General features: G+C 39.6%; 2 protein-coding genes across 16 annotated transcripts; both read left to right on the forward strand.

Annotated features, from left to right (window-relative positions):
• The first annotated feature begins 3915 nt into the window (after window positions 1-3915).
• Window positions 3916-17199, forward strand: SNAPC1 (small nuclear RNA activating complex polypeptide 1). Its single transcript, XM_034433546.3, has 10 exons — window positions 3916-4248; window positions 5393-5552; window positions 6669-6809; window positions 7689-7796; window positions 9171-9329; window positions 9850-9918; window positions 10291-10353; window positions 12114-12258; window positions 13691-13798; window positions 15324-17199. Exons 1-10 carry the CDS (start codon window positions 4121-4123, stop codon window positions 15356-15358), a joined length of 1116 nt encoding a protein of 371 aa, XP_034289437.2. The 5' UTR covers window positions 3916-4120; the 3' UTR covers window positions 15359-17199.
• Window positions 17200-20126: 2927 nt separating this feature from the next.
• Window positions 20127-121283, forward strand: SYT16 (synaptotagmin 16). Of its 15 annotated transcripts, none has more exons than XM_087871549.1 (8): window positions 20127-20459; window positions 78554-78733; window positions 97906-98118; window positions 101276-101529; window positions 107611-108054; window positions 109317-109506; window positions 114610-114947; window positions 118983-121283. In XM_087871549.1, the coding sequence occupies exons 1-7, from the start codon at window positions 20447-20449 to the stop codon at window positions 114921-114923; spliced, it is 1608 nt and encodes a 535-aa protein (XP_087727675.1). In that variant the 5' UTR covers window positions 20127-20446; the 3' UTR covers window positions 114924-114947; window positions 118983-121283. The 15 variants fall into 15 exon arrangements, with proteins under 15 accessions (XP_087727675.1, XP_087727672.1, XP_087727681.1 ...); XM_087871562.1 differs by having other exon boundaries at window positions 20143-20459; window positions 98001-98118; XM_087871560.1 differs by adding an exon at window positions 67972-68124 and having other exon boundaries at window positions 20188-20459; window positions 98001-98118; window positions 114610-121283.
• The last annotated feature ends 5758 nt before the right edge of the window (window positions 121284-127041 follow it).

The raw sequence follows: 127041 nt of genomic DNA on the forward strand, positions 1-127041 counted from the left end.
GAATTGGGGGCCTGAATTTATGGCTAGGGCTGTCATTATGGGAGTGGAGGTGAGCCAGAATATTATGGTGGTGATGAGCAAGGGGAGTCTGGGAGCCTGCTATTCCTAGGAAATGCAGGACTGTTATCTTACGCTGGTTTTATGTTTCAGTTCTTTGGTTTGAGCCACAGACCTTCAGTGACCCTGACTTTTGGCTGTTGCTGCTGCTGCTGCTTTTAAATGTTAACATGTTTTAAATGTTTTTTTTACCTTCTGAAAAGAAGGTATATAGTTTGATATAGTAGGAATGTTTTACCCTGTATAATTTGTAAACAATATGGAGCATATTTCTTTTTGAAATGATTTTATGTAGAAATCCCATCTTTATTTTTTAGTGAACTCACAAACCACCAATTAACAGAAAACAGAAGTATTGGTAGCTGTTCAGCAAATTCTGCAGCTACTAATCCCTACAAATACCTGTTCCTCCATGTGTAGTGCTTCGTGGGGAGGGGGGCAATGTAACAGGATCCTTGTAGTATGTACAGAAGCTGAATTAGGATGGGGATGGAGGGCAGCCAAATTATAAGATATGCTTGATCAGACAGAAGGAAATTTAATCTAGCAATTCGATTCTATATCTTACCAATCAAACTTAGGAAAACAAGATGCAGGCATACTGGATATGTTTCCCATCTTGAGTTGAAAATAATAATACAAGATTAAGCTTAAGAACAAATCCATACAAAGCCAGAATTGAGAAGACAGCAACAGACAGCAAATACCACCTCTGGGAAGAAGCTGAAAAAACAGTGGATCTTCTAGTTAGCTGCTGCAAGATTGCACAGACTGAGTACAAACAACGGCATGACAAAGTAATAATAATAGTGCATTGGAATATCCGCAAAAAATACCATTTGCCCGCCGCAAGTGAGAATTGGTGAGATCACAAAATAGATGAGATAATGAAAAATGAAGAAGCTAAAGTGCTCTGGGACTTTATTATTCAAATAGACAACCACCTGCGTATAACATCCCAGAAATAACAATTGTTGATAAGAAAGACAAAGTCTGGATTGTGGATGTGGCAGTACCTGGAGCCAGCAAAATAGAAGAAAAAAGTAGAACGAGTGTGACAAAAGATAGCAAAGATAGTAATAGGTTCCTTGTGTGCATCCCAAAACAACTAGAGCACCACTTGAACACAATCTGCATTAAAAATCACTATCAATCAATTACAAAAGGTAGCTTTACTCAGAATAGTTTACATCTTGTGAGAATCTTTAACAACATCTGCCTATCTCAGGTTCTTGTTTTTTGTTTTGTTTTTGTTTTTATTGGATTTATATACCGCCCTACTCCCGAAGGACTCAGGGCGGTGAACAGCCACAGAATAAAACACATAAATACAGAAATTTAAAATAGAATAAAAATGAATTAAATAATTTGGCTGAGACAAATTTAATTTGTTTCTTGGGAAGGACTCAATAGAATGGAAGGATAAAGGGGGAAGAAGAGGAAAAGGAAGGAGGAGTAATGTTGGCCAACTGGACTTGTATTTCTTGAAGGTTTCCTTCAACTTTCAGAATTAATAACAATTAGTAGTTTTATGCCTTGTGCAGTTATCTCCCCCTTTTTATCAATTCTAGTCTTCCTAAAGTCACTTGTATGTGTTATTAAAAAAATACAAACCTTCCAATTTTTGGCACTTCATTATTATCAAAGCATTTCCAGTCCCCAAATCCATTATACTTACCCAGTTTGCCCCAATAGTTCTCTTAAATAATTCACCATCACAACATCTATTGGAATATGCTGTGCTGTGCTGTTCCAGTTTCAGCTGAGGATGCTTCTCTTGGATGCGGAAAGGAGATGCAAATGAGAGAATGTTCCGGATGCTCTGAGCCAATCCACTCAGTGGGGCCACGCCCACTGTACGTGCAGCTCAGCACTCTAGACAGAGCCAAGAGGTATTTCTCACCCTCCCCATCCTCCTTCTCTGTATCAGAAAAGATAGTTCTTGTTTTTTGGCAAGCTGCAATTGTACTGTATAGAATGAAATAGCAGGATAGAGTAAGAGATTCTCTTACTAAGTGTCTCTCTGGAGCTTGTTCAGGATTTATTGGTGTTGCAGACTGAACCCAGTCTAAAAATTTCCATTAGGCAAAATGTTTTACATTAATTTTTGAAGGACTGTCAAAGAAACAATATGTGATAAGAGGTAAGGTATGTATGGTTCATTTGTTACAAGAAAAGCTAATAACCTGAAGAGATGTAAGGAGAAGAGAGGAAAGAGAGAAAAGAGGGAAAGGAAAAGGATAATTGGGAATATATAAAGAAGTAAAAGATGAGCTTGTGAAAAGTAGTGTTGTTATATGACTTTTATGTAAGGTTACTGTTAAATCAATCTGTGATAGTTTGTAAATACTAGTCTTTTGAACAAATGAGAGCAAAATATAAATACTACTCATTCCATACATTCCATGCTGGTAAGGGAGCAGATAATTATCAATATATTTAATTAGTATATATTGGTTATAGCAAGTTATGTGAATGATATAATTGTGAAGATGCGGAATTTTTAGTACAGAAGCTTTTTTTAAGTAATAGGTGGTTGGACACTTAAGGAAATCATTAAGAGGTTGATTAAATAATATTTGAGGACTTCCAATGTTATTATTCAAACTACTTTGACAAATGTCTTTGTGGCGTACAATTAAAAAAAAACACCATAATGTTTCTTTTAATGACTCTAAATCCAATACAAATAGATTTCAAAAGAGAGAAGAGTGGAAAGAGAAATAATTATTCCTTTCGCGCTGAGACGTTTAAAAAAATCAGCATCGCTCTACCTAGGTTGCTTTTCCACCCCTTCAGAAAATGTTGACACTTACCGCCGCTTTTGTGTGCATGCACACTCGCAAACACAAATACACCCCCCCTCCGCTGATAGTTCAAATTTTAATTTGGCAAAACACAGACCAGTCACAGGGGGACTGGAAAATTAACACAAGTGATGTTAAGGTAGTGCTTCTCTGTTTCTCTTTTATTACTGAGGGAGGTGGGGTGGAATGTTATCATTAGACATTGACTGTTAAACTTTGTTACATTTACAGCTTGGATCAAACAAATAATTACCAATGCGCTAGAAACAGGAAGGAGACGCCGACGCTTTCACAAAATAGTAAAAGACCACCTTTACAGCAATACGAATAAATAAATAAATATATGATAGCTCCTTGGTGCTCTCTAGGCTTGGTTGTTGTCTTGCAGCCATTTCACTACCCAAACTAGGTGGGTAATGAAACATCTGCAAGAAGAGGACCAAGCTCAGAGAGCACCAAGGAGCCCTCATTTCAACCCTGAGCTATATCTATATCTATATCTCTATATCCATACACAGATATATCTATATCTATATCTCTATATCCATACACAGATATATCTATATCTACATATGTATATATGTATATATATATGTATGTGTGTGTGTATATATATATATATATATATATATATATATATATATATATGTATATATATATGTATGTGTGTATATATATATATATATACATATACATATACATATATATATATATATTTCTATCTATGTCTGTCTGTCTGTCTGTCTGTCTGCCTGCCTGCCTGCCTATTTATCTCTCTCTCTCTCTCTCTCTCTCCTCTTGTATCGATAATCTTAAATAAGTAAAATCGCAGCAAAAAACCCCAGTAATTGATATCTGCCCAGGATGCTTCATCCGTTCCGATTCCGACACAAAAAAATAAAAATAAAACGACGCCCACTCCGCCTCCCAGGATGGTGACGTCAGCCCCAAAAAAGCGATTTTGAAAGGGAAGAAAGACCTGTGGGCGGAGCGAAGAACACAAAGTTAACTCGGATTGGTCGGATTCTTTTCCTCCGCCCCCAGATTGGATGAACTCTTTCGAAGGCTGCCTTGTTGAGAATCTGCCTTAAGCAGATTCGAAATTTTTCTTCCTTGGGTGGAGGAACGAGTTAAGGCAGGCGTATTTGTTTGCCGTTTGCGCGTGCGCAGTCAACTCCTTTGGAGGCGGCGTGGGGGGGGCCGGGTGGTGGTGCTGTCGTACGTGGGTTCTCCCGCACGGCGGATGGTCGTACATCATGAACGGGTGGCCCGGGCTGAGGACGGACTTTGAGGCTTTGCTTACTCGGTTCCAGCAAGCCGAGAGTGTCCGCTTCGAAGATTTCGCCTTGCTCTGGAGGCAGAATCGTTTCGACACCATTTTTTAGTGAGTCGCTTTTCCTGTTGTTTTGTCACCCCTTCGTGGTTTCAAGTCCCTCGTCCCAGGAGAAGAGGGAGCGGCGGCGGTGGGGCTGTCTGTCCACCTATGGACAGTCCTGAGCCTCCACGCCAAGACTTGTGCAAAGTTTATTTGGAACACGGTTGAATTTCCTCTGCCTCCCCACTCCCCGCCTTTAAAAAGTGAATTAGAGTTAAGAGAAATAGTGAAATCTTCCTGCATTTTTTTATATGGTGCTGTCCTAACGTTTTAGTTACACAGTCCCTAGTCACTGTAGTTAGGGATGAGAAAAATTAGGATGGAGCATATTATATCTTTGGAGCAGCCTGCCCCATTTAGATGCCTTGGAATTGCAACTTCGAGAACTTCCAGATATGATGGATGTTGGCTTGGCATTCTGGTAGTTTAATCCTCTGCACGTTTGTTTTTCCCTCGCACATTTTTTTTTCCTTTTGATTGCGTTAGTATAAATCTTGATACAGTTGATTACTCCAATACAACTACCGGTATATTTATTTAATACTCTTAAATTCTTAACATTCCATTATTTAGAGCTGAAGAAGCTTCTTGGAGAAGAAGCAAAATGTCTGCAAAGAAAAACCAGAAAGTCCATTGCCTCTTGAAAAAAAGCACCTTTGGGACAACCATGACCTGGATGACTGAGAATCTCCATAGATACTCTATTATTTAGATACTTAGAGCATTGGATTTAGAAAACAGGAGAGAAAAGGTGGATAGTTTGGTTGTTGGTTTGGTACAATAATCAAACAGGACAGATACAGACTTCTACAGATAGTTATGACTGCAGAAAAAAACCAATAGTTCTTAAAAAGTGTATTCCTGCTTTAAATAATTCTTAATTAAGAAGCTCAAATAAAGTAATTACCATTCCAAGCATGGTATATAGAGAAATGTAATCTGTTCTACTTCTTATTTTATAAATTAAGATGTTACTGCAGTAAACAAGTGAATAAGGTTTATAGCAGACCTTGTGCAGATTTGATAGAAAAACAAATGGTATATTTGAATCTCTTCTTTTTGATGTAAGTAGTCGATAATTAATTTCTTCTGCAACTAAGACCTTACAGTTTGGTTGAGTTGATATATATTGTTTGTTTATTTTTTTCTCTAGTGGTAAAATAAGGACTCCAGAGCAAATCAAGTTCACTACAGAAGCTTTAGCCCTGGTATGGCCCTACTTTTTGCCTCCTTATACTTTCCAGATCCGAGTTGGTGCTCTTTATCTTCTGTATGGTTTGTACAACACACAACTCTGTCAACCAAAACAAAAGGTAAACTTAAACTGCTTTTAATTCATTGTCCAGTAATCTTGCATTGTAACTGATGTTCTTAGCAGGGGTGTCAAACTCAAAGCCCATGGCCGGATCCAGCCCACGGGGTGCTTAGATCTGGCCTGCAGGGCAGCCCTAGAAGCAGTGAAATACTGGCCCATGGTGCCTATGCCAGTGAAAACGGGGCCCGGAAGGCCTGTTTTTGGCTGCAGGAGGCTGTCGCAGCCAAAAACAGAGCCCCGGGGGGCGGGGGGGCATGCACTGCCCTCATGAGCTCCATTTTCGCTTGCAGAGTCCTTGCAAAACAAACTACTAGAAAAAGTGGCATTTGATCACACAAATGATGTAGAGCTGGCCACGCCCACCCTGGCCATGGGCCTCCTGCCCACCCAGATCAAACACAACCCTGCTGCGGCCTTCAATGAAATCAAATTTGACACCACTGTTCTTTAGTCTTGGGGAGTTGAAATTTTATTTAATATAAAAGTATGATCATGAATGGTGACCTAGTGAATAGTATGCTCTGATTTTTTGCCTCACAGCTGTCTGTCATATAGGGCTTAAAATGGCCTTATTTACAGGACTGTGTTAAAGAGTGGCAATGTACATGAAACATATTGGATAAACTTAAAAAGCAGGATGTAGAAATGTGTACGTATAAACTATCATCAATTTAAAAAGTATTCTCATACTTTAGATTACTGGGATGGAAACCAGCAGCAAATCCCTGGGCCATAGGCTAGTGTGTGAGGTTTTTTAAAAAATTCCATGACAAGGCACTACAAATTACTTCTGTATTGTTGCCAAGAAAATAACATCAGGAGTCAAACTCAAAGGAGGTATTTTCTTTTCTCTTTTAACCTTAAATCTAACATATAACAATGAAGTCTACAAATAATTTTTCTATCTCCTACTGTTAAATAGTTTGGGAATTCTGAATAAACTAAAGCACTCCAGTTTATTGCTTCAGTTAGAGCTAGGTGATTTAGGCATCTGATTGTGCTGACATCCTTTATAATATCCATTTAGTTAGCCACATAGGCTGTTTAATTACTTCACACTTCAAGATATGTTGCTGACTTGTTTGAAGACATTTTTGTTTGTTTTGTATTTCAGATTAGGGTTGCACTTAAAGATTGGGCTGAAGTCAGTAAATTCAAGCAGGAACTTCTAGATGCACAGCACTATGATGCAGCATATATCTTCAGGAAACTTCGGATGGACAAAGCATTCTATTTCACAGCAATGCCCAAATTTGTGAGTTATTAAAACCATAGTAACACAAGTACTCATTGTACCATCTCTATTTTCTGGCTGGTCGTCTTATCATTCTGCTAAGAAACTTAAGATTGTTTCAGTCTGGTATCCTGCTTCCTATTCTCTGTCCTGCATTATCCAAGCATCACAAGAGAATGGGAGAAATGTGGATTTTCTAGCAAAGATCCTGTTTTCTTTCTCATACAAATGCTATTTAATACCATATTTTTAATACTGTATTTTTTGCTCCATAAGGCCCACTTTCCCTCCAAAAAAGTGGGTGGAAATGTCTGTGTGTCTTATGGAGTGAATATTGCATAACAGGCCGGGCTGCGGTGGCAGGGTCCTTTTACAGTGCTGAACCCCAGCCTCTGGTCTCTTTTCCACAGTGCAGGAGTCAATAGGCTGAGCTGGCACATGAGAGGACACCTATCTGTGGTCCTCTCAGGCTCCGCCTGATATTTTTTTTCCTGTTTTCCTCCTCTAAACCTAGGTGCGTCTTATGGAGGGAAAAATACGGTAGATTAGAAAGGTTGAGCTGACAACTTGGTTTAGAATGCTTGTGGTTTCTACAATGATTGGCTTTTTATAATCATCAGCTATTTGCTACAAAATTGGACCTGGTGGGACCTGCAATAATTCTAATCTGCTATGATTCTTTGGATTATGTGTAACAGAGTATGGATGTTGCTTTGAAAAATGTGATCATTTTTCTTGGCTCCACTTGGTCCTCCCCTCATTAAGAAGTTCTTTGGTTGATGCTGGAATTTGTTCAGAGTTACGGCTATTGTGGCATTAACCAGGAAATTTCATGCATGCTGGGTGATTCAGATACGTGCTTTTCCTATTTTGATTCTGATATGACTGTTTCTTTCTTAGCTTTCATTTAGGACTAAAAAGAATATGCATGCAAATACCGACATGAAGAGGGAATTCAGAGATCCTACTGATCGTGTTGCCTTGCTTTGCCATGAAAATTTCTTGGAGGTATACTTAACACCTTCTTCCAACATGATTATTTTTGGGTTATGTCCTATACACTGTAAAAATGTTATCAATAAACAGTTTTACAGAGAAATAGATATAACATTTTTTAAAAAAACCCGTATAATCCAAATATCTTTCTGTGAATGTAATCCATACTTTGTATGTATTATATCTGGTGCTTGAACCTCAAGTTGTTTGCTAAAATCCAGGCCAGGCCATTTTCACATACTATCCGAAAAAGAAGTACAACTCAAATTTTGAGAGATCCCAAACTCCATCTGATCTCCCCCAGGAATTTCTTTGAAAAGTTAAAGAACATAGAAACAAAGGCAATATCTGATAAGTTTTATATTAAAAGATATTACAATCTTTCTTAATTTCTAAAGGCATATTCATAATGTACACCTTCTGGTTAGCACGTTTTTTTCAACAATTATATGATCTGACATAGATCCAAATCTTTAACTTAGTTTTACCAGCATATATTTCTAACTAGCTGAATACCTGTGCTCCGCTACGAAACTATGTGATCGGGCTTGATAAATCGACACTTACAGCTTGAAAATTAATAAGTAGTTACAATCGGCCTCTCCTCTCCCCTTCTCTCCCTCAGGCTTGCCCCACAGAAGTCTATCCTATCCTATCCCCTTCTCTCCCTCAGGCTTGCCCCACAGAAGCCTCCCCTATCCTATCCCCTGCTTGCTGCTGTGAAAGTAAAACTGAAACTCTGCTTGTTTTGCATTTGGAACAGATTTCTTTTCAGGTGGGGAGGGGAAGTAGAACTCCTTAGCATCAGAGTGTGGAACAGATTTCTTTTCAGGTGGGGAGGGGGAGTAGAACTTCTTAGCATCAGAGGGTTGTTTGAAAACTGAAACAGTATTTACTATGTAAGCAAGAAGGAGACAGGAAGGAGCCTGGCGGTGGCTTAGCTCAGCTGTTCTGTAGTAAAGCTGCTTGTTGCTGTGAAAGTAAAACTGAAACTCCTCTCCTCTGCTTGTGTTTTGCATTTGGAACAGATTTCTTTTCAGGTGGGGAGGGGGAGTAGAACTAGCATCAGAGCGTGTTAATAATAATAATATAGGAAATACTAATGCTCTGATAGTCATTTCAAAAAATCCTTTTAGCGAGCACCTAGAAACCAAGAGGAACATAAGTGGCAAATTTAAAGTTTGTAGGCTTTACAGTTCTGGAGATTTTGTGATGATGCATGGTATTTCACTTATATATAGAGAGAGATGTGAATGCAGAACTGACCATGTTTTCTGTTTGGATGAAACATTAAGAGCAGGATGTATAGCAAAATATGACAACAATCTCAATTTTTACTGATGGAGTTATTAAGAAATTTTGTTTTTTGTCTGCTTCACTTATAAGGAAACAAAAAATATTCATGAGCATTACAAAAAAATGAAATGTCTGATCTCTATGGATCAAAGTCAGCCAGATAAGGCTATCAGTTTGATTAAAGATGACTTCGCAGCCAAGTTCCAAGATATCATTCAGGATTATCAACAGTGGCAGAAAAAGAAAATGGTATATAATTTAATTTTTCTTTAGAAATTGGTATAATATAAATCCTATAAACTAATGGTTTTAACTACATAATATCAGAAAAATAATAATCAGTGTAATAACAAAATTCCGGCACCAATCTGATCACTTTGAATAAGCTATTTATTTTTATAACCTTTTTATAAACTATTAAGCTTCAACAGCCCTATGGAAAAAAAATCTGTCTTTGAGGACTTTCTGAAGGATTTTGAGATAGAGGCAACTCAAAATTGTTAATATTTAAAGATACTTTGCAAAGACATGTTGAAAGAGGCAAACATAATCTTGCTTCTTGAGGCAAGAAATTACTGGTGGATGATATTGTAACTAGTTTTCCATTTGAATGGAGTAGCAGTTCACCAGCTTTCTATGCACATGCATGTGTCCTCTTGTGATATTGCTGGGAGAGGAAAGTCACCTTTCATCTGTTTGATGATTTGAGTGTACAAATCCGATGTGTATCTAATGCATTCTTGAATCTAACTAGTATCTATTTTTTCAGGAATCCCCCTTATCTACTGTGGGTGACGAAATGAGGAATAGAAAAGAAGGTTGTTCCCAAGAGTCTGAAGTAAGGAAATCTCATCATCATGGTGGAATATTTAATTTCTTTATAGGAATTCTTAGTAAGATATAATTTACCATAAAAGTCCCTTGCAGTCATTTCTAATTCAGCTCTATACTACAAAACCAAGAAGATAAGAAGGGACCAGGGGGTGGGGGGTGGGGGGTGGGGATGGACTATCCCTGGATAACTATCCTTATTGTCCTCAAAGCTGAGTAGGTATTTGAAACAGTAATTTATTTACAAAGAAAAATGATACATTTCTAGCATTAAAAGTTTTTTTGTGCATGATTTTGTGCATGGATAATTGTTAAAACATCAGATGTCAAGAAGTAAAAAAAGGTAGTGCAAACTGTATTGGCAATCTTCTCTTTTCAGGGATCTAGCAGAGCTAAAACATTAGCTGAAATCAAATCCAGATCGTATTCTGCAGTTGCTCAGGTAAGTACGTAAAGGCTGGATTTTTTTCTGTGCTTTTGACTACCAGTGACTCCCTAGACCCGTGATGGCGAACCTATGGCACGGGTGCCACAGGTGGCACACGGAGCCATATCAGTGGGCACGCGAGCATTACCATAGTTCAGCTGCAGCGCGCATGTGTGCGCTGGCCAGCTGATTTTTGGGCCTTCCGGTCCCACCGGAAGTTGAGAAATGGGCTGTTTCCGGCCTCTAGAGGGCCTCCAGGGGGGTGGGGAAAGCTGTTTTTACCCTCCCCAGGCTTCTAGAAAGCCTCTGGAGCCTGAGGAGGGTGAAAAATGGGGCTACTGGGCCCACTGTGCCATCACATGCTAAAAGCGGGGGGGGGGAGGTGCAGGGGCGGGGTGCATTGAACTATGGGTGTGGGCACACGTGGGCAACCTCCCCGTACTCTCCCCGCTTTTGGCACGCGACGGCAAAAAGGTTAGCCATCACTGCCCTAGACAAATCCCTGTAGTTTTCTTCACAAGGTTTTTGGAAGCAGTTTGCCATTGCTTCCTTCCTATAGCTAAGAGAAAGTGACTAGCCTAAGGTCACCCCATTGTCTATGTGCCTATGACAGAACTAGAATACAGGATGTCCCACTTTCTAGCTTTATGCTTTTAACCACTACACCACACTGACTCTCTTAACAGCCATAATTATCTGAACAGAAGTGCTAAACTTCATTTCAGTGTGTCTGTAAGAAAAGCAATTTGAAACAGACAAATTAGCAATAGCACTTAGACTTTTCAGTGCTTTAATGCCCTCTCTAAGTGGTTTACAGAGTCAGCATATAAGATAAGTAGAAATCTGATTATATAACATTGGATGTAACCCTTAACATGTTTTCTTGGTATATAAAGATAAAGTTAGCAACATACAACTTCTTTCAACAGCTTAATCCTGACTTAATGATTGCCATGACTTACAACCGTAATTCCAGGTTCAATTACAGTTGTATGTTGAGGACTGCCATGGAGAGAAGAGGCAGCAAACCACTTCATTCCATGATTTTATTTACCAAATTTCTATGGCTGCCCATTTCACTATCAGTAACTCCAGGTGGTTTACAAAGATTAAAATTCAATATAAAAATAACAAAAATCTATCCTCCCCACAACAACAATCAGTCAATCAAATAAGCCACTTGGTGGGTTCCATCCCAGTCTGGAGTCCAGGCCCATTGGCAAAGTCTTTAGGGCCTTGCAAAAGAGTGTCAGAGGGGGACCCAATCTTATTTCCATGGGATGATGTTTCACATGGAGGGAGCCACCATGGAGAAGGCCTTTCTTCTTGGTCTTGTTACATGAACCTCCTTAGGAAAGACGACCCATAGAATTCCCTGCCTTTCCACTCTAGTGGGTTGGGTAAAAGTTTCCTTTTTGAAATTGCATCTCCTTTCTGCTCCCAGTCTACCGTGGAAGCAGTACCATAACAATATACAAGATTGTATCCCCAATTGCAGATAGTAGAGCCTAATAGTTAATAGAATGTATTTTTCCCCCATTGGTGCACTTTTAAACCTACCTATGCCATATGACTTAGTTTTGGATTTAATTTGTGTTGTAAAGATGCTCTTGATGAACAAGGCATATGATCAGTTTACAAATACAGTGGCAGAATTAAATACCTTATGATAAATTCATTGGATCATCATCTTTCTCTTTCAGAGCAATATTATTGTGTATTCATTGCTTGCATATTTTTCTTGTTGCACTTTCTTTGGCTGAAAATCTATTTAGGCTTCAAAGTCCAGGCGACATCGCCAAGTTAAACTGGAATCTTCCGAATTGGGATCAAATCGTGGGAAAACCAGATTGCCTAGGGATAGAAACGTCAGGAAATGTTTACCAACAGCGAAGAAATCAGAACGTCTGCAAAAGAGAGGTGATTAGCATAGTAGGATTAATCTGGGGAAATTGCTGTTTCTACAGTGCCCCTGATGTATAGGCCCTCTAATCAGTGTGCATTGTGAATGCTGTACCATAACACAAGAGATGTAAATGTTTCATAATAAAGGTGGGTGATAAAAAAAAAATAGATACATGTCCTTCCTGAGCCTTTCATTGTGCTTGCCACTTTTAAATGTATTACTTATGAATGTCCTTCCTTGTTTTATAAAATAATCTGCTTGTAGTTGTGCGTGTGTGTGTTTGTGTTTGTATGTTATTTCATAACAGTCTCATAACTGATGAAAAGGTCTGATGAAAGAGAATGAGTTCATCTGTAAATCATTGTAACAGTCTCCTGTCTAGTGGGAAGGATTTTGCAATTATGATATTTAATCCAATTTAATCTCAGGTACCAAACAAGACAATACAGAGGGGGAAAGTCCTTCAAGTAATCAGGTTCTAACATTTAAATATATGAGTTGGTTCTGTGACAAATAGGCATCCTGTAGATCACGGGTATCAAACTCAAGGCCTGCGGGCCGGATTCGGCCCATGGGGTGCTTAAATCTGGCCTGTGGGGCTGGCCTGGAAATAGCAAAGCACCAGCCTGCAGTGCCTCTGCTAGGAAAAACGGGCAGGGGGCTGTGTGCACCCCCATGCCCCGTTTTTGGCCTGTACAGCCTCCTGCAGCACCCTGCCAGCCAAAACGCACTCCATTTTGGCTGGCAAAGTACTGCAAGAGGCTGTCCAGGCCGTGGTCCCCCTGTGCCCCATTTTGGCTGGTAGGGTGCTGCAGGAGGTGTCTATCCCGTCTCCCCCCTGGCCAGCCTGCAGAGGAGAACTACATGCTGATCCTGCCCTCGAAGAAATCCAGTTTGACACCCCTGTTGTAGATCTTCAAAGTTTATTATCTGACAACTTCACAATTGTATTTTGTTCTATCCACAATTTCCAAATTGTCTTTTAGGAATCCCATGTAAAATGGATTACAAGTAGTCCTTAATTAGGTAGTCCTAAATTAGGACCATAATTGACCCTGGCAATTATGGTTGTAAGTCATGATGGTTATAAAGCAGGTGACTGTGTGACCAGATCCATTTTATGACCTTTTTTGTAGCAGTTAAGTGAATTTTTTTCTATGGGTTGGGCTTTTTTTGTTGTTGCCAGAAATGGGTAATAAATGCCAGTTTCTGGCAAAACTGTTCTGGCAAAACTGTTGCTAACTGAAGTTAAAAAGACATAAATAAATAATATCTTTCAAAAGGAGCAAAAATTTCAAGCACCCTTGCTTTGAATTATGGTTCCAAATCCCTCAAATGCTACTTGTTCCAATGTAAGGGTATCCTATAAGATTGGCTATCAAAGATATAATCTAATTTCAGTAAAGCTGAAATGAAAATTTCTCTTTAATTTTGTTCTTTTTGCAGGAACTTCACTACCAACAGCACAGGAAAATATTGAGAGACTGAATATGCCTGTGATTGGAGATAATGATGGTGATGAAGAAGAAGGAAATGATCACTCAAGTGATGAAGGTATGTTGTGGTACACTTCTGCACAAAAATAGCTCTGACAAAAAAGGAAAGTCTGCAAAAATCCTTCTTCTTTACTGTTCTTAGCTATTTCTGACACAAGCAGATACATGAGTAGTCCTACTTAGGTACCACTTCTGTCTTCCATTTGAGAAGTTTCCCTTTCGAACGTTACACTGGAGAAAAACATTCATCTTTTTCATATATAGGTAATGTAATTCCTCAGTTATTCAACAACTCAATTTTTCAACAAGGTGTTCTAGACCAAGCCATATCCAAAAAAACACGTAATTCCTGGAAATTTGGCATTCAGACAAATCAGCCATCAACAGGCAAATTGAGATAGACCAGCGGTCCCCAAATTTTTGATTGCCAGGGACCATTCTGTGGATGGCAGTTTTCCGCAGACCACGCGCTGCCTGGATCCCGCACATGTTCAGATGGGGCTTTGCTTGCTTGGCCTGGTTCCTGGCGAGCCGCAGACCGATGCCGATCTGTGGCTCAGGGCTTGGGGACCCCTGAGATAGGCAATATTTATACTCCATTCAAAAGAGCTTATGAAAAAGCTAAAAGGAAACAAAAAGACCAGAACATCTACTTGTTAGCATTCAACACCCAGATAAACAAGACTTGCTCCTGACCTACACCTGACCAAACAATGAAACAATAAACAATACCCTGATCAAGGAACTATCAAAGTGAAAACAACACACCCATCAACATGACAGGCACTGTATGTAAACAGATAGCAAACCTCACTCCCTCCTAGCATGGAAGATGTTACCTAGTTTAAATGTCTGCAAGCAAACAACCAGGCTCAGAGAGCACCAAGGACTACATTCTTCCTTCTTCTAAGATGCAATCCTCAATAAGCTACTAGCAGTGCTTGCTATGTGCTGCTTTTAAGATCATCACAGCATGCATAGCACATAGCTGACCTAGACAGATCACAGAAAGCTAAGCAAGGTCAGATCTGGTTAATTTCTAGAGAGAAACCACAAAGAAATCCCATTGTTTTCAGGAAAAATGGAGTCAAGATTTGGAGTTCATTTTTTCTTTTATTTCAAAGAACCCAAACCCTATACTTCTGAATACAGTTGTTACAGAATTGCCAGGGTGCACAGCAGGGGTAGGTTCTACTTACCTTTACTACTGGTTTGCACATGCGCGCATGTGCAGAGCGTCCATTATGAATCTGGGCGGGTGGGCGGAGCCTCCCACCGCTTTTACTACCGGTTCGCAAGAACCGGAAGCAACCCACCACTGATGCACAGGTAATTTTCAATTGCATTGATTCAGAATAAGGTATATAAGTAATAATTTGGTCATTTTCTCCCTAAGCTCATGAAATATCTAATATTAAATTTACTAATGCATGTGAGATGCATTGAGAAAATCAGTATTTTATGTTGATTGAAAATAGTTGTCATTGGTCAATTAAAAAAAATGTTAAGAAAATAGAATTTGAATATAGAGTTCTTTTTGTTGATAGCTATAAGCTACGATGACCTGTTTCTTCTATTTTTAGATTTCATACCTACCAAGAGGAAAAAGGCTCATTAAGAGTGCATCTTAAGGGAAATGGTGATACATGAATCATCTGTCTAAATGAACCATGTTTTCCAGCCAGGGATGAGGCAATCTGAGTGACCCAATGCTATGTTGTGAACTGGACACTTGTTAAGAAGGCACAGAAGCAGAAAAGACATTACTTATGATTTACTTCATAGAAGATTATAATGGATTCTTTATTCATATTTAAAATAGATTTTGGTAAAAGTTTGTTTCATTTTTAAAAAGGTCTTTAGCCATGTTAATTACATGAAAGAAGAAACTCTTGTCCTGGACAGTAACAGATTTGTAATGCAGTGCATATGTACATTTCAGCTTTTTATGTACCTATATTACTCCTGCTTCCATTGGTTTATTTGTAATTGTAAGTTATTGTTAGAAAAATCTAGAAAGAAACAACATTCTGAAGAATCAGAAGATTTAACATTTTTGCACTGTTGAAAGTTATGGAGTTCATCTCTGTTTTTTTTTCTACAAAACTTTGGGGAATGAACTATTACGAGACTGAAAAATCCTTATGTGATTCTAGATTTTTCACAAAGGAGAAGATAGAAAACCAAATGCTTCCCAGCTTAAACTAAGGGTTGAAACTTACAGGCAGGCTGAAATGTGATATAAGAAGTTGAAAGAAATCATGGTTTTGTCCTACTTGTTTAGATACTGTTTTAATTACAGTAAAAGACAATGCAAACTAAACTCATAAATTAAAAATAATAAGGAATAAAATTGAAAAAAAAAGGAAAAAATAAGAAAACTATTTAAAGAAGCCATTTCGGATCTTCATCACAGCCTGTAAAAGCAAATATAGTAATTCTTCACTCCCATAAGGTTACATGCAAGCACCTCTTCTTCCCATAACCCATTCCTTATGCGTGCACAAAGTCATAAATCATTAACATTTCATTCAGTCTTGATGCCAGCAAAAATCCATAATTTTTTTTAATGTGGAAACATCTTGTTTTAACCTTAATTAAACAAACTTTATAGTCTTTCCTTTTGCTACTAATCACCTTAGTCTTTATTTCATTGTATGATTGTTGGAGTGTTTGATATCTCATCAAATTTTTCATGTCAGTATTTTCTGTTATTTTGTCTCTATGTTCACCAAAACAAAAGACAAACCTTTCTCCTTTTCTTCCTGGAATCTTTTAGTCCCCTCTAGTGTCCAATTTCTAAAATCATAGAAGTATGGAATTTCTTATGGAATTTCTTATGTTTTAAAATTTAGTTCCCTTGAAGGTACTGTTTAATTATTTTCAAAAATCTTGTAGCAAAAGTTCTCCTATTCCAAATTTGCCTTATGACCAGATCCACAGGTAGAGATGGGAAAGACTGGAAAAATTGGGGGGGGGGGGGGAGTTTTTTTGTTTTTTTCCAAACAGCTTTGGAAAAGAACGGGGAAAAACAGCCCCCCCCCCCAATGTTACCATTTTTCAGGCCTTCCCATCTCTACCCACAGGTGAAGAATTCAAATTGCTAGTTTATTGTTCTATGCCTATTTCATAGCAATCTTCCCAGACTGGTAGTTTGCCCCGGGAAAGACAGGTAAGGCTCAATGGTATCTAACTGGGATGGTGGTGGTGTCAGGCCTTCCCTTCTTGTATCTTGGTAACAATTCCAGACTGATCCCGTTCGATCCCTCCTCCTGACTGGGACAGTGTCTCTCTGACACATAGTCCTTTGATTTGCTTATAAATTTCTGGTGTCAAGGTCTTTGACTTTTTGCTGTTTATTTCAAATATTTAAATTCTTAAGCTTATAGCTTTCTCAGAAATACAAGAATTTCTGCTTTTACGGCCTAAGGCAGAAAAATAAAGAATTCCATTTGTAAAGGCATTTTTCTGGCATCTTTTCTAAAAGAGCAGTGTGCAGATTGTATTTTTCTCTGTAAAACTACAATTCTGTTTAAGCAAACTTATGGTAAGGTTTATGCTAATTGGAAAACATAGCATTTCAGCTCATATTAATGCACTAAATAATTGAACAATAAAATCTTTAGTGGGCGTGAGCTTAAATGGACTCCAGAGGATGGTAGAGGACAGGAAGGCCTGGAGGAACGTTTTCCATGGGATCGTGATGGGTCGGACACGACTTCGCAACTAACAACAACAAAAATCTTTAGTATCTTTAGTATATTTTTAATGAATTGTACCGCATAGGAAATCTTTTAAATTCACATTTGAAGATCTGCTCATGTTGCTGATGATCTCAAGCTGAGGTGGTAGGTAAAGAAGTCTGCTACAGAACTGCTGAATAGCAGCTCGTCAAAGTTCAGTTCTACTAATTGGCAAACCTACTGATTGAAAAGGCTACTAATTGAAAGGGCTACCTTTACAGAAAATGTCGAATCAGAATTCTTAAGAATTCCAACTTTGAGCATGCAGCTACTGAATATGCCTAACAAACCTGGATGCCTCCATGTTTATGTACCATGTCATAGTTAACCACAAACTGATGATTTGGTGATTTGACATGATTCATTCCTTTATCATCATAGTATGTTCCATGTGCTCAATCTTTTTTGAAGATCACTCAGAAACTGCAGTTAGCGCAAAATGCATGTTTGTTGCTTAAGATACTTAAGACAAAGACTTATGTGGAAGGAAGCCTTATCAATAGGCTTCCAGCTGCCATTGAAATTGATATTTTTAGCTTTTAAAGCTGGGTTGGCATCAAGGTACCTGCAAAGACTATCCATTCTAATCAGAGTTGAGATGTCAGGATGGTTTGCAGGAGAAACCACTGCTGTCATGGGCCAGGATTCTGATTCGGACACAGACAATGTTGCTCCAGCTGAGACTGTAGATTATCAGACTTGGGAATCTTCAAGCCATGATTCATCTGACGAGGCTGAGCAAACACAGATATTTTCTGATCAGCTGGAGCAGTTGGATGATTAAGCACAATCTCCCAAGTGTGGATGCTTGCAGCAGTAAGCAGAGCAATGCCATTCAATGAGGTTTCTTTCTAAGCAAAGGGTGAGGCCTGAGTAATTGAGGCCAGCTGCCTTCAGTCTCTGTTGGAAATAAGAGTTCAGAATAATGGTTTGTGATTCTTGGACCTACTGACTATTTGACTGGTTTTCTGTGATTTTGGATTATGCTATTATTCTTGGACTTTATCAGCATTTTTTCAGGCAAGCATTCTCTGCCAGACATTTAAATTACATTTCTTTCTGCTGTTATCTGCTTTAGCTTCTGAGTATGGTGTCTACGTGTGTATTCCTGCAACCTTGAAGCAGTACAACTGCCAATATTGTCCCAGTTGGGTGAAATGAAGCCAGAAAGAGTAACTTTTGGATCTCTGTGCTCTTTTGGGATTCCAGCATTATGACCATTCAGAAGCTGGTGACAGTTGAATTGTTCTAAAGAGTGCCTTTGAGATATGAATGGCCACTATTACATTTCTATTTTGAACTGTATAGTTTTCACCTTTGTTTTTTCTTCTTGTGATGCTACTGGAGTTGTGAAGTAATCTTTTTTTCCACAATGACAGACATTTTATTGCATTTGTTTTTCTTTTTACTATGGATGTTTTATTGCATTTTTATCTTATTATAAACTGCTGGAAGTTTGTTTCAGTGGCATACACATTTCAGTAATAAAAACAGCTATCTTGCTTTTGACAGTCCCATCTATTGGACTCAATGCTTGTTTTTTTTTTTTTTTTTAAAGCAATTCTGGTAAGTCAGAAATTAATGTGAACATGTCTGTTGCTTAGGAGCAGGTCAGATATCACAGAGAGGCGGCAAGTCTGATATTGCCATCTTCCTTTTGCAAGAAGAGGTGTAAACTAATCTGGCTCTATTTCTGTGGAAAACACAGCTCTGCAGCCTAGGATGGGTTTTGTTCAGCGTGTAGCTTCCTTTTTGTCAGCCTTCCCAACCTGACATTCTCTGGACCAATTGAGACTCCCAAGTCCCAGAATTTCCAGGATTTATGATCTTATGTCATTACTGGAACCGGTCCCAACCCACCTTGAAAGTGAGAAGGATTGAGGATGCTATTCACATCCCTATTAATTGGGCTACTGGTTTAAAAGCTCTCTACCAAGAGAAGTATTTTAAATATACTTTATAGGATATTTATGTGGTTGAAGAAAACACCAGCACCATTTAAAAGGGTTGGGAGTTGGAGAAGAAACATACCCCTTTCCCTATCCAGAATCAATGCAATGTTCTTGCCTGTTGCAAATCCGGTTGATAAGAATAAAGCTAATCCTTTTGTATGCAATCAGTTTTGCACCATTTTAAATAAAATGTAGAGCAAGTTTGGTGCAGTGGTTAAGGCATCAGGCTAGAAATCAGGAGACTGAGCTCTAGTCCAGTCTTGTTTAGGCATGAAGCCAGCTGAGCCAGGTTGGGCCAGTCACTTTCTCTCAGCCCTGGGAAGGAAGCAATGGCAAACCACTTCTGAAAATCTTGCCAAGAAAACTGTCCAGGCAGTCTCTAAAAAACTGGACACGACTGAAGAGGGGAAAAAAAAAAAACCTGAATAAGGAAATGTTATTTTTTTGTGTGTGGCTGATAATATAATTCGATCCAACCAATTTTTTTCCCGTAGGGGTCGATTTTCTATAGGATTTTCATTCTTACTTCGCGCATTTATTGCAAACATTCCAGGAAACCTTTCCAATGACCGCGAGGCGGACGACCAGCAACAGCCACTAAAGCGGGGCGTCGGTACCTTCCAGCCGTCCGATTCCACCTGGGTCTTTGAGCCCGAGAGAGAGAGAGAGGAGGGACCGTGGAGCACGTGCCGAGCCTCCTGCAGAAGCCCGGCGCCTCCGCAGGCCGCCCCTCCGGCACGCGCCTGCCGAGGTACAGAGCCCCGACGAGCGCGTGCGTAAAATCCGCTCCCTCCCTCCCTCCCCCTCCTCCTCTTTTCCTGGAGGGAAGGGAGCGAAGTGATGGATTAAAGGATGCGCCTCCTTTCCGATTAATGGAAAAGCGGCGGCGGCGGCTGCTGCGGCGGCGACGACGCCGAGTGGGAAAGCAGGTGGCTGAGAAGCCATTGTCGCCGCCCCTCCGCAAGTCCTCGGTTGGAAAAGTGGGTCTCTTCAACCGCTGCAGCAGCAGCTATGGCGACCGATAGTAAGTGCCCTTCTTGCGGGCTTTCGCAGAGCGCGGGATTCTCTGCGGGATTTTCCACTCTGCGCTTGGTGTGTGTGTGTTTGTGTGTGTTTGTGTATTTGTGTGTATGTATGGGATTCCTGCTTCCTTTGCTTTGGTGGGAGCTTTGTATCTGCCCCCCCCTCCCCGGGTCCCTTTTCCTATCCGTTCTGCATTTTTGCCATACTTCTTCCAGTTGGAGACCTTTAGATGTCTGGGATTTCAAACCCTACCAGGCCTGGGATTTTGGGAAGCTCTTATTTGGAGAGGGGGTGGTGTGGTGTCTGTAGATCCTTTCCTGCTCTTTGTCCTCATCTGTCCCCTCCCCATTTCCCCCCTCTCTGCATTTAGCTGCTGCAACCTGAGTTTTTCTTTCCAGATCTCACAATCTGGTCTTCAAATTGTAGTCAGGTTTTAAAAGTTGTATGTAATTTGGGGATCCCTTACGCATCATCCTGTCTTGTTCCCTGGAGTTGTTTCTGGCATAAGAGACAGTTGAAGATTTATTTGGGCCACCCGAGTTTTGATCTGACTTCTAAGGATCTGAGGCCCTGGGCTGGGCAGCTCTGTTTTAATCTAAGGCTGTGTCGCCATCATCTGCTAGCACAGGGCTGGGCAACATTCTAACCTAGTTAAGAGGGAACTCTGAATTGAGTGCAGTTGCTGCTGCAGGATACAATGTATGGCTTTCCAAATGTTGCACAGCAATCCCAGCCACCACAGCCTGTCTTGGATGCTGACTGAAAAGCCACCAATGAATAATCAGATGCCACCATTCCTGGAAAGCTTGTTGTTCTGGTCTTGATCTCTGCAGTGGCAACGGCTCACTTTCAAGTAGTGACTACAGGACCTGAAGGAGGCCTTTAGCAAAGACACATCCTTCTCCATGGCTATGATGAAATGGAGGAAGGAGATGGCCCAGGAAACCAGCAGCACTCTGTTAATTTCACAAGCAACTTAATTCCCCTAAAGCTGGTAACAATATCAGCTTATAGTGAAGGTGAAATAAATGGACAACTTGAGTTCTGGTTTGAGACTCTTCAAGAAAAGGCACAGTATGTAAAGCAGCTTTCACCAAATTTGATAACCTCCCATAATCCCCTGACTGGGGATTGTGGGGATTAAAGACAATCCCCATTCAATTAATTAAATAGAAATCATATGGGACTGTTGTTTAGACAGCTACATTCATTGCTGTTTCTTTGAGGGCCTCATTTAAGATATTGACATAAACTTTAAGACTCAAATGAATTATTGCTTAACGCACTGTAAGCCGCCCTGAGTCTCCGAAGAAGGGCGGCATATAAATCAAATTTAAAAAAAAATTAGGGTAGAACTATCTTGTTCTGAATCTGGACATTTAGATCTACAAGAGAGGGCAGTTCTATAAAGATTCCTGTGATTTGAGATGGACAAGGTTTCTTTTGTTCTTTGCCTTTAGAAAAATATTTCAGACCCATATTTTTATAACTAAAATCAAACCTTTTGTTTCTGATGAATTTTCTATTTGCATGTTAGATGTTCTATTTTTCTTTTGAATGTTATGAGTTTCTTTCATGCTATAAGTTGCTTTTCATGTCACACTTGAACAGGAAGTTTTAATATTACATAATTTGGATGCTCAACTTTTTAGGATGGCAGATTTTTTTCATTACAGATGCAGGCTAACAATAGATTGAATAATACTATTTAATTTTTTAAACTTTCTGTTGTCCATATTTTAAGAGAAAAGATAGACGTACCGGTATGTGTACATTTATGTACATAAATAAATAATTATAATATAATTAAATTTATATAATTAAGTAAATATATAATATATAGAATAGCAATCTATGAAAATTGGAAACTACATAAATATGAGTGATACTGGTATCGGAACACTGTAAAGAGTAGAAATGTGAAAAAATTGAAATATGTTTAATAAAAATTTATTTTTTAAAAAAAGTAGTACCGGTATAGGTTGTTTGCATTAAAACTCTAGATTTTTATATGAACATCTATTCTTAATATTTGTGAATACATGGTATGAATTTGTAAAATTGAAACATTGACAAAAAAATTTAGGCAAAAACATGTCAGGCTAGGGAATTTCTCAGAATGCAGATTTTTATTATTATTATGGTTCATTGAACACAGTCAGCCAGATGTTCAGGCTGGATTTGGCATTTTTGTCTACCTATCAAGTCTTTTCCAAGATTGTTGTTGTCTTACTGTTAGTAGTAGTAGTAGTAGTATTTAATTAATTAGTGAGAAAGTTGTAATAAAAGTATCATCCATGTCTTTTAGGACATTCTATTAACCAGGATGAACATTATAAACTTCTTCAAAGAGTTAGACCTTTGCATAATGTACTGTATCTGAAGTATCATTTGAGCCTTGTTACTTGTGCCTGGAGTAATAAATCTGGATTGATTTGTTCAATGATCCATTTGTTTGTTTACTTTGCTATCTTTTCAAAGTTCAAAAACATCAACATTACTATTTATTTCTCTCCTACTTCTTCAAAATCCAACTTCCACTTGACTAGAGCATCATAAGGAAAACCATAGCTTGGAGAATTCTTTGTAGGTATGGACACATCATGACATCTGAATATCTTTAACAAAGCCTTTGTGGCTATTCTACCATGTCCTAGTCTGTGGCATATTTCTCAACTGCTGATTCCTTTATTATGTATTCATAGTCAATCCAAAATAAGCAGAATCTGTCCAGCACGTCAGTATTTTCATTATTAGCTTTTAGATAGGTTGTTGTATCTGTTGACATTAAGGCCTCATCAAGTAGGCTTTTATTCTATTTTAGAGATTGCGATTTATTTATTTAGTGTATGGCAAATACATGGACTTTTAGTAGTTCAAATGCCAATGTCCAGTCCACCCAGTCATCCAATGACATGTTGGTCCATGCCGAAAAAAACAGACATTGGGCCGATGTAAGCTCTTGATGTTGTTTATCCGTTGCCATGTATTTAGAGAGCCAGGAGTTCTACAAAGATGTCCGACTGCCAACTGTCATTAACTACCAATTCTTTAATGTAGTCTGGCTGCCAATTGTTGCTAGTCATTTGGTTCACACTTCTGTGCTATCCAGGGTGCAGCACGAGGAGGCAAACTAGCATCACACCCCAGAGATTGTGATATTAAAAAGGAAAAGTTAATAAGTGCTAAATCCAATACTTTGGTCACTGAGTCCTCTTGGCTTTTAATTTTAGAAGAGATTGGCAGCGGGGGTGAATTGAGCATGTTGAATGGGAGTGAAAGTTTACGAAAAAGTAGATTAAAGGTAAATCTCAGATATAAGTAAATAGAAAATTAGCCTTGAGCCAGAGCTGATTCAATTAGCTATTTTTTTTTTTTAATTTGATTTATATGCCGCCCTTCTCCGGAGACTCAGGGCGGCTTACAGTGCATTAAGCAATAGCCTTCATCCTTTTGTATATTTTTACAAAGTCAGCTTATTGCCCCCACAAACTGGGTCCTCAATTTACCTACCTTAGAAAGGATGGAAGGCTGAGTCGACCTTGAGCCTGGCAAGATTCGAACTTACTAATTGCAGACAGCTGGAGTTAAATTACAATGCATTAGTCTGCTGAGCAAGTTGACAAGGATTTCAGCCCCTGAAATTAAGGTGTCATGGCTGTTTTGTTTTCTATTTTGGTTTGTACAGTGGTTGCTTAGTTACCAGAATTGTACTGTTGGGGTTCTTTGTATGAGTTAGCATTTAATTTACAAGAAATATTTTCTGTTTCTAATTTTGATCATACTAGACTTTAAAGATTGTATGAATGAACAACTACTGCTTCTAAAGGTCTTCCAGTTGTGCAGTGTGTGCTGTTTTCCTGACCTTAGGTGCTGAAACATATTTTAATACAATACATTTTTAATATAATATTTTGAATAGTGTTAGTCTAGGACATGGGTGTCAAACTCGCACCATCACGTTGCCGTCACATGATGTATCACAACATTTTTCCCTGTGTAGAGCTGGGGTGGGCGTGGCCTACACGTGACGTATCTGGCCTGCAGGCCGCCAGTTTGACACCCCTGGTCTAGGAGGTTGGTCTTTTTGTTTTTTGTTCTTAGCTTTGTCTTAATCCAGGACATTGATAAGAAAAGGAAAAAAAACATGTTCGATGAGTAAATGGAATTGGAAGGGAGTCTGTCTTATGGCTTTTATGTATCTTCCAGATTTGTCTTATAACATCCCTTGGTGACATTCAAATAGTACTTTGGATGCTTTTTTTAGTGTGTGTGTGTGCGTGTGTGTGAGAAAGAGAGAGAGTTGCTAATACAGGTGAGAGAAGGCAAAATGAAATTAAGATTTTAAAATATTTATTGGCATTTTAAAAGCTAAGAACTACATTACACTATACTACACTATATTAAAGTACACTGCACTATACTGTGCTGCACTGTACTGCACTACACTGGTAGTCCTTGATTTATAACCATTTGTTTTAGTGATTTTTCAAAGTTACAATGACACTGGAAAAAATAACTTAAGACTGTTTTCCAGGGTGGATTTGATTTAAATAGAGTCGATTTAAATCATGATTTAAATCATGATTTAAATCACTAGTAAAAAGGCTTGATTTAAATCAACTCAATTTAAATCATAATTTTTAAAGAGCAACTGTCATCTTTGCTACTCCTTTGACCCACTGTTGACTCACCTATAGTCCCAGTGTTGCAGAATATACAGCCTTGTGCTACATAACTAAGCTCCATTTCATGCTGAATAAACTAAATTATTTATGTATCTTAAATAGAAAACTATCTTACGATAGATTTTTACCCCAAAAGTTTTTTATTAAAATAAATTCAATAAAAATAAAAAAAATCTGATTTAAATAAAAAAATCCGATTTAAATAAAAAAAAATCCGATTTAAATCAAAAAAATCTGATTTTTTAAAAAAAATCATTGATTTTTATCCACCCTGCTGTTTTCATACTTATGACTCTGAAATCCCCGTGATAATGTGATCAAAATTCGGATGCTTGGTAACTGGCATGTATTTATGACTGTTGCAGTGTCCTGGAGTCATGTGATCCCCCTTTGTGAGCTTCTAACAAGCAAAGTCAATGGAGAAGTCAGATTCAACTGCGTTGCTAACTTAGATGCAGTGATTCGTTCAACAACTGTGGATAGAAAAGTTGTAAAATGGGGCAAAACTCAAGCGTTTAAGAATGGAAATTTTGGGCTCAATTGTGATCGTAAGTCGAGGGCTACCTGTATTATATACTACACTACATGCATACACTACATACATAGCTGATTAAGTAAGTTGTAGCTGACCTAATTAAGTCTATGAAGTATTATTCTGAGTTGGGAGTATACAACTCCCCATCGTCATCAGGAACTGAATCTCTTGATGGATTGTAGCTTAATTAGTTTGTGATAAAATCTGTTTTCAAATATTTTAATTTTCCCAAAGAACCACCAACTCTACATGTCTTGGGAGTTTATACAAGCAAAAGAAACTTTTAAAATTTATTACATATGGGCTGTAAGAATCCAAATAACCACCAGGGGATTAACAAAAAACTTTAATTATTTTATTCTTGTTTTAATTGCCTATTGAAATATATGGTTTTTATATTTTTCATAGTTGCTCTGTGAGTGAGATGGTCTCTAATTTTTTTTAAAAAAAATATTTTTTTAAAGACCCAGAAATCTCTTTTTGCTGCTAGAACTACGAATCATTTGGATTTTTGCAGCCCAGATGCAACCGTATTTGAAATTATAGATCAGTCTTTAGTTTTATTATTAAGACAGTATGTATGTGCTGCTGCTGTTTTATGAAGACAACTATGGTAGGAAAGAAGAGAACTGTCTCTTGAAAGAAGAGAGGAGTGGGAGAGATGGAATAAAAGTGACAGGAAGTTACCAACGCCTGAGAAGAGGTTCAAGGTTTAAAAGGATCTTGACAGACTTGAACATTGGACCCTATTCAACAAAATATTCAGTGGTGAGAAATATAAGGTTCTATACTTAGGAAAACTGAGATGTACAGGTACAAAACAGGTAGTACATGGATTGGTAGTAGTGTTCTGACCCAGCCTTAGCAGAAGCAAGAAACAGACTCCTTGTCATGAAAAACCTCTCTTTATTTACCTCTTGTGAATTAATTGCATTCACTCACTGAAAAGTCCAGGCAATAGTCCTTCAAGGAGTTAACTGCAGTAACAGACTTTATCAGTTCCTTGGGATAACTGCTACGACAACCACTCCCCTTTCTATTTATTCCCCAGCCAGGGAGGGGCCATTCAGCGTCCACGTGTGAATTGCTTCCTGAGTCGACTCCTTGTCCTCTGTTGTTCACCTCTCCTACCTGCTCTGTTCATACCTGCATCTGGAACAGGCCCCAGCTGTTCTTCTTCCTCACTCATATCAGCCTCCAAAGGCAGCTGCCTCTCCGGTGGCTGGGAAATGTCGGATGGCCCTACTTCTATCTCTGCGTCTGATGCAGAGCATCCATCAGAGCCTTCCCCAGACTCCAGAACTGGCCCAAGTTCCTCCCCAACCTCATCGTCTGAGTCTACCACCAGCTCCGCTGCCAGCTGGCGGGCCACAACAAGTAATTACTTGTGAAAAGGATCTGTGCACCTTGGTAGATCATAGACTAAGCATGACGTGCTAGAGTTGCCATATGCTGTTTGAGCTCCCTTAACAGAGGCATGATGTTGAGGTGTTAACATCGTGGAAAATGGTATTCTTCATTTTGTTGCATTGGTCAGGTCACACTTTGAATGCTTATTCAGTTTTGGTTGCCAAATGCAAGAAGGATGCTGAAAAAGTGGAAAGAGTGCAGACAAGTGTCTAGAGATTAAATCCTTTGAAGAATGATTAAAGGAACCAATTAGGTTTAGCCTAAAGAAGAAAAAAAAGGAAAGACTTGGAAGATAAATGGGAATAGTTTCCCAATACTTGAAGGGCTATCACGGCACTATTCTCCATAACGCCCATGCATCATATTAGAACCAATGAATAGAAATCCAAAAGTGCTTTTTCAAGAGGCAACTGGACTTTCTGTTTTTTTCTTTGAAGACGTTTTGCTTCTCATCCAAGAAGCTTCTTCAGTTCTTGTCTATGGAGATTCTCAGTCATCCAGGTCATGGTTGTCCCAAAAGTGTTTTTTCAAGTGGCAACTGGGTTTTCTGGGTTTTCTTTGAAAATGTTTCGCTTCTCATCCAAGAAGCTTTTTCAGCTCTTCAAAACGTCTTCAAAGAAAACCCAGAAAATCCAGTTGCCACTTGAAAAAACACTTTTGGGACAACCATGACCTGGATGACTGAGAATCTCCAATGAATAGAAACTTTACAAAGAGAGAACCAAACATGAAATAAGGAGAAATTTCCTGACCATGAGATGTGTTGAGCAATGGAACTGCCGGCATCCTGATGTCATGGATGTTCCATTACTTGAGGTTTTCAAAGGAAGGTTAGACAGCCATTTGTTGGGGGTTGAGGGTGGTTGGTTAGACTAGATCATCTCCAAGGTGCTTTCCAACTGTATATATATTTGATTCTAAAAGAAGGAGGACTAAAAGAGAGCTGAAGCGGGAAAGTAGCAGCAGCAGCAGCATGAATGAATGAATGAATGAAGCAGTAAGCTGTGATGTCTCAGAGATGCGATGCTTTAAGACAGCAAAGAACATGATTGGCAGTAAAGAATTTTGATATATAAACAAATATATTTATACTGGGATTCAACCAGTTCGCACCACTTCGGCAGAACCGGTTGTTAAATTGCTGGCTGGCCCCACCCACCCCTCCCCTTCCCGCTCCTTCCAGAAGTCATCCTGTGGCCCATTCTTGCTCGCAGGAGGCTGCAGGGAGGCCTACTAGACCCAAAATGGGGCGCAGGGGGCCAGCGTCCCCCCCGCGGCTCGTTTTTTGCTCCCAGGGGAGTGCAGGAGGCCAATTGCTGCCTGTCATACCTCCTGACATGGCACACCCACCCAGCCGGTCATTAGGGAAGAGAACCGGTTGTTAAATTATTTGAATCCCACCACTGGGTAGCCAGGAATTGGAAGACACACACAGCCCAGACACTGACAAAATGTTCATTGCTCATGCATGAGAGCAAAAGGGTGCTGGTAAAATAGAATAATGCAAATCATGGGCCGTACTGGAGTAGGGGACATTAGAAGTAATCCACACCAGCTCTCTATACTGTCTCTCACTACTAAAGGGAGCTGCAGGGAACAGGTGAGAAATTGGAATCTATCTCAGAGCAGCTTCCAGCAACTTCAACAGCACCCAGGAGATCAAACTTGGGACAGTATGGACTGGAGGTCCCAGGCATGGGTCTAGTGGAGCCAAGTGTTTAGCTGTCCTAAACGAAAACAATAAATAGAATTATGGAATACAGTTACAGAATATGAAATTGTAGATTCGATAGAATAAAAGATAAGCTGGAAAATAAACCAGAAAACCAACCAATAAAATACTTCCTGAAAATAAGGAAAGAGAGACAATTTTTAATTACAAAGAAATGTTTATTTTTATAATACGTAATAGAATTCCCATTTAAGGGGCAGTGTGTGTCTGGCTAATACCAATGTTTGACAGGTTGAATCTACAATGGTAACTATTGTCCAGGACCAACTGGATAGTCCCACTTATTATATTTCATTTCTGAAATATTCTGCACTGAACTTGAATGAGCCCCATAAACAAATTCCTGTGAATGAAGCAGGTGTTGGATCAAACAACATAAATTGTGGTGAGTCCAGATGGTTGTCAGATGGCTGACACATGGGGCATTTATTTTATTTTAAAATAGTTGTATGTTCTTGAGATCTTCACAAGACCCTATACAACGTTTCATGTTCATCGTTTCCATTTCCATTTACAGTCTGTATCTGCTTGTATACATGAATGCACTTCATGCCCCTTCTCCCAATGTTAATTTTGCAACTTAAATGACTGGGTTGCTGGGATGTCATAAAGCAGCAGGCTCCAGCATAATCTTTTACTTCCAAGATTATCAGACCCATAGGAATGCTTAGAAAAGTGGAAACACAGAATGATACCGGTAGCAACAAAGCGCTTGGAAGAGTGCCCAAATTAAAAAAAAAAAGGTGAAAAGAGAAAGGGCACTTTGGTGGCTGAGAAACTGTCGCTGAACAACTTTATCCATTTGTCTTCAGGTAAATAGAAGTTTGTGACTGGCTAAAGCCATTATAGGGACCCAGTGGCTCAGTGGCTAAGATGCTGAGCTTGTCGATCGAAAAGTCGGCAGTTCAGCAGTTCAAATTCCTAGTGCTGCATAACGGAGTGAGCTCCCATTACTTGTCCCAGCTTCTGCCAACCTAGCAGTTTGAAACCACATAAAAAATGCAAGTAGAAAAAAAGGGACCACCTTTGGTGGGAAGGTAACACTGTTCCGTGCGCCTTTGGCATTTAGTCATGCCGGCCACATGACCATGGAGACATCTTCGGGTAGCGCTGGCTCTTCAGCTTTGAAATGGTGATGAGAACCACTCCCTAGAGTCGGGAACAACTAGCATATATGTGCGAGGGGAACCTTTACCTTTACCTTTAAAGCCATTTTGGAAATAGGTGAATATCCACCTCCATAATGACCTTGGGGTGAGATGGACAGCCTTATAAACCTTTAGGGATGTACAAAGCCTGATTTTGTGTTTTTTTCATTCATTTGTATTGTTAAGAAAAGGAGTTGTCTCAGTCTGACTATATATATAAAGTTGTTTTGGGTAATTAAGAAATTGGAATGCCTTCCCCCCATCATACTGAAACTGAGGTCAAGCAATTAAAATTAGTTCAATTTCAAAGTTTTCACTTTCTCATCTTTTTTATCTGCTTCAATACGTTGAACTACCTAGCCTTGTCCTCTTTCCATTAGAGTGTGTTGAGCAAATCTCTAAGGAAATATGAAATCACATATGACAAATCCCCCTAATCTCTGAAACAACTGTTCGGAGTTTTTATTAGAGCAGTGAGCAAAGTAAGGCTGAATTATTGAACCTCCTTGTTATTTTTCTTTTAAAAGTTTGGAGCCAAAAGAAGCCGACAAATAAACGGAACAAATAATGCAACCTGGCTGGGGAATTTTCAGAGGGAAAGTCCACACATATTAAAGTGGTTAAGGCATAGCTACGTTTTCTCACTGAACTAGAGACATGTCAGTTTGATGGGGTTGTGAGTCAGTTACATGGTCCTTCATATTGTTTATAATTAAATTCATACGGCTTGTTGGTCTTTCTCTCATTTGGCCACTATCCCAGCCTTTTTCCCAGGATACCAGTTGTCCTTCTTTCTTTTGCTTTTAACAGAAGAAAACAACAGAGCGTTATAGTTCATGGTTTCTTCAGTTCTCTACGAGTATCCTTCATCTTGTTTTGTATATATTTTCTAATATTTTTTTAATTGTTCTGGAACTTCCCCATTTCTCAACAAATTAAACTCATCTGTTTCCTAAAAGGCCCCAGCCTTATGCTGTCTATTAGTTGGTTAGCTACAACACATTTGAATTATAAAATAACATTTTATTCCTTTTATTCAAGCGGACATATTCTTTTCTCATAATAAAAATTCCAGCCAATAAACTATCTCTAGATTTAATTTATAACCCAGAGTATTTTCCCGTCATTTCAATTCTTATACAAAGTAAATTAAGAACAGCTACAATGGAAAAGCCTCCAGAAGACTATAATAAATCGAAGATTAGTTTCCATAAAAAAATATTCATACAGTCCCACTTTATATATTTGGTTCTCCATAATAAAATGTGCTCAGGATTTTTGCAGTGTAATTCTTACATAGAGTAACAGTAAGCCATACCTTGGTTTGTTTTGATTTGGTATATTGAATAAACTCAGTCTTTGTGGTTTACAAAGTTTGATTTATGTTTCCCCCCCCCCAAATGTTAGGTTGAACCGTTGTCTATATATGATTTATTGAATAATCCACAATTCGATGGTTATAAACTCCATGGTTTATCAATTACAGTGACTGAGTTCATGCAAAATAGTAAACATACTTGAGAAAGTCTGCTTAGCTGCAGAGAACATTTTTATAAGCATTCACCAGTGATTTTGCAAGAGAGACCTGATTATGTCTTTTAATGAATATTTGACAGAAAATGCTGATTCAGCATTGATGTATTATTACATAGGTTGTATGTAGCTCTCTTCTGCTATATAAATATGTACAGGGAAGCTGGGATAATCTGTGGATTCTCTTAATACAGGCATGTTTGTATATTAACTAGTAGGAAAGGCATGATTGTAACTATAGACTTTGTGGCGTGATCTATATGCTTCCATTCTTTTTATATGGAAGTACCTTCATGTTGAATATGTAAAGGCAAGAAAATATGTCTGATATTGCAGAGAAATAAAAGTGGAAATTAGTGATATTCTCTCCAAGCCCAAAGACAACACAGTATGATCCAATTGAGCCTAGTTCTTTACTTGATCTACCTAACAAACAGAATCTTGCCAGACTAAAACTATAACTTTTAAAACTGATAGGTATATTCTGGGAAATTCTAGGGTGTGGCTACCCTGAGCCTCTTCCTCCCTCCCCAATCCACTTCAGGACTGTGCAGTCTTCTCTGGATTGTGTTGCTTCCTGCCTGGGAAGTCATGGTGCTATTGCTGACATCCCCTCCCCACTGACATACTTTCTCCAGCTGCATATTCCCCCATATGTTAGATGGCACATGTAATGAAGGATTAGCCCTATACAGAGCCAAGCAGGTGGTCCATGCAGCCTAGTAGCCTTCTAGCAAAGTCTTCCAGCTATGCTACTTAATTTATTTAATTGGAGATGCCAGATAAAAACTTTACATAACTCAATATGTAGTTCTTGCCAGTAAGTAAACGCTCCTGTCTGGTAATGTGAGCATTTTTGCCCCACCAATGTTGAAATTATGAGATGGAACTAACTTGACATATCTTTGAGTGATACGGGAGGTCTGTTGAGTCATGCATTTGGTCAACTGTTCACAATGAAAGTGGAATTAAATTCCCTACCTTTTAATTGCATTTTTTCCATTATTGCTTGCATTTCTTATGAATATTTCACCTAAAATAACAATAGGAAGAGTAATGCAGATAGAAATGAATAATTAATCCAGTTTTTTATTTTCCCAGTTGGAGGTCTTTCATATTCCATCGCAGCTATGTATGATACAATAATTAGAATTCTAATTAAAGGCAGTACATTTAGTTGCTCATTCTTTTTCTGTCAAACTGCACATGCTCTCAAAAAATAAAAGTTAAAAAAAATGAAGAAACCATTGATGGTTAAAATTTACAGCATTGGTATTTTTGCTGTTGTTGCTGTTACCTTTAAGCTACTGTGTCTTGTTAAAATTTCATTGAGGCTGCTGCCTCTATGTCAGTGGGGGGTTTCGAATTTTTTTACTACCAGTTCTGTGGATGTGGCTTGGAGGGCATGGCTTGGTGGGTGTGGCAGCGGAAGAATACTGTAAAATCTCCATTTCCTCCCGATCAGCTGAGACTTGGGAGGCAGAGAATAGATGGGGCGGGGCCAGACAGAATTTTTACTACCGGTTCTCCGAACTACTCAAAATTTCCACTACTGGTTCTCTAGAACCTGCTGAAACCCACCTCTCCTCTACGTCAATATCATTTCCAGTCCTTAGTTCCACAAAAACATTTTGAAGCTGATTCAAACTCTTCATGGCCACAGACCTTGAAAATGCCAAGATCACCATGAACCAATTGATGCTTTTTCTGGTTGACCAATTGAAGAGTGCGTAAACTGGCAGTGAGTCAGTGCTCTGACTCTTCTATATCATGTTTTAAATTCATTTGTCTGCATTTGTTCAGTGATGTTCCTGTAGAATGGGGGTGAGAATAGAGAATGGGAATAGCCTCCCATGATAGTAGGACTCACTAATACTTATTTCTTCACCTGGAGCAGGGAAAATGCTGCATTGAATCCAGAAGCTGGAAAACCTGGGTGATGCAAGAGTTCTTGCTAATAGGAAACCAGCCCTCTTGAGGCTTGTTGTAGCAAAAACAAAGTTTACTTTCAGATACACCACAACGCAACTAGAAATAAAATCAGTCTTCAACCACTACTGATGCTGTGGGATCACAGAGATTTAGATCTGATTGCAGTCAGGCAGAATGTGGAGGTAATTCAATTGGTGAGTACAACTTTCACTCTTCCATCTCTTGTCCAGTTCTTCAGTTTGATAGTAATTAGACATATAGTACAGGTTTTGAATTGACTCATGGTGACTTCAGCATTTTGAGGGTCTGTGGCTTTGGCTCCAAACTGTTTGTGTGGAAAGAAGTATTAGAAATGATAATGATGTGGAAGGCATTCACAAATAGGGTGTGCTTGTTGATGAAAGTCCGAGTAATGCCAGTTTTGCAAATGGCTCATGATGGAATCTGTTGATTGTTTCATAATTCATTTTATCTATGATCAACATTTTTTGAGATACGATGGTGAGAATTTCTTACCCTTCTCTAATTTACTTTCAAAGCATCAAAAACCTCACCTTTCATTTTCTTTCTCCCCTCTGTTTTTTGTTAGTTTTTAAATATATATTCTTGTTTCAGTATTTATTTCAACTTCTTGCTTCAGATCCTGAACTACAATTCGTGGTAGGTTTCCAGATGGCAACCAGCTTGATGGTGGGTGGAAAGTATAGCCACAATGTCTTTCATCTCCACCCTCCCTAAAGCTTGAAGTCTGCTCTAAGAGCCTTTGAACATCTTGAAGCACAGACTGAAAAGGATATCTAGCTTTGGCATTTTTTTAATCAGTGCTGGGATGACATGTCAGTTTCTTGCACAGTTCTAGGACTACAACTCCTGGCAAGAAAAGCTGTATTTTCAATGTGGAAAGCATCTACTTATTCCAGTCTCCCAGATAAATTCCTGGGCTTTAGAAGAGAACTTGTAGAAGATGACCAGACTGAGCCCGAGGGTGGGGTCAAACATATCAGCATTCTGGAGTCCCTATGCCCCCAAAAGAGACCTAAGTCCAGCCCCTCTTGAAGTCCGTTGACTCTTATTGGTCGCCAATTTGCCTTGGCTGTTAGTAGGTCAGATTTTCGGGTATAGGTTGCCTGGAATAAACTTGCAGTGCTTTCTGAACTCTATCCTGACTCCTGGTTTTTTGTGCCTGACAGAACTTGTAATGCTCACAGGATTGTAGCAATCAAGATTATTTTAACTTCTAATGGTATGTGGGAATGACCTTGGGAGGAAGAGCTGCAGACTGGACAAGGTGCCTCAGGTCACAGAAGGGGAGGGGAGCATGAGAACCATATTAGAAGAGACCCTTGTTTCCCAGAGAGTAAAAGGAGAGTAGGGTTTAGCAAGATTCTATTAATATAATCTTATAATAAATATAGAGTTATAGTTGTGATTCTTATCTAGACTACATCAAAGGGCTAACAACCTCAGAACATCAATAAACTTACAGGCTGGAATTGATGATTCTATGGCCCTAAAGAGCAAACAGGTTTGGCTCTTGGGATGGTTAATGCCATGAAAACAATGGTCTACATATATGGTCTTGGGTTCATGATCTCCAGACCAGTGGTGAAATCTGAACTGGTTTGCTACCGGTTCACTGGCCGCGTGTGTGCGCTGCATGCAGTATGCACCAAAAGGAGGCTTGGGAAGGTAAGTAGAACAGTGAGGGGGTGGATCAGCTGTGTTGAGCAATTTAGCTTCGCTAGAAACAGGATTTCCTGCTTTCTAGCAAAGCTAAACCGTGCGGCACAGCTGATCCCCCTCTGCTGTTCTACTTACTTTCCCAAGCGTCCTTTTGGTGCATGCTGTATGCACGTGCAGTATGCACCAAAAGGAGGCTTGGGAAGGTAAGTAGAACAGTGAGGGGGGTGGATCAGCTGTGCCGTGCAATTTAGCTTTGCTAGAAAGCAGGATTTCCTGCTTTCTAGCAAAGCTAAACCCTGCGGCACAGTTGATTGGCGGAAATACCAGTAGCTTTTTTAAACTACCGGTTCACCTGAACTGGTAGTTTTTATCACTACCGGTTCTCCCGAACTGGAGCGAACCTGTAGCATTTCACCTCTGCTCCAGATATTTTCTCAGCTTTCTAAATCACCACTGGCCAAAAGACTATCTAGCAAGGAACTGCAATCTTGCCTTTGCAAGGCAGCAGGTTGGGAAATGGTGACTGAATGATTGGTCTGATGGCTGTTCTGAAAAGCAAACTGCACATTGGAATCTTATAAATCAACCAGCCAGTTTTGAACTCAAAACTTGAAGAAAGATAATGTAGAGTTGGGAAAGATATAAAAAAGGAGAGCAAATATGGCAAAGTGGCTCAGGTGTTAAATTAGGACCTGAAAGCTCCAAGTTACTTTGAGAAATGAAAGCTCACCAATTCAACAAATAATAAATGTGCCTAAAGGAAAGTAGTAACAAATAAACACTACCCGGTCTACCGAATGATCAAGAAGTTAGAATAGCTGTTAGCAGGAAATATCACAACATGAGTTTCTTAGCTCAGAGGGGAGAAGATGATGGGCGACACGGTAGACGTGTTTCAAACCCTGGATGATGTGGAGAAACTGGAAAGCAGAGGTTGTTTAGTAACAGAATGCTGGAATAGATGCTCTTTTATCAGATTTATCACAGTTCTTACTTTCTTATGATGCTTTTTGGGTATTTCCAAACAGACTTGAAAACCTGCCTTTGGGGATGTGTGAGAAGGTTGTGTTTTTCCTGAGTTGTAGGCACATTGGGTTATGAGTGCAATTATAGACTGAATTATTTTGTTTTTTTTTTTATTGTTTCTAATCCTATTTAGTATATGACATTTTAAGCTACTCGGAGTTTGGCATAGAGCAACATATAAACTAGGTTAAGGAAACGTACCTCCAAAATTAATTATATTTTAAAAATTTTAAAAAGACATGTGTTGTTTGTTCTCACATGAGTTCTCTTGAGTGGGTTTTTTTTATTGTTGTTATTTTAATTTTTGTAATTTCATGTTCAAAACATGTTTTTTAAAAGTTGTTTTGGCATCTAAGACATTATGTAAAACCATGTGATAGTGCCTATTACCTTAAAAGGTTGTTGAGCCCACTTCTAGGATAACATGTAAAGATTTGTTGCTGGTAAGAGCGGAGGATCTGTGAAATTGGAAGGGTTTCTTCTATTCAGTTCAAGGAAGGAAGCATTTCAAGTAGTAACTGTTCAGGAAATAAAGCACTTCAAGAATCCCAGGCTGTTTCTCTGGAGTTCCTTAGATCTTCCCCTCTTGGAGAGCAGAGCAATATATGGCATATTATCTGTCCCAGGTCCCTGGAAATAGTCTTCTGCCTTAGGTATGTTGAAGGATGGTATCTCATCACTTGTCAGTCCAGGCTGTTTGCGAACATGGAATGATTGGATTGCTACCTTGTCTTCTTCCCTGGGTAGCAAAATGCCTTGAGCTGACTGTACTCCCCTGGGAGTAAAAGAATCCATATCTGGAGTCCTTGGTGTTCTCTGAGCTTTATTGTTTTCTTATAGACAGCACTGAGGATGTTACCTAGTCAGTTAATGAAACATTGTAGGCAAACAACCAAACTCTGAGAGTATCAAGGACTCCACAGTGCCACACTTGAGCTACCTATATTCTCTCCTCCTGAAATCAGTATTTGATGAGAATCTGCTGTTTTGGTTCTTTTTTTCAAATTGTTATTTCAGGATGCAGTGTGTTAAAACTAACCGATTCTGTATTGAAATAAAAATAATTCTATTTTAACAGGGACAGACTGGCATGCGAATTCGAAATCTGTTCTTTTAATTGCACAGAAGGACAGCGTTGGAATCAAACTGCCTTTGTAGAGAACAATAAATATTTCTGTAAAATATATTTCACAGAATGTCATGTATATTATCTTTGTTTTGTGCCATTTGTCATCTCTTAGTGATTACATATATATTTTCTCCAGAAGAGTATTCATATGCCTCTTCTTATTTTAATAATCCTAAAACTATTTGCAATATCAATAAAAACACAGTAGGGTGAGGGTGAAGGTTCGTTCTCTGAGCTTGTGGGTTGGTTTCCGAACGTAAACACAGACAGTACCGATCCTCAAACAATCCGTGCAACCCCTTCCACACCGGCATTCACCTCCCAATGAACCTGACCTGATGTAATCTCCTTATCGCAAGACCCATCATAAGACTCACTGATGACTCGCACCTGACCCATCATAACACTTGACATACCCATATCTTATAAACAGAAGGACACTGACATCCCCTAAACTCCTCTGAAGATGTTACCTAGTGTTCTGCCCCAGCTCCGGATTTCCGAGGATATTGACACACCAACGGTCCTTATCAAATTTATTAAGTAGCAAGAATAAACCAAAGTCTGGCAAAGGTTGGCAACCAGCCCAGAAAACAAAATACGATAAGACTTTTCCAAAAATGCTCTGATGATAATTACAAGTTGTTTCCAGCAAGAAACTTACTAACCGCGTGTGACTTAAATAGGCTAAGGCAGTGGCCAATTATCCTCAAGCCTTACTCTCGAGGAGATCACCTCCTCCTGGGTAGCCACTCCTGCCTTTTGACAGGCCTGCGTGCTCGAGCATTGAGAAGAGGCTCCTCCACTTCGCTCTCTCCACTTGAAGGAGCCTCTGGAGGTTCTGAAGGCCCTGGCTGAGTCTCTGCCTCTGGCACCACATCCTCTTCAGCCTCCTCGCTGTCCGACGCGAGCACCAGCTGTGCCGGCTGCTGGCGTAACACCACACCAGCCTCCTTGTCATCAGGATCAGCCACGATCCGCGCAGGCCACTGGCGGGCCACAACACGTAGCCTGGTAACAAAACGTTCGGAAATCAACCCACAAGCTCGGAGAACAAACCTTCATCCTCATCCTTCACCCGAGCTACAGATATTCGCCATTATTGCAATACAGTAAGGTGTATAAAAGCAGTGGAAAAAAAAAACCAAAGAAAAATATGCACAATTCTTTTAAAACAAGAAACAAATATTAGCGGAAGGAGACTAATAAATGGTTTTTAAAAGACATTTTAAACACATTAACCTTAGGGTCTGTTTTGTTATGGTTATTCCACACTGCAGATGCCATTGAAGAGAAAGACACAAGTCATTAATGAACAATTTGCAAGGAGTTGCATGGAGAACAAGACCCTGGCTTGCTATACTATTGTGGTAGCTCAGATGTTGAAGGCATTTATATTTGCAGCTTTATTTACATAGCGAAAGGCAACTTGTAAGATTTGTGTGACCCTTTGCGTCCACTGGTAGGATCTTGAAACTGGTTAGCTGACGCTACCACCCCTGGCACAATGTGAAGCTCCGCTATGGTCAGCAGGAGAAAAAGAGGTCAGAGAAAAAAACTCCAAAACAATCCATGATCTGTAGACTGAACTGATATTTATGCAAGTTCTTCTATGTTCTGTGTTTTCCCAAAAATAAGACCCAGTCTTATATTTTTGGGGCGCCAAAATAAGCACTAGGCCTTATTTTTGGGGATGTCTTATTCCCCCCCATGTATGGGAGGCTCACTTCTTCCGTGGCCACAACAGAGCAGGCAAGCTGAAACACGGTGAGGCGGAGTGGGCAGGTGGGCGTGGAGGCTCATCTTTGTATCTCTCGGCTTTCCCGCAGCCCACGCGACACGTTGGGATCATCTGCATTCCCTCCCCACACTTCTGCCTCCCATCTACTGCTGATGCCGCCATGTGAAGACAAGACTCCCACGGCTACCCACCTGTTTTGGCCCACCGACTCTCATCTTTCCTGCATCCCGGGTGATGCGTCAGAATTGTGTGCTCCCCCACCACCTCTGCCTCCACCTGCTGCTTGGACAGCTACTCAACTCATCTGTGCTGCACAGGCTGCGGCTGCTGCCAGACACTGTTGGCCCCTGCGCCCTTGCTGCTTCCGGTGCTGGCCACACCCCCACTGATGATGATGATGATGATGACCTTAACTAGGGCTTATTTTTGGGGTAGGGCTTATATTAGGAGCATGCTAAAATCAGGGCTTCTTTTCGGGGTAGGCCTTATTTTAGGGTAGTATAGGGTAGTATAGTATAGGTAGTATAGGTAGTTTAGGGTAGTATTTTGTCTGTCTATGGAAAAAACAGAAAAAGGACAATAGAAAAAGGAGGCTAAGGAGAGATAAAGAGCGATCCATTTTTGAATTTGGTTCCATAGCTTCCAAATTCCATAGAATTTGGTTCCACTACAGCTTCCAGAGTTGTGATGTAACAGCCAGTTATTTTCCTATTGGGAAACTTTCCTGTTTAAAACAGCCAAGCTTCTGTTGTATCAAAATAATTCAGCTAATGGCTAATGGCTAAGAAGTCTCAGAGAAAGGGAAAAGAGGTTCTGGCATTTTAGCGAACTGGGGGGAAATATAATTTTCCTTAAGGAAATGTACATATTAGATATTTTTAAAAAAATAATATATTTTTTTTCTGTTCAATTGGGTCTAATTCTTGGAGACTGCCTGGACAAGTTGAAGTTTTCTTGGCAAGGTTTTTCAGAAGTGGTTGGAAGTCTCAAATAGATGATTTCATATTGGGCCACTAGAGGTCAGTATAAGATCCTTTCACTTTAAACTAGCTGCCTTCCTACTAAAGGAAGGTATATGCATAAAGAAGAATTAAAATAAAAGAAGAAACCCCTAAGTGGAGTTTGTATTAGGCCAGTAGTTTACAGTAGGAAATTTTGAATATGTTGTGGTGGTTGAGTGTAATTAGCAGGGAAAAATTCACCTATAAAAAATTACTGTCTCCAGAATTTGATTCTTAAGAATAATGAAATAATATTATGCAGGCTTTATTGTAGAGGACTGAGTATATGATTGACAGCACAAGATAAATTATATTTTGTTTTGTAAATTTCAGTACAAATGGACTACATGATTAAATTACATAACACACACATACACACATATCTCATAATTTTTAAATTTTGTATAATTTTGTTCCTTTCGCAGTATGACTCTGATTTCATTTAATTACAGGAAAGGATAAGAAACCTGACTATTGGTGCTTTCAAAAACAAATATTATACATTTTGTTTTAATCCAACAGGGCAGTAACTTTCCCTTTATGTGCTGGGTGAATTTGTAAACACTGGCCTAATACAGGTAGTCCTTGACTTATGACCACAATTGAGTTGTTAGGTTGGTAACACATTGTTGTTAAGTGAATTTGATTTTCCTTGTCAAAAGATCGCAAAAGGTGATCACATGAGTCCAAGATAATGCAATTGTCATAAATATATGCCAATTGCCAGGCATCTGAATGTCCTAAGTCAAGGACTACCTACAATCTCATTCCTTAGTCAACTTTTGAGTTGCAAAGCTGTTTCAAAACAGAGATATCAATCTAGCATTTAAGCCCCATTTAATGACCTTTCTTGCCACAGTTGCTAAGTGAATCATTGTAGTTGTTAAATTAGGTCAAACTGTTGCTAAGTGAATCTGGCTTCCCTATCGACTTCGCTTGCCAGAAGATTGCAAAAGGTGATTACACGACCCCAGGACACTGCAACCGTCATAAATATGAGTCAATTGCCAAGTGTCTGAATTTTCATCACATGGCCATTGGGATGCTGTAACGGTCATAAGTCATTTTTTTCAGTGCCATTGTAACTTTAAGCAGTCACTAAATGAACAATTGTAAGTCGAGGTCTAGCTGTAGGGACAAGGAAAAGAAAAGGGAAGGGAAGAAGGCAAAAGATGCAGAAAAAGAAAAGAAAAGGTAAAGACTTCTGATTTTTTGTCAGAGAAAAGTTACAGCCTCAACTTTTTGCTTTACATTCCTATTATTTCAGACCATTTCTATAACAACAAAGTCAATTTAGTTGTCAAAACTTAAAATCAAAGTTTCATTTTCCATTTCAACAAAAGTAAATAAGTTCTTCTCTTTAATTAAGACAGTCAGTTTTGTCATATGTGCCATCACTTTTACCATCCATTTTTCCATTGTGGGTGAGGCTAGTCAAATGATTCTGATATGGTAATTAGGAGGGTGGGCGATTAACAACGACCAATAAGCTGCCCAAAGTTGCTTTTCAGAGTGACATGGGCATTATATGTCTATGGAGATTCTCAGTCATCCAGGTCATGGATGTGCCAAAGGTGCTTTTTCAAAAGGTAAACATCTTCTTTGAAGATGTTTGGCTTTTCATCTAAGAAACTTCTTCAGTTCTGAACTTCTCTCAGAACTGAAGAAGCTTCTTGGACGAGAAGTGAGATGTCTTCAAGGAAAAACAAAGAAAGTCCAATTTCCTCTTGAAAAAGCACCCTTTGGACATGGGCAGTGTATAAGTGTATTCACTCAGCCAATCAACTAATGATGCAGTAACATAAGGCACATTGGGTTCATTCCTATGAAAACAGGTGCCAGGACAGAATTTATCTATGGACCAACTTATGCCCATTAGGTGAGGCATCATGATTTTGCAGTTGGTTATCTGCATTGTGAAATGTGGCCGTTGCATGCATACACATTTGAGTATTACTGGTATATGTAAAAATCTCTGACTTTAAAGGAATGCAAGTGTTCCAGAACATTTTACATTCGCTTGCTTTGTTTAAGGTTGTTTCCGTTTTAATAATACTGACTCTTAACATTGCAACTCATTGATAGACATCTACCTAATATGCAAGTAGCCCGGATCCGAATCCCAGAAAGGGTATGGCTAGCTGATGAGAGCTAAATAGCTTGAACTAGATCTATACTAGTCTCCCTTTATTCCTTTGTTGGTAAAATATAAATTCAACACAAAAATAGTTTGTCACAAAAACGATTGCCTGCGAAGGCTTCTGGATTGGATCTGAAAGGTCAAAGCAGAAGCAGTATGCTCCGTCCCATATTTGGGTAGACTAGGTTGCCCTGATAGACAGGTTTCACTGGAAAAAAAAAACACTTAATCTCTCCCCTGGTATACCTGACAAAGCGAGGAGAGCCCATGGCTTAGAGATTAATACATCTAACTAATATGCAAGTAGCCCGGATCTGAATCCCAGAAAGGGTATGGCTAGCTGATGAGAGCTAAATAGCTTGAACTAGATCTATACTAGTCTCCCTTTATTCCTTTGTCGGTAAAATATAAATTCAACACAAAAATAGTTTGTCACAAAAGCGATTGCCTGCGAAGGCTTCTGGATTGGATCTGAAAGGTCAAAGCAGAAGCAGTATGCTCCGTCCCATATTTGGGTAGACCAGGTTGCCCTGATAGACAGGTTTCACTGGAAAAAAAAACACTTAATCTCTCCCCTGGTATACCTGACAAAGCAAGGAGAGCCCATGCCTTAGAGGTTAATACATCTACCTGATATGCAGGTAGCCTGGGTTTGAATCCCAGAAAGGGTATGGCTAGCTAATGAGAGCTAAATAGCTTGAAATAGATCTATACTAGCCTCCCTTTATTTCTTTGTTGGTAAAATATAAATTCAACACATTAATAAACCGTTCCAAAATACTGTACATGAACCAGTAAAACACTGAGATGCATATACATGCATCTTCAAGCATGTGCATAATAAACATGCCTGACAATATCATGATCCAAGTGAGGCGACTGATGTGGTTGCATCAGACACTGGGATGCAAATATGGTTCGCATTCTTTTGGTGTCACTGAAGTTGGTTGTGGATGCCACTGGTTGGACCCAATTCCTCCAGTGCTATGCTAGCTGGGGAATTCTGGGAGTTGAAGTCCATCCAAGCATCTTAAAGTTGCCACGATTGAGAAACACTGTTCTAGGCTATCCTTCTATTTCCCGTCTGGCTTACAGGCATGTTGTTCTATGATCTCCTGTCAAAGTACTAACCGTGGTCTATCCATCTTAGTTCCAGAAAAACTAGATAGATGATACTTACCTCAAAAAATAGAATAGGGTGAGAATTATACAGATCTTAAGATTTTCATTAAGCTGCTGATCAGCTCCACCTTATGTGAGTGGCCGTGAGCTATGATGTTATCTCCACAGGTAACAGTTTCCAGCCCGTATCTAAGAAGTGGCAGCAATTATATCCTGTACATTAAAAAAATTCAGCAATTTTCAAGTTTCAACAACTTACATTATTCTTCCACTAGAGGGGGATGCTCATGTTTCTTATTTTCCTAAGCCTCTTGAAGCTGTAACTGCTGCTTACTCGATGTTGCGGTTAGAGTAGCTATGCCCTTATCCAAAGATATATGAAGCAGTCAGCAGGAAGCAGCACTTTAATTTGGATCCTATAGGGATTTCAGATGTCTTCCTTGGTATATTTGGTGGTTATAGTCTAGCAGGCTGCTTGATCAAGATTGGCTGGTCTTTCCTGTAAATTGCAGAGTTACAGAATAAGAAATACATAATCCCACAACGTTGGCAATTATCGGCAAGTTCCTTGCTGAGAGCAATTGTCTCTCTATAACAGAGAAAGCTTTTATGTGCCCAGCATAAACATCTTTGCATTGATTGGAAGCGGTAGAATGACTGTCTTGTATTGTTTAAAATAAAAATCAATGGTGTATGGAGCAAGGAGGGCCCTAAATGTAATATTAAATTGACTCTACAAGATGTTACTCGCTGGTGGGGGGGAGGGAGAGCGGAGTGCTATTCATCTAAGAGATAAAGGAAATAGAGATGCTGGTTTTAAGTTCTGAAATCAGACCATCAATAGTTTGTATTTTCCACAGCTCAGAAGAGAGTAAGGTGCACTTTTATTGAGTTTCTTGAAAGAAAATACTCTGGCTTTAAATTGTTTTATTGATTGGGGAAAGGGTACAGGTTGAGCCAGTAGCAAGGAAATTGTAATCCTTGAGGATTGTCAACCACACAGTGAGCAAGCAGTCTTTTCCATATTTAAGTTGTAATTCCAACTGTCTTCAGTTGTATTTTCCTAAGATAAGAACAAGTCTTGGGCCTCACCGAGCTTCACTGATGCCTTGGATTTTGCTGATACTTGAATGATTCTTGAGTGACTGTTGATCATTGCACATGATTTACTGTGCTTTATTGCATATTTTTACTGCTTCAGCATAATCACTGGTCATTAGTTATAAATAAATAATAGCAATAGTACTTAGCAATAGCACATAGACTTATATACTGCTTCACAGTGCTTTTTTTATTCTGTCAAATTACTAAAAAACATATTTAGTATTCAGACTTGCTTGACATGCTTTCATTTGGATTTTTGCACTCAGAGGTCTAAATGATCCTTGTATAATTTTTATTTAAATAGTTCTTCATTTGAGGATCTGAGAGTATTTTGTAAAGATACAAATGCAATATTCTAAGTTTATTAACTATTAAAACAGTACTAAACTTCTAAACAAGGCTGGGTACATTTTAAAGTAACATGACATAAAATTGATGTAAGCATCCAACGTGCTTTCAAAAGCAGGCATAAACTATATTTTCACATAGGTAACCAGTTCTTGAACATCGGCTATCACGAACAAGGCACCTACAGAGATCTTAAAAGCTTATTGGAAAAGGCCCTGAACAGTCCTTGGGTATCTAGCACTTAGGGCCTTACAAGACCCAACAGTATTTTGAAGTAAACTTTGAAATAAATAGCCAATCAGTGCTGATTATATGCAACAGGAGTGATATACTCCCAACTTTGCATGCAACATAATCATTGAGATGTAGCATTTCATTGCAAGTGCCAAGTCCATTGGAGTTGGGTGGTCAATAAATTCAAATAAAAAGTGTAATGCACCTTAGAATACATTACACTAATAATGCCTATCCAAGCAGTGCTGCTGTTGACAGCTTATCAAGAGCTTAAAATGAGCAGATCTTAATTTATATAGTCCCTGGCTCTTTAATAATAACAGTGAATCCCAAACTGCCTCCATTTCACATATTTGTTGTATTAATGGAATTCAGCCCCATCCACGATCTCTCTTCACTTTCTTTATCTCATCAGAATCCAGTTTCAATTTTTAAATTTTTCCCACCCAGCCAATTGCTACTATAGACAGAGGTCCAGCTCTTGAACCACTTCACTTAAGTGAATACAGCTAGGTGTCCTCACCAAGAGTTTGGTGATCCTTCCTAGAAGTTTCATACTGGGGACAAATAAAGTTCTGTGGAGAACAAAAGACTGTAGCAAATTACTTTTGTATTCCTGTCAAGAGAATGTTAAAACAACATATAATGAATGGTGCAATTGTTTTGACTGCATTTAGTCACATACAATGATCCTTTGGCACTGAACAATATAGTCAAGTCTAATACACCAGCGGTCTCCAACCTTTCTGGCTCGGGAGACCAGCAGAGGCAGTGGTTGTGACGGGGGGGGGGGGGGAGAGGGGATGCTTTCGCACACGTGTGTGTGCTGCTTTCACAAATGCAACTACACACATGTGCATGCACTCAGCCACCACTTCCATGTCCCCGTTCTGAATGGGCTGCGGCCTGTGGGTTGGGAACCCCTGTAATACACCATTTCTGAAATTGCCAAGATTTTCTTCTTCCAGTTCTAAAGGAATCCAAGGTGAATATTAGTGAAGGAAGATATAAGAAATAAGACTGATAAAAATGTTAACAAGGAGGATATAATGGGTAGGATAAGAAAATAGTCACTCACTACATTGTGAAAATAATATAATGCTTCAGCACAAATTCAGTTCTTAGTAACTTCATGGAAATGTTCATATTCTAAAAATATTTCATAACTATCACTGGCTGTCCCAAAGCTGCTTTTTTCAAGAGCCAACTGGACTTTCTGGTTTTTCTTTGAAGACGTTTCGCTTCTCATCCAAGAAGCTTCTTCAGCTCTGACTGGATGGTGGGGTATGTAAGGATTTATACTCCCTGCAGACAGCTGTTGATTTGCATTCTTTTAGCGGGTCATTAAGGTCACCTAGAGATTTGTCTCTGTCATCAGGGTCACCTCATGGTATGGAGCTTTCTTGGAACTGTTGAAACAACTGTATTGTAGTTTGGAGATAGATGATGTTGTAATCCCCCCCCCTTGACAGAGGGCTGTTCAGATTTGACATAGATGGTCTCTTTAACCCCTCATTCAAACCACTGGTCCTCTCTGACCAAAATGTGGACTTTGCTGTCTTCAAAAGAGTGGCCTGTGTCTTTTAAATGCAGATGGACTGCTGAAACTAGTCCTGATGTGTTTGTTCTATGTTGTGCCATGCGTTTAGGAAGTGGTTGTTTTGTTTCCCCAATGTACAGATCTGCACATGGCTCACTGCATTGTACTGCATATACCACATTGCTCAGTTTATGTCTGGCTGTTTTATCCTTGGGGCGGACAAGCTTCTGCCTTAGTGTATTCTTGGGTTTGAAATGTGCATGTATGTTATGTTGGCTGAAGATTCTCCTGAGCTTTTCCTGCAACGTACAGAATGACAACATTGCTTTGTTTATTGTTCTCATCATTGTCTGTTATGGAGGAGCTCCTCTGGGGTCTTTTTTGAGATTTGATGAAGGCCCACTTGGGATAACCACATGTTCTGAGGGCTTCCTTGATGTGTTTTCGTTCTTTTTCTTTCCCGTCTTTGCTGGTAGGCAGGCTTTCAGCTTGGTGATGTAAGGTTCTGATGACTCTCATTTTGTGCTCCAGTGAGTGGTGGGAATCAAAATGTAAATATTGATCTGTGTGAGTGGATTTTCTGTAAACTTCAATGTTAAGTCTTCCTTAATGTGTACTGTACAGTCCAGGAACACTAGCCTATTTTCCTTAACATCTTCCCATGTGAATTTGAGTTGATGTGTTTGGTGAATGCTTCCAATTCCTGTGTTTTGATCTTGACCCAAGTATTGTCCACATGCCTCCTGAAAAAAAGCATCTTTGGGACAAATATGACCTGGATGACTGAGAATCTACATAGACATATCACTGGGTATCCTCCCTAAAGAACACATTTTGGATAAAATACACCATTTTATGTAGCAAATTCTTGTATGGGTGAACAACTGAGGAATGCCAAGGTCTGGTTATTTGACCTGATGTTGCCAGTGGTCAGCACCACTAGGTAGACCAGACTCAAAAATCAGTTCTCCCAGAAAGACTAGCACTATACTTTATTGAGAAGGACTATAATAACAGAATCTTGAAAATCTTATTAGGCTTCTTCTCCACTCTCTCTTATATCCTAGCAAATCAGGGAGCTGTTTGCCTCATTTACTGTGTTTTCCTGAAAATAAGATCCTGTCTTATTCTTTTTTGAACCCTGAAATAAGCGCTTGGCTTTATTTTTGGGGAGGCCTTATTATTTTGGGGCACATGGAGCAAGACAGGGCTCCTTTTGCTGTCTTACCTGATTTCCAGCTCTGTCTAACTAACCCTAACCAGAGGAAATGGCAGGGACCGGCTGCACATGTCTTTAAATATTTTCTGGGAGGGCTTATTTTCAGGGAGGGTTTATTTTTTGGGGTGGGGCTTATTTTAGCCCATGCGCTCAAAAGCCCAATTGGGCTTATCAGGGGATGTCTTATTTTAGGGGAAACAGGATACTTTCAAATATTATCTTGCTTCCCAAGTCATAAAGTATGTTTCATCCCTTGTTACCTAGGTAACGCTTATTATTTTTGTAAAGGTCACTCTCTTCTGGCCCATGTACACTAATGTCTTCATAGAGTTGGCATTATCTGTTAGCTCTGTTATAATCACTGGTATTTGGTTATCTCCCCCCCCCAGCCCCTGGATAGCCTCCACTCACTTTATTTATACACCCTCAAACAATTTGTGCTTGATGCAATTTAGTGCTGCACAAATATTTGAAAGGGATGCTTCATGCAACATTCCAGTATTGACCCAGTACTTTTCCTCAAACATTAAAGCAGTCATGTCCTCTGCTTTATGGACATGACTGGCTTGACTTGTGGAAAAAACTCTCCCCAATTGTCTAGACTTGTGTGTGTGTGTGTGTGTTCTTAGACCAGACTTCTTCTGCAATCCAATGAAGAGGCTATGCAGTTTTGGCACATACATATACCACTAGCAATAGCAACAGCCCTTAGACTCATCTACCGCTTTACAGAGCTTTACAGCCCTCTCTAAGCGGTTTACAGAGTCATCCTCTTGCCCCCAACAATCTGGGTCCTCATTTTACCAACCTTGGAATGATGGAAGGCTGAGTCAACCTTGAGCCTGGTGAGATTTGATCTGCCAAACTGCTGGTAGCCAGTGATCAGCAGAAGTAGCCTGTAGTACTGCACTCTAACTACTGCGCCACCGTGATCACTAGGAACAGCCTTTGAAGCAGCTTTTGAACCTTCCTAAAGATCTATATTCCGTCTCTAACCCTTTGAAAAAAAGCTTTGCTTATATTGGTACCAGTGTGTTTGTGTGTGTCTGTATCTTCTCTAACACTTTGAAAGAAACTTTGTTTATGTTGATACTCTGCAGTATATTTCCTTTTTTTTTTTTTTTTGGAAATGAACATGTGATTGCCTCTGAAGGTTAAAATGTTTCAGTAGAAACTTCCGTATGCAGATACTGCAATGCCAAATACATACTTTTTGGGAAGTAAGTCCCATTGAAAGATACATTCTACTCATGGAGAATGGAACAGAATCACATGAAATCTAGCTCAGAATGCTGAAGACCATATAGAAATAGAGAATGCTGAGGAGATTATAGAATCACTGGCTTCTGTTCCATATAGTTCTCCTGCTTTATCTTAGCAGTGGATTGTTCCTGCTTCTCATCTTAAAATGTCAAGGAAAAACAAACTGATACAAAGGAGAATTAAATAGAACAGCAGCAAAATTCCTGTACACCTATCTCAGGTAGCTTTTAATATTTTCCCAGGACAAGGGTAACATGTAGTCCGGCTCTGCCTCTTCTTTAAGTAAGCTGAAGACTCCTGCAAGCCTTTTGTCTATTAAGGACAAAGAAATTGTCCTTCATTAATGAATTGGATGAATTAATGAAATTCTCATCCAGGTTTATTTTTAATACTTTTCATTTTGAATTGTGTTCTGGGACCAGTTGAAACCATCTACATTTGTGTCAAAGGACTTCTTGGTGCTAATGTATATGTCAACCATTAACTAAATAGTAAAATCTGCCTCTTTTTCTCTGTTACTGCTTTTAAATGTCAAGCGGTTATTTTTTTAAAAAATCTTTATGGCAATTGTCTCATAAGTCTTTGCCCTTTTTACTATTGGGCTTATTATTATTATTTTTTTTAAAAAAAATCAAACATCCTTTCACGGAAGGCACGGTTACCCAGGTAACATCATTCTGTTTCCCGTTCAACAGAACAGTTACAATTTCATGGGTTCAGCGCACGTGTCAACCCATCTGAGCCCAGAAAAAGCAACGAGTTTGCCTTCAGAGCACTATAAAAAGGTCTGTTGCCAAGGTGCATCTGTAAGATTAAATGAATGTCTTGTGGATTGATTTCCTATTCGTTCTTCTGAAGGTATTGAAGGCTCACTCTGGCCTTCCTCCAAAAGAGACAGATGTGTTGTATAAACGGTTGCATTTATCTTTCCTTGCTTTCTGAAATTTGAAAAAAAGCCAAATCTCTTGGTGAACATGCCAGGTTTTTTCCCCTTATTAATTTCAGTAGTTAAAAGCTGGCCAAAGAAGTATAACTCCCATAGTCTGTATGATTTTGTTTATATATTATTACCTGTGCTCAACTTGTTCCTTCAAAGAAAGGAAGATTAGGATGATTACGGGACTGGAGACTAAAACATACGAAGAACGGTTGCAGGAACTGGGCATGGCTAGTCTAGTGAAGAGAAGGACCAGGGGAGACAGGACAGCAGTGTTCCAATATGTGAGGGGCTGCCATAGAGAGGAAGGGGTCAAACTATTTTCCAAAGCACCTGAAAGCCAGACAAGGAATAATGGATGGAAACTGACCAAAGAGAGATTCAACCAGTGGTGGGATTCAGCCAGTTCGCACCACTTCGGGAGAGTCGGTTGTTAACTTTCTGAGCAGTTTGGCAAACTGGTTGTTGGAAGAAATCATTAGTGCAGAGAACCGGTTATTAAATTACTTGAATCCCACCACTGGATTCAACCCAGAAATGAGGAGGAACTTTCTGACAGTGAGAACAATCAACCAATGGAACAGCTTGCCTCCAGAAGTTGTGGGAGCTTCATCACTTGAGACTTTCAAGAAAAGATTGGACTGCCATTTGTCAGAAATGGTGTAGGGTCTCCTGCTCGAGCCGTGGGGGAGGTTTGGACTAGATGACCTATAAGGTCCCTTCCAACTCTGTTAATCTGTTAAATCTGTTAACGTTCCCATGTCGTCTTCTGTTCATGGAGCTTACTTAGGAGCTTACTTATTGTGGTTTCAGCAGCTAGATTTTTTTATGTAACCTGAAGAAGATATCATGATGAACTGATGAAGCCTGTGACTGCTAACCATTAAGTATGTTCTTGCTTACTATATCTGCATGCTGATTTCTCTCTTAGCCATTCAGGGTTAATATTTGGTCTCAGCATCTTTTTGTAAAGGACGCTAAAGCAGTGGTTTGACATTTATAATGGAACACATGCTTGCACACACAAGTAGGGATGGGGTAGGTTGGCTCCTCTGATTCCTTCAAGCAGTGTTTCTAAGCCCACCTCTATAATAACTACAGTGACACTTTAACAGAATAACAGAGTTAAAAATAACCTTGGATGTAGTCTAACCCCCTGCACATGCAGGATACCCTATACCATTCCAGACCAGTGGCTGCCCAGTCTCTTCTTAAAAGCCTTCAGTGATGGGGCACCCACAACCTCTGAAGGCAAGCCATTCCACAGGTTAATTGTTCTCACTGTTAGGAAATTTTTCCTTAGTTCTAGATTGATTCTCTCTTTGATTAGTTTCCATCCATTGTTTCTTGTCTTGCCTTCTTGTGCTTTGGAAAATAGGTTGACCCTCTCTTCTTTGTGGCAACCCCTCAAATATTGAAACACTACTATCATATCACCCCCTAGTCCTTCTTTTCATTAGACTAGATAAACTCAATTCCTGCAACCATTCTTTCATATGTTTTAACCTCCAGCCCCTAATCACTTTCTTAGAGTGTTGTGAGGGAGGATTTCTTTGGGCAGTGATATCATCTTTGTAGAGAAAATGCCCCTTTGTACGATTATTCTAGACTAGAGGAAGGGAATGGGAAAATTTCCCATATTGTAGACCTGTGACTGGGGAATTCTGGGAGTTGGAGTCCACGTATCCTACAGTTGCTAAGATGGACAAACACCACTCTAGACTCTCTTTCTGAAGCAGGAAGGCTGAGGTGTGCGTAGGCTTCTTTTCATTATTGAGACTGCTGGTTTCATACTGCAAAGTAAGATTGGGAGTTAATTGAAAATGGAAGGCTGTGGGAGAAAAGGAAATGAAAATCTCATGATTCATGTACACTTTAACCTTACAGGAGTGAAAACATATCTAAATATATTCATCATAAAGATAAAACAAAGACTAAGAATGCCAAGAAGCAGCCCAAATTAACCCATACTTTCAATTTTTTAAAAAAAGATCTTAATTCTCATGTAGCTCCGCTTTTTCTTAGATGCCTATTTTCTTCTGGTTCTCCAACTCTTGTCTATCTTGGACTTCATTTCTGACTGGATAGGAGTCAATATGGAAAGCCAGCTAGCTGGTTATGATAGAAGGGAAAAGAACAAATACCAAAATTGAGCAGCCCCCCCTCCTAATTTAAAAGCTTACCTGAAAGAGAGGAATACCTTAGTGTATGGGTGTCAAACTCACGGCGTCACGTTGCTGTCACGTGATGTATTGCGACATTTTCCCCTTTGCGGAGCTGGAGTGGGCATGGCCTGTGCATGATGCATCGGGCCCGTGGGCCGCCAGTTTGACACCCTGCAAAGTTAGTGCTTTTGATTAGTCACTCTAGTGATGAGTTTCCTGAGCTTTGCTTCTGTTCACTATCTAGAGTGGCAGGTTTAGTTTTGATTGATTAACTCTTGAGGTACCTTCTTTCCCTTTAATATATTCTCCTTGTCACTTAAATAAAACACAGAAAGAAAAAGCAGTGATTCTTGTATTGATCTAAGGGCATTCTATTTCTGCTGTCAACTATTAGGGATCTGAAATATACTGATGCATGTGGAAGGCATGGAAGGCTGAAGCAAAGAAGGCATGATACAGTAAATGCAGACATGAAAAATGTCCAGTTGGACCCGAATGCTGCGTTTGATCATGCATGATGGTGCTTGTTGACCCAAAAAACAGACCCTGCGCCTGTGGGAAAAATGCGATGATGATGATGATGAAATGAGGATGATGATGATGATGATGATGAAATTATTACTTATGTCCGTAATAATGAGTGAAACTTGAAATCATTTCCCCTTGAGTCTTATGTTCATTTTTATTTCTTTCACACTTGCTGTTTTCAAATGGAATAAATCTATCTGAAAACCATATTTGTGTAGTTGAACATCCAGGATTTTCACTTTCTTCCTTTCTTCTGGTTTTGGACTAACCCTGATATGCCCTATGTAGCTAATAAACCAAAAAATCAAGAACCACATGGATATCACAAGCACTTTTAAAGCTAGTCTTGGGTACAACTAAAAACTCTTAAGGATAAATTCTCAGCCAGAATTACAATGAATTAATTAAGGCAAGTTTTTTTAAAAATATTTTTTCCCATGGCTCTCATATCTGGACTATGTTGCCTCTTTTCACATAAATTACATTCTTCTGATCCTTTCTAATAGTTTTTCTTATGTACACAAGAGCAAATGGGAAGAACTCAAGACACAAGTGTGGTACTGCCTATAAGCTAACAGTGACATCATGGGACACCATCAAGTCCCAGTTATTACAGCATTCATTAATGCATTTGCTAATCATAGTTCCCAAAGTTCCATTAAACTTTTCAGAAAGGACATTTGTCTCATGATTCTAAGTGACAGATACCAGATACCCAACCCCGTGTTCTATACCTTTGTCATTATTCCTGACAGTGAAATTTGTGCCAGCATCTATAAGAACCTCAGTTGGCTAGCCTGTTTCAGAACTCTGAAGAGCTGACTTAATAGGTTTGGCAATAATTTAATTCAAGGCCACTTCCTCTGGCCACAATTCCCTGCTTCCCATAAAAAACTTTTTAAATCAATAAATCCTGAAATCAGCAGTTCGTTTTTATCCGTTTTCAGCAAAAAAAAAAAAAGTCTATAAAGGGTTTCCAGTGTTTTTTTTAAATATAAAATTAATTGCAGTTCCCTCCTTGATCAAAGCAGTCAATTTAACCATTCCTGCAACTTCAGCCATCTTCACAATCCTTTCTTCCATTACTGGTGTTTCTGCAGATGTCCATCTTTGTGCTCATAATATCCTCTCTGCTGTTGCCATACATAAAACCGATCTTTGCATCACCACAGCTTGTATTTCTACCCAGTATGTTTTTGCTTTTTCACAAGCCTATAAATGTCCCTTGACATTTTGCGCATTTCCAACAGTGATTAGAAGTACCTTTTATACATCAGACATTTTAAAAAAGTTTTCTTTTAAATTATAAGACAATGTGAATTTCAGATCTGTTAACCACATTGATCTAAGACAGATTTGGACTTCAGGAATGTACTTGCTACTTAGATGTTTTGTGTTCATAAATGCACATTTTCTGTTCAAAATAATACACTTCTCTACCTCCCAGAAGATTTGTAGATTGTTCAGATGAATCTATACATATCCTTTGATATTTCATGATGCTAATACTGAAGAGTAGAAAACTGAGACGATTAGGAAAGCAAATGGCTTTTCCCTTTGTATGCAGTATTTCAAGCAAATAAGCTCAAAGTAGCAGTTGAACAGTGGTGGAGGAAGTTGTGGCGTCATACTGAGATTTTCCTTTCATGTTGAAGAGTGTGATAGGATGCAAGTCTTGGTTTAAATTGTCTTGTCTGGTTTTGGCATTCTGAGTGGGACTGGGGCTTCTGGGATTCACACACTTCTAGCTTTCAGCCATCTTGAACTTGAAGAGTGAGCCTTGCTTCTAAATTGTCCCTCCCAGAATAATTTTGTGACTAAGAAAGATTTGGAAGAGAGACAAAGTCTGTTCTGAAATGTTGTAAGTCCTCCCACCCCCACCCCTCAGGTTCTCCCTTAAATATAGATACACCAGATGTCTTTTGTAAGTGATGCTCGTGGGAGGAAAAGAAACTAAATCTTTGCAAAAGTAATTTAGCCTTCTGTACTTTTTCTTCTGCATGGAAAATCGATGATCGGATGATAAATACCCTGATTTGAGAATGACATTGTTCTGTCCACAAAGAGCAGGGTACAGCTGTCATTTCTTTTAGAACACATCGTCCCAAGTGTGTCATAATGCGCTGAAAATGTGTGTAGTTCCTTGGCCTTAGAACCTCAGAAGTAAGAAATAATACGTCTTTTGGGTGAATAAATGATCGGTGAAGGTCTGGACAATTATATTCGCAAGTGAAAGCCTTTCATTTTACCTTTTTCTGTTGTAAATGTTGAACTTTAGCTACAGGAAGTCTCTCTGGTGGCTGAAGCATATTTCTGGTGACTGCAAGTATCTTGAGTCTAAGCAAGGAGGAAAATTATACTGTTGCCGTGGAAGACTTTAGTAAACAATAATTTACAGTTCTTTCCACTGGGCAGATTTTGTCAGCAAAAACAATCACTCTAGTACAGAAACAGGTAATAATTTGACCAACAGCAGGCTGTGTCAGTGTTCTTCCAAAACACTTTGTTACTTGGATTAGGGCTATTGTGAACAGCTATCTTGTAATGGAGAAACATGTTAGGCCAGTTTTTCTGCTGTCCGTCTGGCTAACATTCCTTGGCTGTTTGTCATATGTTTATAGACCCAGACACTTCCTCCTTTTTCTGGATAAATTGCCACTCCCAGTTCTAAACTTTGCCATTCAAGGTTTGCAAAGAACTCCAAAATATCTTACAGGTGCAAATCTATCGTGGAAACCCGAACTTGTAATCCAATAAAAGTTTCCTTAATCGCACAATCAGCGCTGGGATGATAATGTGAAACATCTGAATTAATTCATTAATTAAAGTTTGGAGTTTGAAGCTTAACTTTCCTTTGGGGCATAAGGGAAATCAGGTAAGTTGTTCTGGTCTGTATGATTCTATGGTCTAAAGTTGATTTTCTTACCATGCTATCCTTGTTTTGTGATTTCTTTTGCAAACAAAACATTTGGCAAGAGTGTTTTGTACTTTAGCTGATATTCAGAGACTTGCAGTAGAATCTCTGGCTATTAGTGTAGATAAGTGAGAACGTGGTTCCTTTGATTCCCATGGTCAATTGCAGCTCCAGGGTTTTCACTTATTATCTGGTAAAGAAAAAGAAAACAGCATCTGTCTGGCATTTTTGCTTTGAAATATCACATTGGTCTTCTTCGAATTTCATTAGATTTTTCACCATTAGAACATTTTACTTTGGAGAGAAAAATGATGGAGGGGTACCATTAATTCCCTGGATATATTTTTCCAGCTAATGTGTCAATTTAATTTCCATATCTTTTCCTCAGTTTCTCCTCTCATTTGGTCAGACATCAATTGAAATTCTCTCTCAGTTGGTTGGGACCTTTCCTCCTCCTTCTCTCTATACTAAATTTGAGAAGCAGAGATAGAGAACATTTTTTTATATGATAAAGGTGTAGTAGCTTTCCACAATGGGTGCCAAGGAGGCCCAGGTCATACCACATCGCATGGTATATACTTTTGTGCAGTGGAAGTCCACAAGCCTTAAATTTTCTTCCAAGGTTGGATATCCCTGTTCTAAAACAAGGCAGACAAGCATTTTGTTTGTGAAATTTTGTGTTCATCCATCTCAAGAAAAGGTGTAACAGTACTGGAATAGATCCTTGCTGAACTCTGTCTCAAAGTTTTTTAAGGCTCCACTTCTACTGTGTTTTTAATTTTGCCTAACTTCACCTTGAATGAGTAGAACTTCAAGCTTTGGCACATTGGGCAGTGGGCTGGGAATCTAGTAAAGCCTAAAAAAGCAATGCTAGTGATAGGTTTTGACAGAAAGCTTTAAAATCTATGAGAGTGCATATAAATAAATGTGTTATTTTCCCTACCTGCATCTCCCAAAATAACTGTTATAATTGGTGTGCGGTCCCTGCCAAAACAAAACAAATCAAAATCCAGAGAACAGAAAGAATGCCTGGAGTGCAAGTGTTAAGTACATGTTGGCCTACTTTGTTTTATGTCACCGTTGATTAAGCGTGTGTCCTGAAGGGAGACATAAATAATTGTAGGTCAAGGGGAAACAAGATCTGCAAGATGCCCTGTTTCATCTGGGTATGTGGCCTGCGCATGGAAACTGAATAACTGTTAAAAATAGAGGGTTGATTAAATATCAGACTCTCGTTGGCAGCACATTGTAGCTCCCTGGAGTAATGGAGGTTCGGTGGGTTGCCAAGGAAACACACATAACCTTGAGAGGAAAGGTTTAGACTTATATCAGCTGGAATAGCATTTGGATCAATCTGCAGGGCCAACTTGTGTGATTGCAAGTTGAGTGAATGAAGATGAAAAACTGTAATATTTTACTCGGTCTAGAGGGCATTTTGTTGTCTAATAGAAGAACAGTGTTGCAAATAAGCCCAGCTATTGTTGCTTATTTCTTTCAAGTCAGTTTTCTAATTGCAGATAAGCCAACATAAAAAAAAATGACTCAAAAAGATTATACCTGTTCTTATTTCTTGAGGAAAATGATCCAAAGCTACATAATTTTAACGTTCAGTGCATTACTGTGTATGTTTGTCTGTTTCTATTTTGAAAGTTACATTGGGAATCAAAATGTTTGAAAAGTTTTTTTTAAACTACAGTCATAGAAAAAGACCAAAGAAAGACTCCACTTATGTTTCTGCTCAAAACTATTATTATCCAATTAACATATTAATGGATAGTCTCTTGTGCCATGTACTTGTGTGAATGGATGAAATATTAATTTAGGCTCACTTAAAGCAGGCCATCGAGTAAGGAGTTGTTGTTTTGGAAGCATGCGAAAGTTGCGGTCTTTAGCATGCAATAGGTGGAAAAATATGCAGAGTTTTAAGAAGGCAAAATAAAATATGGGTTGCAAGAGATGAAGTAGTTTTCCGTTCAAGATGTAGACCTTTTGTGGACTGAATTAGTAAATGCACTCAATTGAAAATAGGAGGTGTGAGAAGAAAACTAAGACAGGACTGTCCTAGATCAGGGTGTCAAACTCGTGGCGTCATGTCATTACGTCACATATCACAACTTTTTTCCCCTTCGCTAAACCAGGCATGGGCTTGGCCAGCGCATGACGCATCTGACCCGCAGGCCGCAAGTTTGACACTCATGGCCTAGATTGTTGCAAATTGTAAAATTGACTAGAACTGTAGTATTTTATATTCACCACAAAGAATGAGGAATTCTGCAACTGGTATTTGGAGACAAAATACCTGTTTCACATCCCAGACAAAATACCAGTTTTCCCCATCACAGAGGAAACATTAACACTAATCACCCTCAGAATATTTGACCGTTATGAATTTATTCAGATACTTTTTAAATCCATCAACTAGATCCCACAAATTAATTACTTTTGGACACTTAAAAGCTTGCATGCTACTTTGTAAATTTTCAGTTGATGTACCAGTTCAAGGTAGATTTTGGATTATTGATTTTGGGTTCAAAATCTATTACCACTATTCAGTGAACTAACCATGAAAGGGAACCAAAATTCTGGTGTATGTTTGCTTTGGGTCTTTGAAATTCCAAACACCATGTACGTGATTAATTCTTCTCTAAGCTAGAGAATTGCTTTCTGGAATTTATTTCTTTGTAGCAAAAGCAGAGAGCAGCTATTACTCTAAACTGCAGATTAAGGACCTGTCTGGATTCTATAGATATCTCAGGAGAATGGTAAGGGCTATTTTACTTGAGCAGATGGCAGCTATGCGGAAGCTTCCTAGCAGTGATGTACATAATTTCAATTAAGTCAAAATATTTCATCAGTATGTTGTCATAGGAACAAAGATATTGCACTCACGTCTCTTTGAGGGAAAAATGTAAGAAACGTTCCAGATGGATGTTGGAGTTGGCTGCCTGCCAGGATGTACCTCACAATCTTAAATTTTGAGAAGGAGCAAAATACACGGAGGGCCCAAGAGGCATCTGAGAGTTCATCAGGGGAGTATATCTGGGGGTGGGGGGAATCAGTTTTCAGATGAATGGAACGACTGATTTCCCCCCTCTTCCGCTATATCTGCTTTATGCTCTTGCAGCAAACACAACCAAGATCTTGTGATACTTTGAAAGGCTAAACAGATTTATTTATTGTGACATAAGCTTTTGTGGACTTGAGCCTGTTTTGGCAGATGCACAGTGTTAAAGTCAGTTAGCAGAGTGCTATGTGTGTTACATATCTCACTCCTGTTCTCTCTCCCTCTGTGTATATGTGAGAGGTTCTATAAAGAGAGCAAAAGGCCATCGGATATAAAAGGCAGCTGTCACTTCCTAGAGCCCAAATGTGTGCAAAATAAAACAAGCGATTGTTCATATTGGCAGGAAGCAACGATGGAACTCGGGGTCCAATTTAAACCCAAACTGAATATAATGTGAGTAAATGGAAAACGTTGTAGTTAATGAATTGTGATGGGCTAAGTGGTGAGTGCTAAGCATTCATCCCCCATAATAAATCTGAGGCAGCTGAAGCATCTTTATATTCTGTGTTTTTTCCCAATATGATGATTACAGGATTAAACACAGGAAAAAAAGGGAGAAAAAAAAATACAGTAAAAATAAAAACTATCCAGAAACCAGAGATTAGGTTTCTCCCTTTTTGTGTGTGTGTGTGTGTGTGTGCCTTCAATTGTGTGTGTTTGTGCACCTTCAATTCACTGTTTTTATTTTTTTTTATTTGTTAAATTTAGTTACCAAGAATTATTCCCAAATTAAATTCTGTATCCAAATACTGATAGGTTTTTAAGGTTTTTAACTGATGAATGGACATATTTTATTGCAATTGTTATTTCTTTCATATTTTGTCGTAATGTGTCGACTCTTGGCAACTGCTTGGACTAATCCCTGCAATTTTCTTGCCAATTCCCCCCCCCCCAAAATAGCTTGCCATTGCCTTCTTCTTCCTAGGGCCAAGAAACAATGCCTGGCCCAGAAACACAGCTAGTTAGCTAGGCAGGAGTAGAACTCAACAGTTTTCCAGGTTCTAGGCTGATGCTTTGGCTCTCTATACTAAGCTATAGTAGTTTATTTCTTTGAACACCATGTTAGACCAGGGGTGTCAAACTCAAGATTCGCGGGCCAGTTCCGGTCTGCGGGGTGCTTAGATCTGAGCCATGGGTCCACCCTAGAAGTAGCGAAGGACAAGCCAGGGTGCCTCTGCCAGGGAAAACAGAGCTTGGGAGCTCCGTTTTTGCTGGCAGAGGGCTGCAGGAGACCATCACAGTCAAAAACGGAGTCCTAAAACAGAGCTCTCCCTGGTCTTGCCTTCCTCTGCGGGAGGCAATGGATTGCCCCAGCCCCACCCAGGCCACCACAGGTGTCCCCAGCACAAGTGATGTTGAGCGGGCCATGCCCACCCAGCACCCCTAGGGTCAAACACAATCCTGATGTGGCCCTCAATGAAATTGAGTTTGACACCCCTTAGTTAGACGAACACAGTATTTGCATTTTTAAAATCTAGGTTTAGAAGTAAGCAGCTCCTTGCCCCAACTCTTCTTATGTCGGAAAGTCTGTTGAATTATAAATTGCTTTTATAGTAATAACTTTAACATTCTAACAACTCACACAGCACAATAAGACAGTGGTTGAAACTATTCCAAGATCCTATTCATCTATGAATTTGATTTTGCCTTAGGAAGGTTGGTAAATATGGTACTATATGAACCAATGTTCCTATGGTAATTGGTGACTTTTATTTTCTTTTTAACAGGATTTCGGTTTCTACTTGTTTAGCATAGAAAGTATAGGAGAAAAAAGATTCTTGTAATCCGGTTCAGAATCCCAGTGGAATCTTCATGACAGGCACAATTTAACATATTGGCATGAGTTTTTGTAGTATCTTCCTCCACCTTATGCATGAAATCAATACAGAAGATTAGAGGGTCTCTGCATATTCATGAACATGGCCAATGTTGTAGGGGAGAGAAACATTTGGATCTGTAAAACAGATATTTAAATGCATCTTCCTGTTTTTCTGGCCTCAGCAAGAGAGAAACGTATTGTCGTATGCTGCTCACCAAGCTGGCTTGCGCTGCTGAAAACACGACTCGCAAGCAAAGCACGAGGTTGTAAACAGATTTAATTCTCATTTCTCAGTGTAGTCACATACGAACGTTAGAAATAACACAAAGTCAGCGTTGGGGTCAGGCGCCTCCCAGCGCCTTTTTATCCATGTTCAAATTAAGCCAGGAGTGGCCATAGCCAATTGGCATTACTTCCTGGCCCAGCCCTTCTCTTTGCGGTGGCTGGAACGCCTCCCCTTCCAGTCATTCTACCCTGTCCCGGCCGCAGGGATACCGACCTCTGATTCCAGGCTTAACACTTCCCCATCACCAATGTGCAAAGCTGCAACCAGCGTAGACACCCCCCATCACCATGGTGCATCCAGCGGGAACGTCGTCGTTCAGTAGGATTCCCTCCTTCATCGCTGGATCTGCGGTGACTCCCCCTCCCCATTTTCTGTCGAGTTGACTTGACACTCGACAGGCGGCCCCCTTTACCAGGAGTCCACCTGCAAGACATGAAAGAGAGAGGTTAGATTACAGGACCGGGTTTCTGTGGGTTGGTTTTATGATACCATCTTAAAAGCCTTGTGGCGTTTAGGTCTGTTGCTGCCACCCAGGACGCTTCCACTAAGGGATACCCATTCCATTTGACCAGGTATTGTAGTCTGCCATGACGGACCCGGGAATTGAGAATCCCGTCTACTTCGTAATGGTCATCCCTTATAGTTCGGGAGGTGGGATATTTACCTGGTTGTCCACCGGCTTTAACAAACTGCAGTGGAAGACGGGGTGGACCTTTCCCAGATACGGTGGCAACTGCAGGACCACGGTAACCAGGTTGACCACTTTATGAACCCGGAATGGACCTAGGTACTGAGGACTTAGTTTCTTGCCTGGGGTTTTTAATCGTATGTATTTGGTGGAGAGGTACAGCTGATCCCCTACTTGAAACAGTTTATGGGTAGCCCGCTTCTTATCGGCATACGCCTTATATTTGTCCATTGCTTTGGCTAGTGCGACTTTTACTTGTGGCCATACTTTACTGATACAGCTACTCCATTCATCTGGGGACACTTGTTCCTTGTTCTGGTCATCTAATTCGGGAATGGCCCTAAATTCTTTGCCGGAGACAATTTTGAAAGGTGTGGTACCTATACTTCGATGGACTGTATTATTATACGCTATTTCAGCAAAAGGCAACAGGTCTGCCCAATCGTTTTGTTGATAGGACACGTAGCAATGTAGGTAGCATTCCACCATGGCGTTAGACCGTTCCGCAGCCCCATTAGTACTAGGATGATAGGTGGTACTTAGACCTTGGGAGGAGCTGATTGCTGTTAGGAAGTTGCGCCAAAAGCGGGCGGTGAACTGAACGCCCCTATCCAAGATGATTCGTGGGACACCATGTAGCTGGTAGACATGTTGGATGAACATCCTTGAGAGTTTCCTAGCCGATGGCAACCCGCTACACGGAACAAAATGAGCCTGCTTAGAAAAGATGTCCAGATGACGGTATTCCCACTACTATTGGAAAGGTCTACCACAAAGTCCATAGCGATCTCCTCCCAAGGTTCCTTAGGGTTAGCTACTGATTGTAAAAGTCCCAAAGGCCGCCCAGACCGTGGTTTTGTTGTTGCGCACATTGAGCATTCTTTTACATATTGTTTGATATCTTTCCGCAGTTATGGCCACCAGAACTGACGTCTGGTCAAATGTAATGTCTTGAGGAAACCAAAATGACCGGCCAGTTTTGAGTCGTGACATTGCTGTAACACTGCTCACTGTAAAGCCGCCGGTACATAGATGCAAGATCCCATCCATGCAATCCCATTTCGGTGTGTCAATATCGATTTTTGGGTATGAAACCAAGGGTCCCTGCCCGTCTCGTGACGTAGGTCCGTTTGCCATGAGTGTTCTCTAGTATTCAAGCAGTCTTCGCTTAGGCCTTTCGGTATCATCACCTGGACAACCTCTTCTCTTTTGCTTTGAAATTGAGGCATTCACGACAAAGTGTCCGCCAGAAAGTTCTGTCCTCCAGGCACATATTTCAGGTCGAACTTGAAGCGCTGGAAATATTGGGCCCAATGTACCTGTTTTGGGGACAACTTCCTCGGCTTTTGGAGGGCCTGTAGGTTTTATGATCGGTCCATACCTCAGATTTGGTACCAATCCCCTCCAAGAGGTGTCGCCAAGTAAGTAAGGCCCACCAGACTGCGAAAGCCTCTTTTTCCCAGGTTTAATTCTCATTTCTCAGTGTAGTCACATATGAACGTTAGGAATAACACAAAGTCGGCGTTGGGGTCGGCACCTCCCAGCGCCTTTTTATCCATGTTCAAATTAAGCTGGGAGTGGCCATAGCCAATCGGCGTTACTTCCTGGCCCAGCCCTTCTCTTTGTGGCGGCTGGGAACACCTCCCCCTCCAGTCATTCTGCCCTGTCCCGTCCGCAGGGTGACCGACTGCCTCTGATTCCGGGCTTAACACCTCCCCATCACCAATGTGCAAAGCTGCACCACCACCACGGTGCAGCCAGCAGGAACGTCGTTGTTCGGTAGGATTCCCTCCTTCATTACTGGATCTGCGGTGACTCCCCCTCCCCATTTTATGTTGAGTTGACTTGACACTCGACATGTATGCCATAATCTTTTTTTCAATTTTTATTTCATTGGTTTGCAGTTTCTGATCTGTCTTTTTCTGCAAAAAACATATCTACTCCATGTTTTATCTTTGCCTAATAATTACTTCCCCTTGCAGTTGCTTCTAGACTGAAGTCTGCATGCTTTTTACTCTGTCGTCCATGGAAATGGAACAGAAATAATAAGCAAGTTAATTACTGTTTTCCGGTTTATGATCTAGAAACCATAAAAGAAAAGGAGGGAAAGCACATGTAAAACTTGCAGCTGTTTATTCAATAGATTTAAATCCTAAATTTCCACCAAAAATAGCACGTGAGAGACAGTTTACAACAAAATTACGGAAGAGATACCTATAAAATATGTCTCTTTATAAGATTAACAAATTAATAGAATAACAGAGTTGGAAGGGACCTTGGAGTTCTTCTAGTCCAATCCCCTGCTCAGGCAGGAAACCCTATAATATTTCTGACAAATGGTTGTCCAATCTCTTCTTAAAAACTTCCAGTGTTGGAGCACCCAAAACTTCTGGAGGAAGTCATTCTCCACTGATTATTCTGTCAGAAAATTTCTCCTTAGTTCTAGGTTGGTTCTCTTCTTGATTAGTTTCCATCCATTGCTTCTTGTCCTACCTTCAGGTGCTTTGGAAAATAGGCTGATCCCCTCTTGTTTGTGACAGCCCCTTGGATATTGGAAGACTGCTATCATATCACCCCTAGTCCTTCTTTTCACTAGATTAGATGAACCCAATTCCTGCAACTGTTCTTCATATGTTTTAGCCTCCAGCCCCCTAATCATCTTTGTTGCTCTTCTCTGAAACTTTCCAGCATCTTTTTTATATTATGGCAACCGAAACAAGATGAGGTATTCTATGTGTGGTCATACCAAGGCATTATAAGAGCATTAAAGGCATTATCAATGAAAAACCTATCAAAATTTGGGTGCAGAATTTAATTTAAATTGGAAACTGTTTTGGACCATTGTATTGTACATTAGAATTGTGCCACATGCCACACTGAAAATTTGGGTTCTACAGCTCATTTTTTTCCCCCAATAATTTTTTATTTTTAAACAAAAATAAAACATAAAAATTCAAAGATACCGGCTGAACACAATTGATAAAGCAAGAACTTTCTATGACCAATTTCTTAGAGAAAAAGAAAAGGAATGCAATTTGAAATCCAACCTGTAGTCCCAATAAAATTTACAGAATTAGCAATATTCGAGTCGACAGAGGGAGCAATTGGGGGAGCTATCCAACAAAAGGAACAACGTGAAGTAAGATCTACTAGAGCAATAAACCTACATATAAAGTATGAATATGGAAGAAAGGAAATTAATTTCAATAAATATAAATGGACTTAATTCAGCTATTAAAAGAAAGAAAGTATTCCACAAATTAGAGATACTAAAAGCTGATATAATTTGCTTACAAGGGGTTCTACAGCTCATATTTTGACTTGGTGCACAATTTATAGTAGTGGTGGAATGCATTATCTATTGCTTATAGATTTATAATGACTTGAATAATGCTAATTAAGCTCAACAGACTTGTGGATTTTGACTCGAAAATGAAGGTGAAATAACTTATGTCTTTATATTTCATACTTCTTCACTGCCCATCCCACTCAGAGAGGGGCATATTATACAATATGCTCCTGATGGTGTATTGGATTATATTAGTTATTTGATATTTCAGATCTGTTGTTGACACACCCATATTCTGGTTCCTGTACCTGATTTTCTCTGTGTTCCTTGTTTCTTATATTCTTATATAGATAATAATAATGGGGGTGGGGGGGTGGGGGGGTGGGGGGAATAAGAAACAAGCAACAGTATATACTAGATTAAAACTAGTGCTCTGGAGAGAAATTGTCCTGTTTGTTTGCTACCAGTTCCCATTTGATCTAATTTTAAAAAACCTGCTTTCCAACTTTGTTTCAAAAGCAAAGAACATTAGATACATTAATTCCCACAATAGAATAATGGAAGGTAAAGGTGATGGAGTTGGCAGAGATGGCAAAAGTGTCTGTTTTCATTAAAGAGAAGAACCTATCTAGTCTTGTTTCTACTTGCTTCTGGGGGTTTTGCTTGAAACTGGAAAAAAAATGAACATCCGAGTTAAGGTTTTAATGACTTTGTAGTTCCAGAAATGGCTTGAAATCTTTAGAAATGTAAAGCAAAAGGTTGAGATTGTAATTTTTTTGGGGGGTACTTTACTGCACTGAAAAAAGTCAGAAGTCACTACTTTTCTTTCTTTTTCTCTGCACTTCTCCTCTTTCTCTTAGCTTTCAAAGTTTTCTTTCTTTTTTATCTTAGAATAAACCTTTATAATTTTTTTTTAAAAAAAGCAAAGAACATTTGGCAAAGTTCTAATAGATGGGAGTCTGGTGTTCTTGCCCATGTTACTAACAAGGGGCTCCGGGATGTGTGTGAATGCCCCATCTTTCATTGCACAATCCTCTTTCTATTGACCCACGGTGGTGCAGTGGTTAGAATGCAGTACTGCAGGCTACTTCTGCCGACTGCCTGCAATTTGGCAGTTCAAATCTCACCAGGCTCAAGGTTGACTCAGCCTTCCACCCTTCCGAGGTGGGTAAAATGAGGACCCAGATTGTTGTGGGCAATATGCTGACTCTGTAAAGAACTGTGAAGCGCTATATAAGTCTAAGTGCTATTGCTATTGGTCTGCAGCCCCTCTGACTTCTCCTGCTTCCCGTCAATCTGAAGAGGAGATATTGGGAGAGAATTTCTCTTTCTGGCTTTTTTCAGATAGTAAATTGTGGGCAGCCAAGGAGAATGCAGAGTAATGGAAAAAATATACAGGTAGTCCTCAACTTACTACAGTTCAATTACTGATCACTTGAAATTTCAACAGCACTGAAAAAAATCATGACTGTTTTTTACTCTTACGACTATTGCAGCATCCCCATGGTCACATGATCAAAATTCAGATGCTTGACAACTGACTCATATTTATGATGGTTGCACTATCCCGGGGTCATGTGATCTATTTTTGTGACCTTCTCACAAGCAAAGTCAATGGGGGAACCACACTCCCTTAATAACCAGGTTACTAATTTAACAACTGCAGTGATTCACTTAACAACAGTGGCAAGAAATTCACTTAAGAATTGTCTTGCTTAGCATCAGAAATTTTGTAGTCAATTATGGTTATAAATCGAGGATTACCTATATAGTAGAATGAAAACAGCACCAGCATCTGTTCTCTTCCCACATCCAAGTATAATGTGTTGAAAACATCTCAAGGAAAAAACCAAAAGCTCTTCTCCAACACCTTGAAGCTAACAAAGAAAAACAGACACTCAAGAGAACCTTCCCTAGAAATTATAAGGCTCATTTTGGCACGGTAATAATTAAAACTGCCAGCTGCTCAAGAGTTGTTGAATAAAAACTAGGTTGTTGCTGTCAACCAAAAATCAGCAGAGATGAGGCTTTGAGCTTGTGGGTTGGTTTCTGAACGCTCAGAGAACAAACCTTCACCCTCATCATCCTACATCTGAGCTACAGATATTTGCCACTATTGTTAAGATGAGGCTTTACTTAGAGATCTTCAGTGGCTTTTTTTCAATACAGAAGGGCCGGTCCTAAGGATCTTAAAGAGTCCTGCATGCAGGGGTGCTATTCAGCAGGATCTGACAGGTTCTGGAGAACTGGTAATGGAAATTTTGAATAGTTTGGAGAACTGGCAAATGCCACCTCTGGCTGGGCCCAGAATGGGGATTTTGCAGTATCCTTCCCCTGCCACGCCCTCCAAGTCATGCCCACCAAGCAACACCTCCAGAACCGGTAGTAAAAAAAATTGAATTCCACCACTGCCTGCATGGTGCCTTTCATATTTGTTCATGAAAGGTAACAGAGCCTGTTATAAATATGTGACATTTCATGCTAGTACCTATACATGAAAATCCAAAAGGTTTGAGAGTTTGTGGAATCCTAAAAATGGCCATTCTTCAGCATGTAGTAGGCCGGGTACAGTCTGAAGTTCAAGATAATGCTCAGTACGTTGAATTAAGGTCTACAAGTGGTTTACAGAAACGGTTCCTTTGAGTAAGAACTATAACAAAGATGCTGAATCCCTAGTTTCATTTTTTATGCAATTCCTATAGCTATCTACAACAATGAATCATGAAAAAGGCCGTGGATCATGATATCATCACGCTGTGGCCATGTCCTTCCAGCCCTTGGAGACTGAAAAATTTGCAGGTGGAAAGTGCAGTGTTCCTGCCCAATCCTGAACTGCTGTTTGCTTCTGTTCAAGGCTGACAAACCTCCCACTCCCTCCCATTCCACTCCAGGTGATTGATGATTAGGGTCACCTTTGGGACAGTGGATGCGTTACACAATTGTTTCATTCCTTGCAGCATACAAGCAGTTGCAATAATTCATTCTCTAGCTTGTTTGAAATAATCAACAGAGACCTGCTGTCCTGCGAAAACACACACATTTTATTTCTGGAGTGTTTGCACATTGTGTGAGCCTCACACATGAATAAAAGCACCACCTGTTTGTGGCTGATAACTATGGCTCATAGTGCACATATCAGTTTGGCTTGATGTAGCAACAAGCAGAAGTGGCTCTAGCAGTTCTGGTGTGACCCACATTTTGTTAAAACAGCTGCCTGCTGTTCAATTTGCTTTAATAAGTCTCTGGGCTTTCAGAGTTTCCACAAAAACAGTTTCTTATATGTTTCCTGCTACAGAGATAAGCTTGAAAATGGTTGTCAGCATCTGGTGGAAAGAAGTTGAAGAGATGAAGATTCTTGAGTAGATTGGAGAGAAGCTGCTAACTCCCAATAAGTGCAGGCAGAGGGATTTTAGAACTACGCCTGTATCACAGATGCTTCTACTATTGGGTACATATCTTAACAATTTGCAATCTCTCTGCAAGATGCTTACCATAAGAGTGGAGAACTTGTGGTCTTCCCAATGATGCTGATCCATCATCCTAGGGACCTTCACCATTGGTCAAATGTTTGCTGGGAAATGTGATTCAGATGTTGTTTAGAAGACCACAAGTTTCTTAGTACTCTCCAAGATTCCTGTACTTAACCGCTTTTAATAGGGGTGGGGTGTAGGTAGGAGAATAAATAGAATTGTATTTCCTTTTCCAGCTACTAACCACAATATATTTGAATTAATGCTTGTGTAAAGTTTATTCATGGGTAACCGTACTTTGCTAACCTCCCCTTGTGCAATTGGTAACCTGCATAAGTAGATTTCCTATCTCATTGAATTATAGATTGTATTTGTTTCTTGTATAAATAATTTATATTAAACTCATGGTGGTAGAAGACTGGGTTGGAGCATCCAAATTTAATTTGTTCAAGAGGATGTTGGAATTCAGACAGTTGATAAAATCAGGTTTTCACATTTTTGCTTATTCTGCAGCTCTCTGATTAGCAAAATAAATCCAAAACATCTCAAACATCAAAGTTGGAAAAATTGGTGGAATTGTCCACTTGACTCTTCCCCAATTTTAATCTTGGGAAGTAAAATGCAAAAATTGTATGCTAAAACCCATGGTGAACTGAACCATGGTTTACTTCAAGAATTCTCAATCTTTGTGGTGTCACCATCCTTTACAAGTGCAACTACCCCAACCCACTTTCAAGTACCCCTCAAAAGGAGCTCTGGTGGCTCAGCAGACTAAAGCACTGTTATTAATATCCACTTACATTGCTGCCTGCAATTACTGCAAGTTCAAATCTCACCAGGCTCAAGGTTGACTCAATCTTCCATCCTTTCTAAGGTAGGTAAAATGAGGACCCAGATTATGGGGGCAATAAGCTGACTTTGTATAAATATACAAAAGTATGAAGGCTATTGCTTAACACATTGTAAACCGCCCTGAGTCTCCGGAGAAGGGCGGCATATAAATCAAATTAAAAATAAATAAATAACCTGGCCGGTTTGAGGCACTTTAGCTTACTGTGGTTTATTCCAGAGTTAACTCTTCCTGGTCTTCTTCCTAGGAAGATATCACACTGAATCTAGTTGCTATGTTCATAGGCTTGTTGTACACATCCTGGGTAGTTGGAGAAAATCCTTGAGAGTTCCTTGGACTGCAAAGAGATCAGATCAGTCAACCCTAAAGGAAATCAGCCCTGATTATTCTTTGTAGGGCAGATACTGAAACTCAAATACTTTGGCCACTAAATGAGAAGAGATAACTCATTGGAAATACCCTGATTTTGGGAAAGATTGAAGGCAAAAGGAGAAGGGGATGGCAGAGAATGAGATGGTTAGACAGTGTCATCGACACAATGAACATGAATTTGGGCAAACTCTGGGAGACAAAGGAGGATGGGGTGGGGGACTGGTATGCTATGGTCCATGCAATCTTGAAGAGTCAAACACAATTTAGCAACTGAGCACAACAACAAAACATCCTGGGTAGACTGGTTTATTTTATTGAGGAATGGTTCTTCTGCAAGAAGACACAATGTTTGGGCTGCTCAAGAGATGAAAATATAGCCCTTATAATGCAAAGACTTGTACTGCCTGTAACCATAGAATGCTCCCCTCCCCCAGTGAAGGAGCCTTCATTCAGTAAACTAACCACACTGTTTAGATTCATTTAGTACCCAGTGTGACAACTAACTAGCCATGTTTTAGTCTAATTGCACTGATTGAACCCAAATGTAAAGGCAACGTGGAAACAGAATAAGAGAATTGGAAGGGACCTTGGAGGTCTTCTAATCCAATCCCCTGCTCATGCAGAAGATCCTATACCATTTCTGACAAATGGTTGTCTAGTCTCTTCTTAAAAGTCTTCAGTGATGGGGCACCCACATCTTCTGAAGGCAAGCCATTCCACTGGTCAGTGGTGGGTTTCACTTGCCTTTGCTACTGGTTCGCTCACACCAGGGCGAACTGGTAGCAACCCACCACTGCCACTGGTTGATTGTTCTCACTTTCAGGAAATGTTTTCTTAGTTCTAGGCTGAATCTCTCAATTAGTTTTCCATCCATTGCTTCTTGTCTTGCCTTCAGATGCTTTGGAAAATAGGTTCTGTCTATTTTCTTCAGAAAACATTATTTGGCTATTGTCTGTGACTTCGCCTAAATCAGATTTTTTCCAAGGAGAGTTGTTGGACTACAGCGTCCATCATATGAGCCGTGGTGGCGCAGTGGTTAGAATGCAGTACTGCAGGCTACTTCTGCTGACTGCCGACTGCCTGCAAATTGACTGCCGGCAATTTGCCAGCTCAGCGTTTACTCAGCCTTCCATCCTTCTGAGGTCGGTAAAAATGAGGACCCAGACAGTTGGGATCAATATGCTGACTCTAAGATCGCTTAGAGAGGGCTGTAAAGCGGTATATAAATCTAAGTGCTACTGCTATCATCCCTAAGAAATATCTCCAAATATTGACAAGGTTCTTCCAAAATCCAATGTCTTCTTTGGAGAGGGGGATTGCTCAAATGCTGCCCTTTTGAGGATAGCACTGGGTAGGCTATGCAAATGTTCCAGTCTTACCACACTCCCAATCAGTGTGAGAGAAGCAGAGTAATTGCCTTCATCAGGCAACTTTCTTGGGTATATTTTTCCATCTTGGAAATAGTTTTTGTGAAGCACTTTGGGCTTTCTAGTGGGAGGTAATCTTCTAATGCTCGAGCCCATAGTAATGTCGTACAAGTCTGCCACATGCAGCTTTCCTCCGAGCTCCTGCCCACGCACCAGCTCTCTTGGTGTGATGTCTTCTGTGTATGTGTGCATGTACGTGCGGTATAATTAGCTGTTGGTTAGAAAGGGTGCCGCAGGAATCAGTTGGAAAACAACACATTGCTACAAATGTATAATGAAGTTCAATTAGCACAAATGGTTATAACAGAGGCAGTTTATGGACTACTGGTTGGGAGGTGGCAGGATTATAATTGGAAAAGTACCAGTGACTCTTTCCTTATTATTCTCTGGCCCACCTCCCACCCAAATGTCAGGAATAAATTAGAATTAAAGCAATTGCTGAGAACAGTGCTGTCTCTGACAAGTAGCAGTTTAAGAGGCCACCTTGCAATGAATCCTCCCTTCCAGTTTAGTGATGCTAAGGAATTGTTCTGTTTAGAAAGCAAATGCTAGGGAATATGCAATGTCTGGAATTATGGGACGGATGCTTTTAACTTGCACGCCTTAGACAACATGTCTTTTGCTGTTTATATGCTAACACTCTTGGACATGATTACTTGCTAATTGCTGTACCATATACTATTCTACGGTTTTATTTTATACCCATCTGAGGTTGAATTGCAAAGCCATCTAATGAATCTTGCTGATGGCCCTAAGAGAGGATTTTAATTCTGAAAGAAATGTAAACTTAATTCTTACTGTTAAGTGTTCTTGTTTTCTCACCTTCTCCAACTCAGTTGATACAGTTTATTTATTTATTTTATTTATTTATTGGTTCGATTTATTGAGTTCGACAAGAAGCTCTCATTCGGGAGTATAGTAAGATCCTGTTAAATTCCTCTCTACCCATTCATGGCTACATTCCTGATCTCTTAAGATGCTGATTAAAGTCAAGAAACCCACCACTCTTGACAGCGCTTAAGCTGCTGGCCGATCATCAGAACACCACACAAAAGTGGATGGAAGCGTGGAGTAGCTATTCCCCCCAAGATATTTCTGAGCATATTAATCCTAATAGTATACCTCCAGGATTTAATCTACCTGAACACATATGGGTGACATACAATAGAATTAGAATGACTGCTGGGGTGTGTGCCGACTCCTTGTATAAATGGGGAAAGACACCTTCAGCACAATGTGATTGTGGGGCCCCTCGACAGACTATCCAACATATAGTGAGGGAATGCTCTAACAGAAGGTATCCAGGAGATTTTAGGGACTTCCTCTGCATAACAACGACAGCTACTGACTGGATCTCCAAACTCGACATTAAACTCTGAAATGTTATTTCTGTTTTCCTCTTAGGTTTTGTTACTGCTTTTTTTAAAAATTGTTTTAATTGTTTTAACCTGTAAAAATGAAGTGTTTTAATATTGTGCGTGACCAGCCATACGCTAAATAAATAAGTTGGTTCGATTTATATGCCGCCCTTCTCCGGAGACTCAGGGCAGCTTACAATGCGTTAAGCAGTAGCCTTCATACTTTTGTATATACCTGCTTAGTAGGGCTTTTGGCCCCCCCCAAGCGGTGTTCTTTTTTTATACAAAGTCAGCTTATTGCCCCCACAATCCGGGTCCTCATTTTACCTACCTCGGAAGGATGGAAGGCTGAGTTAACCTTGAGCCTGGTGAGATTTGAACTTGCAGTAATTGCAGGCAGCTGGCAACTAAGTGCTACTTAACAGCACTTTAGTCCACTGCACCACCAAGGCTCCTAACAAATTTCTCAGATTTTCAATACTGTATTTTATAACCGCCAAGAATTCACTGGCTGCAGTTTTCCCTGAACTGTATGCATACATGGCCAGCATTTAAGTATGTTATGAGATCATTAAAAGCACAGAACATGGGTAGATGGAGATTAAGAAGTGACAATCGGATTTTTATCTTTATTAATCAGTAAATCTGTCTATGGAGATTCTCAGTTATCCAGATCATGGTTGTCCCAAAGGTACTTTTTCAAGGGGCAACTGGACTGTCTTGTTTTTCTTTCGCTTTTCATCCAAGAAGCTTCTTCAGCTCTTACTGATGGTGGGGAATGGAAGGATTTACCGTATTTTTCAGAGTATCAAATGCACCTTTCCCCCCCCCCCAAGGGTGGGAGAAAGAGGGTGAAAATTTGGGTGCGTCTTATACACCGAATGTAGCCCTGCCCAGCCTCTGAAACGGAGGTTTCAGAGGCCAAAAAAAGCCTCTGAAACCTCTGTTTGAGCAGCTGGAAAAACCCCTGAAACCTCCATTTGAGAGGCTGAAAAAAGCCTCTGAAACCTCTATTTGAGAGGCTGAAAAAAAGCCTCTGAAACCTCCGTTTGAGAGGCTGAAAAAAAGCCTCTGAAACCTGTTTGAGAAGCTGAAAAAAAGCCTCTGAAACCTGTTTGAGAAGCTGAAAAAAAAGCCTCTGAAACCTCCGTTTGAGAGGCTGAAAAAAAGCCTCTGAAACCTGTTTGAGAAGCTGAAAAAAAAGCCTCTGAAACCTCCGTTTGAGAGGCTGAAAAAAAAGCCTCTGAAACCTGTTTGAGAAGCTGAAAAAAAAGCCTCTGAAACCTCCGTTTGAGAAGCTGAAAAAAAAAACCCTCTGAAACCTCCGTTTGAGAAGCTGAAAAAAAAAGCCTCTGAAACCTCTGTTTGAGAAGCTGAAAAAAAAGCAAGGCACAGAGCTGACAACCAAGGAACCTGTTGCTAAAGTTCACCTCTGGGAACAGCTGATTGGGGGTATTCTGAGAGGCCGATCCACCCCCTTTTTTCTTATTTTCCTCTCCAAAAACTAAGGTGTGTCTTATACTCCAGTGCGTCTTATAGTCTGAAAAATACGGGTATATTCCTTGCAGACAGCTGGTCATTTGCATTCGGCCATTTTTCACACTTATGACCATTGCAGCATCCCTATGTCACATGATCAAAATTCAGACTCCTGGCAATTGATTCACATTTATGATGGTTACAGTGTCCTGGGCTCATGTGATAATCTTTTGCAACCTTCTGACAAGCAAAGTCAATGGGGAAACCAGATTCACTTAACAACGTTGTTACTAATTTAACAACTCCAGTGATTCACTTAACACAAGTAGCAAGAAAAATCATAAAATGGGGCAAAACTCACTTAACAAATTTCTCACTTGGCAACATAAATTCTGGGCTCAATTGTGGTCATAGGTGGAGGACTATCTGTATGCTAGTGTACCTTCTGCTGGTTTTCAATGTGGAAGGCAGGAACTGTATAATTGTCAGTAGCTAGCTACTTCTAAAGTTTCTTTTGACTGGAAGCCATGGTGGGCTTGTTCCCCAAATCGGTTGCTATTTTTGTAGCAATATTGAACAATAGCTGCTGATTACATTGTCCTTGAAGTCTCCACAGGAAAGTCCACGTGCAGTAATATTACTGTACTTCATTGACAGTCTTAGCAGAAGTGTCTCCATTTACACACACATATATGTGCCCAGGTGGCTGAAGATTTGTTCCTGGTGAAAGACCCACCAGGTTTATGTAGCTGAAGTGAGATGCTCTGTTTGCATTAATGTATATTGTAAAACATTTCTTTCAGAAGCTTGCCTGCTATGAAAATAGAGTGAGGGTTCTTGGTCATTAGCCAAAGCTGTATCTTAGGATTGCCATGGAAACAGTGCACTGATTAGAAAAATAAAGCTAACTTGTAGACGTTTGTCTGTGGCTAACAAATATTGTTCAGTTTCAGCTTTTAGTAGCCCAGATCAGCACCCAGTGTTAAATAAGGTGACCAGATTTTGAGATTGGTAAAGAGGGACACCATTGTGGGCGTGGCTTATTTTGTGGGGGTGGCTAGCTGGTCATGTGACTGGGTGGCCGTGGCTACCTGGTCATGTGACCGGGTGGCCATGGCTATGTGTATAGGGACTACTCAGAGGGCTGAAAAAAGTAATTTCTGACAGGTCCTCGCACTTTTGACTGGTCCTCACACTTATGACCATCCTCACATTTATGCCCATGCAGCATTCTTAACAACCATGTCACTCATTTCACAACTGCTTCTCTTCACCATGGTGATAAGACTGGGCAAAAAATGTAAAATGTGAGGACAGTCGTCAGTCGTAAGTTTGAGGACTGGACAAAAGTGCGAGGACCAATCAAAAATAACTTTTTCAGCCCTCTGAGTAGTCCATATGCACAAAAGGACTAACCAGAGGGCTGAAAAAAGTCATTTCTGACAGGTCCTCGCACTTTTGACTGGTCCTCACACTTATGACCATCCTCACATTTATGCCCATGCAGCATCCTTAACAACCACGTCACTCATTTCACAACTGCTTCTCTTCACCATGGTGATAAGATAGGGCAAAAAACGTAAAATGTGAAGACAGTCGTAAGTTCGAGGACTGGTCAAAAGTGCGAGGACCAGTCAAAAATAACTTTTTCAGCCCTCTGAGTAGTCCATATGCATAAAAGGATACAGCAATAGAGAGAGATGAAGGAAGGGAAGGGAAATTAGAGTAGGAGTGAGGGTAAGAGGGGGAGGAAGAGAGGAGGAGAAGGAGAAAGGAAGAGGAAGTAGGGAGGAGAAGAAGAGGGGGGGAAGAGAAAGTAAGAAGGAAAGAAAAGAGAGAGGTGGTAGGTTTGAAGAGAAAGATTGCTGTACAATAAAAAAGATGAAAGGGAAGAAAGCCAACCCCAAACAAATATAAAGATATTAAGATAAAGAATGAATGGTTAAACTTTAATGAATAAAAGAGAACAAATATGAATAAATAGCAGTAATTAGAAACACACATACAAACATACAATTTATTTTCTTTGAACAGAGTATTTGGCCGGTTTACAAATTTAAACAGTGTTTAGTCACTTCAATTAAATTTACAATTTCTATATTTCCTTTTTGCCATATTTATTCATCTATTTTTTTTAAAAAAACCAATATTACCCTTCATCCTCATCTCTAATCTTAATCAAATTCAATTTTTCCCTTCTATTCTATATTATACCCCTTCCCATTGTCATCTATTTTTATATCCATCCTCACATTGTTTAATTATGTAATTATGTAATACAGTTGTTTAATACAAATTCAACATTTTAATATAAATCAATTAGTTATAAAACTATCTTTTTTGTATATTAATATGAACATGAATATTCCAATTATTTCCATGCAATCCAATTTCTTACAAATCAATTAATTATATTTACCAATAATAATAAACCAAATAATTTCCCCCATATATTCCTCTGAACCACAACTTAAACATTTCTGCTTTCAACACAATATACAATTAATAGTATCTCAATTATTACAATTCCCTAGTTAAATACAGCTTTTTTTTCTTTTGTGTTTTAAAATCTTGAACTCTCCTCCTAAATTTCCCATTGTTTGCAGTTTTTCACCTACCTTTTTTAGGGAGGAAAAATAAAAATAAAAATAAATCTCTTCTCTGCCTCATTTTGTCAAGTTGCACCAAAGATCCTGGTTTCGGTTTCGTTTCTGCAGCTTAGCTAGGGGGAAAAAAACTGCTTCAGAAACTCTTTACACTGATTGCCTGTAGGGCGGCCCTTTGAAGCCCCGGGCAAGAGTTTAAACAGTTTTTTTTTCTTCTAGCCATCAGCTGGGGCTCAAGAGGCAGCGGGACTCAGGAGGCAGAATGAAAAATCGGGACTTTTTTGAAACGCCGCGGGACGCGGGACAAATTGCTAAAAATCGGGACTGTCCCGCCAAAAGCGGGACGTCTGGTCACCTTAGTGTTAAAACATTTGGAGAGCCACATTTGTCATCCCTGGACCAAAGCAAGATAATGCAGTTGAGTGGAGTTTTAAACCTGGTTTAGTCTAACATGCTAAATCAGTCACAGAGCTGAACAGATTTAATGCAAACTATAAAATAAGATGGGAAATTAAAAAAAAAAAAATCCCAGAAGAAGGCAATGGCAAACCCTTTCTCTACTGTTACCCTCAAAGGAACAAGAGCTCTACTTGATGTTGCCTTTTTACTGTGATTAGTCTAGACCCGTGATGGCGAACCTATGGCACGCGTGCCACAGGTGGCACACGTCGCCATATCAGTGGGGACACCAGCTCAGCTCTGGGGCGCATGTGCCCGCTGGCTAGCTGATTTTCGGGCCTTCTGGGCCCACCAGAAGTAGGGAAACAGGCTGTTTCCTGCCTCCGGAGGGCCTGGTGGGGGGAGGCCTGTTTTTCTTTCTTACCTGGCTCTATATCCTCTTTATTTATCTGGGAAGGGCGAAAACAGCCTTTCTCACGCCCTCGGAGGCCCTCCAAAGGCCTGAAATGGCCCACTTCCCAACTCCCGGTGGGACAGGAAGTGACATTTTTTGCTGCCCCCAGCCTCCAGAGACTCCTAGAGAGGCTCCTAGAGACTCCTAGAGGGGCTCCTAGAAACTCCTAGAGGGGCTCCTAGAGACTTCTAGGGAGGCTCTGGAGGCTGGGTACAGCAAAAAATCTCACTTCCTGTCCTACCGGGAGTTGGGAAATGGGCCGTTTCAGGCCTTTGGAGAGCCTCTGAGGGAGTGGGAAAGGCTGTTTTCGCCCTTCCCAGATAAATAGAGAGGATCTGGAGCCAGGTAAGAAAGAAAAACGGGCCTACCAGGCCATTGTGTGCCAGGAGTTTGGGGGGGGAGGGCGGTTGCACGCACAAGGCAAGCGCATAGAATTATGGGTGTGGGCACGTGTACGAGCGACCCTCCCCCCCCTCTCCTGGCATGCGATGGCAAAAAGATTAGCCATCACTGGTCTAGTCATTTTAGCATGTCCTTTCCTGAAGTTCAACTAATTCCCCAGCTACTCCAGGTAGTCCTCAACTTACAACCACAATTGAGTCCAAAATTTCGGTTGTTAAGTAAAACATTTGTTAAGTGAATTTTGCCTCATTCTTCTCTTCTTGCCACAGTTGTTAAGTGAATCACTGCTGTTGATAGGTTAGTAAGCCAGTTGTTAAATGAACCTGGCTTCCCCGTTGGCTTTGCTTGTGAAAAGGTTGCAAAAGGAGATCACATAACACTGAGACATTGCAACCAGTTGCCAAGCATCTGAATTTTGATCACATAATCATGGGGATGCTGCAAAGGTCTTAACTGTGAAAAAACAGTTATAAGTCACATTTTTCAGTGTCGTTGCAACTTTGAACTGTCACTAAACAAACTGTTGTAAGCTGAGGACCACCTGTATATCAAATAGCTGTGGAGTTAAACATCACCACCAGTTTGAGGAAGGCTGCACTAGTTGTAGACTTTCAGAGGTTGCATTCTCCATTTTTCATAGAAATGTATTGTGGTTCATTGCAAATTAGGATGGGATGGCAGAAGTGATTATTTTCATCATGATGCCCAAGTAATATTTATTTATTTATTAGCTGTATATCTGTAATTTCATTTAGGACCTTGTAGCATCCTCCCTTCCTGTTTTTTCCCCGTAACAATAACATTGTTAGTTGAGCTGGCTTGAAAGGGACTCAACGTCCTTGGGGTCCTTGAGCCTCTGTGGTTGAGGATGGACTAGGATAGTTGCTCCTAAGCCAGCATCTTAACTGCTACAACACACTCATTCTCCCTTCCTGGTGATCCCTGTAAACACCTCCAATATCTGCACGCTCATAATGTAGCAAATGCAACTCATGCATTTCTGCCATATTTTGTACAACCTCCCATTTATTCTATTTGCTTTCTCTCATTTTATTCCCAGTTACTCCTGAAGCAATTGGGTTCCTCTCTGCTGTTGGGGTCTTTATAGTTCTCCTTGCAGTCCTCTCCCTCTTCATCAACAAGAAGCTCTGTTTTGAAAAGATTGGAGGTCTTCCCTGCTTGGAGCAACAAGGGAAGCACAAGCACTACAAAGAAAAATCTGGGGTTCGGGAGGGTCTTGGTAAGTAATACGCAGTATTCTGGCAACAACAGTATCAGCAGCAAGAACAATTATCCTCTTGTAGATTTTAATAACTTATTTCTGTTTTGATATTGATTGCATGCAAATTGCAAAGCTTTAGCTTAGCCAGAACAGCTGCCTTAATGTTTCCCTATGCCTATAATCTTTGCACTATAATCAGTCTTTTCTCTTTCCAAAAATAAATCACAACACGCATCGTATTGCAGTTTATCTCTTTTTTAACCTGCAAAAATTTGGACACAAGGCATGAGCCACCCGGGTGATTCACAATTTTGCTTTCTGTGTGCTTTCTGCTTGGTGATAGATACTTGGCTCCCTTCAGATTGAGATCTGTGTTTGTTTATTCATGTCAGAAGCATCACAATTAAAATAAGACATACTATGCAACATAACATTTGAAATATAAAATTAAGATGTATGCAAAGGATATAGTTAGTGTCTGTCTGTCTGTTTGTATGTATGTATGTATGTATCCATCCATCCACTCACACTCACACTCACTATATTCTTGCAGCATTTTTATCTGGGTTTACAGAACTTCCTCATTGGTTGTTTATGATATCATAGCAGAATAAAGTATTTTTTCACCATTAAAAATGTTGAAATGCTGATCCCCAACCAACAGAAAAATTTGTGAAAAGTCAAGAAAATGGGAGCAGTACGAGTAATAAATACTTGATCAAATGCATAACCCTTATATCCTCTTTTTGTGGCATGACACAATTGTGATCCAGAAGCTCCCAATTAATCATTTCCTGTTATATCAAAACCAAAATTACCAACTTTGCCATATGCTAGGATCTGAAATCAGCTTCAGAGCCTAAGATTCTAGCTTGTTCTATTTTATCAGTGATGGAAGTTTATTAATATTAGATAAGGCAAATTAGAAAGTTATAGTTAGTTGGATATCTAAGCAATGTGTAGCTGCAAAAGAGGTTGACCATTTTTTTCTGGACCTTCCTGATTGGAATCACTTCAAGGAGTATAGATGTTTGCTTCTGGAAAGCGCAGTGGGTTTGGTTGAACTGCAGACAGATTCTGCAAAGCAGATTGTCTTCTTGGCGCATACATGCTAAAAATAGTGTCTTTAATGTCTAACATATGTAATCCTGATAAATATAAAACTGGGTATACATGTTTAACAGTGCACGAAAGAGGTTTAAGGTTTAAGGTTTATTTGGATTTACATACCGCCCTTCTCCCGAAAGACTCAGGGCGGTGAACAGCCAAAGATAAAACACATACAATATAAAGTTTAAAAAACAATTTAAAACATATTAAACAAATTTGGCCCATACTAATTAAAACACCCCTTTTTTAAAAAGCAAATTAAAATTAAGCAATTAAAAAGAGTTAGGCCAGCCCAGCTTGTTGGAATAAAAAAGTCTTGAGGGCACGGCGGAAAGTGCGTAAATCCGGGATCCTCCGTATCTCCGGGGGGAGCTCATTCCAAAGGGCAGGTGCCCCCACAGAGAAGGCTCTCCCCCTGGGGGCCACCAGTCGACACTGTTTGACCGACGGCACCCTGAGGAGCCCCTCTGTGGGAGTGTACTGGCCGGTGAGAGGCTACCGGTGGCAGAAGGCGGTCTCGTAAGTACCTGGGTCCTAAGCCATGGAGCGCTCTAAAGGTGGTAACTAATACCTTGAAGTGCACCCGGAAGACCACCGGGAGCCAGTACAGCTCACGCAGGAGAGGTGCTACATGGGAGCACCATGTTGCTCCCATAACCACCTGGGTGGCCGCATTCTGGACCAATTGGAGCCTCCGGGTGCTCCTCAAGGGGAGCCCCATGTAGAGAGCATTACAGTAGTCCAAGCGGGAAGTAACGAGGGCATGAGTGACCGTGCATAAGGAGTTCCGATCCAGAAAGGGACGCAACTGGCAAATCAGGCAAACCTGATAGAAAGTCCTCCTGGCCACAGCCGTCCACAGAAAGTCCTCCTGGCTACAGCCGTCCACAGAAAGAGGCACTTTCCATGCATAGACGTGTAGATATTGAGAGGTGTGTGTGTTTGTGTGTGTGTAGTATGATCCTGATCCTCGCCACCCATAGTTTTAAACTTGTTTCTGGTTCTACAGTACTTGTGCTCAGCTTTTTTTTATTTTCTTCTCTATCATAGTACCAGTGTTACATAAACACTGATATTCTTTTGTGTGAGTATTGCAAAATCTTTCTTCTTCTTGACAACTAGCACGATGGAGGGGCCTTTCTAAATGACAACATCTCTCCTTCCCTTTATGTGGGTGTTGACATTTTTTTGGAGCTGCCAGAGATGATCTTGCAAACATATATTTACTGAAGCTTTTTAAAAAGTGAATGATTAATAAACAGGGGAAGTTTTAAAATCGAGTAGAGTGGGAAGGAGGAGGGGAATTCATTTGCTTCCAAGCTGTAGTGATTTGCATTTGAAAGTGATTCTTTCACTTACATGTCATTGACGAGTAAAACCTTGAAAATATATACTTATAATGGAAAGATTTATATTGATTCTAACCACAGCTTTTGAAAGCAGGTGGATTATTCTAGCTGGGAGTTGGGGAAGAGCATAACTCCAATTGGGATGCAACTACTGTAAAAGGAAGCAAAAGGAAACTTGGCTGAAAAATTAGGTGTGAGTGGGCTGCATTATTTTGAAAGAAGTTTTGGACTTTTGAAATTCTAAGTCAAATCTATCAAGACCTAAATGTGACAGGGCAATCAAGTTTTATTTGTTCACATTCCTGCCCATGCACTTAAAACCAAAACGAAGAGGATCTTCTGTCAAAAGCAGGATTATTTCTGCCGGAGCAACCACTTTCCTGCCTTAACTGTGCCATGTTCCATTTGCCTCCATTACGTTGACTGGCGTCTGGTATGGATGCCCTCCAGTTGATGTCTTTGATATCAACTCATGAATCTCTTGCCAGGTCCCATTACTATGAATAGCAATTAACTGAATAGAAAGATATTCAAACTTTGTAAGTCATGAAAATAGCAAATGAGTATTTATTTATTTATTTATTTTGTCAAGCATGTATAAAACAACAGATATAAGTATAAATATGATTATGTATACAGGAAATGGGGACAAAAAATGGGGACAGTAGGACAGGGATAGTAGGCACGTTGGTGCGCTTATGCATCCCCCTTACAGACCTCTTAGGAATGGGGTGAGGTCAACAGTAGACAGTCTAAGGTTAAAGTTATGGGGGTTTGAGGATGAAACCACAGAGTCAAGTAGTGCATTCCAGGCATTGACCACCCTATTGCTGAAGTCATATTTTCTCCAATCGAGTTTGGAGCGGTTTACCTTAAGTTTGTATCTGTGTATCTATTGTGTGCTCGTGTATTATTGTGTTTGAAGCTGAAGTAGTCATTGACAGGTAGGATGTTGTAGCAGATAATTTTGTGTATTAAGCTTAGTACGTAAGATAAATAAGATAAGTAGTAGGATAAATGCATCCTAGCATTGAGCTTGAATGTGCCCATGTAGGTTTAGGGACAACATTATGAAAGGGATTAGGTACTATCCTCTTAACAAGATTCTTCTTTTCCTTTCCAGTCTTGCCTATAGCCCTAGGATTTTCTAGTAATGTCCCACTCTAGATCTACTGTATACTACTCCCGGCTTTCCTCTTTTCACTTGACCTGAGAATTTCTGCACCTAGTATTCTCAAAGTTTAAAGTTGACCTGTTAGAATGCATGAATGCATTAATAAGTGTGCCAGAACCCCAGGATGACATGATTACTGTCTACCAAAGTAATCTGTTGCATTTATCTCTTCAACCAAGTCTTCTATACTAGTTAGGATCAGATCTAGAGCAATTTATCCTTTTTATCTTTTGTCGTTCTCTCTAAAAATTGAACAAGTGTGAAAGAACTTTTGGGATCTTGGATTCTTGTCTGACTTGGTTTACCAGGAAGGGTGCAGGTAGTAGAGGGGCCCTCTGTTGTTATTATTGCATCTTACATCCTGATCAAGGAGGGCAATAACTAGATTGTTTGTTCAGCATAACAATTAACAACATATAGCAGAATAATATATTTGCTGTTTCCTCTTCTTTGTATTCTTATTCAGATGCTCTTATCTGGACCCTCAAATTGCATTCAGATTCCTGGATCTTAATATATAATATTTATTTCCTTCGCATATAATGCCAATCTTCCTCACCTTCCTTTTGTCTGGCTTGTTTCTTTTGTATAAATTATATTCATCAGTCTTTGTATTCTATTAGTGAGTTTCATCCTACCAGTTATCAGTAAAGTGTATTAAACATCTTAATCCATAAACACATATCATGTGAATCCAGCTGTTAATGGTTTATAAACCATCATTAGATACCTTAAATCATGACTTAATATAAAATATGAGCCTGTTCAGTATCAGTGGTTAATATCAGTTGAATTACATTTGTGTGAGGGCTGTCTAATCTCAGCTGCTTCTTTCTTGGCTGCAAATAACTTTGTCCTACAAATGCTGCAGGCAAGCTGGATTCATAATAGCAGTTGACAGCTTGGGTGACTTAATAGGGATGGGGATAGGGATAAACATAGCAAGAAATAGTTTGATGCTTAGAAGTTTTGTTTTGTTCTTCCTGCAAGGTTTTAACAACATACTGATATAGGTACTTCACCTTTTTAAAAAAAATCAAACTATTGAGTGTTCCATTGATTTGTATTCAGGATTTATTCCAGATGTTTTGATTTAGTTGTGTTTGCCACTTAGGATGAATCTGCCTTATATTAATCTGATAAGTGCCTCCTGTCTTCTTATTATCTATATAACTTGTAATAACCCATCAAGATAGTTTTTTAGCCCTTCCTAGATTTGCTAGGGTTTGAATCTAGAACTTTCATATGAATAAATATGTGCGGTGAGATTTAATTAAGCCCTTTCCAATTACATACTTATGAATATTTTTCATAATCATACTCTACTTTGATGCATTTAGGGTAAAATCAAATACTGCCCGGGTTCTTCTTTTTCTTGGATTCTATCTTCTTAGCTAGATTTGGTGATTAACAAAGACCATTGTTAAGAACAGATGATTTCTACTAATTTCTTGTAATGCTTATTCTGTAGCTCACAGAGCACTGAATCTGATACGCTGGCAAAGAGGAACAGCTGGAATTTATGACCATCACAGGTTTTGCTCATTAAATATATAAAAGTATGGCTTCAGAGGATGTCTTAAGCTTCTTCCAGCCTTTTTCCTCCTGGATATCTCGAGTCTATGAGGCTTTCCAGCAAGCAGGAGAATCCTTATCTTCTTCGTTGAATAATCTGGGAAGCAAACCAGATCAGAATGGATTTGATGGGGAAGATGAGTATTTAGAAGACAGTGATGGGCTTTATGAACGCTACTCTGTAGGTTCTGATGATGACAGTATTTCAAGTCAGGAGAGTGAGAAATCTCATCAATCTTCATCATCCTGTCAAGATCTTGCTTCACCTGAATCTTCAGATCTTGATTTGATTTGGCCTGAGCAGGAAGGAACCACCCCCCACACCTCGGAGGAATACTTTGAGGATGCCTCCCACGGAGTCTACCAAAGTTACAAGAGTTATCAAGCTACGGAAGCTCTCCCCACTATCCCTGAGGAGGAGGAACATCTCCACTCCAAGCAAATTAAGAACCTTTCATGTAGCTGGGATGGTGAGTTTTTATTCTCCTTTGACGGCATTGCATTTGCTTGTGTAGATGATCTTCCATCTGCAAGGCTGGTCACCTGTACATTTAGACAGGCTTCATATTCTGAATTTTGAGAAGGAGAAGTTAAAAGTTCGATTTTTCAATGCATCTTATACCCTACAATTTGAAACTATTCAAGAAATGGCTAAATTTTTCAGAAACGCTTCGGGCTACCTTGGAAAAATGTTTATGATCCAAAAATATTTGAGCCATTTTAAGGGTTTGAAAGAAAGTTCCCACTTATCATATGCTGTAAAGGAAATTACCCTTGTCAGGTTACAGACCAAACAATATGGCTCTTGGAACATTCAGTGCAGATCAGGATATCCTATGCATAAGTCTCACAGCAGACAAGTACTTCATATTAGACGCTTTACAATGGGACCTGAGGAGTTTAATTTGTACTTTCCTATCTTAACCAAGGCTTGTGGGGTGGGAGGAGAGGAGGGGGATCTAAACTGGGAATGGCTTGGATTCGGATTGGTCCTCACCTAATGATCTGTGGAATTCAGTTGATGGCAACTGGGACTACCAGGATTGTCATCTGTCATCACTTAACAATGCAAATTACAGTCCAATTTACCATTGTAATTTGAGACTATCTGAATACGCATCATTTTACTGATTTCAGGAGCATAGCTTGGAGGATAAACTGAGAAATATGTTCTCTGGGTTGCCCTCTGTATTGGGTGTAAATATGCATATTTACACCCAATACATGTTTTCTGGGAGCTGGCTTCAAATACGTCTTATAAGCTAGATGGTCAGTGATAACTATGGAAAACACCTTCAGAGAACCTTCCCTAAAACAGTTTCAGAATGCATAGGACAATCAGGCTTGATCAGTTCATACAACTCCATATCTAATTAGATAAGATATTCTTAGCTAGACATTATCAAAGTTAAGGAAAGGTAACATAATATTCCATTAGCACCCCCATTTTTTTTAAAGTTAGCACCCCCCTCTCTCACACTCACACTCACACTCAACTCACACACACACACACACACACACACACACACAGAGAGAGAGAGAGAGAGAGAGAGAGAGAGAGAGAGAGAGAGAGAGAGAGAGAGAGAGTGTCCCTTGTAGGTTTCTAATATAAGTATCAACAATTATAGTTCAAAGGCAAGGCAAGTTCAAAGGCCAATAATTCTTTACCAGGATTTCTATTTTAATCATTGAACAATTTGGGATTTTTTTGAAATTAATTTCTCTTTGTGAGATAGGCTTGAATAAACTAACATTATTTTTCTGGTTTTGACTTTGGACAACTTTGCTTTCCCAAGTTTGGACAACAACTTTCCCAAGTTGTTCAATTTGCTAATATTTACTTGCTTTCCCTGGGCAAATGGAAAATTCTACCTGTATCATCTCTGGAGATTCTCAATCATCCAGGTTTCCTCAAAGGTGCAACTGGACTGTCTTGGGTTTTTTCTTTGAAAACATTTCGCTTCTCATTTTGCGAAATGTTTTCAAAGAAAAAAACCAAGACAGTCCAGTTGACTTTTGGAAAAAATCACCTTTGGGTCTACCTGTATCCACATAGGTACTGTACCGGTATATACATGACTTAGATTGCTTCTATTGCTTCTAGGTGATTTTAAGGGATAATGCTTAAATATGCAATCACTGCTAACTAAACCCTGTTTATTAGTATATTGAACGTAAGTATATATCCATTTTCAACTTGGATGGAATACTCCTACAGTTTTGATACCTTCACGAATCAGTTTCCATTTTTTAATCTTCCATCAAGAAATATTTTTCAATTTCAATACAAGAAATTTTCCAGCAGTGAGAACAATCAACCAATGAACAGATGTTGCCTTCAGAAGTTGTGGGAGCTTCATCACTGGAAGCTTTCAAAAAGAGACTGGACTGCCATCTGTCAGAAATGCTGTAGGGTCTCCTGCTTGGGTGGGTGGGTTGGACTAGATGACCTACAAGGTCCCTTCCAATTCTGTTATTCTGTTAATTATCTGTTGCTGTTCCATGTTTGTAATACTAGAGACTGGGCTTTCTTTTATAACTTGTGTCTCAGATGTTATTTCAACGTGAATATTGAAAATATTGGCAAAATTGTATCTCTTCACATGAAGCTTGAAATACTCCTTGAATTTCACATCACTTCATCAGATGGAATTGCCTTGTACCTGAAGACAGAACCAATTCTCCTTAAATTCAGTAAGAAATTGAGAGAGTAGTACATTCCAGCTGCATCAAAGATTTCCAGTTTTGGGAATGGATTTGAAGAAATTAAAGTCTGATTTAACAACAGTGAATAAAGCAGGTGCTTTAATCAACCTGGCACAGGTTAGATGAGAAATTAACATAATGAAATTGCTGGTATCGGAACAGTATATCTATCATGTGAGTATCAGCTATGATCATTTATCACATTCATTGCACTTTCAAGAAAGAAACAATATGAAATGAGAAGTATTTATAGTACACTGTTTCAATAGAATTTGTTTAGAGCTCAGAACCCTGAAAACAAATTTCTTATTTATGTCCAGAAAAGAGATTTAGTCAAAAGTGAAAGTATCTTTTCTGATGGAATTTCCCACAGTGGCTGCCATTTGCCATTGGAGGATAGTTGCTGCTAAAGTAGTCATTGGTTAATATGTGTATGTTGAGTACATGCATAAACTTAATATCTACCCTGTTTCCCCCAAAATAAGTCTCTGGAAAAGGGCAGCATATAAATCGAACTAATAAATAAATAAATAAATAAATAAAATAAATAAGACATCCCCTGATAATAAGCCCAATCGGGCTTTTGAGCGCATGGCAATAAGGTCAAGTGCTTATTTCAGGATTCAAAAAAATATAAGACAGGGTCTTATTTTCAGGGAAACATGGTAACATATTTTCTTCCTAAGCACAGAAGGAATGAGTCTAAAAATGAAGCTTCTATCTCCTCTATCTTTCCCATCCTGATGCTTTTCAGATGTGTGAGATTTCAAATTTGACCACGCTGGCTAGGGAATTAAAGGTATTGATACCCCTCCTCATCTGGAGAGAACAGGGTTGTGGAAGGCTACATTTCATATTTAATCCTTACTCTTGCTCTTTCAAACACCAAACATGAAAACTGAGTAGAAGAGGACTGACACTGTCTTTATGATTATCAAAGCTGATGTGATCCGGTACATAACATTTGGTAATGGAAGAGAGATTATTTTTAAAAACCTTCTCCTGTGTCCCTGGCCCAAAATTGTAAACACTTGTCTTTGTGGTTTTTTTTCCAGTGGAGTTTTTTTGTGTATCTGTTTTTTTCTATTTTATTGCTGCTTTTTGGAGGCAGGGGGATGCTGCTTTCTCCACTTTTATTTATTCTTAATGTACCATCTTTCACCTAGCTCCCCAAAATATAATAGAGGCTTTTAATGATAAATTAAACAAGACAAGAGCAATACTTGAATGCTTTTTGTTGCCATAGAAGCACTTCTGGCAGATCACAGAAGGACCCTTTGGCTAATAGTAAACTATGAGAAGAAAATAGAGACACTCTTCATCAAGTAATTGCTGTTGACGAAAAAGCAAACAAGCCTTATGTTCTTTAGTCCAGAATAGTCTTTACTGAATGTACATGAGTTTCATTTTGGGAAGGGGCAGGAAGCAACAGGAGAATTAATATCTTATTTTGACAATTTTCATCTTGTGTTTGAATAAAAGAGGAACATAAAATCAAGAGTATTTGGGGGTAGTTTTTGTCTTTCTGAGCTCAGAAAAATCATCTTTCAGTTTTCAAGAGTGTTCCATTTTAACTCTTTAAGTAATATTTCTCTGCCATCTCTCAGGAAAATGTTTGCACTAAAAGAAAGGCTGGTAATCTGTATTTGTGGATATGGGCATACATCAGACACATCAAAGCAGGGATATCACAAGTGCAGGTATTGCGTAAAAGAGTGCACAGTCCATCTAAGCATAGATATGAGACTAAGCCACATGTGAGATGTGACATTTACGTTGTCATGTGCATATGCAAAGCAAAGTGTAGTCTTGGGTTAATGCCAAGCTTGCAGTGTACACTCAAAAGTCCTTGTGATCACGGATGGTATCACACTAGCTTTCAGTTGCAATTGTTTCTGGAAATGCAATTCCACTATCTGGCCAAGCAACCCCTGTGCTATATGAGCCATAAAATCACGGCAGCCATAGCTTTCCGCAAATTGACATACAAGTGTAGTAGTTGCTAAAGCTGTCTGAGAGCCCATAAACTGAAGTCTCCTTGAAAATCAGCTTGGACTCCTGATTATGACATTGAAAAATCCTCATACTTTTCATCGCAACAACAATACTGAGGTTCATCACTGCATTTTTTCCATTTTTTAAAAAACTTCCCAAGGTAGACATAGTGATATTTAGCAGAACAACAGAATAAACAGGACTGGAAGGGACTTTGGAGATCTTTTAGTCCAACTCTCTACTCAAGCAGGAGACCCTACATCATTCCAGGCAAGCGACTCTCCAGTCTCTTCTTAAAGGCCTCCAGCGATGAAACACCCACAACTCCTGAAGGCAAGCCGTTCCATGGGTTAATTGTTCTCACTGTTAGGAAATTTTTCCTTAGTTCTGCATTGTTTCTCTCCTTGATCCATCCATTGTTTCCTAGCGGTTTCCAGCCAAATACTAGCCAAATCCAAATCTTCCTAGGTTTCTGTGGGTTGCCAAGGTCAACCAGATGCTACCATCTAGCTGACCCTGAGAGTCTATGCACACATTTTGCCACCAGGAGATGGTTTCCATAGACACTCATATATTACAACCTATTACAACACTAAGTGTCAAACTTCAATATAGAGAGTTATATATCTCAGGTTCAAATATTACAGTACATTTCCTCCTGTGTTTCCTAAATGAGCAAGAACCAATAATTTCTTGTGCATTGTTATTGTAATGGCCTGTCAGTTCTCACCTTCTTTGCATCAGATCTTGGTCCTTCTAATCTTCACGCTTGCTTTAGATTTATGAGATCCCAAGTTCAGTCTGTGATATCTCTGATAGGATTGGGAGAGCCCAGTGGATATGAAATCCAGGAGAAGTGCTCTCAGTTCCTGCAGATCCATCGTCTACCTACCTATTGCAGACTGATTGTCCCAGATTCATGGCTGACACCATTAATCCCGAAAGCAGCAGTTGTGAATTCTTTGGTTGTTAATTTCTTCCTTATCAGTTTCTATAATTTCTTCATAGCATCTGAAAGTATTTTTTTTAGTACTGCTACCATCAGTCAGAAGTATATGATAAATCTGGGATTCCTCTGAGTTATCAACTATTTCTTTAAAATTCTTAATATGGAAGCAGAAAATACAATTGGCTTGACAGATGGTTCGGAGCTATTAACTTTCAGCAAGAAGCAAACAACGTTTTGTACTTTTGTTATTTACAAGCTGCTTCTGCCAGTTCAATTTTACTTCAAAGTTTACTGTGCTTGATGAGAATAACTTAATAATGTTTTGTTATGGTTATGGCTTCATTATGTTTGTTAATAATGTTTTCTTGGTTAGTGTATCTTGCTAATTGACATAGAGCTGCTTGTTAACCAAATCTTTTTCTACATTCTCTCTCTGAATTAGACCAGGACCAAGAACTCTTCCATTCTTTTGAACATTTCTGATTCTATATAGTCTTTTTTTAAAAAAATCCTTCTATTCTCTTTACTCAATGACTTCACTAGCTACACTAGTGGTTCTCTTAGAATAAACCTTCTTAACTCCCTTTCAGCAATTTGCAAGCAATGCTGCATCTGTATTGTTTAAAATATGTTTTCTCTTGTCAACTACCTCATGCCCAGGACAATTGCTTCTCCAGTAGACACATGTATGTTATATGGAAAATACATAATAAAAGACTGTAACAATACAATTCACAATCAAAGCAACTGTTACAGACTGAATTACAGCTTCCAGAATGCTGAAGAACTGGACAAAAATTATTATAGTCATTACTGAGATAGTAGATTCATGGTGCAAAGCAGAATAAAGTAATCCATCTTCCTTCCTTCCTTCCTTCCTTCCTTCCTTCCTTCCTTCCTTCCTTCCTTCCTTCCTTCCTTCCTTCTCCCCTCCCTCCCTAAATCGATTGCTTTCTTTTGTCTTCAAGCATACAGAACCTTTTTCACAGGATACACAGAATCTGTCTTGTCTGTCTGTCTGTCTGTCTGTCTGTCTGTCTGTCTGTCTGTCTATCTATCTATCTATCTATCTATCTATCTATCTATCTATCTATCATCTACCTACTTATCAACTACCTACCTTCCTATCATCTCCTATCTCTGGGACTCTGGGAGGCTTACAATTCTAAATTATTGATTGGTACATTCCCTTAATACTTTACCTCCCAGCCATGCATGCCAGGAAGTCCTCAGTTGTTTACCATTCCATGAGTGCGTCTTACAGGCCATGTACCTTTAATAAAAAGCCCTCTCAGAGACATCCCCTCCCCCCATTGAAATAGCCAGAATACACCTATAGTAAAGCATTTATCTTTTTATCTTTGATTAGTTATATGCGTTTTTTAAAAAAATTAAATGCCACTTACAGAGTTACTGCATGAAATGCATACTATGTGCCCACATAGCAGCTAGTTTTATAGCAAAAATCCCTTTCTTAAATTTTTCCAGGTTTAATGCCTTAATTCTAAGGCTTTTGTTGTGGTAGAATTCCAGTAGCGTAGATGTTCCTTGCCATTATCTCTAGACACCACTCCAGATACTATTATCTACCCAGCTTATCCTGCTCTTTCTTTTCATATGGAGGGACATATACTTGTAAACAAAAAGTAATAGATTATTGCCATTTACAGTGTTTCGTTTCCAGGATCGTTCCTATGGATCACAATAAATCAAATCTATACTGGAAGCTGGTGCTGTGATTTGCAATACTATACGTGAAAGTCAGGACAGAAAGTCATCTGTGCACTGAAGGAGGTAGCCAAGGTAATGAGGATAAGGAGAAGAGAATTTGATGGAAATAAGTGCGTACGTGTGAAGTATGACTTCAGAATATGCATTTGTGCTCTGAGGAAGTGAATTCTTTGGTAGATTGTCCATCTCAAGAGGTAAATATTTATTTGCAAGCTGTGAACAAAGAAGATTGTTCTGTGGAGCAGCTGAAAATATGACATTTGAGACGGGGATAATAGGATGAGTAAAAGCATGGCAAATGGGAATGAGAAGTAGCTTCACCTTGAATAGATTAGATGACAATCAAAGCATCCTCTGCACTTTAATTCTTGTGTGTGTGATTAAAGAAACAGTCCAGCCTCTCGGCCTGGCACTGTTATTCTTGTTCTGAGATATAATTGAGCTTGACACATATGAGAGACATTGGCAGAGTTAAAATAGCTAAAATTGAAGGTATCCATGCAACTAGAATGAGATCTGTGCTAGCTAATGACTGTGTTCAGATTGGAAGAGAAAGTGTTAGATTTTAGCATCTCAATTACAGTAAGAAACAAAGAGACTTTCCCATGTTAGTTAACTGTTTTGCATCCTTCACCATCCAACAGCATGTAGTTATTTTGATTAAGCTAGGCAGGTCTTGAATTCTATAATGGAAAAACTGTGGCTACAATGAATTAAATAAATGGTCTTCCCCACTAAAATAATATGGACTAATATAAACATACCAAATTGTAGAAAGAATGTTTTACAGCAGCATTTCTTAGGCCAATAAAGACTCCAAAAAGTAGATTTGATCCATGACCTTCCGCTTGGGATGCTGATGAGAGTATGGAATCTTTAGAATAACAATTTTTATAAAGAATATTTGGTGGGCCACTTCTCTGCTTTGCTTCTGTCATATTGGAGACATATGGTTTGTTCACAATGTGAACAGAACTGGGGGCTTCTAACTGTAAAAACAGCAGTTAGTGGTATGGATGTAACATGACTTCTCCAAATGGAAGTAAAGAGAGCTTGTAAAACATTCCCAAAGAGTTGGAAATTAAATGAAATGGCCATATTTATTGTCAGAATGAACAACAAATCTCATTTATGCCATAATGGTAATATTTTCAATGGTTCTGTAAGGAAGTTTATTTTACTGCAAGGAACTCTGTTGTTTTCATCTGCAATCTTTTGAGTGAACATTAGGTTTAGGTTCATGGCAATGCAGTAGATACTTCTCAAGAGTGAAAGAAAAACCTTTGTAATAAATAAAATAAATAACTTTATTGTCATTGTACGTGTATACACAGTATACCCATACAACGAAATTCACTTAACACCCAAAGACCAGGTCCAACACACATAACAATCCCCAAACACACTCCCACCCACCACATTTCTCCACCCCAAACCACCCAAACATCCACACAACAGATCAAGTAATACTGTCCAACAGCTCCCTGATGGTCGCCCTTTAGTTCATTGTTGAGTGCATGTATGGCTCTGCGATAAAAACTATTCAGAAAACATGTGGTCCGAGTTTTAATTGTTCTGTATCTTCTGCCAGAAGGCAACAGTCCAAAAAGATTGTAAGCAGGATGGGGAGAGTCTCTGAGAATGTTATGCAACTTTCTCAAACAGCGAGATTCGAAGATGTCGTCCAGGGCTGGTAGCTGGAGTCCGATGATATTCTGGGCAGTTTTAATGATTCTCTGTAGAGCATTTTTGTCCGCTATAGAGCTGCTCTCATACCATGCAAGAATGCCGTATGTCAGGACACTCTCAATGGTGCTGCGATAGTAGGACAGAAGTAGATGCTGAGATAGATTTATCTTCCTTGTTTTAGATAAGACAAAAGAATAAAGTAGCCTAGCACCCTGTTTCTTCCAGTGACTAATTGTAGCAAACTATAGCTTTTACTTTAAGCACCATATTTGATTTTTCCCAGTTTTTTTTTTTTTAATTCACCGAGACAAAACAAAATCCAAGAAATGAAAGAATGGAAATGTGCTCCCATTTTAACTAATAACTGTTAAGCACCTTATGCCATTCATCATTCACATTAACTATGTATTTAACAGTAACAGAGTTGGAAGGTACCTTGGAAGTCATCTAGTCCAACCCCCTGCTCATGCAGGAGACCTCTACTAGGTATTCAAACCGCCGAACTGCCGACCTTTCTGATCGACAAGCTCAGTGCCTTAGCGTCATAGTGGTTAAAGTTCCCTATTATAGTAAGCCATAAGCCAGAAAGTTTATGCAATGTTTTCATCTATTTTCTTCATTAATTTATATTGTATCCAGTTGCATAAGCCTGAAGGCACCTAAATGTTTAGCCCTCTGTATGAACCAGTTTGGTTTAGTGGTTAAGGCACCAGGCTAGAAAGTAGGAAACCATGAGTTTCAGTCTCACCTTAACTGTGAAAGCCAACTGGGCGACCTTGGGCCAGTCACACACTCTCAGTCTAACCCACCTCACATGGTGGTGATTGTGGGGAAAATAGGAGGAGAAATGTGTCCTGGATATGTTTGTTGCCCAGAGTTACTTCTAAAGATAATAAAGGGGGAATGCAGATAAATTTTAAAAATCCCTGTTTTTCTTTTAGTCTTTGGATCTTTTTCATATACAATGGGAAACATAATAACTAGTATTACAGTAATTATTTATACATTTGACCTCTGTCTGCAGGGAAGGGAGATTAGTTACATAAAGGAGAGCCAAATCCATATTATTTTCTAGCATTATGGATAGAGGAGAGTAAAGGGAAAAGAAACGGAAGCTGAAATCTTCATGCTGTGTATACTCACAGCTATACATACCATGCACATACATGAAATGCATGGGTATGGAAGTTCTCAGTTAATAGAGAGACTGGATTCTTGTGCCTAATTGGTATAAGACCAATTCTGTGACTTTGACATCAAAGCATTTGCTACATTATTTTAGGCTTGCAAATGCTTGACTTTTCTATGCCCACAGCAGGGGTCTCCAAACTTGGCAACTTTAAGACTTGTGGACTTCAACTCCCAGAATTCCTCAGCCAGCTTTGCTTTGCTGGCTGAGGAATTCTGGGAGTTAAAGTCCATAAGTCTTAAAAGTTGCCAAGTTTGGAGATCCATGGCCTACAGCAAGGGTGGGTTCTAATTTTTTTTACTACCAGTTCTGTGGGCATGGCTTATTTTGTGGGCGTGGCTTGGTGTGGGGTAATGTGACTGGGAGGGCGTGGCCACCTTTTTTTCTTTTTAACTTTTAAAAGCATTTTTTCTACAACCTTAAGAGGTTGCAGAAAAAAAATGCTTTTAGAAGCCTCTGACGATCAGGCAACTCAGCTGGGATCGCCAGAGGCTTTTTTTTTTTACTTTTAAAAGCATTTTTTCGGCCGAAGAGGTTGTAGAAGAAATGCTTTTAAAAGTAAAAAAATAAAAATAAAAGCCTCTGATGAGGTGTGGGGAGGTAAGCGAGCGGCGACTGGGCTGGGGACCGGTTCGGAGGCATGGCCAGCCAATGTTATTACCGGTTCTCCGAACTACAAATTTTTACTACCGGTTCTTGCGAACCGGTACGAACCGCAAGCAACCCACCACTGGCCTACAGCCTCATTGCAAAGCTTTGGGGGGTATTTCTAGAGTGAGTTTGAGGTATGAGCTAAGCTTACAAATTTGGCTATGAAAAAGCAGGTGTTTCAACACCATCATCTACTAATTGATACAAAAAAAAAAAAATAGTGTGCCGCTTCTTGATTTTTAATTTAATTTTTTTTTTGCCATCTGCATCCAGGCAAACAACAGGAGAAATCTTTCCTTTGGGAACTGCTAGGGTGGGGGAGTGGTGGATATAAGTGACAATTTGTGTGTGTGTGTGTGCTCATTCTCTCTCTTTTTCTCTCTCTTTCTCACACACACACACAGTCAGATGCATTTGAATATACCAGCTGTCAAGTGTGTTACTATGTGGTACTGCTTTTTTCTTTCTTTTTTTAAGGATAAAGGAATACAGCTCTAGCAACGCAGATTTTTTTTTTTCAGTATTGCCAAAAATATATGCAAAGAATATGGAGCTCATGTCTTTGAGGGCTAGTTATTCTTTTGCACAAACATGTTGTTAGCCTTACTGTATTTTGTATCCAGCATAGGAGATGGCCTTCTCTTTGGTGGCCCAGAGGACTTGGAGATCTGTCAGGCATGCTTTCTTCACAATCCCATCAGTTCTGCTGCCTTAATCAACAGTAACATAAGACTTCATGGTGCCTATCACCCCATGTCAAGAGTTTTTATTTATTTATTTATTTATTTTATTAAATTTCTATACCGCCCTTCTCCCGAAGGACTCAGGGCGGTGAACAGCCAGAGGATAAAAATTTAAAATAGATTAAAACAAATTAAATAATTTAGGCTGAATTTTAAAATACCCCATAATTAAACAGATTAAAATTTGTGTTTAAAATTTAAATTTAAAAAAGGAGAAGATTTAGGCCAGGGCTAAATCAGAGCTTTTGACCGACTGACTATATTTAAAAAGCGAATCTTGTGACCATCAAAACCATGACTTTGACCAAGTAGCAAAGAAGTTGGGTGTCAACTCGCACAGCAGCCCTGGCCTAAACCATGAGCCTCGAGCCAAGTTTCAAAAGAAATCCAGTTATTTATTAGGAGCAACACCCTGGCCGGGGGTGGGGGGTGGGGCGGGACAGGGTCATAATTGGGCTGTAAATTACGTGGGGCAGAGCTGGCTTCATTTGGGTATGTGCCGACATGTTGTTCCTAATAACTACTGTATTTTTCGGAGTATAAGACGCACCTACCTTTTTTGGTGAGAAGAAGAAAAAGAAATCTCCCTCTGCCTCTGAGCAATTTTGCCTCATTGCAGCAAACAGCAAGCTTTACTTTCATTTTCATTTTCAGCATAGCTTGATTAGCACAAGGGAAAAAAAATCTGCTCCAGCAATTTACCTCTTTGCAGCAAGCAGTAGAGCCTGCACAAAACAGCTGAGAGCAAATCAGCTGAGAGTCGGGAAGCAGATGGAATCAACTTGTGCTAATTAGGCTATGCTGAAGCTGAAAGGAGCTGTTTTTTCTTGCTGTTTGCTTGCAAGGAGGTAACTGCTGCGAGGCAGAGGCCAAAGAGTGGGGGCCAGTGGCTGGGCGGGGCTACATTCGGTATATAAGACGCACCTAAATTTTCACCCCCTTTTAGGGGGGAAGAAGGTGCGTCTTATACTCCGAAAAATACGGTAACTGGATTTCTTTTGATGCTTGGCTCGAGGCTCATGGTTTAATTAGGGCATCCGTAGGAACCCTGACAGTGGGACTTTTAATGGCACTTTCTATGCAGGAATTGTCTGTATCCAATACATTGATAGCAGAGAGAAATAATTGATATGGAGTATTGCAGCTGATCTTGAAATGCTATCCAGGTTCATTTATGACATGAGTATACCTTATCCTTCAGGGTAGAATGGAGATTGGAATAGTTGGGGAGGCTTTTTTATTTGTAATTAAGTTCAGATGATAATCATTGATCTCCAATAAATATTTCTTTTCCCATTCCTACAGCACTTTGTAAACTAGGTTTAAAAATATTAATAACGGTGATGCATAAATAAATGTCTAAGCCAAATAGCATTTTAAATATCTACTCATCATGTACGGCTCATATGAACATCGTGGAGGATATGGGGAGCAAGGTTGAGCAGTGTCTGATTTACAGTTACTAGGTTTGCCTTTTCAGCTGCAGAGTTAATTCCATTGCTCGTTTGAGGGCTATAATGTGAATGCTTCCTCTTTGTTTGCTGTAGCATTTGACATCTTCATTCAGGATAAAGTTGATTGGTAGAAAACCTTGAAAGTTTATTATTGAGATATTAGAAAATCAACTACTTCAAGTAAAACAAATGAAACAAAAAATATTAAACATCCTCTTAAAGCAGGGGTGTCAAACTCGATTTCATTGAGGGCCACATCAGGGTTGTATTTGACCTTGGGGGACTGAGGTGGGTATGGCCAGGGTGGGCATGGACAGCTCGATGTCACTTCTGTTGGCGCCTGTGGTGGCCCAAGTGCTCTGCCAGTGAAAATGGGCTTCCGATTCCGTTTTTGGCTGCCACGGCCTCCTGCAACCCTCTTCCAGTGAAAACAGGACTCGGGAGGGCTGCCCAAACTCCGTTTTCACTGGAAGAGAGTTGCAGGAGGCTATGGCAGCCTAAAACGGAGCTTGGGAGCCCATTTTCACTGGCAGAAGCACCACAGGCCGGTCCTTCACTGTTTCCAGGGCGGCCCTGTGGGCCAGATCTAAGTACCCTGTGATCTGGGCCCCGGACCTTGAGTTTGACACCCCTGTCTTAAGGGAAAGACAAAAATGGAATGATGACTAGGGAGAGGAGTAAAAAAAGAAAAACAAACGTTCATTGTTGTTATGAAGATCACTAGCAGAAAGCTGGCACACCTCTTAGTAAAACACCAATAGCTCATTGGAGATCCTGTATCCCGTGGCTCCTGCCTTGTTTTGTCTTTCTGAGCGTGTAAGATGATTCTGCCTCCTGGGCTGTCAAAATCTTCTGTGTGTCTCTTTTTCTCTCAGTGAACAGTTATGGGGATGATGAAGATCTAACAACATCCTCAGACAGTGATGAAGAGGTGATTAAACAGTTTGAGATCTCAGTTTCTCGTTCGCAGAGCTTTCGATCAGGAGTTTCTGAAAAAGGAATCCAAGCAGGTTTGGAGCACAGGCCAAAATTTAACAGCTTGTTGTCAAATCATGAAGAATACAGTACTGAGGCCTCTGAAAGTGAAGGTATTTTATAACTCTTTCACAAAAAAACAAACAAACCATGAATGGAACTTGCAGAGATAAACAAAAAATGCATCCAGTTTGGCTCAGTCAAGGGATATACAAGTGGTCAACAACATGTCTAGAATTTGCTCCAGGATTGGAGGCCTATTGAATTCTTCTCATACTAGCATCGCTTCTGCTAAGCCTCTCTTAAAATTAGTCAAAACTTAACAGTAAAGATGACAAAAACCATAGAATCAAAAGCTTATAATGTTAATCTAAAATCAACACATCACTTCAAAAATGAAATGGGCAAAAAAAAAATAAGGATAAAATATTTTTAGTAGTACTTGGGAAACAGGTGTGCACTCACAAGCTTCTTAACTTCTCCCATAACTTCTACATCTAACACCTTAATAGGTTGATATAATGAACATTTGACTTGGGTAAACTGTAATAATGATTGCTGTAGCCATCACTCTGTTTCCTTAAGAAAGCACAATTAATACCATTTTATGATAAGACAAACTTACAGGTAGTCCTCAACTCACAACCATTTGTTTAGTGGCCATTCAAAGTTACGACCACACTGAAAAAAGTGACTTATGACCATTTTTCACCCTTAACAACCTTTGCAGCATTCCCTGTGGTAACATGAGCAAAGTTCAGACACTGGCATGTATTTATGAGGGTTGCAGTGTCCTGGGGTCATGTGATCAACTTTTGTGGCCTTCTGACAAGCAAAGTCAAGAGGGAAGCCAGACTCATTTAACAACTATGTTACTAACTTAACAACTGTGGCAAGAAAGGTCATACAATGGAGGCAAAACCCACTTAACAACTGTCTTGTTTAGCAACAGAAAATTTGGACTCAATTGTGATCAGAAGTTGAGGACTATCTGTATTTATCAAGATGTCTTTGCTGATGACAACTCTGTGAGCAGCATAGGCCCTGAGATATAGCTTCAGAAAATGAGTCAAGGTGGTTTTTAACCAGGCTGCTTGGTCTAAATGATCAGTCTTTCTCAACAGCAACAACTTTAAGATGGGTAGACTTCAGCTCCCAGAATTGCCCAACCAGCATGCTGAGGTTGAGGTTGCTGAAGCTGACAAATATTGGTTTAGATCAGACTTCTCCAATTAGCACCCTCCAGAGAGAGAATGCCAAGTTGGAAAAAACCTGGAGTTGGTGTTCCATGCACTTTGGAATATATCTCACCGACTGTTTCTAGTATAGCTGGTTCGACTTTTGGAAAGTCTTTATGAGGAATCCTACAATAAACTTTTAAGTGAACTCCACAGCAGCATTTTCAGAAGAAACTGAATTATTTGTATTCTGAAATAGGCCCCATTTGTTTCAGTAAGGCTTGGCGCCCAAGAGCAGGCATAGGATTACAGCCTTAGGCAGTAGATTCCCTTGAATTACATTTCTTAACCTTCAAATAGATTTTAACGCTTAACTGATACTCTGGCTGCAAGCCAGATTTGCAAAGCACTGAATATGTGTGCTGGGGGAGGCTGTGTGTGGGAAGTGTGTAAAATAATTTCTCACTAGAGAAGCACTTCTATTCTGAAAGCTTATGGCATTTTATTTATTTATTTTAAATTTTAAAACCTGTCTTCCAGCCTACTGCTCTGGTGTGTGCCAAGTGTATATCAAACATGTACTGCTTATGTTAGAGCTACAATCTGTGATGTACACCATGTTCTGTTCAACATCAGTGGTGCCCGAAGCCTTCATAGTGGAATGAAAAACATCCTATAACATTCTTGTAGGAAGGAAATCCCATGGCCCTTCAAACAGACTGATTCGGGACAAACACATAGGGAATTGTATGCCAGATGCCAATCTGTTTGCTTACCTGAGAATTGGTTGGAGTTGGTTTTCAGTTAATGAAATCAAAGGATAAGCAGTGGTGACTTCAGAAAGACTTGAATGAGGGAGAAATGCTCTATAAATGTTCAGAAATCTCAGCAGCACGTCTGAATTTTATGAAACAATTTCTATTATTCCTGATTCTGCCAATTTTGCTTCCTTTATTTCTCTACTGCAGGGGTCTCCAAATTTGGCAACTTTAAGATGTGTGGACTTCAACTCCCAGAATTCCCCAGCCAGCCATTGAAGTCCACAAGCCTTAAAGTTGCCAAGTTTGGAGACCCCTGCTCTACTGGATATAGGGGTTGCAGTATAGAAGGGATCATTCTTAGCCTCCCAAAGGGCCTTGACTGTGGTGCTCCAGAAGTCCTTTAAACGTTGTTCTTCCATTGTAATTTTTAATAAAAGAAGGGGGAAATCATTACACTAATACAGTTAATTAAACTTCTTGAACATTAGTTTGATTACAGTGGCAATGGGTGCACAGTTGAAAGACCTAAAAAGCCATATTGGGAACAAATTATCGTGCAGAATATCTGTCTATGAGGTTGCTAAGAGTAAACTCTGATTTGGTGGTACATAATCACTCACTTACAATTATTAATAATTTGGAGAAAGATCATGTCAAAAGCATTTTATTACTATGTCTGCCTTATTTTGGAACAGTTTACTGTCAAAGTTTCATAAAGCTTTCATTATAAAAGTTATTTAAGATGGTTCAGTTCCACCAAGCCTTCAATTGTAATTTGTTACTAGTGGTATCCAATCTGGAAAAAAATAGTTTATATTTCATTGTTTTGTATTCATAGTGTTGTAACCTGCCCAGAGCCTTTGGATTGGAGAAAGCTATAACACCTGCAAATAAATTATTTGTAAAATTAAATTTAAATCTGCAGGTATCTATTCTGTCATTTATTTTAATACATGTGTTTTAGTTCTACTTCTGTTGATTGGGCCTTCATGCTGGCTAAACCTATAAAAGATCAAATCAAGTTCTCAGCTTGAAAAAAAAAATGTGTACCTTTGATATAGAAAATAGGTTTTTATGATGTTCAGCATAGGGAATCAATCATTGGAGTGTATACATGAAACAAACTTCTTAAGTGTGGGACTAACTATGGTCATACCTTTGATAATAGTGTCTTGTCATTTATAACTAAATCTGGACTCCTCAGAATCTTTTTTGAACTGGAATAGTTTTATTTCATGCTAGTAACTCAGAATCTATGTAGTATAATTTCAAGGTCCTGAATTGGAGTGTGTATATATATCTAAATATTTCTTTTGTTTGGAATGAATTAGATTTAGATGGGTTCAGCCACCTGAGTTACCAGGACAACCTGTCTTCTCATGAAGATGACCTTCTATCCATCAGTTCGAGAGTGGTGGAGAGCAGGGGCTCTGGGCAGCCAAAAGACTCTGAGGTGGATGTTAGTGCCACACTCAGCCTCAGCCGACAAGAAACCGAAGGGAGTTTGGAAATGGAAACAGCTTTCAGCAACCAAGGATTTGAAGGGAATGATGAAACTGACAGCTCATCGGCTTGGAGTCCAGAGGTAAGAAAAGGTATTTTTATATAGAAGTGTGCGTAGTTCTCTGAAGTCTTGTTAGCAATGGTTGCTTTTGCATGTACTATGTTAAGACTACATGGTGAATCACAAATTTTGGGTATTTGTGTTTTCACCATCTTTTGGACTGTGGCTATTCTCTGAACCCATTTAGTAGGATGGTTTTCATACGATCATGTCCACGGTAAAGTGGCAAATATAAAAGGTTCGTATTTCAAAGCTCTTGGATTTGTATGATCATCTCATCATCTAAACAACCATCATCTACATGGTTTGTAGTTCAGTTGCGAAGTCAGAAAGGCAATAATTGGTGCTCAGATGAGTAACTTCTCTACTTGAGTATGTCTGCACAGATAACTTAAAGCAACTGTCATATCCCTGTCTCTAGGCATTATTGCAAACTGTAGTTCCAAGGACGATGCTACATACCTCTAGCAGGAGTTGTTAAAGATTATGACAAGTTGCAATCCCTTGGACTGTGTACATGAAATATGAAACCTGGCTCCACAATGACCCTACAAGAGTGATTGATATTATTCCCACTGTACAAATTGTAAATTAAAATGGAAAACTAAGATTTTATTTTAGAGTGTCTCCTCTTAGTTTCGAAAATCCATCTCTCTGTCCTTCTGTGGTTTCCACTCCATTTATTGCTAACAGAGCAAGTTTGCTTGCTAGAATTTTAAGCGATCAGGATGTTGTTGTAATTCCTATCAGGGGCACTGAGAGTTGTGTCCTACATAGTCACAGGGGCAATCCATGCAGGGAATCTGCTAAATTACATTTGAAGTTTCTCCCACCTCCAAACAATCTTTGAAGTGCATGATTTGTCTTTGTATGGTAGCCTCTGGGTGCTGGGGGATGCCCACTTGCAGATCTTGGAAGTTGCTTTCTACTGCCTCTAAAATATTTTTTAATGTAGGGCAGGAAGTGCCATATAATTAGTCTTGTACTTTCTTTCTCTCCCCTGCAAATTGCACAGACATCTTGTTGTAAATGCTTGAGAGTAGCCATTCTGCCTGAGTTGTTCAAGTAGGTACTTGTTCTCCAGTTTGTTTCTTGCTAGGTACTACAGTATATTCTTACCCTGCCTTATAGTGTTTTGACACAACTCTTTTTATATGACAGTGACAAACCCATTTTTTATGACAACTCATGTAAAGAACTTGAGCCAAGGTTGTGACTAATAAGCCCCTTCCTATGTTTGGAGCATGGAACATAGCAAGTCTGGATCTTTGTATGCTTTGCAGCCACTTCATCCTGATCTTATAGTTGCACGATCTCTGATGCTTTTGTTTTTAGATCTAGTTTTCTAGGACCTTGAATTACTCATCAGACAGCTGATTGGTTAGTCACCTCAAGTGGTTTGTATGTCTCTCCACTCTGAATGGCACTTCCATAATCAGTCTGTTGATTTACGAAAAGGCTTTACACACTCTTTTTCCTTTTATTAGCTCCTCATTATCATTCCTTCTGACCTTCAAGGAGTTGATCACTTGGTCCTCATTGAGTTCTTCATCTACATCTTCTTCCTATTTTTAGAGAAAGTAACACCTGAGCTTTTATCTCAAGGGCTGAGCTGAAAGGAAGGAGACTTTAGTCATTCATTATGAGCCCCTCCCATATGATTCATACAAAGATACCTCCTGCTGCTCCTCTTTTTCCTCAATCTTATCCCTCCTCTTCATTTCTGTGTCTTCTGATCATCTTCATTGATTGTGGAATTAAGATGACAAAAGTTTCTCCCATCCCACTCCATGAATATACATGTCCTTCTGTTAGGAATAGTAAGATTTTGGTGTTGGGCCTGTCCCAACTCAGTCAATAGAAGAGCCTTTGGCTGCCTAGACAAGCATTTAAAAGCCAGGTAAAGGCCAGATCCGAGGTTTCTTTGCAAAATCTGCCTACTTACTTTCCCCTTTCCCCCTCCTCTGTTATCTGTTTGTGCCCAGTGGGATTCAAATAAAATGTTTAGGTCCTGATTCTTGGTGGGCTCAGTGATGCTCATATTCCATCCCCATGCTTGTGGCCTTGGGATCATCCGGCCAATGTTTCTGCCAGGCATTCAGTGTAGTTTCAATTTCTGCTTATTCCCTCCCCATATGTTGGCTCCTCCCTCCCTCAGTGAAGCGGAGATGAGGCAGAGCAAGATGGCAGCACTGACATTTTTAAAAAATCCTCAAAGCAAAGTTTTCTGAGTAAGTCACTACATATTAATTAATTATCCCTTATAATACCATGCGTGTCCTCTCTTTGTACATATTGGGATAGAAATTGGAAAGACCCAGGTTGAAATCCAGTGTCGGTCATGGAAACTCATTGAACAATTTTCAGCCACTCCGTCTGTCTCAGCCCAACCCACCTCACCAGGTTGTTATGGGGAAAGAAATGAAGAAAGGGACTTTACTTTGTACTCTTGGAGGAAAGGCAGTTTATAACTCTGGCAAACAAAATGAAGTAAACAATATTTTAAAAGTGCTAAATTGTAATCTTGATTTTTGAGCAGCCAGTTTCCTCATTTGGACAACACACATTATGATTTTACAAGCTGGTATATTCTCTTTCTCACAGGAGAGTTACAAGAAGAAGAAAGAATGGGAGTAGGCAGTACTAAACCTCATCTTCTGTGCTCTTTCCAGTGTATGTTGTACTGGAACTATTATGTCTGAACTGGGCTGTATGAAGTAGGAAAGTTGCTTCAAAAACCTGCAGTCTGCTCATTTCAGTCTGTCTGTGCTGGTGCTTCCCCTCCAGCTACATTGTGTAGCAGGCCTAAAAGGCCGAATCTCATTTTCTAATTTTCTGAAAAGATTCCATCATCTCTGAACTCTATTCAGGCTTTCACCTATTCAGAAATAGAAATCTCACGTTGGCAATGTAAGTTATAAACAACATGTTAGAGCCATTTCCATAATTGCCTGTTTTGTCCAGCAGAAGTTGTCTTCCCTCCTCACCTCACCCCATCCTACCCACCCACTTCCACCTCTGCTTCTTTCTTTCATTTCACATATTTTTATAAAATCCTTTCTGGGATGAGTAGTGTCTTTTTAAAAGACCTCATTCAGCAAAATCTAATTTTTATTCCATCTTTCTCCCCTGAAGAAAGAGTATCGTTTTTGGAACTCTTCAGCATTTGGGAATTATTTTGGAATTCTCCTCCTCCTCCTCCTCCTCCTCCTCCTCCTCCTCCTCCTCCTCCTCCTCCTCCTCCTCCTCCTCCTCCTCCTTTTCCTCCTTCTCCTCCTCCTCCTCCTCCCTCTCCCTCCTTCTCCTCATTTCATCATCATCATCATCATCATCATCATCATCATCATCATCATCATCACTATTGTCTGTCCACTGCAGAATGAAGGCCTTTTCCTCATGTTTCCAATCAATATGGTCCTGAGCTTTCTTTTGCCAGTTGGGCCCACAATATTTGCTGATGTCATTGATCCATCTTGTTTTAGGTCTCTTTTGTGGACACTTTTTATCAAGTGGATTTTGGAATTATTACACAAATTTATCTTTGCATCTATTGTGTTGAAGTGCAAATATTTCTAGAATGACTCCGACTCCAATAGAGAGAGGAGGACAAACTTAAAACACCATTCTGTATTCCAGTACCTCTTGCTTGAAAGACAGAGTAGTTGATTGTGTTTAAAGGCTGGCATTGAACAAGATGGCATCTTGTTCTGAAGGCCTTAGGTGCCCTCTGATTTACATACTAAACCCAGTGCTGACCTAGGATGATAATAAACATCAACTGAATGAACACTGTATATTATATACCTTGTTGCATTCTGTGCCAAGCACAGGCAGAAATGTTTCTCATTATAAATTATCCAGGTATCGTTTTAAAGGTTCCAACTCTTTCCACATCCAGATAAGTGGCTTAGTTATTCACCTATAGTTAATTATGGTCTTACAAGCAGACATGACCAATTCTGTGTGTGTTTGTCAGCCCATTGTTCAACCAGCAAAATGCAAGATTAGTCTGCATATCCAGGATAGCTACTGCAGTGGGAACCAAGATCCATGAAGTACTTCAAACAAATGCCTGGATGCCACTCAAGAAGAATGATTGCAATTATCTAAGAAAGCAACAGTGAATCAATCGACTGGACTCTTCGAGTGTTCAAGCCAGGATTTAACTCATCTTTTAGTGAAATCGGTCTTGTGTACCATAGAACATAGTATCATAGGGCTGGAAGGGACCTGGCGGGTCTTCTAGTCCAATGCCCTGCTCAAAGCAGGAGACCTTATACTATCCCTGTCAAATGGTTGTCCAGTCTATTTTTCCAGTGATGGAGCCACCACAACTCCTGGAGGCAAGCTGTTGCATGTGACATTTGGAGTGAGGTCCACCACAATTCAGGGAGGCAAGCTGTTGCATGTGACATTTGGGGTGAGGTTGACAGTAGACAGTCCAAGGTTAAAGTTTTAGCGGTTGAGGGAAGAAACCACAGAGTCAGGTAGTGCATTCCAGGCATTGACACTCTGTTATGAAGACGTATTTTCTGCAATCAAGTTTGGCGTGGTTTACCATACGTTTGTATCTATTGTTTGCCCATGTATTGTTGTGGTTGAAGCTGAAGTATCATTGACAGGTAGAACATTGTAGCAGATAATTTTATGTACTACGCTTAGATTGGACCGAAGACGGCGAAGTTCTAAGTTGTCTAAGCCCAAAATTTCAAGTCTGGTGGCATAAGGTATTCTGTTGCGAGCAGAGGAGTGGAATGCATTTCTAGCTGAACACAGCCAGCCCACTTTGCAGGATAGTGACAAAGGATGTAAGAAACTTTATGTTTCTTATTACAGAACTGACAGAATACTGAGCACCAGGCAGAATACAAGGAATGGTGGGTGACCTGTCTCCGATGAGGTGATTAACAAGTAGTTGTCATGGTCATCATCGACATCATTGTTATTATTTCTTTCTGGCACTTCCGTGCCATTTTCCAAATAAAAATATAATCAGGGCAATTGAAAGGAGAAATAGTGACCAGCAGCAAAAGAGTAATATATAAAATATTCTGCATCCGTGCGCTAGAAGGGTTCTGAAATACAGCTGTAGGAGTAAATCCTTAAATTCCTTCTGAAGACCTCCTCTGCTCCCTGAATATCCTGTTCTTTCACAGCATGTTCATGTTTAAATAGAAAGGAAAGGTCTCTATGGCAACCCGTTTTAATCTGAGATTAAAAAGCACCTTTGAACAGAAAACACACACCCTGGAAACTAAGCACCTGACTCTCCCTCTTCACGGGCTTTTCTTTTATCAAAAGTAAATTTGATATTTAAAAAAAAAGAAGAAGAAAAAGGATTAGACGAAAGGTAGATGAATCAGTCTGGAGAAATGCACTGAAAAATAGTAGGAAAGAAAACATTTTGTGTAGTTTGTTGTCATCTGTAGACATGAAAAGGCTTAGATTTAGTGCCTAGAAAAGACTAAAAAACATATGTTTATGCCTTCACAAGGGATGAAGACATAAGTGGAATAGTCTGCTTTTTATGATAGGGGATAGCTCTTTGCAGAACAAGAACCAGTAATGCATTTCTTTTTGTACAGATAATAAATAGCATTCAAGAATTTGTCCCAAAATCTTTTTGTCAAACGTAATTCTTACTTCTCTTTCATACTTCTCTTTTCAGTAATGGAGGGTTTTCTTCTTGGGTCTGAACTTCTCTTTCGTATTCAGTCCTTTGTATGTAACTCCTCTGTATGGATCCCCCCTCTCCATTCTGTTTGGCCTCCTGTCTTTCACCAATAATCATCCAACCATATTTCCCTTAAGCTCCTGACTCTTAGTCATTCTTCACTGATTTCCAAGCCATGCTATGTTCCCCTGTCCATTCCTTTTGAAGTCCTAGACCTTGTCTCTTTTTCTCTATTTTCTCCACTACCCAAAAAGGCAGAAATGTCCTCTTGACTTCTGTCTTCTTCCAACTCAATATAATTTTTTTCCCATTTCTTGTTGGCAATTAGACAGTACCCAGAATCATTGATCTGCAATTATTATTTAATTGCTATCTGTTAGTAAATAACGGGGCTTTCAATTCCAATTTTGTATTTTTTCCTGTTAAAGGAACATGAAGAAGCAAGTGTTCTTCCAGCTCATACTAGTGCCTATGAGCCAATTTCAAGATGTGGTGACTTAGATGTCATCTTTGATTACAAACCATCGAGCCAGAAATTGGTGGTGACTATTGTCGAAGCTAAAGATATCCCAGACAAGGACCGCAGTGGAGCAAGTACCTGGCAGGTACACACAGTCCTGATGCCCAGCAAGAAACAGCGAGGGAAGACAAGTGTCCAGAAAGGGCCCAACCCATTGTTCAAGGACAAAGTGACCTTCACTAAATTGGCACCTGAAATGCTGAGCAGCTACGCTCTCCGGTTCCGTCTCTATTCTGTGCGCAAAATGATGAAGGAGAGAATGATGGGGGAGCAGTTGTTTTATCTTAGCCACCTCAACCAAGAGGGGGAAATGAAGACCACACTAGTTCTGGAACCAAGGAGCAACTTATGTGTAAGTAGAATTAAATTGGGGACAAATTACTAAAGTTCTTATTGCATTTCCTTTCTCTGGGATAAAAGAGGAGAGTTTACAGCCATGAACTGCATACTGTCCATAAACTTAATGGTCAAGATTGACCTATAAAATAATTTTCACAAATTTGAATCAGAAATGCTACAAATCGTGTTGAGGGTATGAAATCTAGTGCCCCCCCCTCAGATGTTTTAGACTTCCCTTCAAACATTTAAAATCCAAAAATCTAGTGGTATCAAAACCTGCAATAGTAAAATTGCATGCATAGACTGACCGTACATACAAGCTGGTATGAAGCCATGGGTACATGCAAAGGCTTCATAGAAAAAATGGGTATTGAGGAGAAGCTTTCAAGCGGGAATGGTTCAGATATTTAGAGGCAGTTATGCATGAAGGCAGAAAGAAAAAAAACAACAGGATTTTCTAAGTGGAAATATCAAGATTATACAAAGATATATTTGTATATAAAGGCAAAGAGGGAAAGTGGGGCAAGGAGAAGAAATATTATGGAACAGTGACAAAGAACTTATACTGGAGCTGGGTGTGGTCAAGAAGCCAACTGAAGATTTTCAGGATGGGCAAAATAAGAGAATGGAAAAGGTGATGGATCCTTGGTGGTCTTTGAGCTTGGTTGTTATCTTGAAGATGTTTCATTACCCAAACTATCACACACGATGATATCTAGTTTGGGTAATGAAACATCTACAAGAAAACAACCAAGTTCAGAGAGCTCCAAGAATCCCACATTTCAACCATGAGCTCCAAATATTCTCCTTTATTGGTAATGAAAAAAGTGAATGATTATTAATAATCTAGGGAACTCATTTCTGTGAACGCATATTACAAATGTTGAGAACATATTGGGTACTCACAGGATGGTTATGGGGAACTACATAGTTCCTATGGCAGGTGGAACCAATTACAAAGTACTGATTCACTATAATGTAATCTGCCTGGCCTTTCTGATTTAAAAAGTTGTTTGTGGTCTGTCATGCTGTATGAATCCAGCTATTGCAATTTACCAAATATGCATTCCATTGTAATAAAGCCTTTTGCCACCTAAATGAACAAGTAAAGTCAACCTGGTAGAAGGCATCTGTGAACGGAGGTATTTCTATATTTTTAATTTTACCTGCCTGTTTTAGTGGAGAACTAGGTATAATACTGAAGAATTTTAATTTCTAATTAATACTTTTTGTTGTTGTTGGCTTTTTTTTTAAAAAAAATCTCCTCATCCACAGAGTGGAGGTTCCCAACTGAGTCTCTCGGCTATCTCTCACAGTGACAGTGCTTCTTCAACCCAGTCTCTGTCCCATGGAGGAGTTCCAGAATTGCTAGTAGGACTATCCTACAATGCTACAACGGGCAGACTATCAGTTGAGATGATCAAAGGCAGCCACTTCCGGAACCTTGCCATTACCAGACCACCAGGTAAATAAAAAGATGACCTCCTGATCCCGTGGTTGTAGAATTTTGGACTATCATTGCCTTGCTTCTTTGATAAGAAAAAAGCACTGGCTTACAAACACTGGGAGGCATTTTGAAAGAAAGGCCTAACCTTGGGGTGTGCATGGCCCACTTGTGAATCCAAACAGGTCGGGGGGGGGTGTTTGTCTGAAAATTCTGAAATGTTTAATTAAAAATAATAGAAATGTGTCTGCTTGTGGGAAGCAGATCCTTTCTTTTCTTGGACTCTAGCTTGAAATATTTAGGATTGGGTTTGCTCTGCTCCTTAAGACCAGTTTAGGCTTGGGAAGGAAGGAAGGACATAACTTCTCTATTGTAAGCATAAACGCTTTGGTTTTCCAGGACCCAGTCATTCACACTCTCTCTCACACACACACTCTCTCTCTCTCTCTCTCTCACACACACACACACACAAATAAATAAATAAATAAATAAAAATTATTATTATCAATATTATTATTGACTCAGTTGACTGAGTTTCATATTTAATGAATAAAGATAATAACTTTATTGTCATTGTATGTGTATACACAATATACCCATACAACAAAATTCACTTAACACCCAAAGACCAGGCCCAACACAAATAACAATTCCCAAACACCCCTCCACCCACCACAATTCCCTACCCCTAAACCACCCAAACATCCATACAACAGACCAAGTAATGTTGTCTAACAGCTCACTGATGGTGGCCCTTTAGTTCATTGTTGAGTGCAATTATAGCTCTGGGATAAAAACTATTCAGAAAATGTGTGGTCTGAGTTTTAATTGTTCTGTATATATATATATTCCTCCAAACCACAAAAAACATCTGCCATTTGGTCTTCTTTTTTTGGCATTTCAGTACAGAATTTTTGAGGAATGCGATTTCACTCTGTAGTTTCTAGTTTGGTCATTCAGAGCTGCTTATGCTTCAATAGAGTCAGGTTGTGTGTTTAGCGTATTTTTTGGCATTTCTGACTGATGAGTTGCTTTAGTAGCTACAGAAATAGACCAGAATTGGTGGTTACATTAGACCAGGTAGGAATTTTCTTACCTGACTTCTTGGGCTAAAGGCTCCAGGACAGTGTTTTTCAACTTCCGCTGGCTGGGAGTTCTGGGAGTTGGACGTCCACACATTTGAATTTGCTGAAGTTGAGAAACACTGGCCCAGGACATCAGAAATCCGGCTATGGACTAGGATGGCCTTGGACTAAAAGCTGCGTTGGAGAAGGTCAGCTAAAGGATGGTGAAGTTGGCATGGTTTATTTATTGGCTCGCTAGTTTCTCAAGCATTTTGAAAGAATGCTTGATTTCTTGGAAATTTTTCTTCAGCTTGCCAGGCACCTTTAAGCACAATCGGTTACATTGGATCCAGAAACACATATTATTTTTCTTCTCTCTCCCAGTTGTCTCTTTGAATTGTTTTTTTAAAATTGATTGGACCAAGAGAAAGAGAAGACCAAGAATGTATCTCTATGAGGATTTTAAATATTTGTTTCTCTTTTTCTTCCCATTTTGCTTGAATTACTCAATTTTTTTTCTCTCCCACTTTTCCTAAGCTAAGGAATACACACAAATGTAGGAACAAGTTTCTTTTCCATAGTATAATTTCAGTTTCCCCTATTTTGTTTTAATTATTTTGTTTCCCCTAAAAAGAATGTACAATACTGCACAGTATAGGATTGGAATGAGATTATTTCCAGCATTGCTAATGAATGCTTTCGGAAAGGTACTGTGAAAACACTTTCTTTTAAAAACATAGACTTAACTGTGAAAAAATAAACAGACAATAAAAAGGTGCATGCCTAATAGTGCACAAGACACTGATTAAGGCAAAAAAAAAAAAAAATCTGCCAAGAGACTGGGACAAAACCAAGCCCCAGGCTTCACAACTCTTCACACAAAAAAACCCCACTCAGATTTCATATGATAATTAGAGCCTTGCTTGCCTGTGATGATATCCCCAGCTTCTTATCTCTACTACACAAATATAATAACAATAATATGCAAAAGAGCACATTTGTGCAGTGAAAAACACAAATCTGAAATGCTGGCTTGGGACTTCCTCTGAAAGAAACTGAAAATAATTGAGATGTAACCTTTGACTGCAGAAGGTATTATCAAATATGCTTCACCTGACAAAATCATCACAAGGTTGGAAGCGTAGGAGATTCAGATGAGTCAAACTTCCATTGCAGCAAGTACTGTAGCATGTCACAGTAAAGCCATTATCTTCTGGGATGTGAACAATGGAAAGATAAGCTAGTTTGAGTCATAGGAGATTGGCTTTCCAAATTGAGCTCTTTTCTTTTTAAATTTTTCTTATAATGGCAGTAGTTCACATTTTTAGAAGTCAGAATAAAGCCTGCCTGCCTGCCTGCCTGCCAAGTAGATTTTTGGATTAGATGATGGCCTTTTCTTGAATATGTTGTAGCATTGCCATGGAATAGAGCCTATCTCAGCCCAGCTTTGTGTTTAATTACTTGTCTGGGTGCCATAGGCTAGAAGGAATTCAAAATTGGCAATTGTACTGTGCTGGTTGAGAAGGATGTTCTCTTAGTTGGCTCGGAGGAAGGCAGTTTCTTCTTACAAATTTGCTAGGAGATCAGTGGCCTAAATTTCCATGGTTGTCACAGGAAAGGCAGCCCAAATGCAAATACCAGGATAAATATTGTTGCAGGACTTAACAAAGAGGATCAACCTGTTACGTTCCCACATGCTGTCAAGGGTGAATCCTAAGCCTCAGGGTCTGGTCTACGTTATTAATACATTTTCTAGGACTTACAGTATCTTATAGTGAGAAGATTTGCTGGATTTTCGTTGCCCGCCACTTGATGTATTCTAGATGTGTCCAGTTTGATAAATACAGAGAATATATATTTCAGTATGAATAAAGCTGTGGTGGACAGACAGCTGTATTTTGTTTTCAGGCAAGGTTTCCTGGTAGAGAATGGAAAATAAGGACCAACGCCTGATCCCAAGTATTGAGATAGTCATGTAGATTTAACAACACTTACTGGCCCAGCCCTGCAAAGCAAATTCAGTTTCTTCAGTGCATCATATAAAACTGTTTTATTTCCTATGTTTAGCTTCTGTTCTATTTGCTTTCTGCTGGAGCATGTGATGTTCTGAGGAGCTAACTGAGTCAGCTGTATGAGGGCCAAAGTTCATGTGTTCGCTAAGCAAGCAGTGGGTGTTCTACTGAGCCCCAGCTGAAGATTTCTGCCCCATTCCCAGTGAGGAAGATCAACCTCCATCATGGTATCCCTTCATGTTCATCATGGCAAGTCCCATCATGGCAGTCATATTTCTTTAAATTGGAATTTCCAGCCAGGGAGAATCTGTTTTTTTTTTTAATTTTCTGAATGGATAAGTTACTCCTGCACAGAATAGATTCTATAGAGTGGTCCCAAAGATGCTTTTTCCAAAAGGCAACAGACTTTGTTGTTGTTGTTTTTTCCCCTTTGGAGAAGTTTCACTTCTCATTCAAGAAGCAGTATATTCTTTTTGATAAAATTGCCTACTGGAAAGTAGAAGACTTTTTAAAGATCAGGCTCACTTTCTTTGGCTCACTGGCAATAACCCTTTTTGTGTTATGATGCTTCTGGAAGGTTCCCCATGAGAAACACACCTGCTGCTACTATTCAGAGGCTAGTGAAACATCTGTATTTATTTTATTTCTGTTGTATCACAACTTTTCTCCTAGAGCTTAAAATGAAAGCACTCCCTTTGCCCATTTTTCCTACAATAACAGTTTTGTAAAATGAAAGTTGTGCTGAGAGAGGAGAATAAGTGACACGCAATGAGCGTCCATGGCTGATGGTGGACTTGAATCTGTTTTTTTCCAATCTTTAACCATACTGGCTTTTTTTTTACTAAGCATGACATTTCTCTGCTGTATTTCTACTTTTGCGGTTTATTTCCAGCAATTTTATGCCATCCTTCAGGAGAAGCCTCCAGAAAATGGTTCACATGTGCCAAGCATGATTAAAAATAATATTTTATGTCTTTTGTATGATATGTGTATGTGTTTGCCTAGGCCAACCAAGCACAACAAAAAAAATAGTACAACCATTTTTGGGTGATTGATCGCTGAATTTTGCTGGTGCTATGAGGGGTTGCCCAAAGAGACTGGTGACCATGCATATCTAACAGGCTACAAGTGATTGACCCAGCTTCAGCATTTAGGACATCTTGTCTGGGAATTTACTATATAAACATACATTGTAATCCTGAACATATATTAAATTCTTTTTTCTCCTAAATGGCTTCATTTCTTTCTCACGCAATATATATACAGAGCTATGTATGCATATATACCTTAAAGCAAAGGTCTCCAAACTTTAAGGCTTGTGGACTTCAACTCCCAGAATTCTTCAGCCAGCTTTGCAACTTCTGGGAGTTGAAGTCCACAAGCCTTAAAGTTGCCAAGGTTGGAGACCCCTGCCTTAAAGTACAGATGAAAACAAATGGGCCTTGTTCTATGTGGCATAAATGCACACAATAAGTAATAAGAGAGGACGAAACTCTTTGAAGAGAAGCAGGAAGTCTTTGATTTTAAAGTGTGCCTGTCTGTTCATACCTGAAATGAAATTTCATGCCTTATCTTCAGCAGAATGCAATACTAAAAAAACAAACAAACAAAAAAAACACCATCCATAAAGAAAAAGAGCCATATGGGGTAATGAAAAGCCTACAGGCTGCATTTTAAAAGGACATCCTAGGATATGCTTGTAAGAACATTGCTGCATATTCCTAACATTAATATTTGATTTATTTGCTTTTTGTATGATGCCATGATTTCAATCCGCCAAAGCGATATGCCTTAGGCAAACTGTTGGCTTCTCCATGTGATGTATTAGAAAGAGAAACAAGCAGGCATATTTTTCTTTAAATAAACAGCAGGGTGACTTTGGGCCAGTCACTCGCTATCCGTCCAACCCACTTCACAGGGTTTTTGTTGTGGAGAAAATAGGAGGAGGAAGGTGGGTGTTTGCCGCCTTGAGTTATTTGTGAAAATAATAAAGACGGGGTAGAAATAAATAAATAAACAAACTTTTACTGCTTTAATTTTGCCTGCAGATAGCTATGGGAAACTCTGCCTTCTGAACTCTGTCGGTCAAGAAATGTCTCGTTGCAAGACATCTGTTCGACGAGGACAGCCAAATCCTATCTACAAAGAGACGTTTATCTTCCAAGTTGCCTTGTTCCAGCTCTCAGACGTCACCCTGATGATCTCCATTTACAATCGCCGCAGTATAAAGCGCAAAGAGATGATTGGCTGGATTTCTATGGGTCAGAACAGTAGTGGAGAAGAAGAGTTAAGTCATTGGCAGGAGATGAAGGAATCCAAAACACAGCAAGTGTGTAGGTGGCATATGCTCCTGGAGTCTTAATGGAAACCTCAGCAGTTCCAACAGGTGCAAGGCATCCTTCTTCCCATATAAAGGACTATATCATCGGTTTCTATTATAACTGGACTTCTAATGCTCTTTCCTAATGGAATTATTCTGTTAGGTTATTGCCCTTTTATTTTTAGTTATAGGAAATTGCTTGAAGTAACAGGTAGGCAAATTGGGTTAGAACTTTATGCTCTCCCTTCGCCCGTCAAGAATTGAGATTGAGTGTTCAATATCATCCCAGTATCTTCACTGGTAATGAGATTTGCTCTTGGTCATGTCGCTATAAAAAGCCAAATTTGGTTGGGTGGGGTATGTGCCTTTGTTATGAGGAAAGGCTGCAAAAATGATCAAAAATGATCATGAAATAGTGATCATGAAAATAGTATACAGTGGTTCCTTGTTACTCATTGTTAATTGGTTCCGGGTGCTGCAATAAGTACGAAAAATGATGACTTCCAAACAAATTTTTCACATAAGGAATAATGTAAATAAATGTAATCCATTCCCAAACCAAAGACAATGCACATTTTAAGGCAATGTGTAAAAAGACAGGGTTGTATATCATTATTTTAGAAATAAATCTAAAAATAAACACTTTAGATTAAATAAAATAAAAACTTCACTTTACCTGTACTGATGAGGTAGGGGGAAAGCTCAAAAATACACAAAATGACCACAGAAGTTAAGATAACACTGCAAAGAGATGTGCCTAGGACAAGAGTTATCTCATGATTAACGCATCAACCTTTGTTTCACCTGGAAATGATAGCGAGTCATGAGGCAGCCGACACCGACAAGTTCTACCTTGTGCATTGAGTACCAAACAAATGATGAGTTTCAAAGCAGTTGAGTACCAAGGTTCCACTGTATTTGGACAGTTTTGTGGAATGGTTTCTGGCCTAACCCACTTTTTCATCCCAGAATCATTCACTTACGAGTACTTGGCTCAGTCCTAATTCTCTGACTGCAATAAATAAGATGGATTTTGATTCCTGACAAATAAGTCACTTAAAATTTTCTCTTTATAAAAAGAGACTTCCCAAAGGCTTAGTTTGAACCATGTGCACATATACCAGAATATACCAGATATGTGTATATTATCATTAATGCGACTTAATCATAAAATGACATTGAACTCGGAGTGTTCAATGCATTTACTGTATTTGGGTTTTTTCCAGAAAGATAGCTATATTTCAACCTGGCTACTTGAATGTTCCATGACAGCAAAGAAATAACATGTGGATGTGGGCTCCATCTATTCCTTTTAATCTATAATGTTCTTTTCTCTTAGGAGCAGCCAAACACTTGTGCTTTATATTAAGTTCTCCATAGGCATGCATGTATTATTACTGTTATCACCATGGAAGCCATGGGTCCCCTTAGCAGTTCTAGCTCTATGAATGCTAAAAAAAGAAATCAAGAGACTGGATGCCTGCAGTATTGATAGCAGCTTTCTTGAAGCTGGTACCATCCGAATGTGCAGAACTTTAATTGTGATGTTCTTAACTAGGAAGACGTCTGATTGGGAAAGGTTGATTTTAAGAAAGTATAGAGTTTCAGGGATTATTTACAAAGATTATAGTGGTAAAAAGGACACCTTCCTTTGTTAGGAGACTCTGGAATTTGCTCAGATACCTTTTGACAAGTGATCTCTCCTGATAATTGACTTCTCTGGAAAGCTACATAAGAGCCTCTGCAGCATGCAAAAAAACAGAACAAAAACCCACAACAGTTTTGAGAAACACACTATTTTAAATAACTTGTAAATAAACTTCAAAACCATCTTAGAAATGGGCCAGAGTGTATATTTATAATATGATGCTGGTGATGGGGACTTCCTTATTTAAAACCTGGCCACCAGGTTTTAAAGTAGATTTCAGGGGTGAAATCTATTTACCTTCCGTACCGGTTTGGAAGTGCACATGATGCACACACATTAAAAAACACATTACTTCCTGGTTAAAACCAGGAAGTAATGACACCCGGGCAGGTGGGCAGAGCTTTGCTCCGCCACCGCTACCGGATTGCTGAACCACTGGCCAAGATCGCTACCGGACCGGGTGATCTGGCCCAATCCGGGAGCACTTCACCCCTGCCATGGGGGAAACAAAACCTGTTACAGAACACTAATTCACCATAATACTGCCTGTCCTCCTAGGCATCCCATCCTACCGGACACCATTTAGGGTCCTGCTTATTTTATCTTTGTCTTTTGTGGGATCTGCTTGGCCCATTTTCTACTGCAGGGCTTTTGCAGCTACTTATTGTTTCTATATTGTGAGGAAACTTAAAGGGCCCATTTGAATCTCAAAGGCATTCTAGAAAATAAAAATTATGGTTGGATAGCATATCTTGTCATATTTTCCTGATACTTTTATTTTAATATATATTATATTGTTTCCATGTTTTAAATAAAATTGTTGTTCTTAAATGTAAAAAGTCCAATGGGACAGGGAGCCTGGGAAATAATAAGGAAAGTGAAGTATTCACCTTTAGGCACCGTGTTGGGAACAACCAAAATAGGCTGTTGACTAGATATAAAGCCTTCCTGTCCAAGCTCTTTTCTAAAATTCTGAAGATCAAAATTGAGGATCTTCTGCTTGGAAAGAATATACAGTATACTGCAACTCAGTGATGGCCTTTCTAGAGGAATGGCCTTTTTAAGTTTTACAAACATTTTACAAAGAGATACATCATTTGCTGGTTTCTCTTTAACAGGAACAAAAATTAAAACAGGTTGATTGAAGAACTGCAGGACAGAGGAATCTCTTTCAAAAGGCATACTGTGGATTATACTTTTATTATCCAAAAATTTATAATGCTTCTTTGCTTCAGAATTATTCTTTTCCTTATATGAAAATGTGCAGATTTTATTGGCGGAAACTCAAAAAAATCAATGACTTCTGAGAGAAGAGAGATCAAGTTTTCTTGATAATGCAGATGAGATCAAGAGTGCAGTACTGCATGCTGCTCATCTTATTTTTCTTTTTAAAAATCTGTTTCTTCAATGGGAAAAAAAAAAAGCTTGCTACCCATTCCGGAACAGGGGTCAGAGAGGACCTCTTACCAATATGTCTCCTTTTTCAAGCTGCATGCCAAAAATTTATAGGTTGCATTTCCTCCCCCACCTCTGGAAATCACCAAGGGCCCGTAAACTCTGAGTAATCTGTGATGCACTCTGTTAAATAGGAAATAATAATGTATCCCAAAGCATCAAAGAATTCATCTTTTAACAACAGCAGATTCAGCATGTTAAGGCAGCTTTTCTTTCCCTGCATTGTTCAAAAGGTTGCATGAGAAGGTTCCTGTTTGGCATCCATCTCACGGAAACAGCTTGTGCAATCCATCTCGGAGGACCTCCTGTTTTAATTGCCTGCCAGATTTCACTAGAGAGAGTGCCAAAGCCAGGGTGGATGAAGGGGGCTTCTGTTGGAACACATGATGAAGCCCTGCTAATTTGTAATGCCAAAAAGCCCACCTTTTCATTTCAGTGATGGATCTGTATAAAAGCAGAACAGGTCTGCAGTGAGATCCTTCAAATGCATCTCTCAATTATTTTGCCATGCACGTGGATCTATAATTCTTGAGGCCATACATGACGGCTATGTATCACACTAATTGAATTCAGCTATAGTGAGTTGCAGGAAAGCCAACCAACTGAGATTTATAAACCATCATTTATAGCTTTAGGGTGAACCCAGCCAATTATGACCTAAGAAACCATGGACAAACACAGTGTTCGAATGTAGCCAGTGAAATGACTTGGGTTTGGAGCTGCCTAGGAAGTAACTTGGCCCAGGAACAGAAATTACTTTAAATTTCGTTTCTAGGAAGAAACTGGGACTTAATAATGGCATTTGTAAGTCTTTTTTTAAAAAATTAGGGAGGCATCTTTTGGGGGGGCAAAATGATGATGAGCAAGATGATGATTGTGGCATTGCAGTGGAAGTCTCACCCTGTTTATACTTGCATTGGCATTAGCAGACATCTACCAAATGGATATGATTTGCATTAGGACATCTGACTTGCCCTCTTGCTCTTTTTGACCCACAGAAAGATGATGCTGGATGCAGAAGAAAATATACTTCATAGTATGAAGTAAGGCAGAGATGGAAAATTCGGAAGAAATTGCCAGACAGTTGAGTTACCTAAAAGCACAGAGAAAAAACTACACACTTAAACTGCATGGAACCACCTGACTTTGGCTAATCTCAAAAAACTAAGCAAGATTGACTCCAGCTACTACTTGTATGAGAGAACATCCCAGGAAATTCCTGGGCTGTAGGTCAAACTAGAAGTTTTATAAAAAAAATCTAGGAAGAAAGGGTTGGCAAACTGATTTTGGTTTTTGCCAAAAATGCTGATTCCTCCCACAAAATGTCTTCAGTCTCAATTTAAGCACTATAGAGATCCAAAAGGATGAACAATCTTTTTTTTAATGCTTCCACTCAGTTGGATAAGCTCTCAAGACTTAAAAGATTTTTTCAAATGAGTTTTGAGCAAAAAAATTTTAAATAAATAAAAATTAAAGGCAGGCAGAGTTAGCACACCATGAATGTTTTAGGAGATTTCCAGAATTGCAAACTATATTAAACATAGTTCTTTGAGCTTAATTCTGAGACTGCATACCACCTACAGTGAACAGCAGAAAAATAGTTAATGGTCTTCTCAGAGAACCAGCATGCTATCTTGCCATGCTATTCTTCCTCTAGAGAAAGATTTGCCAAGCAGTTATCTTTCAGCCTGCCTTACAGGTAGTCCTTGACTTAAAACTGTTTAGTGACCGTTCAAAGTTACAATGGCACTGAAAAATGTGACGTATAACTGTTTTTCATAGTTATGACCAGGGGTGAAATCCAGCAGGTTCTGACAGGTTCTGGAGAAATTTTGAGTAGTTCGGAGAACCGGCAAATACCACTCTGGCTGGCCCCAGAATGGGGTGGAAATGGAGCTTTTGCAATATCCTTTCCCCAGAAGTGGGATGGGAATGGAGATTTTGCAGTATCCTTCCCCTGCCACACCCACCAAGCCACACCACATCATCAAGCCACGCTCACAGAACAGGTAGTAAAAAAATTTGGATTTCACCACTGGTTATGACCTTTGTGGCATCCCCATGATCAGGTGATCAAAATTCAGATGCTTGGCAACTGGTTCATATTTATGACCTTTGCTGTGTCCCAAGGTCATGTGATTCCCCTTTTGCCATCTTCTGACAAGCAGAATCAATGGGGAAATCCCATCCTCTTAACAACCGAGTTCCTAACTCAGCAACTGCAGTGATTCGTTTGGCAACTGTGGCTAGAAAGGTCGTAAAATGGGGCAAAACTCACTCAACAAATGTCTCACTTAACAGCAGAAGTTTTGAGCTCAATTGCAGTCATAAGTCAAGGACTACCTGTATTTTGTGTGTTTCCAAGGAACTGTCATCCTTGGTTCCCAGATTGAGTTCTTATAATCTAAGAGTAAGAGACTTTGTTCTGCTAGAATCTTTTAATACAGAAAACGTGACCACCCCAAAACCAGATATTGAGCTCATCTGTGCCTCAATTCTGCAGCTCCTTATAAACCCCTTTGCTGCTGCTTAGAGCAGCAGTTCTTTGCATGCTTACTTAGGAGTAAGCCCCAATTTTTCAACTCCTTACCATCTTTCTCTGAGAACACCTGCATAAGATTTGCTGTACATCTGCTTCTGCCATTGGTCTGAATAGAGGCGTTCTTTAGGTTATCATAATTCATGTCTGTGCCAAAAAGGCTTTACATTTCATTCTCTTTTTCAAGAGCAAAATAACAAATCTCCCCAAATACTGGGTATTCTGTCTATATATACGCTATGGAGGATACAATGGCATATTGAAGGTTGAAGTATGTTAAATAAATATTGGATCCCATGCAAGTCTACATATGGTGCTCCCTCAATTCAGGTAGAATGAGTGTAAAGGGATGTTGAATGTTTTGCACAGGCTGTTGCTCAGATATCCTCCCTGTTTCTGTTGATCCCTGTGCAGTGGTCTCAGTAGATCATATATAGATGCAACCTCTTCTCATTCAAGTTTTTTTTTAAAGACTTGCTAAAGCACAGTAGAGCTGAGCAGTGGATTGGTAAGAATAGAAGCCTCGGTTATTAAAAGATCATTTCTTTAGGATTAAAAAAGCACAGTTTATAGGCAATATCTGCATTTGAAAAACAAACAAAACACATCTGTGTTCTGGCGTATACAACTAACCTTGATTAAATGTTATATTACTTTTTATTGATGAAAACTAAATGTACATTTGATGTTTCTTGATTTTTTTTGCTTTGTGAAAGATGTATCGAAATGTGCAAGATTAAACTTACAACGTTTCCGTTAATTGTCTAGTGGAAGTGTCACTTTTTTATGTGTTACACCATTCTCAAGCCTTCATAAAGTGCTATGAAGTTCAGAAATTCACCAGAATTGCAAGATGCTTTAGCCCTCTGAGTGTAGAGATGGTGATTCAATCAACGAGAATGTCAGACCAATATTTGCTCAGTCGGAGGAGTGCCTTGACTTCAGTCTGTTTATTCATGTACATATTGAACTCGACAATGTAGAAAAGAACAGAATAAGCTCACAATCAAGCAATACTTACCCTGAATTGGTACCTGCACCTTAAAATTTCATTCCAGTGGATAAAAAAAATATCCTGCTGGAAAATAACTGGGGTGATGAGTGAGCAGACCACAAGAAGCCTTGTATGTATGTATGTATGTATGTATGTATGTATGTATGTATGTATGTATGTATGTATATATGTATGTATAGGACTTATATGGCTGCCTATATCATATAAAAGACTCTAGGAAGCTTACAGTACACTTCTGCATATCTTAATAATATTAATTTATTACATTTCTGTGCTACTCAATTCCCAGCAATTCTGGATGCTTTACAATTGTTAAAAATCTTTACAAATAAAGAACAACACAAAGAGCACAAAAGTAGCACAAGACACAGGAACAACAACAACAAAGAAAACAAGCCTGGATGGGAAGAGAAAGAGAGGAAAGGGTTGATTGTCCTTGCCAAAGGCCTAGATGAAGGGTTAGGTCTTTAGGGTCCCTCAAAATGGGGGGGAGGTTAAATCTTGCAGGGGGACACCTCATTTTAGATAGGAAGAGTATCGGGTGAAATCCAGCAGGTTCTAACAGGTTCTGGAGAACCAGTAGCGGAAATTTTGAGTAGTTCGGAGAACCGGCAAATACTCTGGCTGGCCCCAGAGTGGTGTGGGAATGGAGATTTTGCAATATCCTTCCCCCAGGAGGGTTGGGAATAGAGATTTTGTAGTATCCTTCCCCCAGGAAGGTTGGGAATGGAGATTTTGCAATATCCTTCCCCTGTCACGCCCACCAAGCCACGCCCACAGAACCGGTAGGGAAAAAATTTGGATTTAACCCCTGAAGAGTATCATCTATTATAGAGATGATACTCTTCTGTAGTCTCAATAGATGGCATTGCTTAATTGAAACACCCAGAGTACAAATAGTTTTTACTATTGTAATCAAAGTCCTTAACAAAAAGTTATATTAGAAAAAACTCTAGTATGGAAATTGTTAGGTAAAAATAAGAGATGTTTTCTATCTTAACACCAAATTACAAATGCAGGTAATCCCCGATTTACAATCATAATTGAGACCAATTTTTTTGTTGCTAAGAGAGGCATTTGTTAAGTGAGTTTTGCCCCTTGTTACGACTTTTCTTGTCACAGTTGTTAAGTGAATCATTGCAGTTGTTAGTAACCCAGTTGTTAAGTGAATCTGGCTTCCCCATTGACTTTGCTTGATCAGAAAGCCACAAAAGGGAATCGCATGATATGGGGACACTGCAACTGTCATAAATATGAACCAGTTGCCAAGCATCCAATCCTTTGTCATGTGACACTGAGGATGCTCTTGAGTGAAAAATGGTCACAAGTCACTTTTTTCAGTGATGTAATTTCAGATGGTCACTAAATGAACTGTTGTAAGTCGAGGACCTGTATGACCCTTGATAGCCATGCGTAAGCAGAAAACAACGGTGTCTCCAAGAGGAATGGCAACACCCGCAAGTTTGTGGGTGTATAAGATTTATGTGGTATCTCACACATGCATTTAAGGGATGCAACACTCTGCCTGTCATGTTGTAGATTGCGTATTTCTCTTCATCTGGACCAGTGGTGAAATCCAAATTTTTTACTACTGGTTCTGTGGGCGTGGCTTGGTGGGCGTGGTGTGGCTTGGTGGGCGTGGCAGGGGAAGGATACTGCAAAACCTCCATTCCCACCCCACTCCAGGGGAAAGATACTGCTAAATCCTTATTCCCTCCCCACTCCTGGGAGAAGGATATTGCAAAATCTCCCTTCCCACCCCACTCTGGGACCAGCCAGAGGTGGTATTTGCCGGTTCTCCGAACTACTCAAAATTTCCACTACCGGTTCTCCAGAACCTGTCAGAACCTGCTGGATTTCACCCCTTTATCTAGACCTTTGCTGCATAAAGCAAAAAGAGCTGGGTTAGTCACCCATTTGCTATGTTGCAAAGGCGGATGGTGGCATCTCAGAAATAAGGTTCCTGCAAATGCACAGATGATTAAGCAAGGAGAGAATGATAGTGTTGCCCCAGGTGACCTCACAGTTAACTGGCTGACCATGAACTTGACCAATCTGTTTTTTATACTACAAAGCAATCAACAATCCTTGTGCTATTCCCTTTCTCTAAGACTTTCATTATGCTGGGGTATTTGACCATGATCCTTCCTGCTCCCTACTTCGTGCATTTTGTAACAAAATGGGATAATAAACAACAGTCTTGGTTTGGATGCATGGGATGGCAATACAATATTCTGCAAGTCAGAAAGTTCTCTTTATTCATGTCTTCTGCGTAATTGCATGCATTTTGTATCATGTTTCAACCTTTAACATCAGAATAAAAATAGGAAGGAGGATAGGAATATATGTGTCTCTACAGATGAGCCAAAATTGTGTAATCTGACTAATGGACTCTCAGAAATAAATGTTTCTTATTAATTGCTGCTTGATATCTTAGGCTGACTTGGGGGTGCCCAGCATGTTAAGCAGGTGATGTTCTGCAATTTTAATACACATTTGCAAAATATGAATGAAATATATATTTAACTCTTTTACAAAATAAGATTGGTGGGATGTCTAATAACATATTGAGAATTGGCTCATGTTTATTTATTTATTTATTTTATTTCTATACCGCCCTTCTCCTGCGGGACTCAGGGTGGTGTACAGCCAAGATAAAACATTGCATATAAAATTTAAAAACAATTTAAAAAAACAATTAAATAATTTCGGCCCAAGATATTAAAAACAACCCAATTAAAACCGAATTCAATTAAAACTGAGAGGATGGGATCAAGCCAGCCCGGCTAGATGGAATAGGTGTGTTTTCAGGGCCCGACGAAAAGTCCAGAGGTCTGATATCGTGTGTATCTCAGGGGGTAGGTCATTCCAGAGGGCGGGTGCTGCCACAGAGAAGGCTCTCCCCCTGGGGTCGCCAGCCAACACTGTCTGGCCGACGGCACCCTGAGGAGGCCCTCTCTGTGCGAGCGAACCGGTCGGTGGGAGGCTATTGGCGGCAGAAGGCGGTCTCGCAGATACCCCGGCCCTAATCCATGGAGCGCTTTAAAGGTGGTCACCAACACCTTGAAGCGCACCTGGAAGACCACAGGAAGCCAGTGCAGCTCGCGCAGGAGAGGTGTCATATGTGAGTGCCCCGTCGCTCCCATAATCCCCCGCGCGGCCGCATTCTGGACTAACTGTAGCCTCCGGGTGCAACCCAAGGGGAGCCCCATGTAATACATAACTAATGACCAGCATTTATTATCAAAAATGTAACAATGACATTTTAGTTAAATGGTTTTTAGGTAGGCAGACATCAATTATATGACATGTCCTGTTCCAAATATCAATTTAAAAAAAGAGATTTCTCTTTTTAGAGAAATAGTATTCAGGTGGTAATTACAAATACCAAAGAAGTATGTTCTGAAGTGTTTGGGACAAGCAATAAGCATAAAGCAGGCTTACTTTTTCAAGGGGTGGAAATAAAATTTTATTTTTATTTACTTATTAAATTTGTTTGCCTATCCTGCCTCTGGGGAATTCTGATTAAATAGACCTCTGGTTTGGTCTCCCAGGTGATTCATAACTGTTTGATAAAATTCAAATACAAGCTGCAAAAGAATTGGAGAAAGCAAATATTTATTTTTTTATTTATCAAATTTATTTAAGCAATGTTCCTTGCTTAAAGAGAAGGAGAGATTCCTAAGAATTGGCAGGAATGGAGTTGACAATATAATAGGGGAGTGAATATGTTAAAACTATAAAGAATATGAGGCAGTTCAAGAGGCTACTAGGACAGGATGTTCATATTTTAAAGATGGCTGTAGACCACAAGCTCAATAGACGAAAAAATATACCCCCTCATTTTTAGTTGGGAAAAGAAAAGAAGGGGGCTCTTCCATAAAGCTACCTGTTTTGCCCCCCAAACCTTCTGAAACATCCTTGTGGTGGGATTCAAAATATTTTACTACCGGTTCTGTGGGCGTGGCTTGGTGGGCGTGGCAGGGAAAGGATACTGTAAAATCTCCATTCCCTCCTCACTTTAGGGAAAGGATACTGCAAAATCTCCATTCCCTCCCAATCAGCTGGGACTCGGGAAGCAGAGAACAGATGGTGGTGGGGGCAGTCAGAGGTGTTATTTACCGGTTCTCTGAACTACTCAAAATTTCTGCTACCGGTTCTCCAGAACTGGTCAGAACCTGCTGAATGCCACCTCTGCTTGTAACATCAAGGGTGTGCTCTCACTCTTGAGACTCATGAGTCCCCCAAAGTTCCTCCCTGCTAACCAATGGGAGAGTGCCAAAACAATCGGTCCATTTCATTCCTCTTCAGCCTATCCTTAACTGTCTTTGTTCACACTATGACATGGATGTCAAAATCGCAGCGTCACATTGCCATCATGTGATGTATTGCAACATTTTTCCCTTCATGGAGCTGGGGTGGGTGTGGCCTGCGTGTGACACATCCAGCCCGTGGACCACCAGTTTGACACCCTTCACTATGAGGAAAGTAGAACCACAAGAAGAAGAGGAAAGTCTGCTTTCTACTAAATTTGAGCCTTAGTGAAATAGTATCTCAATTATTATTTCAGCATTAGAAATGAAACCTACTGTTCTGCCCCAGCTACAGACCCCAAAGAACACAGCACACACAAAGTTTGTACAAAACTTAATTTACTAAAATAACTCAGTCTTTTTCAAAACAAAGGCTGTTAATAAACTTTCTTAACAGCCTACACGAAACCAAAGATAAAGTAATCACAATCTTACTAAGGTTGGCAGAAAGCCCAGAAGCAATTTGCAGAGAATCCAGACGCGAAGTAGAGTGAACTAAAGTTGTTCCCTACAAATTGCTTCAGTCGGCGTTCCTCCTTAAATAGGCTAAGGGAATGGCCAATTAGCCCCAAGCATTACTCTTGAGGAAATCTCCTCCTGAGGAGCCACTCCTGCCTTTTGGCAGCTCTGCACACCCGTGCATCGAGAAGAGGCTCCTCCTCTCCGTCCTCTTCACTTAAAGGAGCTTTTGGAGGTTCTGAAGGCCCTGGCTGAATCCCTGCCTCTGGCACCACATCTTCTCCAGCCCCCTCACTGTCTGACTTGAGTGCCAACTGCACAGGTTGCTGGTGCAGCACCACACCAGTCTCATCGCTGTCAGAATCAGCTACAATCCGCATAGGCCGCTGACGGGCCACAACACCTGGTGAAAAAAATGGCAAGACACCTTTGGCATGGGGCAAGAAGTGGAAGACCTAAGGAAGATAACATAAGTGATCCTTTCATGGAGGAAGTACTTCTTATACATGCATTGCAGATCTTTCCCCCAGTATTTCCTCCTATATAGATAATCCTCGATTTACGACCACAATTGAGCCCAAAATTTATGTTGCTAAGTGAGACAGTTGTTCAGTGACTTTTGCCCCATTTCACGACCTTTCTTGAGACAGTTATTAAGTGAATCACTGCAGTTGTTAAGTCAATCTGGCTTCCCCATTGACTTTGCTGGTCAATGGGGAAGGTTGCAGAAG

This window comes from Pantherophis guttatus, chromosome 1 (genome assembly GCF_059756535.1).
Source record: "Pantherophis guttatus breed Tessera chromosome 1, ASM5975653v1, whole genome shotgun sequence".
Taxonomy (NCBI): Eukaryota; Metazoa; Chordata; class Lepidosauria; order Squamata; family Colubridae; genus Pantherophis; species Pantherophis guttatus.

Bases quoted from the DNA above. Each gene is read 5' to 3' on its own strand.
- SNAPC1 (XM_034433546.3), top strand. From the start codon at position 4,121: ATGAACGGGTGGCCCGGGCTGAGGACGGACTTTGAGGCTTTGCTTACT. The intron at 7,797-9,170 runs GTATACTTAACA...TTCACTTATAAG, and splicing joins GCCATGAAAATTTCTTGGAG to GAAACAAAAAATATTCATGA. The intron at 9,330-9,849 runs GTATATAATTTA...CTATTTTTTCAG, and splicing joins AGTGGCAGAAAAAGAAAATG to GAATCCCCCTTATCTACTGT.
- SYT16 (XM_087871535.1), top strand. From the start codon at position 83,910: ATGGCTTCAGAGGATGTCTTAAGCTTCTTCCAGCCTTTTTCCTCCTGG. The intron at 84,394-101,275 runs GTGAGTTTTTAT...GGAATGAATTAG, and splicing joins CCTTTCATGTAGCTGGGATG to ATTTAGATGGGTTCAGCCAC. The intron at 108,055-109,316 runs GTAAGTAGAATT...CCTCATCCACAG, and splicing joins AACCAAGGAGCAACTTATGT to AGTGGAGGTTCCCAACTGAG.